We start from the raw sequence: 112114 nt of genomic DNA, 5'->3' as shown, positions 1-112114 counted from the left end.
AATTCATAACCTGGAGAAAGCCCTAAAAGCTCTGGCCCCAACTCCTCCACTCAGAAGAGGAAGGGAGTTTCTAACACAGCAAGGTTGGATCAGACAGAGCTGATGGAGACAACTTTTTGAGTAGCCCAATTCTTATAATCTCTATTGAAAGTTGGGGTTTTGGGGGTTTTTTTGTCATACAGAAAGAAACAGGGTAGAGACAAATCCCTTTTAACTATCAGCCAAATGTGAATGCAAAGAAACAAACAGCAGGAGTGGGATTCCACAACAGCCCTAAGAACAGGGGCTTTTCCAGGACATTTTAAGTGGAAATGTTTTTTATATGGATACAGAGTTCTGTGCCAATAAGTGGATCCTTCTTGTCACTGTGACACCTGTGTCAGCTTAAACACCAGCAGAAATGACATTCCTGCTGAAACCAAACCAGTTACACCTTTAATAATCAGGATTTACAAATTACATATAATTTGGCATAAGTCTTTGAACTGCCAAGTTATGAGGTTAAATACTAGAAGTGGATGGATGACAAAAAAATAAATGTATTGTATTGCACCCTCATGCCTAAGTTACCCCTCATAGCCTAAGGATACTGCAGAAGTGAATTAAAATCATTCAGAACCAGGGAAAAAAAAAATAAAATAAATTCATCAGCAGCCTCCCAGCTTATCAAAGGTTTTATCAGGTTGAGGAATGAGCCAGATCCCAGCCCATATAATGTAGATGATGAGCTCTTTGTATACGAGAAGTTGCTACTCTGCATCAAAGTAGTTGCCACTTCCACACACACAAAAAGTTGCCACTTCCACACATGAAAAATTGCCACTTCCACACAAAAGTTGCCACTTCCACACACCAAAAATTGCCACTTTCACACAAAAAATTTGCCACTTCCACACAAAAAAATGTTGCCACTTCCATACACAAAAGTCACCACTTCCACACAAAAGTTGCCACTTCTACACACAAAAAGTTGCCATTTCCACACACAAAAGTTGACACTTCCACACACAAAAGTTGACACTTCCACACACAAAAGTTTCCATTTCCACACATAAAAACGTTGCCACTTCCACACATAAAAACTGCCACTTCCACACAAAAAGTTGCCACTTCCACACATAAAAAATTGCCACTTTTACACCACACAAAAGTTGACACTTCTACACAAAAAAAGTTGCCACTTCCACACACAAAAGTTGCCCCAACTTCACACACAAAAAAGTTTCCATGTCACACAAAAAAAGTTGCCATTCACACACAAAAAAGTTGCCACTTCCACCACACAAAATGTTTCCATTTCCACACACACAAAGTTGCCTTTTCCACACACAAAAAAAGTTGCCACTTTCACACAAAGCTGCCACTTCTACACAAAAACTTGCCACTTCCACCACACAAAAAAAGTTGCCACTGTCCACACACCAAAAACTGCCACTTCCACACACAATAAAGTTGCCACTGCCATACACAAGTCACCACTTCCACACAAAAGTTGCACTTCCACACACAACAAAAAGTTGCACTTCTACACACAAAAAGTTGCCTTTTCCACACATAAAAAAGCTGCACTATCCCACACACAAAAAGTTGACACTTCTACACACAAAAAGTTGCCATTTCCACACACAAAAGTTGCCATTTCCACACACAAAAAGTTGCATTTCCACACAAAAAAATTGCACTTTTACACACAAAAAGAGTTGACACTTCCACACAAAAACTGGCCACTTCTACACAAAAACTGCCCATCCACACAATAAGTTGCCACTTTCACACACAAAAAAGTTGCCACTTCCACACATAAAAGTTTCCCATTTCCACACACAAAAAACCTGACACTTCCACATAAAAATTGCCACTTCCACACACAATAAAGTTGCCACTTCCATACACAAAAGTCAACACTTCCACACAAAAGTTGCCACTTCCACACAAAAGTTGCCACTTCCACACAAAAGTTGCCACTTCCACACACAAAAAAGTTGCCACTTCCACACAAAAACTGCCACTTCTACACAAAAACTGCCACATCCACACAAAAAGTTGCCACTTCCACACATAAAAAATTGCCACTTTTACACACAAAAAGTTGACACTTCTACACAAAAAAAGTTGCCACTTCCACACACAAAAAGTTGCCACTTCCACACACAAAAAAGTTTCCACTTCCACACAAAAAAAGTTGCCATTTCCACACACAAAAAAGTTGCCACTTCCACACACAAAATGTTTCCATTTCCAGCACACACAAAAAGTTGCCTTTTCCACACACAAAAAAGTTGCCACTTTCACACAAAGCTGCCACTTCTACACAAAAACTGCCACTTCCACACACAAAAGTTGGCCACTTCCACACACCAAAAACTGCCACTTCCACACCACAATAAAGTTGCCACTTCCATACACAAGTCACCACTTCCACACAAAAGTTGCCACTTCACACACACAAAAAGTTGCCACTTCTACACACAAAAAAGTTGCCTTTTCCACACATAAAAAACTGCCACTTCCACACACAAAAAGTTGACACTTCTACACACAAAAAGTTGCCAATTTCCCACACAAAAAGTTCCATTTCCCACTCAAAAAGTTCCATTTCCACACAAAAAAAATTGCCACTTTTACACACAAAAAAGTTGACACTTCCACACAAAAAACTGCCACTTCTACACAAAAACTGCCACATCCACACAAATAAGTTGCCACTTCCACACATAAAAATTGCCCACTTTTACACACAAAAAGTTGACACTTCTACACAAAAAAAGTTGCCACTTCCACAACACAAAAAGTTGCCACTTCCACCACACAAAAAAGTTTTCCACTTCCACACAAAAAAAAGTTGCCATTTCCACACACAAAAAAGTTGCCACTTCCACACACAAAATGTTTCCATTTCACACACACAAAAGTTGCCTTTTCCCACACAAAAAAAGTTGCCACTTCACACAAAAGCTGCCACTTCTACACAAAAACTGCCACTTCCACACACAAAAAGTTGCCACTTCCACACACAAAAAAACTGCCACTTCCACACACAATAAAGTTGCCACTTCCATACACAAGTCACCACTTCCACACAAAAGTTGCCACTTCCACACACACAAAAAGTTGCCACTTCTACACACAAAAAAGTTGCCTTTTCCACACATAAAAACTGGCCACTTCCACACACAAAAGTTGACACTTCTACACACAAAAGTTGCCATTTCCACACACAAAAAGTTGCCATTTCCACACACAAAAAGTTGCCATTTCCACACAAAAAAAATTGCCACTTTTACACACAAAAAGTTGACACTTCCACACAAAACTGCCACTTCTACACAAAAACTGCCACATCCACACAAAAAAGTTGCCACTTCCACACATAAAAAATTGCCACTTTTACACACAAAAAGTTGACACTTCTACACAAAAAAAGTTGCCACTTCCACACACAAAAAGTTGCCACTTCCACACACAAAAAAGTTTCCACTTCCACACAAAAAAAAGTTGCCATTTCCACACACAAAAAAGTTGCCACTTCCACACACAAAATGTTTCCATTTCCACACACACAAAAGTTGCCTTTTCCACACACAAAAAAAGTTGCCACTTTCACACAAAAGCTGCCACTTCTACACAAAAACTGCCACTTCCACACACAAAAAGTTGCCACTTCCACACACCAAAAACTGCCACTTCCACACACAATAAAGTTGCCACTTCCATACACAAGTCACCACTTCCACACAAAAGTTGCCACTTCCACACACACAAAAAGTTGCCACTTCTACACACAAAAAAGTTGCCTTTTCCACACATAAAAAACTGCCACTTCCACACACAAAAAGTTGACACTTCTACACACAAAAAGTTGCCATTTCCACACACAAAAAGTTGCCATTTCCACACACAAAAAGTTGCCATTTCCACACAAAAAAAATTGCCACTTTTACACACAAAAAAGTTGACACTTCCACACAAAAACTGCCACTTCTACACAAAAACTGCCACATCCACACAAAAAGTTGCCACTTCCACACATAAAAAATTGCCACTTTTACACACAAAAAGTTGACACTTCTACACAAAAAAAGTTGCCACTTCCACACACAAAAAGTTGCCACTTCCACACACAAAAAAGTTTCCACTTCCACACAAAAAAAGTTGCCATTTCCACACACAAAAAAGTTGCCACTTCCACACACAAAATGTTTCCATTTCCACACACACAAAAGTTGCCTTTTCCACACACAAAAAAAGTTGCCACTTTCACACAAAAGCTGCCACTTCTACACAAAAACTGCCACTTCCACACACAAAAAGTTGCCACTTCCACACACCAAAAACTGCCACTTCCACACACAATAAAGTTGCCACTTCCATACACAAGTCACCACTTCCACACAAAAGTTGCCACTTCCACACACACAAAAAGTTGCCACTTCTACACACAAAAAAGTTGCCTTTTCCACACATAAAAAACTGCCACTTCCACACACAAAAAGTTGACACTTCTACACACAAAAAGTTGCCATTTCCACACACAAAAAGTTGCCATTTCCACACACAAAAAGTTGCCATTTCCACACAAAAAAAATTGCCACTTTTACACACAAAAAAGTTGACACTTCCACACAAAAACTGCCACTTCTACACAAAAACTGCCACATCCACACAAATAAGTTGCCACTTTCACACACAAAAAAGTTGCCACTTCCACACATAAAAGTTTCCATTTCCACACACAAAAAAACTGACACTTCCACATAAAAATTGCCACTTCCACACACAATAAAGTTGCCACTTCCATACACAAAAGTCAACACTTCCACACAAAAGTTGCCACTTCCACACAAAAGTTGCCACTTCTACACACAAAAAAGTTGCCTTTTCCACACATAAAAAACTGCCACTTTCACACACAAAAAAGTTGCCACTTCCACACAAAAAAAATTGCCACTTTTACACACAAAAAAGTTGCCACTTCCACACACAAAAGTTGACACTTCCACACACAAAAGTTTCCATTTCCACGCACAAAAACGTTGCCACTTCCACACATAAAAAAAATTGCCACTTCCAGACACACAAAAAACTGACACTTCCACACACTTCCCTTCTGCCAACCTCCTAAACCTCAGCACACTCCTTGCACCTGCTGTGAGCTATTATTTCATAAATAATGTCTAAAAAGGTATTTTATAAACAATGTGTATACATAAATGAGGATTAAATGAAGACCCAGAAAGATTCGACACCATGGAGAAGATCCCAAGGGAAACCTGGAACCAAACTCAGGTTTTTCTCAGTGCTCACTGCTGGGAAGGACATCCCAGAATGGAATGTGAGCTGAAAAACAGCTCCTAAATTCCTAAAAGCAACAACCCCTTTAACCAGTGTCCTGGTTTGGGCCAGGATAAAGGGGATTTTCTGTCTGGTACTTTTGCTTTCAGCTCAGTCTCTTGTAAGGAGCTGCATTTGCTGAAATGAACAGCAAGGTTCTCAGTCAGTGGCTGCTCTGGGACTGATCACACTCCAGGGTCAGAGTTACAGCCAGAGCCTGGTGTGCAGAACCAGGGACACTGCTCAGCTCTGAGGAACATTTTACCCTCCAGAAGGAATAAAGAGGTCCCACCTGCAGCCTCCTTTGGGGAGGAACAAACAAGAGAGATGCCAGAATTGACCAAACAGAGGATTCCATCCCATCCACCTCATACTCAGGATAAATCTGAGGGATCCCCAGGCTCAAACCCCTTCCTGCTTCCCCTTTCTTCACCTGTTCCCTGTTTGCTTCAGCATCCTGGGAGGATTCCATCCCTTCCTCTGCCTGTGCTCCTGATCCATCCCAGCCTGAATCTGTGTGTTCCTGCCTCCAGCTCCCAACTGCTGCTGACCCCAGGATTCCAGCCTGGACTTTCCCAGGGCTGCCCTGCAGCCTCGGGGGTGACATGAGAGTTATTGGGGGAAAGGGGGGAGGAACCTGGGATCAATTTTCCTGTATATTTGTATAGATTTAGTCATTTTTCCTATTTCTCATTCCTGTTTCATTCAAGCTGTCTAGTTTAGTTTCCAACCCATCAGTCTCTCTCCCTTATTCTCTCTCCTTTCTTTATCAGGGATGAGAGAGAGATTGATAGAGAGAAGCTGTTATTGGGTTTAATTGCCAGGCCAGTGTTAAACCCTGACAACCAGGGACACTGACACCAAGGAGGGAAGGAGGAACTGTAGACAAACAGCTCTTCAAGTTGTGTCAGAGCTCAGCCTGCAGCCCATTTTCACACTCAAGAGAACCACAAACTCTTTAAAACCACCACACGAAGGCAGAATTTTCTCTCAGGCTTGCTCTCTAAGTTGTGAAGGCTTGAAATTATTGATTATTATTATTATTATTATTTATTACTTATTACTATTGTTATGTTATATATTTATATATTTGTTTTATACATTTATATATATTATATATATTATATATATTTATATATTTATATGTAAATATATATTTATATTTATATTTATATTTTATATATATGTATTTATATATTTATACATTTATATTTTTATATAGTTTATATATATTTATCTTTTTATATATTTATACATCTATATATATTTTTATATTTTATATATATTTCTATATATATTTTTATATTTATTATATTGTTATATATTATATATTATTCATTAATTATTATTTATCACTTATTATTATTATTAAGACTGTGAAATTATTCATGTATGATACAGTCTCACAGCTCTGCCATAAATAAAAGCCTTCTTAAACCACAGCTCAAGCTCCTTACCTCTCTCTGTAGATGCAGAACTCTCAGGCAGCCTTTTGGGGGCTGCTGCCATTAAAGACCTGTCCATCTGTAAGTTGAATTTTTCTCCTGAGTATTTCTTTCTCTTCAAAACCCAAAAGAACAAGTAAAAAAAAAAACAGGCAAAAAAAAAGGAAAAAATATATCCAAAAATTAAGAATATTTATTTATCTCTGTATTTAAGAGTAAAGGAAATCCTGTGTCCAGGAGAGCACAGGAAGCAGTGAGTTCCCCTGTGTACATAAACACGTCCATGATTCAGGTCAGATGAGTTTTGACTCACCTGAGAGCTCAGAGGCTTTACCTGAGTCAGCTAATATTTATGACCATTTGACACCATACTATTATTTACCACAAAACACAGAGAATTTTACCAAAGATAAAACAAAATTGTTTGAAATTAGCTGGAAAAAGACATTAAATATGTACTTGATTCATGACAGCCATGTGTCAGGCACTAACCTGTGATTATGGCTTCTGAGCAGCTAAATCCCATTATAGAATTGGCTGGGTTGGAAGGGACCTCAGAGATCATCAAGTCCAACCCTTTTACCACCGTTGCGGTTGCTAGACCATGGCACTCAGTGCCACATCCAGGCTCTTTTGAAATATCTCCAGGGATGGAGAATCCACTACTTCCCTGGGCAGCCCATTCCAATGCTTGATCACTCTCTCCGTAAAGAAATTCTTTCTAATATCTAACCTAAATTTCCCCTGGCACAACTTGAGACCCTGCCCTCTTGTCTTGTTGAAAGTCGTCTGGGAAACGAGACCAACCCCCCCCCTGGCTCCAACCTCCTTTCAGGGAGTTGTAGACAGCAATGAGGTCTCCCCTGAGCCTCCTCTTCTCCAGGCTGAACAGCCCCAGCTCCCTCAGCCTCTCCTCATAGGGTCTGTGCTCGAGTCCCTTCACCAGCCTGGTTGCCCTCCTTTGGACCTGCTCCAGGACCTTGATATCCTTCCTGAACTGGGGGGCCCAGAACTGGACACAGTACTCGAGGTGTGGCCTCACCAGGGCTGAGTATAGGGGCAGAAATTCTTGTTGCCATTTATTTTCTTGAAACAAACCAAAGCAGTCTGAGCCCCGTCCTTGTAGGACAAGTGCAGGAGGTCATGCACAGGAGTTTCGGTGCTGCAAATATCATGAAAGCTTTGGTTTTCCAACCTCCTTTCATATTAATCCAGCAATTTATTACGTCTTGAACTCAAGATCTGGAAAATGGATAATATGTTGGACAAAATACCTGATCTGCTTCTTATTGCCTTCTAGCTGACAAGAGAAAGCAGCTGAACGTTTATCATACAACTTGCATTCTGAATTTTTTTGTGAAAACAGTGATTAATTCAAAGTTATTTCTTATTAAACACCACACTATGATAAGAATATCAAGGGGTCACTGTAATGCTGCTTTGCCTTTCTGTTTTATTCACTCTACACTACACTTTAAAATGAGATTTCATGCCTCCATTTTTTGTGGTTTGAAAATCTCAGGGACAGAAATACTGACAAATAAAGGTCTGCCACATAGATCTCCAGGTGTTACAGGGAAAGAAATTTGGATGCTTTATTTCAAAACATACCTGTTTGTGAATGGAGACCCTTAGTGATTAAAATATCCACTGGAGTAATGGGATCTGCAAATTATATAGATTTAAACCACAGTTTGTTACAGTTTAGGTGAGTGACCTGACTGTGATTATTATCCCATTATTTCTGTAACTCTCTCATCCTCAACTCAACATTAAAAGAAATTTCTTGTTCTCATCTCCTTTTAGAAAGGAACCTTCCCTCTGCTTTCCTCCTTTTAGCACCAACATGGAGGAAGGAGGTGCCAACACAAACCCTGAGCTCACCACCAAGGACCAAGTAGTTGAGGTATTTTCCTTCAAAATGAGAAGATTTTCTTCTTTCTCCCCAATATTTCCTGAAGTTTGGACAAGCCCAGTTCAGAACAAGGTGCTAGAGATCTTCTGCCACTTAAAAGTTGGTTTAATATAAGGAACTAGCACTGAAAATTCAGGATTTCTCTCCTCCTCCCCCTCTCTTCCTCCTAAAATAGAATTCTAGGTTCCCTGTATTAAAAACACAGGAAAAAAAAAACCCAAAAAAACCAAACAAGCAAAATCCCACAACCAACCAACCAAGAAAAAAAACCACCTGAAGTCCAGCACTGCCCACTCTGTTCCTCCTAAAATATGATTTCAGGTTCCTTACAGTAGGAGGCATGAAAAAAAAAAGACACAAACCCAAGCAAAATCCCACAACCAACCAAGCAAGAAAAAAAAACCCATTAAAAACCCCAACAAGGAACACAGGTAACTCCTTAACAATACCATGCAAAGGATTAGCTTGGTATTAAAGAAAGAAATGGCTTTAAATGACTTGTAAATACAGGCAAAAATAGCTTTATAGACTTCAGGGGGTTACAGTCCTTAAACCTGAATGCAGAGAAGGACAAATTATTTCATAATAAACTGCTTATTCTTTTTAAGAAACAAATTATCTCATAATAAATTGCTTTTTAAGAAACATTAAATTATTTCATAATAAACTGCTTATTCTAAGAAATTTATTTAAATTATTTAATAATAAATTGCTTATTCTTTTTAAGAAACTTATTAAATTATTTCATAATAAATTGCTTATTAAGAAACATTAAATTATTTCATAATAAACTACTTATTCTTTTTAAGAAACCTATTTAAATTATTTCATAATAAACTACTTATTCTTTTTAAGAAACCTATTTAAATTATTTCATAATAAACTGCTTATTCTTTTTAAGAAACATTAAATTATTTCATAATAAACTGCTTATTCTTTTTAAGAAACATTTATTTCATACTAAACTGCTTATTCTAAGAAACTTATTTAAATTATTTCATAATAAATTGCTTATTCTTTTTAAGAAACCTATTTAAATTAATTATATCATAATAAACTGCTAATTATTTTTTTTTAAGAACAATTCATTTCCCTACACATGCAGCTCCTCCCAGCTTGGGACTCCCCAGCATCACCACATCATCCTCATCCTGTAAATCACCTCTTTTTCTATATAAATATAAATATAAATATAGTTTACCTTTTATTTTATTTATTAATAAATATATTAAATTAAATAAATTTTTAAATTTAATTTTTATAATAAATATATTAATATTTTCTTTATTATCTTCTATAAATATATAATAATAAATCTTGTATAAATACATAGTTTATCTTTTTGACCCTTGAACCAAGTGGAGGCACAGAGGGATCAGTAGCAAAGAAATTCAGATTATATTTCCAGCAGAGCCACCCCAACATATTTTAAATTCTTTACTTGACACCTAAGTGGCTGCTTTTAAAAAAAAGGAGGTGATTCAGCTCTTGGGAAGGGCTCTGAGCTCACTCACTGAGCAGTCCTCATCACCCCAGCTCCCAGGAGATGCTGGCAACTCAGGAATCATAGAATCATAGAATCCTTGGGGTTGGAAGGGACCTCGAAAGATCATCTAGTCCAACCCCCCCTGCCAGAGCAGGGCCACCTAGAGCACTTCGCATAGGAACGTGTCCAGGCGGGTTTTGAATGTCTCCAGTGAAGGAGACTCCACGACCCCCCTGGGCAGCCTGTTCCAGGGCTCTGTCACCCTTACAGGAAAACAATTCCTCCGGATATTCAACTTGAACCTCCTGTGCTCCAATTTACACCCATTACCCCTTGTCCTATCACTGGTCACCACTGAGAAGAGCCTAACTCCATCTCCCTGACACTCACCCCTTACATGTTTGAAAACACTGATGAGGTCACCCCTCAGTCTCCTTTTCTCCAAACTAAAGAGACCCAGCTCCCTCAGCCTTTCCTCATAAGGGAGATGTTCCACTCCCTTCATCATCTTAGTAGCTCTGCGCTGGACTCTTTCAAGCACTTCCCTGTCCTTCTTGAACTGAGGGGCCCAGAACTGGACACAATACTCCAGGTGCGGCCTCACCAATGCAGAATAGAGGGGGAGGAGAACCTCTCTTGACCTACTAACCACACCCTTTCTAATGCACCCCAGGGTGCCATTGGCCTTCTTGGCCACAAGGGCACATTGCTGGCTCATGATCATCCTCTTGTCTACCAGGACCCCCAGGTCTCTTTCACCTACACTGCTCTCCAGCAGGTCAGCCCCCAACCTATACTGGGCCATCGTGTTGTTCTTCCCCAGCAGAGCCCTTGTCCCTTGGGAGTGTTTCCTACCTCAGAGCCTCCAGAATTTAAGTCACAAATTCTCCTTTTACATTTCTCATGTGTTGGTTGCTGTTTATTTTTTTTTTTTTTTTTGTCCTCTAAGCTTCCATAGGGTCATTATCTTTGGGGTTTGTTCCCAAAGTTACCATCTGGCAAATGATGAGTTTCAGGCTCCTGTAAACCTCACAATAAATATGTTTATAAAGTCAATAAAATAACACTTTTTTTTTTTTTTACCTAAAGGCCCAAGATGCCATTTCATCAGGTTTCTAACTCCACAATTATGCTACAAAACAGAAAACACCCCAGGGTGACCACTCAAGCTGTGCAGCAGGCAAACACACACACAGAGGACCTCTCAAACACACACACAGATTCAGCTCAGCTCCAAAAAAATCAACAAATCCCCCCTAAATCCAGCTCCAGACCAAGGGGTTTCCCCTCATCAAGCTCTTTCCATCATTCTATAGAAAAAACCTTTCAATCCCACTCCATTTCTGATAAAAAACAACTTCAGAGAAGACCAAAGTCCCCCCACCCTCTCCCATATCCAAGGAAATCTGGGACTACCTCACTCCTCACACTTTAACCCCCCCAGGTTAAACCTCCTCAGCTTTTTTTTTCCATGTTTCCAACCCAAAACAAGACAGAGACACATCCACAATTCCCAAACCTTGCTCCCCAGCCCTCCCAGGGTGCTCTGCCTCCCCTCTGCTCTCCCTTTTCTCCCCTCCACCATCTCCCTCCTTTCTTTTCTTTCCCCAGTGCCAACCCCCAGACTCTCTGTCTCTTTCCTTACCTTAAAATAGAACTTTCCCCCCCAAAAAAATCCACTTCCACCCCTTTCTCCAACTGAAACCCCCCAGACTCCCTGTGTCTCTTTCCTTACCTTAAACCAGAACTTCCCCCCCTAAAATATCCACTTCCATCCCTTTCTCCAATTGAAACCCCCCAAACTCAGGTGCCACACCAGGTTTTTTTCCCTAATATCATCCCCTAACATCCTTTCCCTAGTGCTGCTGGGGAAAAGCAACACAGCAGTCACCCCAAATCCTCTTCTCCCCTCTTCACTGCTAAACCAGCCCCCCCCACAACCCTCATCTCCTCCTCTGCCACAGCTCTAGGGCAAACACAGCTCCAGAACTCCCATTTCTTCCCCCACAGGGCAGTCAAACACTGGAGCAGACATCCTAGAGAGGTGACTGATGCCCCAAGCCTCCAAGTGGCACTCAGAAAATGCCCTTAATATCAATTTTATTTTTTTTTTTGTAAGCCCTGAGTTGCCCTGGTGGTTGGACTGATGACTGCTGGAGGCCCCTTCTAACTGAAATAATTCATTCTGTTCAAACCCTCAAGGCCAGACCTGCCTCTCCCCTTCAGAGAATCCCAGAATCCCATCAGGATCACCAAGTCCAACTCTTCTCCCTGTGTAGGGCACCCCCAGCATCACCCCAGGTGCCTGAGAGCATCATCCCAACACTTCTTGTCCTCAGGCAGCTTTGGTGCTGGGTCCACATCCCTGGGGAGCTTCTTCCAGTGCTCAACCACCCCCTGGATGAAAAACTCTCCTTTTCTCTAACCTAAACTTCCCCCAGGACATTTTTCTACCATTCCCTCAGGTCCTATTGTTGGTCACCAGAGTGACCCCATCTTTACCCCTCCCCTGTCAGGAATTCAGACATCCTGGAACAGTATGCCCAGGGAAGTTGTGGCTGCTCCTGAAAGGGCTCAAGGCCAAGTTAGATAAGGCTTGGAGCAACCTGGCCCAGTGGGAGGTGTCCCTGCCCATGCAGGGGGGTGGAAAGAGATGATCTTGAGGGTCCCTTCCAACCCAAACCATTCCACGTTTCTGTTTGCAGCCCAGAAAACCAACTGTGCCCTGGGCTGCATCCAGAGCACCATGGCCAGCAGGACCAGGGAGGGGATTCTCCTCCTCTGCTCTGCTCTCCTGAGACCCCACCTGGAGTTCTGCATCCAGTTCTGGAGCCCCTGTTCCAAGAAAGCCCTGGAGGTGCTGGAGAGTGTCCAGAGAAGGGCCAGGAGGATGCTCAGAGGGCTGGAGCAGCTCTGCCATGCAGACAGACTGAGAGAGTTGGGGTTGTTCAGTCTGGAGAGGAGAAGGCTCCAAGGAGACCTTAGTGTGGCCTTCCAGGATCTGAAGGGGCTACAGGAAAGCTGGGAAGGGACTTTTTAGGATGTCAGGGAGGGATAGGACATGGGGGAATGGATCCAAACTAGAGGAGGGGAGATTGAGATTGGATGTCAGGAAGAAGTTCTTCCCCATGAGGGTGGTGAGAGCCTAGCACAGGTTGCCCAGAGAAGTGGTGGAAGCCCCATCCAACCCTGGGAGCTTTGAAGGGACAAGGATCTGAGAAACCTGATCTGTGGGAGGTGTCCCTGCCCATGTCAGGGGGGTTGGAAGCATACGCTCTTCAAGGTCCCCTCCAACATTGAAATCTATGAGTTTTCCAATAAATCCCCATCTCCATAACCCCTTCACCCCCTCAGGCAGCCCCCATCTCTCCCTCAGGCCAAACCCCCCCCCCTCTTCCCTCAGCCTTAGGCCAAGCGCCCTCCTCCACCCCCCCCACCACCACTCCCAATCTCCCCCTCAAAGCCTCCCTTCTCCCTTTCTCCCCCAGCCCCAAACCCTTACTCTAACCCCAAACCCTTTCACCCACCTCCCTCAGCTCGGTTCGGTTCCGTTCGGTTCTGTGCGGCCCAGCCCGGCCCCAGCTCCCTCCCCGAACCTCCGCGCCTGCGCCCGCTCCCTCCTCACCCTTCCCCCCGGGCTCCAACCTTCCCAGCGCCCAAGTTCCGGGAGCTGCCGGGGGACTCTGGTCCTTTCCGCTTCTCACCTCCCTCCTCACCGATCTTTCAGGAGGTATGGCGGGCGTAGGGATTTAGGGGGGAGGTGTCCCCAATGTCTTTTCTCCTCTCCCGTGGGCAGAGGACCGAGAAACCGAGGCGGGGAGGGGGTGTGCGCCGCGCTGTGGGGTCCGGGTCCTTCTTGGGAGCGCTGTGGGGAGGGGAAACGCCTCATGGCGGCTCCGTTTCTCCCCCCCTATCCCGGGTTGCTTCGTCTCCCCTTCACCCCCCCGATGTTTCCTGTTCACCCCCCGATGCCTCCCCTCTCCTGAAGCCCATCCCTCCATGATACGCGGCCTCAGGTGCAGCCCTCGGGCCTCTTCTCTGTGTCCTCTCCCCCCCCCCCCTTCCTTCTCTTCGCTGTTATTCACCTTTTCTTTCCAAAATTATTCTTTTTTTTTAACCTATGGTTGCTGCTCGTCCCAGAGAGAAAACCTGGGGAAAGGGAGGTGATTGCTAAACCTGATGTCTTCTAACAAAGTGCAGTCCCTGAGCCACAGAGCCCCAAAACATTGAGGGCGTTTTCCTTCCCTCCACGATTTGAGCAGGGATATTCCACTGAAATAAATGTTTCTGATTAATTTTTATTTTTTATTTTTTTTTTTTTAGGGAAGAAGAAGCTTTTGCTGGTCCAGAGAGTGTGGTTGCCCTGGCAACAAGGTGACAGGAGAGCAGCATCCTCAGCATCTGCAGTGAGACACCCAAATTCACCTGGTGTGATGCTTCTCCATGACTTCTTTGCCCTCCAGCAGTTTCTCTTTTCCTGGGACTTTTCATGGATTTAGAGACTTCCATTTTAAAACCTGCATTTTATTTTATTTTTTATTTTTTTTATTATTCTTTTTGCTGTAGAATAACACCATAGCTTCAGCCCAACCCTGTCTTGGCTCAGCCAGGAAGGGGACTCAGCCTGCATGGACAGGGCAACCTTTGCCTGTTCCACTGCCTTTTTCCATGACTACAGCAGCTCATCTCAGGGTGCTCTCTGCCTCCCTGGAGGCCACGTTGACTTTATTGAAAAAGTAGAATCATTCACTTATTCTGACTTTTTCCGGGATTATTTGATTCCCAACCATCCCTGTATTTTCTCAGCTAAGTTCACTGAAGAGTGGGGCAGCAGGAGGAACTGGGTGACTTGGGATGGGAAGCCCAACTTTGATTATCTGCTGCAGAAGTTTGGTGAGTTTTTAATAAGAGTTTGGCTTTTTTAATACCTCATTAAAACATCTGCTGGATGACCTGGGTTGTTTTTTTTTGTTTTTAATCATAAGAGTAGAACCTCTAAACAAAACCAAGCAGTTCTCCAGGTTTATTTTCTAAGTTAATAATTCATTCTCCATACTTAACACTTCTTATTTTGTGGAAGTTCCAATGGGTTCCAGTTTTGTGGGTTCCAATCTTGACTTTCTTCCTCCAACGAAGTAACTGAACCATCATTTAACCAAACCATCATTTAAACCCCACCAACTCCACCTGCTTAACCATAACCAGAGGGACATCCTGATGCCTGCCCCTGTAAAATATTAGTGTGTATTTTTAAGAATCAACAACCCACTCCTCATGGAGATTGAGAGGAGGATTCAGGTCACATTAAACAAGTCATTTCTGGGCTTCAGAAGTCTGTGTCTGCCTAGAATGATGGTGCTGGGAGTGAGAGCTGAGCCAGGAATTCTTGTTTTGTGTGTTTGTGTTGTGCTCAGGACCCAGGTCCTATGGTCTGCTGCAGGATAGGTGTAGTATATGGTAAGATAGTAGGTAATATAGTATGTATATATATATATAAAAGGTTAAAAAAATTCAGTTTATTCAGTTATTCTGTCCCCACATGAGCTCAAGGAGTTTGTATTTCAGGAGAAGCTGTAGTACCTGTTGCCAACTGTGATGTCAAGGAGTACAACTCCAACCCAAAGGAGCAGCTCCCCTTCAAGGAGTACATAAAATACTGGAAGGAATACATCAGGAATGGCCACAGTTCATCCAGGGGGTGCCTTTACCTGAAGGATTGGCACCTGAGCAGGTAAGAGAGATCTCTGGAACTCCCCTCCATGCCATGTACACCTGGGAGCTGCCAGGGAGCCTTAATCCTCACCTTCTCCTGCCTGAGCATTTAAATGCCCCTCAGTGCTGTTTGGTAGCACCTGCCTAGCAAGTTGTGTCTTCAGCTGCACAGTCCTGGGCATAATTCCCAGGGAAAGATCCTTAAACAAGCTGTTGTTTCCTGAAGAGGCTGACAGCCTTTTCCTCTTTGTTTTAAATGATTCTGTTATGCCTCTGGAAACTCTGTGGCTGGAATCTGGCTTTTGTTTGCCACCTTGCTTCTTAAAAAGAAGGGTGAACATTTCTAATTTTGGTTAATTAGTGAGTGTGTGTGTGAGTTGTAATCCTTTACTCTCTATTTTCTTTTCTCTTCACCTTCCTGGTCACTAAAGTTCTCCTCAATCCATTCTGGCTTCTCCAAGGTGGATGCTTTACCCATTCCTCAGATCTGTGGAAGACTTTGTAGTCTTTACACTCAATTTTTTTCTTCCTTAAGTGTAGCTTTCTCTTAATCCAGTTTTCTTATGGTCACCTTGTTTTTATTTTTGAGTGTGCCAGTGCCTCACAGTAGTTTGTCAGTCTCTGCCTCCCTGGCTGCTTTCTCAGACACCAAAAAGGATGGGAGAGGTGCAGGGAGAGGTCACACACTTATCAAAATAAGTGATAAAAAAAAAAAAAAAGTGGTAAACCACAGCTTGGCCTCCTTCCTAACCTTTCCCACACACACACACCTTCTATCCTGCTGGACAAGCAGTCTTCAGATGTCTCAACTAAAGAACTTGTATTTATTAGGAATTGTCTCTGCCAGAATTAGGAGGAGTCTCCCAAACAGCAGTGAAGCTTCACAGCTTTCCTGGGAGGCAGAAAACCACGTTTTCCATGCAACTCAGAGCTGTCAGTGACACAGAGGAGGTGGCAGCTGAGCATCAGTGTCCTGCTAGAGACCCCATTGCTCTCTGTACCTGGGGAGTGGGAACTGAAGTAAGAAGGAGCAATTCTGCCTTTTTTCTGAGCCTGATTTCCAATGCCTGGTGTCTTTTTAAGGGCTTTCCCAGAGCAAGATGTTTATACAACCCCTGTGTATTTCTCATCTGACTGGCTGAATGAATACTGGGATGCTATAGCTGTGGATGACTACAGGTTTGTCTACATGGGACCCAAAGGTTCATGGTAAGGCACTGAGGCTTCTGTCATTCTTACACAGTCATTTTGGGGCAAGATTTGGTGTTTCAGGGGTTTATCAGGTTGTGCTTCAGGTTTGCATCAGCCAGAGGGACTTTGAGGGGTGGACCCATGCAAACTGCCTGAAGTTAGAGAAGGCCAAGTGCAAGGTCCTGCACATGGGCTGAGGCAATCCCAAGCATAAATCCAGGCTGGGGGGAGAAAAGCTGGACAGCATCCTTGAGGAGAAGGACTTAGGAGAGCCAGAAACATGTGCTGGCAGCTCAGAAACCAACTGGGTCCTGGGGTGCCTCAGAAGTGTGGCCCCCAGGTCAACAGAGGAGATTGTGTGTGAGACCCCTCCTGAAGTGCTTGATCCAGGTCTGGGATCCTCAATTTAAGAAGCAAATCCAAAGCTGATGCAAGGGCTGGAGCAGCTCTGCTCTGGAAAGTTTTAAACTGGAAGAGGGGAGAGATTTGGAAGAAATTTTTTGCTGTGAGGGTGCTGAGCCCCTGGCCCAGGCTGCCCAGAGAAGCTGTGGCTGCCCCATCCCTGGTAATGTTCCTGGCCAGGTTGGATGGGGCTTGGAGCAATGGGATCAATCAGAAGGTGTCCCTGTCCATGGCAGGGGGTTGGAACTAAATGATCTTGAAGGTCCCTTCCAACCCAAAGGAGTTTGTGATCACATACAACAGAGTGTTGTACCTGACTCCAGCTTTTCCCAGCTCCTTTAGTTCTGGATGTGATGAGCTGTCCTTCTGCAGGCACCTCAAGTGTTTTTGCACTTCCAAAAGTTGCCCTGAGTTGTGCAGACAAAAATCTGCACGAGTCATCTGGTTAGAGAAGTTTTTAGATCCAAACCTCCCTGGGGATCATCAGCCACTTGTGGTTTGCGGAGTCAACAGGAACCTCAGAGAGGTGGGGATGGGTTGGTCAAATACTTAGCAGATGAAAAATGTGGTCCAGCATTGGTGTTAAAGTTTTGTTTCAAAGAGTCTCCTCCGTTCACATCACAGAATCACAGAATCATAGAATTGGCTGGGTTGGAAGGGACCTCAGAGATCATCAAGTCCAACCCTTGATCCACTACTGCTGCAGTTCCCAGCCCATGGCACTGAGTGCCACATCCAGGCTCTTTGGAAATATCTCCAGACACAGAGAATCCACTACTTCCCTGGGCAGCCCATTCCAATGCCTGATCACCCTCTCCAGAAAGAAATTCTTTCTCATCTCCAACCTAAACCTCCCCTGGCACAACTTGAGACCCTGCCCTCTTGTCTTGCTGAGAGTTGCCTGGGAAAAGAGCCCAACCCCCCCCTGGCTCCAACCTCCTTTCAGGGAGTTGTAGAGAGTGATGAGGTCTCCCCTGAGCCTCCTCTTCTCCAGCCTCAACACCCCCAGCTCCCTCAGCCCTTCCTCACAGGACTTGTGCTGGATCCCTTCACAGCTTCCTTGCTCTTCTCTGGACCTGCTCCAGCACCTCAATCTCCTTCCTGAGCTGAGGGGCCCAGAACTGGACACAGGACTCAAGCTGTGGCCTCACCAGAGCTGAGCACAGGGGCAGAATCCCTTCCCTGGACCTGCTGGCCACACTGTTCCTGATCCAGGCCAGGATGCCATTGGCCTCCTTGGCCACCTGGGCACACTGCTGGCTCCTCTTCAGCTTCCTGGCAATCCAGACTCCCAGGTCCCTTTCTGCCACTCTGTGCCCAGCCTGGAGCTCCCCATGGGGTTGTTGTTTCCAAAGTGCAGGACCCGGCACTTGGAATGTTGAACCTCATCCCGTTGGGATCAGCCCAACAAATCTCCAGACACTGAAGTATTTGTGGGACAGATGCAGAACTGAGAGAGAAGCAGAGGGGATATAAAATACTTCAGTACTCTGGAGAAACAGTGAGCTTTGAATACTTCAAATGACCAATATTAAATGAAAAGGGTGACAGTTTGTCATCAGGTTTGCATTGTAAAGATTGTTTGTGTAGGATCCCAGAATGGTTTGGGTGGAAAGGGACCTTAAAGCTCACCCAATTCCAACCCCCTGCATGAGCAGCGACACCTCCCACCACACCAGGTTGCTCCAATCCCCATCCCCCCTGACCTTCCAGATTTCCTGGGAGTTTTCTGGCTGATTCTCAGAGATTTTATCTCTTTTAGGCACTGTGTTAACTTAAATTTCTGATTTGCCTTCTCCAGGACTCCCTTTCATGCTGATGTCTTCCGTTCCTATAGCTGGTCAGCCAATGTTTGTGGGAGAAAGAGATGGCTGCTGTATCCTGCAGGACAGGAGGAATACCTGAAGGATTGCCATGGCAACTTGCCCTTTGATGTGACTGCACCAAGTCTTAGGGACAAGAGTGTTTACCCTCGTTACAACCAAAGCCAACCCCCTGTTGAAATTGTGCAGGAAGCAGGGGAGATTGTTTTCATCCCCAGTGGATGGCATCATCAGGTTTACAATCTGGTAAGGTAACTGATAGCATTTTGGGGGTTGGGAAAAGAGAGACAAGTCAGGCAGCTGGCTGGAAGCAGAACATTCACAGTGTGTTGGGTGCCCAAAGTCTTAACTGGGCTGGAAAACAATTTTAGGGAGATTCAGGGAGGAAAGTTCTGAATGTGGCTGCTCAAGATGGTGGCTAAAAGCAAACCTAAACTCAGGAGCTCCTTGGGTCCAAGCTTGGAGAGTGTTCAGCTGAAGAAGTTGTGTGAACTCTGGGAAAAACTGTGTTTTTCTTTTCTTATAAAAGTTCTTCTACTTTTCCTCATTTGATAGTACTGCTTGCTGAGAAACAGAATGCCTGGGGAGGTGGACTTCTGGTGAGGCTGCTCATCTTGCTTTCTAGCTGTAAATTATCATTTAATAATGGCAAATGCTAACAGATTGCTCTCCATGGTTACAAACCAAGATTAACAACCTTTTCCCTTTCTCTTCACCACCTTTGTGCCCTTACAAGGTGTGCTCAGACAGAGGAACTAGAAATGTTTGCCAGTTTGCAGAGCAAAGCAAGATTAGATTGCTCAGGGCCTTCAGCACAGTGGTGTCAAGAGAAGCATTTCCCTTCTTGGGGAATATAATTTTACCTTTTCCAGTGTTTGGTTTTTGGTGCAGCTGTTTTTCTCACCCTTTCCTCTCCACAGCTTCATACCTACTGATTTTTTTTTCCTGCAGGAGGATACCATTTCCATCAACCACAACTGGGTGAATGGCTGCAATGTGGCTACAATGTGGGGCTTCCTGCAGGATGAATTAGCAGCTGTCCAAAGGGAAATCAAGGAGTGGAAGGACCCTATAGATGATTGGCACCTGCAGTGCCAGGTATGACAAGGTGGTGCTGGCTGCCTGACCCTCTTTTAGAGGAATCTGGGCTGCATTGCACCACTTTATGGGTTCTAAGACACACAGCTCCTTAAGCTCATACTGGGAATTAGTTTCTTATGGAAGGTAGGGACTGGTGACAGCTTCATTTTGCAAGAAATCAAATATATACTTCAGTAGCTGTCACTCGGTTTAATTGCCAGGCCAGTGTTAAACCATGGGGCACCAATTAAATCTGTCAGGCTTTAACACTGGCCTGGCAATTAAAGCCAATAACAGATTCTCTCTGTTAATCTCTCTCTCCTCCCTGATAAAGAAAGGAGAGAGAATAAGGGAGAGAGACTGAGGGGTTGGAAACTAAACTGCCCAGCTTTAATGAAACAGGAATGATAAATAAGGAAAATGACTAAATCTATACAAATATACAGGAAAGTTGATCCCAGGTTCCTCCCCCCTTTCCCCCAGTAACTCTCACGTCACCCCCGAGGCTGCAGGGCAGCCCTGGGAAAGTCCAGGCTGGAATCCTGGGGTCAGCAGCAGTTGGGAGCTGGAGGCAGGAACACACAGATTCAGGCTGGGATGGATCAGGAGCACAGGCAGAGGAAGGGATGGAATCCTTCCAGGATGCTGAAGCAAACAGGAAACAGGTGAAGAAAGGGAAGCAGGAAGGGGTTTGACCCTTGTGATCCCTCAAATTTATCCTGAGTATGAGGTGTATGGGATGGAATCCTCTGTTTGGTCAATTCTGGCATCTCTCTTGTCTGTTCCTCCCCAAAGGAGGCTGCAGGTGGGACCTCTTTATTCCTTCTGGAGGGTAAAATGTTCCTCAGAGCTGAGCAGTGTCCTTGCCTCTGCACACCAGGCTCTGGCTGGAACTCTAACCCTGGAGTGTGATCAGTCCCAGATCAGACTCTGACTGAGAACCTTGCTGTTCATTTCAGCAAGTGCAGCTCCTTACAAGTGACTGAGCTGAAAGCAAAAGTACCAGACAGAAAATCCCCTTTATCCTGGCCCAAACCAGGACAGTAGCACAGGGAAAAGCTAGTGCCAGTCTTGTATTTGCTGTGGCAGGGAGGTTATGATGCTTCTATGAAAACTGATGCTTCAGCTGGTCTTCTTCAACTATCAAGGTTAGTATTAGTATCAAGATCAGTCTTTTCTGTAGTATTTACATTCCTTTTTGTGAAATTTGAGTGCTTTTTCACTTTATCAGCAGAGCCCACACAGAACTGATGAAACCTTGAATCTGAAACAACAACAAAAAAATAAGGTGGAGGTGGCAGCAAGTTTCTGTGTCTGCAAAGTGAGGCTTTCAGAACATGTGACTCTGCTGAGCAGTGTTGTAACTTGTATGCTTCCAAAATATTAACCATGAAACAAATATAAGGTTTATTTCTGGAGGCTGTTACAGCTGCTAGTTTGACAGCCTTCAAAAAGAGCTTCAAAAAACACAGACAAAAAAGGAGAAGAAACAAAACTGTTGCTTTTGGGGCTGATGGCCTTGCCAGTAAGGTCAAGAATTTTAGTGCCATGGGGAGAATTACAAAAAAATATGGTTCAAAATGGTTATTTATAACTCCAGGTTGTTACTAGCTTGATAAATATAGTTTGCTAATTCTTCCTGTAGGTCAGGGAGTTGTTTTCACTTCAATGCTGTCTTTTTTTTTCCCCTAGTTGATCATGAAGTCTTGCACAGGTATAGACTATAAGGAGTTCTACAACTTCCTCAAAATCATTGCAGAGAACAGGATTTCTGTCTTGGAAAATGGCCTGGATGATGAAGCTTCAGCAAAGAACACTCCAAAAGCTGCCATTTCCACCTTGGGCATGCTCCATGCAGTGTTTGATTTAAAGAGGACTGTGAAGGTGTTAACATCATTAAGTGCTAATGAAGATTTCAAGAAACTAGACCTGACATCACTTTCTCCACCTCCAGAGGCATTACTCCACCACTTGAAAGCAGCAATAGATACAGCTCTCCTCTAACCTCCCTATTTAGTCACTTCTTTGTAAAATGAAACCTTTTGCAAAGTGGGTGTTTGGAGAAGACTGACTCCTCCCTGTTTAATAGCTGTGACAGTTTGAGAGCCTTAATATAGAGGAGGGAGAGAGTACATTCTTAAGAAGACTGAACACTTTTTAACTTTAAGCATTGAAGTATCTGGAGTAACCAGACAGATTCTCTCAGATAACAGGAAAACCCAAATCATTTTAATATTATTTTGAGCCCTGCTGGTGGTGTGGATGCAGGGAGGGCAAACAGAAATTCTCAGTTAGCTCTATCAGGGCTAAACCAAATTGCTGCAGTGGCCTGCACAATATTCCTGCTGCTTCTTCAGAGCACTGCAGAGCAAACCTGCACTGCAGGCTTCAGCAGTTGAGCTTTGTCTGGTTCCACCTCTTTTTCCACCTCTGCTTTGAGAGCTGGCTTGCTTCCAGCTACAGCTCAGCTCTTTTTTTAAATATTAGAGGATCCTAGTTGTGTTGGTTTTGTTGTTTTGGTTTTTTTTATTTTATTTTATTTCCCCTGAAGGCTGAGCAGGCTCAGCAGCTGAAGCATAAGCTGTGGAAGAGCTGAGTGTCCTATTTTCCTGTACAGTGGCATCTCTCTAAAGCAGAAAATCTCCAGCTGACCCATCCTTCAGGGCCTGCAGGATTAAATTTAACATATCAGGGAGCTGGGCTCTTGCTGGGGAATCTGCCACTAAAGATTTAAGCTCAAAAGGAGGAACCTGAATGTGCTCTCCCATCTCTACACACTATTTTAAGGCACAGTATTTTCTCCAAGCAGAGATTTGATTCATCAGGGAAGGGAGCAAATAGCCTCATGTTCTCTCCTCTCAAAAAGCCATGCTGTTAACACACCAAATAGCACTGCTGCATGGTTACAGAGCACAACTTGCAACCTGAATGCTACCCACAGGCTAAAAGAGCATTTCTAGTGAAGCATCTCCCTTGCTTTAACTGGAAAAGGAAGCCTAGAAGCACAAATGGCTGCACACTGTTAACTTAGTTGCCCCTTTAGGGCTTCACTTGAATTATAGCTCAAGAACTTGCTCAGTTTTCAGCCAGATAAGAGCAACTAGGAACCCTGTGTTTAGAAAGTGCAATAGTAGAACTCTCCAGTAGGCTGAAAAAAAAAAATATCTTACTGTTTTCTAGATAATCCTGTGGAGTTTGTATGTGCATGCATTTTGCATGTTCTATTTTCTAGCAGATTTCTGCATTTTGAGTGGGAAGTGGTACCCAAAACTAAGATCAATACCCAGAGCATGGAAGAATGGAGAAAACAGGCTTTTATTTCTTTATTTTAATATTATTTTTTTTTTTTGGTAACAGCTGTGACTACCTCTCAGTGATTCAACCTTCTGGCAGAGAGTTTCTTTGGCCTGGAAAACTGCCAGTTTGAAGGAGCTCTGAAATAAAAAGTTCACAGCTGTTACTCCTGGCTGTTTACATTCAGCAGGAGAGGCAAACTGGAGCTTTCCTCCTTCCATGAATTAAAGGGAGGTTTCAGAGAGGTGAGGAACAATGCTTTAAAGCTGACAATCAATCAATGGACTTTGGAGGCAAACATTTTCCTCTTGTATTCCCCAGGCTCACTGCATGCTGTGTAACTGCACCAACCCCTTGAAACACTGCAGTTTTATAAAAGGTTTGTTTAGCTCAAGAGTGCTTTTTCATTCCATGGCCCTGGAAGCTGGAACTGCCTTGGCTGGGCTGTGTGAAAACAGCAAAACTAGAAATCTGGGTTTTAACACTGAGAAACCCAGGATCTCAACAGTTTGTCCAGCAGAAAACACCCTCATTTGGATGGATCCCATCAGTTTGCTGAGAGGAAATAAAATCCAGGCATCATTTCTGCAGGTAATTCCCTGTGAAAAACAGGTAAGGAAAAAGAGAGGAGATGGTAGGGTGGCTAAGGAGGTGTTCAGGTAAAGGAAGGTGGGACTTATTATTATTATTAATTATTATTATTGATTATTCTTCCTTCACCTGTGCTCTCTCTGCCCCACAACATCCTCAGTTCTGGAAGATTCAGGCCTCTTAAGGTTTGAGTGTGATCACAAAAAGCAGTAGTTTAATTGCAGGGAAGTGTCTTAAAGTTCAAGCCATGTTCTCCTTAGTGATGTGGCAGGGAGCAGAAGCACAAAACTCAGTTTTACTGATTCTGTGTCTTGCAATTGCATTGGGAAATTCATTTGTAGTTCCAGTTCTTCTTTCCCACCAGTGCTCAAGATGGTAAGGGAGCCATATAGAACTTTCTGTAGACTTTCTGTAGAATTAGTCCCTCAGGGGTCGGTACTGGGCCCGGTGTTGTTCAATATCTTCATCAACGACTTGGATGAGGGTATAGAATGTACCCTCAGCAAGTTTGCTGATGACACTAAGCTGGGAGGAGTGGCTGACACACCAGAAGGCTGTGCTACCATTCAGAGAGACTTAGACAGGCTGGAGAGTTGGGCAGGGAGAAACATGATGAAATTCAACAAGGGGAACTGTAGAGTCTTGCATTTGGGGAAGAACAACAAGATGTCCCAGTATAGGTTGGGGGCTGACCTGCTGGAGAGCAGTGTAGGTGAAAGAGACCTGGGGGTCCTGGTAGACAAGAGGATGACCATGAGCCAGCAATGTGCCCTTGTGGCCAAGAAGGCCAATGGCACCCTGGGGTGCATTAGAAAGGGTGTGGTTAGTAGGTCAAGAGAGGTTCTCCTCCCCCTCTATTCTGCATTGGTGAGGCCGCACCTGGAGTATTGTGTCCAGTTCTGGGCCCCTCAGTTCAAGAAGGACAGGGAAGTGCTTGAAAGAGTCCAGCGCAGAGCTACTAAGATGATGAAGGGAGTGGAACATCTCCCTTATGAGGAAAGGCTGAGGGAGCTGGGTCTCTTTAGTTTGGAGAAAAGGAGACTGAGGGGTGACCTCATCAATGTTTTCAAATATGTAAGGGGTGAGTGTCAGGAGATGGAGTTAGGCTCTTCTCAGTGGTGACCAGTCATAGGACAAGGGGTAATGGGTGTAAATTGGAGCATAGGAGGTTCAAGTTGAATATCTGGGAAAATTTTTTTCCTGTAAGGGTGACAGAGCCCTGGAACAGGCTGCCCAGGGGGGTCGTGGAGTCTCCTTCACTGGAGACATTCAAAACCCGCCTGGACACGTTCCTATGCGAAGTGCTCTAGGTGGCCCTGCTCTGGCAGGGGGGGTTGGACTAGATGATCTTTCGAGGTCCCTTCCAACCCCAAGGATTCTATGATTCTATGATTAAATTCTCCAATGACTGAAGACAGCATTGATATTAGAATAAGAAGTGTGCAGGCCTGGAATCTCTTAAAAATGGAACAGCTTTATTTAAATACAAAGTTACTGTGAAACATACATTAGGATACTCTCATACCAATATATTAATTGTTGTAATCAATGTACTATTTATTAAAGCATAATACTTGTGATAAACAGGAGGAAACACAGGCTGTAGAGTTTTGTTTTCTTAAAGTCACAGACCTGGACAATTTCAAATCAAGCTGTAAAGTAAAAAATATTAAATTCCCCCCCAAAAAATAGGTTAAAATACAGTTTAAAAGAGCTCTTGCTCTCATATGCAATTCAGACATCAGTGTTTTATCTGATCCAGGAACAGGACCCTAAGTATCCCTTTGCCTTTTATGAAGGCAGCATAAAACCCAGCCCAGTTTTCATCTGATTTGTAACCCACTGGGGTCAGTGGGCAGTCTGTCAGCACAAAGCAGTGCACTTAGGAAAAAAAAATCAGTGTTTTTACAGGTCTGTCAGTGCAGAAACTCAGGTGGTTTTGTGTTTTCTCTTAGCAGGGTTTGAGGTTTCTCAGCCCAGGACAAGGCATGTCCTTCCTATCAGGCACCCATGAACCCCTGCAGAATCACCAAGCAGCACTAACATGGTTCAAGGTGCAAGTGTGATTTCCCTGAGACTTCAACAGGAGTCTGCAAAGTATAAATATCCACTTGTAAGGATCATAAAACAAAGGATTTAGTTAATAGCAGCTTTAAAATGCAATGGAGAGGTACTGAGTTTAGCATAGGTAGGAAGAGGAGTGGAAAAAATAAAACCAAAACCTTCCTCTTTAGGGACAGAGGAAAAGCCACCTCATTCCTGGAACAGGTTGCTCAGGAACATGGGGGTGGCCTCTCCTCTGCCACATTTCTGCCAACCAGAAATGGTCCCACCAAAACAGTTCTTGTGGTTTCATTTGATGGCTTTCTATTAAAAATAAAATAAAATAAAACCAAAATTAAAAAGAAAAAAAAAAAAAGCAAACACCCCACTTCTCCTCCCTTCTGTCAGCTCCTCAGTGCAACACAAACACAGCAGCTGAGAGAGCAGTGAAAGGAGGTGTTGTCAGAGTGCAGGAAAAATGAAATAAAACTGCAAGGCAGAAAGAACCCGTGGCCACTTTTCCTCCAAGAGATTCCCCAGGTTGGGCTGAGGTTGCCTCTTGAAGGCTTCCAGGCTGAGCTTCCCCATCCCAGAGCTAAGTCCAAGGGAAAAGCCAGGGAGGACCCCTCAGCTGATAAATAACTTTTCATCCCTTTTGAAAAGCAACCAGAAGAGCAGCCACTTGGTTGCTTCTTCATCCAACAGTGTTCAGGTCAAGAAAGTGCAGGAGGGGGGAGATTCCCATGGGATCCTGGGGCTCAGGAGCTGTGATTCCCATGGCAGTTCTCCCTTTGGTGGAGCCTCATCCTTTGGATGTGTTCATAGCAGGACTGGACAAGGAAAAGAGGAAGAGATCAAGGAAAAGGGTTGGAACTTGGGGCCAAAAGCTGTCAGTGTTGGGCAACATTTCCCTTACCTCCAGTGCTGTTAAGAGAAAGTCATAAAGTCCTCCTTGATGGGTGGGGTCCATCAAGTCCCTGATCAGATGGATTTCAGCTCCTAGGTGCTGTATTCTAAGGGGGGGAAAAAACAAATCCATGTCTAAACCAAACCTCTGGGCACTGGGGTTGGTGAGGTTTCTGTTTAAAGTCAGATTAGGGAGAGAAGGAGGCACAAATCTGGAAGTTCTGTGCTGATTCCTTGTGCATCACCTTGGTCTTCTGGAGGTCTTTGAGATACCTGGCATGGACAGGTCTCAGCAAAGGTATTTTGAGTCATAAAAATCTCAAGTTTTCTATTTTACACAGTCTCTCTTATTCCCTTCCTCATTTCCAGTCAAGAGCTGCCTAACAAACAAACACCAGCATCCAATATGACCAAAAAAAAAACCCAAAAAAACCCACAATCCCTGGATTTCATAGCCCCAACTTTAAACATTCACCTTTTTGGGAGAACAGCAAGTATATCCAAGAAGGACTTTGACTCAAATTTACCAGGAAAAAAAAAAAACATTCTACTGGATGCAAGGAGGTCCGTAGAGTTTCAGCGAAAGCATCCAGGGCAGAGCTTTTGGGGCAGAAACGTGTCAGATTTATAGTCAGTCCTACACAGGTAATGTCTAAATGTGTTCAAGACCTTCCTGGTCTCCAAAAAGCATCACAGTGCCCACTGAGAATGGAAAACAGAAGGTGTAAGATATTTGGTGATGCCTTGGAGGCCTTCAAAGGCTTCGTGTTGTTGTTTTCTGTGGTAACCTGAGATGCAAGTTCCCATGGCAACCCCCAACTGTCCTCTTGGGTAAGAGATGGACACTCAGGAGGTTCCTAATTCTGCTCAGAGCAATTCTGCTCTGCTGAGACCCCACCTGGAGCTCTGTGCCCAGTTCTGGAGTCCCCAACCCCAGAAGGACACAGAGCTCCTGGAAGGTGTCCAGAGCAGAGCCACTGAAATGCTCAGAGGGCTGAGCACCTCCCTGGGAAGCCAGGCTGAGGGATTGGGGTTGTTCAGCCTGGAGAAGAGGAGGCTCCCAGGGGAGCTCAGAGCAACCTTCCAATATCTGAAGGGGCTCCAAGAAAGCTGGGAGAGGGCTTTGGACACGGGGGGGTAGGGAGAGGAGAAGGGAAATGGGTTAAAACTTGGAGAGAAAGGGGAGATTGAGGTTGGAGATGGGGAAGAAATTCTTTGGGGTGAGGGTGCTGAGCCCCTGGTTGCCCAGGTTGCCCAATGAAGCTGTGGCTTCCTTCTACCTGGAAATTTAGGAGGCCAGGTTGGATGGAGATTGGAGCAACCTGATCTAGTGGTCCCTGTCCATGCAGAGGGTTGGATCTAGATAATCTTGAAGGTCCCTTCCAACCCAAACCATTGTAGGATTTTATGATCTTCTGCCTGGCTGTAGTGCAGACTCAAAGGCTGAGGATGAGGATATAGAATTATGCTGCAGAGATTTCCATTGCTAAATTGGCAGCAGAGATTTTGGCAGAGTTCTGATGTGTGCCAACTGCTGCATGAGGAAGAAATTCTTTAGTTTAAGGGTAGTGAGACCCTGGAACAGGTTGCCCAAGGAAGCTGTGGCTGCCCCATCCCTGGCAGTGTTGAAGGTTGGATGGGGCTTGGAGCACCCTGAGCTGGGGGAGAGGGGTCCCTGACCATGCAGGGGGTTGGGACTGGATGAGCTTTAAGATCCCTTCCACACCAGCAATTCTCTGAATCTCTGATAAAACAGAATTCTTTCCTACATAAACCTCAGGATCATACAGCTTGGGAAGAGGACAAGGGAAATGGATTAAAAATTGAAGAGGGGAGATTGAGGTTGGACATGGGGAAGATATTCTTTAATTTGAGGGGGTTGAGAGTTTGGAGCAGGTTGCCCAAGGGTGTTCTGGCTGCCCCATCCCTGGCAGTGTTGAAGGTTGGATGGGGCTTGGAGCCCCCTGGGCTGGGGGAGGGGTCCCTGACCATGGTAGGGGGTTGGAACTGGATGTTTTATTTAAGATCCCTTCCAACCCAAGCCATTCCATGATTCTCCCCATGTTACATCGTGCTCAACACCATCACATCACAGACAGCAACACACAGAAACCCAACTCTAACTCAAGAAGAAAACCATGTCCAAACACAACCCCCAGGGGTTCTTTGGAAGTGCTTGGCCTGGAAAGGTGGTTGTGCTCTCTCTGCTCCCCAGCTACAACTGGGAAATTAAAAAGCTTCCACTTACTTTGCTCGGGACACAACGTACATCAGGAGGGGCAAGAGGTCATCCATGGGGAGCTTGTAGTCCTTTTCCACCACCCGGGACACCGTGCTCTCTATCTCCTCATAAGTTTTCTGGAGGATCACCAGCTTTTCCCTGGGATTCACAGTGGTGCTGTCAGGGTGAGAACAGCCATGTCAGAGATGGTTTTACTACAGAGCTAGAGAGAGAAAGCAGAAGTGTCCAGAAGTGTCCTTCTGGTGTTGGGGACTCCAGAATTGGGCACAGGACTCCAGGTGGGGTCTGAGCAGAGTTAGAACTCAAAAAGAATTAAAATAATTCACAGCAGGTTTTCAGGTTCCAAAAAGAAGGCTGCAAAGCCTCCCAAATGGCTGCACCAAAAATGGGGTCAATGGGGTCCTGCCAGGGAGTTCCATCATGCAAGTGGAACTTGAGTCTTCCCAAGTGCTGAGGATGGGCAAACGTTCATTTTAGATGGGACTAAACTGAGTCTCAGCCACTCAAATAAAGCTAAAGAGTATGAGATGAATCACTTTGGGCAGTGCTATTAAGTTATTGCTCTCTTTGGGGATTAATTGTCCAATTAATCAATTCTCCAGAAGAGAAATCCCATTGGCTTTCCAAGGGAGACTCTTCCAGGACTAGAATACTAGAACCTGATGGATCCCACAACACTTCTCTGCTCCCCTTTCTCTTCCTTTCTACTTTTTACTTTAGCACCATCCCCTGGGCTGGGCTTCAAGCCAAGAAGTCAAAATGAGCTTCTGCTTTCCTACATGGACATCTTGGGGTGTCCCACTGGGTATCTTGGGGTGATCCTCAATAGCTCCAGGATAAAAGGCTCTTCCCAACCACAGGTCCAATTTGCTGTGCACACTGGGAAGAGGGAATTCCATTTCACCCATCAGATTTGGTGTAGGGATCTCTCCACAAAATTAAGGGGAGATACTTGCCAAGGGACTGATGTGTTCCAACATGTTCCATATTATATTGTGGTTTTGGTTTGTTGTTTTTTTTTGGGGGGGGGACTGGAAAGGAAAGCAGAAAATAATCCTAGAGATGTTTCTTTTAAACAGAAATAGCACCACAAACCAACTTGACTTGAAATGATCTTGTAGGTAAAGCCAGCCCTTGTTTTTTCCAAAAGAGTTGTGAATTTCTAACACTTCTCAGAAAACTGAAGATCCCTGGGTATCAGGTCAAGGTTGTGGACAGGGACTTACATCAACTTCTGCAAGCACTCCGTGGCAGAAAGGAAACACTTGTCCTTGATAAGGGATCTCCTCTGAAAGGGAGACAAAGAGTTGTGTAAGAACATCTCAGATGTTGGGTAAGGATCTTGGGTAGTGAGAGGACTAAGGGGAATGAATCATAGAATCATAGAATTGGCCGGGTTGGAAAGGAGCTCTGGGATCACCAAGTCCAACCCTTGATCCACTCCCCCCGTGGTTCCCAGCCTATGGCACTGAGTGCCACATCCAGGCTCTTTTGAAATATATCCAGGGATAGAGAATCCACTACTTCCCTGGGCAGCCTCTCCTCAAAGGATCTGTGCTCGAGTCCCTTCACCAGCCCAGCTGCCTCCTTTGGACCTGCTCCAGCACCTCAATCTCCTTCCTGAGCTGAGGGGCCCAGAACTGGACACAGGACTCAAGCTGTGGCCTCACCAGGGCTGAGCACAGGGGCAGAATCCCTTCCCTGGACCTGCTGGCCACGCTGTTCCTGAGCCAGCACAGGATGCCATTGGCCTTCTTGGCCACCTGGGCACACTGCTGGCTCCTCTTCAGCTTCCTGGCAATCCAGACTCCCAGGTCCCTTTCTGCCACTCTGTCCCCAGCCTGGAGCTCCCCATGGGGTTGTTGTGGCCAAAGTGCAGGACCCGGCACTTGGAATGTTGAACCTCATCCCGTTGGGATCATCCCAACTCTCCAGTCTGTCCAGGTCCCTCTGCAGAGCCCTTCTGCCTTCCAGCTGATCCACACTCCCCCCCAGCTTAGTGTCATCTGCAAATTTGCTGATGATGAACTCAATCCCCTCATCTATATCATCAATAAAGATATTAAACAGAACTGGTATGGATTCAAAATAGAGGAGGGGAGATTTAGGTTGGATTTTAGGAAGAAGTTCTTCCCCATGAGGGCGGTGAGACCCTGGCACAGGTTGCCCAGAGAGGTGCTGGAAGCCCCATCCATCCCTGGAAGTTTTTAAGGCCAGGCTGGATGATGCTCTGAGCAACCTGAGCTTGTAGGAGGTGTCCCTGCCCATGGCAGGGGGGTTGGACCTGGATGAGCTTCAAGGTCCCTTCCAACCCTGAAAATTCTCTGATTCTCTGATTTTCCAAGAGCCACCCACCTGGCTCCTGAGGGCTGGGCCCAAGAGAAGCATTCTGAGAACTGAAAGTTGTTGTAGAGAATCCCAGTGTGAGCACAGATGTCTTTGAAGCACCACTGAGCAGAGCATTCCAAAGCAATTCTCTGCAGAGCTCCTTTTCCCACCCCTGGAATTTCATATGCAGTAGTGGCAAGAGATCAGAACTCATCAGCACAGGTGATGGAGCTCTGATTTCTGAGGCCAATCTGCCCTGGGGTCACTTAGGTGAAATTCCAGCACCCATGTGTAGCCTCAGTGCCATCTCACTCTCTCTCTTTTTGGGTTCTTGGGATATCAGGAAAAAATTTCTTCCCCAAAAAGGTTGTCAGGGCCTGGCCCAGGCTGCCCAGGGCAGGGTTGGAGTCCCCATCATCCCTGGAGGGATTTCAAAGCTTTGTAGATGTGGTGCTAAGGGACATGGGGTAGTGGTGGCCTTGGCAATGCTGGGTCAGTGGTTGGATTTTAGGATCTTCAAGGTCTTTTCCAACCAAAACAATTCTATGATTCTGTTTCCTACCTGGTTGGTTGTCAGGGTGAGATCTTTCAGAGGCCAGAGGTGTCTGAAAGGAGATTGCAGAGAGGAAATTTAGAAGGAGGATGCCCATGATTTAACTCAAAAAAAAATCAAGATAATCTGAGGGTTATCTCCTCAATTTAAAGTGATGCTAAAAACCTGGAGTCGGTGTTTGCTCCTCTTGTTCCACTGCTGTGGGAAGAATGGAGAGTTTGGACACATTAACCTGAGTTTTGGCTTCATTTTGGCTGCTGTGATAATCAGTTTTTGGCACTTTTACATTCAATTCATCACACTGAGTCTAAACCAAATGAAATTGGGTTCTTCTGCTGCCCTGTTGAGTCTCTTGAGCTGCAGATGTGTTAGAAAAGCTCAAGTGCCTCTTGAGCATAACTTCCAAAATGAGGAGATGTGGAAACATCTGACTCCACAGCTTTTCCTCTTGACACTCTGTGCCTACACAGTTACAGCAGATGCCACTGGATTATAAAGCTTTCTGATTTATAAATTAGAAACATTTATAAACCTTGATTGGTCCTGAGTTGGAGCAAACCATGTGTTTGGTGAGCTAGAAGATTTTTGCTCAAGGAAAATAAAAATTAGTAAAGATAATGGCAGCTCTCTAGTAGTCAATGCTGTCCTTCCAGACAGGATTGCAGGGACTCCACAAGAGGATTTCCTCTAGAAGCCTGGGAGAAACATCAGCACTACATGAGGACATAAAATGAGTCCATAAAACCTGTCTCTGGGTCCATTTCTTCCTTTCCCATCAGAACTTTCCCTGACTGCTCCTTTCCCAGCTGGAATCTGTCTCCTAAGATGAAAAACCATCACTTACTTCTGCACATCCAGGAACTCAAGCAGCTTGATGTCAGGGAAGAGACTTAGGTCCACGATCCCTTGGCAGTAGAGGTCATCTTCTCTTTCATGATAGAGCATGTAGAGCATGAAAAGCTCAGGGTAGAAGCAGGGTAGGATCAGTGGGAGGACCACACTGCACGCCTTCTGGTCACTACAGCAGAGAAAAGCAAAGCAGAGGCCTCCAGTGAGACCCCAGAACCTTGATCCACCCAAAATCCAGAGAGGGCAGAATGGAAAAAGCTTCAAGAGGCTTCAAGAAGCTCTCCATGTTCTCCCCTCCTTCCTCCACCTTTGAGATCAAGGTCACAGGTGGATTGTGGTGCTTTATGTCACATTCTCCTGGCTGTTCCCACAAGCTGAAGATGCAGGAGCATCTTGTGCCCTGAGACAGGAGAGGGAACTGTTTCTCCACAAGATCTCCTCAGTCACTAGGAGAAACCTGGAGCACAAGACACCTGTCCCCAGCTGTCCTTTCTGAGCTGGTTTGATAGAGTTCTTCTTGTTTCTTTAAGGAAAACAGACCCAAAAACTTCAGATCAAGTCCTTTTCCAGCTGCTCACCATCCCACCAACCTCTTGGCTTCATCCAGCCCCCACGAGGACAGCTGCAAAGAGGAACCCAGACCCAACAGGGACAACTGGACCAAGATGTTTCTTCCCACCCCAAAAAAATTACACACCTGCATCTCCCACACCTGTTTCTACCTTTTTCATCAAGAAACAGCATATCTCTTTAACTCTTCTGCCACATTTCCCACACTGTACTCCTGATTTCCATGCCTGTCTTGCTCTCAGTGCCAGTCTGGAAGTCACCATGCCCACAATGGATGATTTTCTGAGACTAAGGACAAACTTCTGGGACTGTTGACTCCCCCCAAACCATGTTGGTGTGGGCAGCCTTGCAAGGCTGTGGCCCAGACACCTCCACTTTATTCTGCTCCAGAAAATGATGAGAAGTTGTTCTCATGCTCCAGCTACTGGAAGCTTTGGACTCATCCTGACCCAGATGGACAAATGCAACCAGTTCAGCATTTAATGTCTTTTAGAAGTCAACCTGAGTGGTCAAGCAACTTAAAACTGAACCCCCAGTGGTGACACATACCTGGTCTCCCCATCTCCACACTTCAAGGGCTGTTGGCCTTTCTGTTCCAGTGCCAGATGGAGCAAACCCCTAGAAGAGGAGCAGAATCAAGGTTTAGTTCCACCTGATTGTTATTTTTTTTAAAGGGTTATTTGTTATTCACAAGTGAGGAGCTTGTTCCAGCACCAAGTGGGGTATCAGTAAAGCTCTCTAATCATTGCAATGTTGTTTTGGGATTCAGATTTCACTGGCTGAGGGTTTCTCAAGAAGAAACCACCAAGAATAAATAAGGGCTTATAAAAAAAATCTCCATAGTTGCTGAAGAATGAGATGGTCACCCTGGAAACCCTGACTGTGATTTCCATCGAGCACCATCCCCATCTTCTCCTTCTCAAGGGACATGAGACTTCAGGGCCTGTCCTACCAACCAATTCTCTGATCTACCTGTGAACATTAGAGGAAGTTCATGCCCTGCAAAAGTACTTTGGGGTTGGCTTGGTATTTCCAAGCCAAAACGTCATTTTGAGAAGTTGATGACTGAGAACATGGTGCTGACTGGACAGAAGTTGTGTTGCTGTTCTCCAGACCATAGCATGAAGCAGTGGTTGAGGTCTCTCCTGAGAAGACATGAGTTGGGAAGGGGAAGACCAAAAATGATTTCATCTGTTGCATGAGCTTACTCCTTAAAAATTAAGGACTTCTTTCTACAGCTAACTTGCAACCCAGAAGTTACTGGGTTACTATCCCAAGAGCATTGTATCCAAACTGCTGTAGGGATCTAATACTTGATTGTGACTTATAACCAAATAAAACCCCAATGATTTATTCTCTTCAGTTAGTCAAGGCTTTTGTAGCTTGGCAGAATCCTCATGAATCCTTGGCAGAATCCTCAATGGGATGAGGTTTAACACGGCCAAGTGCCGGGTCCTGCACTTTGGCCACAACAACCCCATGCAGCGCTACAGGCTGGGGACAGAGTGGCTGAGAGCAGCCAGGCAGAAAGGGACCTGTGAGTCTGGATCGACAGGAAGCTGAACAGGAGCCAGCAGTGTGCCCAGGTGGCCAACAAGGCCAATGGCATCCTGGGCTGGATCAGGAACAGCGTGGCCAGCAGGTCCAGGGAAGGGATTCTGCCCCTGTGCTCAGCCCTGGTGAGGCCACAGCTTGAGTCCTGTGTCCAGTTCTGGGCCCCTCAGCTCAGGAAGGAGATTGAGGTGCTGGAGCAGGTCCAAAGGAGGGCAACCAGGCTTTGAAGGGACTCGAGCACAGATCCTATGAGGAGAGGCTGAGAGAGCTGGGGCTGTTCAGCCTGGAGAAGAGGCAGCTCAGGGGAGACCTCATTGCTCTCTACAACTCCCTGAAAGGAGGTTGGAGCCAGGGGGCGATTGGGCTCTTTTCCCAGGCAACTCTCAGCAAGACAAGAGGGCAGGGTCTCAAGTTGTGCCAGGGGAGGTTTAGGTTGGAGATTAGAAAGAATTCCTTTCTGGAGAGGGTGATCAGGCATTGGAATGGGCTGCCCAGGGAAGTAGTGGATTCTCCGTGTCTGGAGATCTTTCCAAAGAGCCTGGATGTGGCACTCAGTGCCATGGTCTAGCAACCGCAACGGTGGTTCATGGGTTGGACTTGATGACCTCTGAGGTCCCTTCCAACCCAGCCAATTCTATGATTCTATCATTCTATGATTATAATTTTAAATTAAATTAAAACAGGCACTAGGGAGAAAGGGTTTGTTGTTTTTTTTTTTCTGGTGTAGAAGTCTCAACCTAAAAAAATTATCCAGGGGCACAGAAGAGCAAGGTGGGTCCCTGTGAAACAAGCTTTCCAAGGCACTCACTGAGCTCAGCAACACCTTCCCATGAACCAGCTCTCAAATCATCAACCCTGGTCAGGAAGAGAGCTCAGATCCCTCTGCTACACCAAGCTTTGTGATAAGGACTCACTGCAGATGAACTGAACCAAACCCAACTTCTTCCCATCAACTCAAGACTGCTCCAGGTCAGACAACTCCTCATCACAGAGCTGGCAGCTTTCCACAAGGCTACAGAGCTTTTCTCCTGAATAATAATGTTTAATTTTAAGGCAGTGCCTCCTCCAAGTGCAGCCAGGGGCAGAGTTCCCTACCTCTGCCTATTGTGGCATTTCTTGTAGCTCCTGCTAAAAGATAACCAAGCAGCAACAGGACCCCAGTCATGCCTTTGATCCCATCCTCAGGTACCCCTGGGCACAACCACACAACCTCTTCTTAGAGTCAGAACCCATCAACCAAGCCCCAACAACACCCTTACACTGCATCCTCTGAGCTCCTGGTGAGTTGAGGCATGTTAAGATTAAATATTTCATCCAAACATAAACTGATTTCTTCACCCCTGTAACCAAGGATGGGACTGGGGGAAATGGCTGGAAGCTGAATCAGGGGAGGTTTAGGTTAGATATCAGGAAATTTTTTCATCCAGGGGGTGGTTGAGCACTGGAAGAAGCTCCCCAGGGAAGTGGTCCCAGCACCAAAGCTGCCTGAGGTCCAGAAGTGTTGGGATGATGCTCTCAGGCATCTGGGGTGATGCTGGGGGTGCCCTACACAAGGGACAGTAGTTAAAATTGATGATCCTGATGGGTCCCTTCCAACTCAGAATATTCAACCCTCACTGCTCTGTTCCCCATTATACTTTGCTGTCCTGGTTACTCAGTCAGGTTTCTTGCTCTTACTTGTGGTTGTCTAAATAAACTCTATTATGGGCACCATCTCAGTGAGGTGCCCTAATTCACTGAGATTTAATCACATTAAAGCCACTGGGTCATGCACTGAAAAATACAATTTCCTCAGGTACTGCAAATAACTCTTTCTCTAGCACCACTCTGAAGCAAAGCTTCCAAAAAATAAAATAAAGCATCCCAGTCACCTGAAAAAAAAAAAAATATATATCCCAATGGTCTTCTCCACAACCCCTCTACACTCACACCCATTGGAAGGATGCAAGGTGCTTGACTTACTGGTAGAATTCCCATATTTTCTTTGCATAGTACTTGACTTCCTCTTGTGCCATAGTCAGTAGGTGTCTGTTGGCCCCAATCCCAGAATATGTTGCCTGAAAAGCTATCATCAAGGCCTTCAGCAGCTTGCCCAGTGGGTGCAGGGAAGACTTCAGTGCCTGCACAGTGGAGGAAAATGAGATTTTACAAGTCAGCCTTTGCCATTAGGAGAGGATAACACTGAAAAGCCACCCAGCCTTCTCTTGTCAGCAAAAGGAGAGCAAGCCTGGAGGTAATCAGCTATAATTCTGGCCTCTTTTTGCCTCCAGAAACCCATTCTCCTCCCATTATCAGGCAGAAATAAGCTTAGCAGGACTGCTGTTCTGATGAGATTTGCTGTGATGCTCAGAGGAGTGCAAAGGGTTCTTCAGGGAAAGAAAAAAAGAACCCAGAGTGTATGGAAGCTGATCACTGATTTCCAACAACTGGTTATTCCCTGACACAGTTTGAGAGCCAAGAGGGAATTTTTAGCCTCAGTTCCTGGCCTGTAAAGTAAGTGTCCAAAAAGCATGAAGGATAACCTTCTTCATGAGTCACAAATAATTTAGAGAAGACTCCTGAAGTCCCTGGCAATGTTAATAGAAAGGAACAGAAAGTTGCTTCAACCTGTGCCCGTGTCTGGTGGATCATTATGGCTTCAAACTTTACCTTCTCTAAATAACTCTGCAGAGCCTCTGGCTCCTGGTGCTGGACAAGCTCTTCAAGAATGTCTTCTATCTTCCAGGATACATCCTCAGTCCCCCTGAAAAATGAGAGGTGAGGGAGTAAAACAACACAGGAAAGCCCTGGGATATATTCCAGTTGGCATTGCAGGTGGGTACCAAGAGGACAATGGAACTATTAGAATAAATATTAATATTTCTCTGTCCTTTTTAATGGAGTTGGCTCCACCAGCTTTCAACACCTAAATTATCTAAACACCTACACTATCTAAATTTATCTTGGACCCTGAGTGTGCCCCTCTGATCTATTTTAGGTATTTTCCCAAGAGGACAAGAGTTTGCATCCACTCACTCAAACCCAAGAGGAATGAGCAATGCCAGGGTCAGATGCAGCTGCTCACATTTCACCAAATGAATCCCATCCAAACTTTCACTGAGAAGAATCAGTCTCAACATCACCACCTTAAACTCAAGATGCAAACTGATCCTCCTGTCAACCACTGGAACTTCCAAACTTCAGAGCATGGGGGACCCAAGTGTAAACCACTCTACACCCATGGCTTCCTCTGTTGCAATGTTCAGCAAGGCCTTTGACACCGTCTCCCACAGCATCCTCCTGAAAAAGCTGTCAGCCCACAGCTTGGACAGGAGCACCCTGTGCTGGGTTAGGAACTGGCTGGAGGGCCGGGCCCAGAGAGTGGTGCTGAACGGGGCTGATCCAGTTGGCAGCCGGTCACTAGTGGTGTCCCCCAGGGATCAGTGTTGGGCCCAGTGCTGTTCAAAATCTTTATTGATGATTTAGATGAGGGGATTGAGTCCATCATCAGCAAATTCACAGGTGACACCAAGCTGGGGGGAGTGTGGATCAGCTGGAAGGCAGGAGGGCTCTGCAGAGGGACCTGGACAGACTGGAGAGTTGGGATGATCCCAACGGGATGAGGTTAAACAAGGCCAAGTGCCGGGTCCTGCACTTTGGCCACAACAACCCCATGGGGAGCTCCAGGCTGGGCACAGAGTAGCAGAAAGGGACCTGGGAGTCTGGATTGCCAGGAAGCTGAACAGGAGCCAGCAGTGTGCCCAGGTGGCCAAGAAGGCCAATGGCATCCTGGGCTGGCTCAGGAACAGCGTGGCCAGCAGGTCCAGGGAAGGGATTCTGCCCCTGTGCTCAGCTCTGGGGAGGCCACAGCTTGAGTCCTGTGTCCAGTTCTGGGCCCCTCAGGAAGTTCAGGAAGGAGATTGAGGTGCTGGAGCAGGTCCAGAGAAGAGCAAGGAGGCTGTGAAGGGATCCAGCAGAATTGCTGTGAGGAAGGGCTGAGGGAGCTGGGGGTGTTGAGGCTGGAGAAGAGGAGGCTCAGGGGAGACCTCATCACTCTCTCCAACTCCCTGAAAGGAGGTTGGAGCCAGGGGGGGGTTGGGCTCTTTTCCCAGGCAACTCTCAGCAAGACAAGAGGGCAGGGTCTCAAGTTGTGCCAGGGGAGGTTTAGGTTGGAGATTAGAAAGAATTTCTTTCTGGAGAGGGTGATCAGGCATTGGAATGGGCTGCCCAGGGAAGTAGTGGATTCTCCGTGTCTGGAGATATTTCAAAAGAGCCTGGATGTGGCACTGAGTGCCATGGGCTGGGAACTGCAGCAGTAGTGGATCAAGGGTTGGACTTGATGATCTCTGAGGTCCCTTCCAACCCAGCCAATTCTATGATTCTATGATTCTATGAATGAGGAGAAGTAATGCTCACACCTTTGGCAGAAGAGGTATTCCTGAGATTTCCTCAGCTCCTTGCTCGTTTGTATGTGGAACCCCATGAAAGACTCCTCTGTTTCTTCTTTGCAGCCAGAATGGATGAATTCCAGGAACTGGTCATAGATTCCCTTCCACCTCTTCTCCACTGGGAACTCCTCAAGGCCCAGCTGCCTGCAAAACATAACATGAAATTAGGTTTTTCTGGGGGGTCCTCCCTAATTATTTCAGATTTTGCCTTCAATATGGAAGGTTCTCCAGAAGATATTGACACAGGAATTATGGGATAAGAGAAAGCTGCCAGTGCCTAACTGGTAATTCAGTGAAAAGCAACTCAAGTCTTGAAAATGAGCTTTGGGTGAAGAAACATTCCTGGTGCATGGCATCTATAATCTTTGCTGGTGAATTGATGAGTGGCTTTCTCCTCCATTTATGGATGCTTCCAAACATGGATTATTTCAACTAAAAGCCTGCAGGAAATGCTGATAACAAGAAGACAGTTGAGCAACCATTACCACTACTGCTGTCTGCAAAACACAGGAGCTGTTTCTGATGGGCTGGAAGGGTTTTGAAGAGGAACTGGAACTGAATTTTGCAAGAGGAATTCCTCTCAGAGGACAGGCAGCTGCCTTTCCCACTGGGATCCCCTCCTTTGGATTAAACTGACTGAACTCAGGACTGGAATCCTCCCTCTGCAGGGTTCAGCCCTGAGGAGAAGACTCTGTTCTACAACCTTGCTCCTTCTGTATCACTGCACAATCCAAGTTCTTCAGAGTTTCATGTGAAATGCTTCAATACTTGAGTTCTGGCAACTTTTCCACCTCTAAAATCCATGCTTAGGGCCATGGTTTGGTGGCGGACTTGGCAGTGCTGTTAATGGTTGAACTTGATGATTGTAAAGGTGTTTTGGTTTTTTTTTTGCAACCCAAATGATGCTATGATTTTACACACTTAGGTGTGCACACACAGTGCAAAAATCACTGCAGATGTTGAGCCTCCAAAATCCTCTCCAGTCAGAGGAGGGTAAGATCTCTGGGTAGATGGTGGCAGGCTGGGAGTGGAACATGTTTTCTGCATCCTATGTGACACCAGATTAAATGACAAACTGTTCTCTCCTCCTCTCCTTGCATACCAACCAGGTTTTAGATCAACTCTCAGGCAAGGACCACCTTGATCCTTAGGGGGACTGACCCAGTATTCCTCTAGATAGATCCAAACCAAGCCACAACCCAAGAACTTTAGATTGGATGTTAGGAAGAAGTTCTTCCCCATGAGGGTGGTGAGACCCTGGCACAGGTTGCCCAGAGAGGTGGTGGAAGCCCCATCCATCCCTGGAAGTTTTTAAGGCCAGGCTGGAGAGGGCTCTGAGCAACCTGAGCTGGTGGGAGGTGTCCCTGCCCATGGACCTGGACCTGGATGAGCTTCAAGGTCCCTCCCAACCCTGAAAATTCTCTGATTCTCTGTCGGCTCCTGTTACTCACGCTTTGGTTATCCTCTCCTCCAGCTGCTCATTTGATGTGTTCAGGATGCCATGGGTCTGAAGCCCTTGCCCAGATTTGTTAGTGAAGGTTCCCTCCAGAATGAAGCCATTGGCAAAGGACAATTTTCCCTGCAAGGGAGAAATAAAGAAGTAAATTCTGCCAAGATCTCATTAGTGAGAGGAAACAACTTGGACCCAGACCTCAAATTCTCTTTTCAACAGAGCCAGCTCTTGAAAAGGTGACAAAGAACAACTTCCAGCACATTGTCAACACCCAAAGCAATCTTGCCATTAAGGTGGCCATCACCAGAGAAAATGTGTCCTTGCTTTTGAGTGGAAAACACACAATTTTGGTGGGGACAGACTGTCACAACCACAGAGCATAATATCTTCATTATGCTTTAGAAATACCCAATCTCTTTGGCATGCAGAATGTTCTGCCTTGAAGTTGGGAATTGTTCTTTCTAACCTGGAGTGAATGGGTTAAACTTCAGTTTCTCCTGTTTTCTCTCTGCTTGTTAAAACCACAAGCAAGTTTGGCCTCACAGGAAGGGGGAATCACATGATATGCACCATAAACACTTTTAAAAAGTTTGCTGCTACCAAGAAAAACCTTCAGTTCTCTGAGGCAAATAGAGAAGACATGCAGTAGCTTGCCACAAACGTAGAAGTTTTAATTAAATCCAACCCAAAGCCAAACAATATTGTAAGTAGCCTGGCATTGAGTAGGAGCCTGAAATCCTCCTTGCTAATAGCAGGAGGCACTCCACCTTTAGATAAAGAACAGATTTTTCCAGACTAACTACTCAAACCAAGCCTTAATTTTGAAGGAAGCTCTATCTAACCACTGCAATCAGTCCAGAAAAATCCACCAAGTCTTCTAGCTGAAGACAAACCCTTCCTCCCATGCTAATGATGGGGCTGATTTCCAGTTTTTCCAAGTGTCTCTTCTGACATCCACTCAGTCACAACCACCCACTTCCCGTCAGGCCCAGCAGAGATTCCTGTAGCAAGCTGGAGGACTGGTTTTCCCTGCAACAGGACACTTGGTGGAGTTTTTTTTTACCAGATCTTTCTGTTAAATATCAACAGTGAGGTGTTGAAAGTGGCAGTGGAGTGTCCAGATTGCAAAATTAATCTTCTGAGGTCCCTCAGCTCCATGAACATCTTGGTTACGTCAGTGCAGTGGTGGTACTGCAATTCTCTTGGGTTTGTACCTGATTTCCTGTGTTCCCAACCACTAGGAAGGCTAAAATGTTTGTTCTAAGAAGACAAAAGGATCCCAGCTGCAGCTGTGAAGCACAGCCAAAAATGTCCCACAAACAACAGAAAGACTCCAAACCCTCTGTGTCAACCAAAGAGTAAAAACACCAAAACGAATGCACAAAGCCCCACCTAAAGTCTCTTAGATGGAGCTTAGAGAAGAAACCAAAATTCAGAAAACATGAAAATGAAGCCGTTAGTCCTTCTGGAGATCAAGCAATAGTATAGAAAAGCTGAGATGAAGAAAGCATTCACCTTGCCAACAAATGTCAGATCTTCCGTGAAGTTGCCTTCATAGACAGAGTCATCTTCCAAGAGAAGAATCCCAGAACCCTTCATTTGAAAGCAGAAATAGTAAATTTATGACATTACTTTCCTACCTCCTCAAGTCCATCTAGAAACAGTCACTGTCTTGGGCTATGTATGGACTTCAGGTTCTGAGAACCTTTTTGAAAGCCTAGCATTTAATTGCAATGCTCAAAAGAAAAGTAAGGAGGTTCTTTAGAGATCACAGAATAGTTTGAGTTGGAGAGACCTCAAAGATCATCCAGTTCCAACTCCCTGCATGGACAGGGACACCTCCCACCATCTCAAGTTGCTCCAATCCCCATCCAACCTGTCCTTGACCACTGCCAGAGATGGGGCAGCCACAGCTTCTTTGGGCAACCTGGGCCAGGGTCCCACCAGTCACACAGGAAAAAATTTCTTCTTAATTTTCAACTCAATTTCCTGTCTTGCAGCTTAAAACCACCCTCCCCTCCTTCCATCACTACACATCCTTGTAAAAGGTCTCTCTCCAGCTTTCCTGTAGACCATCTTCAGGTCCAGGAGATAACCTGGTGGGGATCACTGCCCAGAGAAGGACGGGGAGACTTTACCAACCCAACTTTTATATTCATTTCCCTGGAACAGGGATTAAAAGGCAGGATTCTGTTCTAAGAATTGCCATGCAGGTCAAAGCCCTGGGTCCTTCCAATTCTATGACCTTTAGGTGATTGTGGCCAATTGTGTCATTCTCTGCAAGATGGTTAAGAGAAAAAGAAGTAATTCTACACAGCTGCTGTATAGAATGAGCTTTGTCCCTTGTTTTATTAATGGGGCTTTAAGGAGCTGCTCCTAAGCATTCATAAAATGATTCTTTCCATTACTTCCCAACTCCTACCAGCAGCTTGGTGGCTTCCATTTCATGGAAGAAGCACCCAGATGCAGAACAGACACAGGATCATTTATATGAATGGGGGAAGATTCTTCCCCTTTGGGCCTGGAGGCTTCTGAGTCCCCAGAACCAGCCAGAAAATGTGGTCACTTTTAGAGCTGTAACACATTTTCCACTGGAATGGTTTCTCTTGATGGAAAGCACCCTTTCTGGCAAAAATAAAAGGTTTCCAAGGGAAGCTTCTTGGCCATACCCATTTTCCACTAGGAAAACTGAAGTGACTGCTCCCACCCGGAAGCCTTGTGAAGTTGAAGGAGCTTTTGGCAGCTGGCAGACCCAAAAGCAGCTTTATTTTGGTTTCCCTGTAGATGGAGGTTTTTATGGAAAGCCCTTCTGACAAAGTTTCCATGCTAAACATTTTGTCCTCATTTGGTGAGTGGGGAAGGGGTTGTTTGTTTTTTCAAGTCCGTATTTTTCAGGAGGAGAAATATTTCTATTTCCAAGCCAGGCTTAGTGAGGTCAACCTCCCTTTTGCTTCCTCCAACAACTTCTAAACTTTCAATGAACTGGGTGGTCACCATGTCACAGGGAAACTCACACTGCAAAGGTAAAGATTTAAATGTTCCCAAAGCATTTCAGGGATGGATCCTGGTCTATAATTCTGATGGGATAAGCAGCCCAACAGCCAGAACTATATCACAGAATCATAGGAAGTGAGAGGTTGGAAGGGACCTCAAAAGATCTTCTAGTCCAATCCCCCTGCCAGAGCAGGGTCATCTCCAGCAGTCCCACAGGACACATCCAGGGGGGCTTTGGATGTCTCTAGAGAAGGAGACTCCACAACCTCCCTGGGCAGCCTGGGCTGTGCTCTGTCACCCTCCCAGGGAGAAAATTCTTCCTTCTGTTTCTACAGAACCACCCATGTTCCAGTTTATAACCATTGCCCCTTGTCCTGTTGTTGGTCACCCCTGAGAAAAGCTTTCCTGCATCCTCCTGGCACTCACCCCTTCCATGGTTATAAAGATGAAGAGCTCAGCCCTCAGTCTCCTCCAGGCTGCAGAGCCCCTCAGCTCCCTCAGCCTTTCCTCACCAGGAGATGTTCCACTCCTTCAGCATCTTGCTCACTCTGCTCTGGACTCTCTCCAGCACTTCCCTGTCCTTCTGGAACTGAGGGGCCCAGAACTGGACACAAGATTCCAGATGTGGCCTCACCAGGGCAGAGCAGAGGGGCAGGAGAACCTCTCTCAACCTACTGACCACCCCCTCCTGATGCCCCCCAGGTGCCATTGGCCTTCTTGGCCACCAGGACACATTGTTGGCTCCTGAGCATCCTTCCATCCCCCAGCACCCCCTGGGCCCTTTCCCCTTCACTGCTCTTCAGCAGCTCAGTCCATCATGGAGAAGGGATGGATCAAGTTCCTACCTGCACACCTCAGAAAAGTGCCAAGAAACAAGACTTCTTCTAGGCCATATTCTTCCTCCATGTTTCTTTCCATGGGGGAAAATGGTTTGATTTGGGGGAAAATATCAAAGTTCAAGTTTCCTTCCTTTTTCTTTTTTCTTTTTTTGCCTTTGAAGATTAATTATGAAGTGAATTCTTAACCTTGCCCTTGATGGAGAACTCCCTGGCTCTCTGATTCACTGAAAATGGGTACTCACCACCATCTTATCAGCATGAAATGTTCTCTGATAGCAGACACCCGACTGGGTTACTACAATGCCTTGTCCATGTCTGTGATCATCAAGCCACGTCCCTATGTATCTCTCCCCCCTGGAATGCAAGACAAATGTTAGGTTTTTTCTCTGTTTTATTAAATCTTAGTGACTGTATCACTTACTGAGGGTAGTTTTACCTGATAAAACACCCTATGCAGCCCAAATTCAGTTTATACAACACTCCCCCAGGAGTTCAAGCCTTGTAGCATAGGTTGAACTCATTCCCTCCCCTCATCCCCAAGTCTCCCCATTAAACATGAACTTTTACCCCTGCCAACAGAGGGGCAAATATGTCAGACACCTAAAGCCAGCTCTGATCTATGCCACCTTTACCTATCTTTGTCTTCCCAGACTCCATATCCATTCTTCTTGTCATTTTCCCACTGTCCTGTGTATTTAAATGGATGCTCAGCTGAGAGGTTCTCCAGGATCCCAAACCCTTGGCGCACGTTGTCCTTAAAGTAACCCTTGTAGACCATCTCATTCCCATACCTGCAGGCAGAGAGACAGACAGAATTTCAGCCTGTGAGTATTTTATAGGTACTACTGGAGTAGGAAGCCAGGAATGTGAAGAGATTAGGCTGAGCTGCATGCTAAATATTCCAAATATTTGGCTGAGAGCTCTGGAGCTGGTACTTGTTGAAGCACCCAAAGCAGTCAAGCACATAACTTTGGAAATAATCTGAGGACATCACACTTAGGTTTGCAATTGTCCTGGGAGAAGCTGCTCAGTCCTTGACCTCTCACCAGCCAGGTTGCAGTGACCACTGGTTAATCCAGAGCTGGAGTAGATAAGATCAAACAGGAAGCTGGATTTGTCTCCTCCTTTTCTCTTCTCAATAACAACCCTTTCTCCTGGGCTCATCCCCCTGAAAAAACTTCCCCTATGGTCCATCCAAGCTGGCCAGCAGATCTTCACTGCTACTTCACCCAATTTGTCATCAATAATTGCCAACACTGTGTCTCATTTGACCCCAGAGACACCAAAGCAACGCTGGCTCCAAGTTCCTCAGAGATTTCTGCACATCCTGTCCTCTGAGTTTGACTCATAAACAGGGAGCACAACAAAGAGGCTGGGGGGAAGGAGATGGAGAAGGAGATGGCTTATCCCATGGTAAGCAGCTGGAAAATTGGGCTTGGTGGCTCTGCCACAGTTGGCTCAGTGAAAGCAGGGATGAGATGTGCAGAAGTCTTCACATTGGCCAACCCATTGGCTCCAAGCCAGTTGTGACCTCAGTTAAAATGGAGATGGTGTTGTGCTCACTGGTACCTAAGCAAAGCAAGCTGGTCCTGTCCACTTAACTGGTGGTCCTGTCTGCGAATTAAACTGGTTTGTCTCTAACAACCTGTGGATCAGTCCTCCTCTGCCATTTCTGGCCTTCAAGGTGGAAGTTGGGTGAGGCTGGGACACCACCAGTTGCCCATAGTGCAGTACTGGACAGATTGGGCTTCATCCATATTTCCATTTTTCAGATAGAGCTGTCTAAATAAATATTTCCAGAAGCATTTTGATGAGGACAGAAGAAAAACTTTGGTTTCATTGCTTAAGTTAAGGTCTGGGTTTAAGCTCAGAATTTGAGTGAGCAAGGAAAACCAAGTAGAGGAACCAACCCCCATCAAGAGTTTGGGATAACAGGAATACCAGACCACCAATTCCATTCATCACTAAAGGAAGGTGCTCTAGACAAGATTTATCTCAGACAGCATGGCCAGGGAAGAAATAAAGACTCCCCAAAGCCTGCCCAAGGCTGATGGCACACGAGGTGCTCTCAGCTCTGCAGCCACAAGCATGGATGGAAAAACATATCCTCACCTCCAGGGCCCAGAGGATGCTACACCAGGTAGCTCCAGTGCTCACAGCTTGCAGAGAAGCTCTTACTATTCTGTTACTCAGGGCTCGTGAAGCAGCCCCACCACCCACCTCCAAAGCAAACATCTTCTGGCACCCAAATTACACCGTGGCCAAACCTTTATAAGTGAGGTGAGCCCTAAATATATGGAGTCCCCTCCTTCCCCCCAACACCTGGGTCTGAGTTTTACTTACTCACAGATTCCATAGCCTCTCATCTTGCCCTGGTGCCAGTGGCACTTGTAGCAGTCGTAGCGATCTTCAGAGCGCCGGGGGACAAGGCATATCCCAAACCTACAAGAAGTTAGGATGGAAAAAGGTGACTCAGTTGTACTGGATGAAGATTAAAAACCTGCCAAGGCCTGGTTGACTTAAAGGACCTGATTTATATGGCTGGGGGCAGCTCTGACACTACTTTGTGGTGTCAAGAAGATGATCCAAGGCAGTGCTCATCTCCTTTAAGCTGAAGTCACAGGTTTTCCTTCTTTCTCCAGAGCTACTTTCCATGGGGTTGGATTTTTCCTCCTCTCTACCCTTTCCTCAGTATAGGGGCTGAGCTGGATTACCAAAGAGATTGCTTTGGTCCAAACAAAGTGTTTTCTTAAACCCAACACAAAGTGTTTGAGATGTTTTATTCCTCGTAAAAACCTGACCTATCCTGGAACTCCTGTAGGAAGGAGTAATGTAAGAGTCTGGTTTTGTAATGTAACAGCCTGATTTTGCAAAAAGTTCTAGAAAAATAATGTTTGAATTTCGTAATCTTGTTCCTTTTCCCTGAAAACTCCTCCTTTAAGAGAGATTTAGGAAGATCATAAAACCATAGAATAGTCTGAGCTGGAAGGGACCTTAAAGATCATTTAGTTCCAACCTCCCAATAGCCCAGGTTGCCCAAAGCCCCATCCAACCTGCCAGGGATGGGGCAGCCACAGCTTCTCTGGGCAACCATCCTCCTAGGGAAGAATTTACTCCTAAGATCTCATCTCCATCTCCCCTCTTGCACCTTGAAACCATTCTCTCTCATCCCAGCACTTGTGAAAATTCCCTCCCCAGCTTCCCTAGAGCCCCTTCAGTTACTGGAAGGTGCTTTAAAATCTCCTCAGAGCCTTCTCTTCTCCATGCTGAAAACCACCCCTCTCTCAGCCTGGCTTCATAGGAAGCAAATAGCTAAAAATAACTTTCTTGAGGCATTTGAGATGAATTCCCCTAGATTTAGAGATCTGGGTTCAGATGTTTGCATGTGAACCATTCCGCTGCCCACACTCCCCATCCCCTTCTCTTGACACTTAAGCCCTACTGAAGCTTAAACCAGGTTTTTAAAGCAGGACTGCAACAAGTCCCCCTAACAAGATGCCAGTGTCCCTATAACTCTGGGAGGAACCATCTCTCAGCTTCTTTTGCAGGCAAGAAGAATCTGTTTTTTTTAAAGACTTACCCATGCTCCAAGCCCTCTTTGAAGTCTCCCACGTGGTTGCGTCCATCCCGCCACTTCAGAGTCCCCCTGCAATTCAGAGGAAGAATTACTCAAGGTTGATCACCAGCAAGACTCACAGCTGCAACAGAAAGGATCAAGGCACAGCCTAGGAATGGTTAACATCCAAATATTTCCTCAGGGGGCAGAGACACGGAAGATCTCCAGGGATATCTGGGATTTTGGTTTGCACTGTAAGGATTTAACACCATCATGTTTTCAGAGAATGGGTTAGGCTGGAAGAGGTGACCTACTCCAACCTCCCTGCTATGGGAAGGGGTGCTCCTCATCCAGACAAGGATGCTCCAAAGCCTCATCCAACCTGGCCTTGAAAACCTCCAGGGAGGGGGCAGCCACAGCTTCTCTGGGCAATCTGTTCTCAGCACCCTTGTACTGAAGAACTTCCTAAAATCGAGTGTAAATAGAAAACTATCTAGTTTTCATGCCCTGGAGTGAGCAGGAAGAATCTTCTTCCAAGTTCCCTAATCTCCAAAGCATTCTGGAGAATTGCTGGGTCATCTCTTTAGGACCTTGCACATGATCCTGTGTAATTGCAGTCACCATGTGATTAAGGCAGCTGAAATTCCAGCATGGCCATGTCCCTGCAGACAACATAATGACAGCATGGTCCAAACCTCATTGTACCTGGCACTCTGAAAACAAATGAGACAAGCACTGGCCTGAAGGGATCCTATCTTCCCATCTGCTCTGGGTGGGGGTTGTAGAAAGGATTCCATGAGTTCACAACGAGACCACAGCCACCAACACAAGGGGCAGATGACAGCAGGGCCATGCCCAACTCTGAATGCTTTTCCCCTCCCCTCCTGCTCTCCCACTCCACCCACAAACTGCTGGAAATCTTGCATCATCCCAGACACAGCCACCTCCCCACACATTCCCCAACCACAGGCAAGAGGTGCAGCACCAAAACCATGACGCATTTGTTTGACTTTCGCCGAGGTCGTTGATTTAAACACCCTGAAGGAGACAGCTTCTTGCTCTGGTATTTACAGGCAGGTTAATTTGGATAAAATCCATCTCCTTTTGCTTCGAGGTGGGTGCTAGCAAAGGAGAGCAAACCACAGAGAATCCCTGCTTCTGCCACGGGGTGATCTTCCAGAGCACCAGCTCACCAGAAATACTGGGACTGGGCAGTGAAGAACACAGATTATTTTTTTTTTTTTTCCTGAAAAGCTCTGATTGACACTGCTGCAGCTTTCTGCTCATGTTCTTCACCATGCCACCCTCTTCCTCAGAGGTGGACATGCCATCAAGGCAGGCTCTGCTGCTCTGAAATCTTGTATTTGTAGCAAGTCACGCAGAAAAATAATTTCAGGAAAGTGTAGTAATGGAGCAATTAAAAGCCCAGGTATTAAAAGCACCTGAAGTCACTGTCCTGGTTTGGGCCAGGATAAAGGTGATTTTCTGTCTTGTACTTTTACTTTTAGCTAAGTCTCTTGTAGGTAGTTGCACTTGCTGAAATGAACAGCAAGTTTCTCAGACAGTGTGTGCTTCTAGGATTGATAACACTTGATGTTTATAGTTACTGCTAGAGACTGGTGTGCAGAGCCAAGGACACTTCTCAGCTCTGAGGAAAACATTTTACCATTCAGGAGGATAAAGAGGTCCCACCTGCAGCCTCCTTTGGGGAGGAACAGACAAGAGAGATGCCAGAATTGACCAAACAGAGTATTCCATCCCATACACCTCATACTCAGGATAAATTTGAGGGATCAAGAGGACCAAGCCATGATTTCTGGATTTCCTGATTTCCTGCTTCCCTTCCTTCACCCGGCATCCTGGAAGGATCCCGTCTGTTCGTCTGCCTGTGGTCCTGATCCGTGCCAGCCCATATCTGTGTGTTCCTGCCTCCAGCTCCCACCTGCTGCTGACCCCAGGATTCCAGCCTGGACTTTCCCAGGGCTGCCCTGCAGCCTCGGGGGTGACGTGAGAGTTATTGGGGGAAAGGGGGGAGGAACCTGGGATCAATTTTCCTGTATATTTGTATAGATTTAGTCATTTTTCCTATTTATCATTCCTGTTTCATTAAAGCTGTGTAGTTTAGTTTCCAACCCATCAGTCTCTCTCCCTTATTCTCTCTCCTTTCTTTATCAAGGAGGAGAGAGACATTAATAGAGAGCAGCTGTTATTGTGTTTAATCGCCGGGCCAGTGTTAAACCATGACAGTCACTTAGTTCTGCCACAATTTTCCTTAATTCCTCAATGAAGTGACTTGACCTGAAGCAGCAGAGGTATTTATTCATCTCACTTCTCCAGCCCTAAGACAGGAGGAGACAAAGAGCAAGGAGAGGAGGTGCTGCTCCCTCTGTGGCTCCACCCAGTGGTTTTTCCAGTCCCCGTTAGGAGTGGAGGTGCTGGGGATGATGTGGTGGGGATGATGTAGAGGAGCACCTCAGTTGTAGCTCTGCCCCTAACACCTCTTTAACACAGAAGATTCAGGTTTCAACTGTTGATTTGGGATTATTTTAGGGTTCTTTCAAACCAAGTCTCTACATCCGTTTTTTTGGGGGGGTTTTTTTGGTTTTTTTGCTTCATCTGTAAACAAACTGTGTAAAACTCAAGGAATATAAAACTTCCAAATGAGCCTGTTTTGGTGTCTGAGGTTGGTCATATTTCATATTTATTCAGAGGATCTGTCCTATGTCAGTGAGATTCGGGTTGGGATCACTTAACCTTTGATTTACATCTTGGAAGAGGTCGCTCTTAAATAAACTCTGTGTTTAGTGAACAGATTCATGTTCCCAAGAAATTCATTTGAGCATCTTTTCCATTTACTTTTTGGTTTCCTTCCCTTAATAATAATTTGGATATTAAAATATACTTGGGTAGCACAGGATAAAATTTTTCCCTCACTTGCAAGCCAAAGGCTTTTTTTTGTTTTTTGTTTGTTTAGTTGTTTTTTTTTATTATTTTGGGGATTTTATGTTTGCTTTTTATTTGGGGGGTGTTCCCTTTTTTATGGTTTGGTTGTTTTTGTTTTCTGTTGGCTTTGGTTTATGTTTTTTGTTTGTTTTGTGGTTATTTTTCTTGGGGTTTTTCATTTGTTTTTTGTTTTTTTTTTCTTGGGGTTTTGGTTTTTTTTGGTGTTACAATGACTGTAAGATTTTATGCCTCAGGCTGACATCTTCAAAATAAACATTAGCTCAAGCTTAAGTCCTAATTACACTCCTAAGCCATTGCAGCACCTTCAATGTGATCATTACCACATTATTAAGAGGCAGCATCTACAATTTACTGCACAAACCAGTATCACTACCAAGACATCTACAATACAACAGTGGGAGGACTCATGCTTTAACCAAGCCCTGAAATATGTCCCAATATGCTTCCTGAATACTAGATTTCCCCTCTGGAAGCAAGGAAAGCAGGAAGCAGAGAATCTATCCCAGCCTGGGAGATGCAGTGTGTGGTCCAGACCTTCAGCTTGGGATGGAGCCCCCACCTCTACAGCTGCTCTGTGGCATCTACACCTCCAGCTCTGCATCCCTTGGATCCAGGCAGTGCTACACAAAGAGGGAAGGGTCCTCCCTAGGGAAAGGGTTAAAAAAGGCTCCTTACTTGCCATGTGGCTTTCCCCAGTGCCACTCGCCCTCATAGGTGGCACTTTTGAACTTCCCATCTAGCTTGAAGACGTAGGTGAAGAAGCGGTGATCTGGGGGCCCGGTGCCTTCCCCAGTTTTTCCCCAGAGTGGGAAATCTCTCTTCCCATTGAGTGCCTGGCGAACAGCCTGGTTGAGCTTCCACTGCCAAACAGCCTGGGGAGAGATAAAAAAAGAAGGTTCAGCTAACTGGTGAAGAAAGCAAAGTGCCTCCCCAACAAGAGGTACTTCCCAAGTGGTAAGAAGCTGTTGGGTTTCCATCCATCCTAAGGCAGAATATTCCTCTGGTTGGACTGCTGTGTTATGGCCCATCTACAGCATCAACAAGAAATGTTATCCTGGCTCCTGCAAGTTGCACCAATGAGGATCACTTGAGGGTTGTTTGGGCTTGACTCTCACCATCAGACTTGGTACAAGACCACACTGCTGGAACTTACTGTCCCTGCTCTGCATCTTACACCACTGCCCATGGGAAACCACTTCCAGCACCCAGATATTTCTCTATCAAGAGCCTAAAACACCTCTGCCCATCTGATGAGGCTTAACAAAAGGAAAAAAAAACCCAAAAACAAAACAACCAACAACTAAAATACCCACTGCTTGCTATTCTGCTTTAATCCATTTTAAAAGTGGTAAAAATCACAAGAGGTGATCACAAGTTCAACTGAACTTTAAGCAGGTGCAGAACCCATCATAGAACTGGTTGGATTGGAAGAAGCATTAAAATTCATGTAGTTCCAACCCCCCTGCATGGGCAGGGACACCTCCCCCATCATCCACTCCTCTGTCTTCTGATGATGTTGGTGGGATCATCCTCAATGCGATCATTCTGATCACTCAGCATCCAACATCCTGATGCTTACTGAGACTTGAAGTCCCTACCATTAATGTTTTGTCCCTGATACAGAGCTGCCATCCCCTCTGTACCCTCTTTCCATCTGTTATTTCCAAGCTCATCCCATGGTATTATTCCAGGTGGCACAGAAAACCCCTGCCCACTGCTCACCTTCATCTGTGGGTCTTTGGCAGAGAGAAAGAATGTTTCCTCTGGGGTAATAATGTTGAGCCCATACCTGTGAAAGAAAAGGTATTACAGAGACTATGAGAAACACATTTCTCAGTTCAACAGCAGGTCCTGCTCTTCCCATTTCTCTGCAGAAGCCAACGGTGCTTTTGAAGTCACTTTGTCCTTCTCAGGACAGTGACAGAAGGAGGGGGAATGGTTTTAAACTGACAGAGGGGAGGGTTAGATTAGATATTAGGGGGAAATTCTTGAATTTGAGGGTGCTGAGCCCCTGGTTGCCCAGGTTGCCCAAGGAAGCTGTGGCTGCCCCATCCCTGGCAGTGTTGAAGATTGGATGGGGCTTGGAGCATCCTGAGCTGGGTGAGGGGTCCCTGAACATGGCAGAGGTGGCACTGGGTCAGCTTTAAGGTCCCTTCCAACCCAAATCATTTCATGATTCTTTGAGTTACTCAACCAGTCAACTCATCTTTGTTTGATAAGTCTACAGCTAAAACCATTTTATTATTGATTGATTCCCAAGGCAAGCTGCTGGGATCCCACCTGAGGCACCCATAGCTCAGAACCAACCCCACTGGCTAGAAAAGAGACAAAACACAGTTTTGAATCATTTTCCTCTATTTCCCAACCAAGCTGAACACTTTTTTTTTTTTTCTTCTTCTTCTCCAAGTGGAAATATTTTTACTTACTGTCCTGCAGCTGATTTCTCCTTGCAGTTTTCATCTACCCACACAAGCTTCAGATCAAAACTCTGAAAGCTGTTTCCCTGGGAAAAAAAAGGAAAAAAAAGGAAAAAAAAAAAAAGAAAAAGAAAAGGAAAAAAAAGAAAGAAAAAGGAGAACATGTTCCTGTTATTGATATAAACATCACAGTTTGCCCCTGCTCTATCAGTGCACTAAACAGCCCAGCAAGATTGAAAACACTGCAAATTCCCTCTTTTATGGCCCTAATCCCAAAATATGATGACAGACCTTGGAGACTGAAGAAATGCAAGTAGAAGAAACTCTTAGCCTATCATTTATGTGGTGTTCTGGAGTTCTGTGGCTACAAGTCAGCATTTTACCTCTACAAGAGTTTCTTCCCTACCACGTGGCAACTCTCCCAAATTATCCCTGACGTGCAGCACTCCCTGATTTTAGGATCTACGTAGGATCTGGGCTTCAGCTGACACAGCAGCCCACAGGTACAACATTTATGGAGTCTCTTCTTCAGTCAGCATCCCAGCAAATGGAACTGAGATAATAGAAACATTTCTACTCCATTTCATATTACAGCTCAGGCCCAGGTGCCCCCAGTGGAGAGCTGTGAGGTTGTAGTGGAGCAAAGTTAGGTGATAGCACTAGGGTCCCACTACAACCTTACAGACACCTTGAGTTAATCACTGATATATCCACAAGATATGGAAAAAGTGAGAAGTGAGGGAGGTTTGTTCCTCAGAACCCACTGGAGCAGTGGCATCCCATCTCCTGGCATCCCAAGCCAAATCCAACCCCAGTCCAGTTGTATCTCCAGGAGTAACAGAGCAGCAGATGAGACATGGGGTGGGATTGGGATTGGGATTGGGATTGGGAAGCATTGCCTGAACAAGGATGTCTACACTGGGATCTTCCTGGGTGAGCTGGTTACTCTGTGCTCTCATCCCAGTCAATGGAGTTGGGATGAGACATGACTCAGCTCATCTGAATTTTGGCATCTAAAAGAGATCAGAACCACACCCAGGCAGTGCCTCTTCTTCTCCCCTGACTCTAAAGGCAGCCTGGGGGCACTTGCTCACAGCAAGATCACTGCAGTACTGGGAATTTTACAATGAGAACTTGGATGAGAGCATCACCACCCTATTTCCTTAGGTCCAGACCCTGAGGGCTGCATGGCACTGCCCAGCTTTATCACAAAGGCTCAGGTTTGGAGGAGCCCATCAGATCTATCAGCTCACAAGGCACTCATGTGTTTGGGCACCTGAGGGGCTGGCACCTGACTAAAGAGCAAGAAGAGAGAGGTTCACATGGAGAGTCATGCTGGATGACAGGAGCTCACAGGCAGAGCAAGCCAGCCTGGGTTTAGTTAACATGCTGCAGAACAGCTTTAAACATGAATTATTCACCTAGATCTCCATGGCTGTAGGCACTCCCTGTCTGCCCCACACCCAGGCCCTAAATCCCTGAAGTAGCCCCAAAACCACCCTTGACTTTTCCTCCCATTCCAATACCAGAGTTAACTATGAAAAGATCATATTTAGTCTGATGCATTTAGAGTGAATACCCTTCATCCTTCAGCCCCCCTTTGAAGAAGTAAGGACAGAAATCAATAAATTCATACTCAGGCATGGGCTTGGGCTGCTGGAAAGGTGGTTGAATAGTAGATATTTACTAAGAAAGAATTAATTTGGATGCTTCTCTGTTGTTTCTTCATTAGCCTTCCTTTTTATTCTGGAGTCCCTATTCCAAGAAAGCCCTGGAGGTGCTGGAGAGTGTCCAGAGAAGGGCCAGGAGGATGCTCAGAGGGCTGGAGCAGCTCTGCTATGCAGACAGACTGAGAGAGTTGGGGTTGTTCAGTCTGGAGAGGAGAAGGCTCCAAGGAGACCTTAGTGTGGCCTTACAGGATCTGAAGAGGCTACAGGAAAGCTGGGGAGGGACTTTTTAGGATGTCAGGGAGGGATAGGACATGGGGGAATGGATTCAAACTAGAGAAGAGGAGATTTAGATTGGATGTCAGGAAGAAGTTCTTCCCCATGAGGGTGGTGAGACCCTGGCACAGGTTGCCCAGAGAGGTGGTGGAAGCCCCATCCATCCCTGGAAGTTTTGAAGGGACAGGGCTCTGAGCAACCTGATCTGTGGGAGTTGTCCCTGCCCATGGCACGGGGGTTGGAACTGGATGATCTTCAAGGTCCCTTCCAACCCTGAAAATTATATGATTCTTCAGTAGAAACCACAAGCACATGGATCAGAGATGAAGTTTTGCCAAGACCCAAGCTCTGTGGCATTCACAGCACCAAAGGAACGTGAATTTCACTGTCATTTATCTGTGCTGCCCTTCCAACCCCTCTGAAAAACTTCAGACTCACCTGGATTACCACAAGGACATCATCAAAGAGCAAGATCCGATCCGATCGATTCGTGCTAGCAGAGATGGGAAGGTTTTTGCTGTCTTCCAGCAGTCTCCTTTCAGGTACACAAAGCATGTCCTGCAGGAGGAAGTAGAGAGGTCAAGATGATGGATGTCCTGGTTTGGGCCAGGATAAAGGGGATTTTCTGTCTGGTACTTTTGCTTCCAGCTCAGTCTCTTGTAAGGAGCTGCACTTGCTGAAATGAACAGCAAGGTTCTCAGTCAGTGGCTGCTCTGGGACTGATCACACTCCAGGTTTATAGTTCCAGCCAGAGCCTGGTGTGTAGAGCCAGGGACACTGCTCAGCTCTGAGGAACATTTTACCCTCCAGAAGGAATAAAGAGGTCCCACCTGCAGCCTCCTTTGGGGAGGAACAGACAAGAGAGATGCCAGAATTGACCAAACAGAGTATTCCATCCCATACACCTCATACTCAGGATAAATTGGAGGGATCCCCAGGGTCAAACCCCTTCCTGCTTCCCCTTCTTCCCCTCTCTCTGTTTGCTTCAGCATCCTGGGAGGATTCCATCCCTTCCTCTGCCTGTGCTCCTGATCCATCCCAGCCTGAATCTGTGTGTTCCTGCCTCCAGCTCCCAACTGCTGCTGACCCCAGGATTCCAGCCTGGACTTTCCCAGGGCTGCCCTGCAGCCTCGGGGGTGACGTGAGAGTTATTGGGGGGGAGGGGGGAGGAACCTGGGATCAATTTTCCTGTATATTTGTATAGATTTAGTCATTTTTCCTATTTCTCATTCCTGTTTCATTCAAGCTGTGTAGTTTAGTTCCCAACCCCTCAGTCTCTCTCCCTTATTCTCTCTCCTGTCTTTACCAGGGAGGGGGATTAATAGAGAGAATCTGTTATTTGGTTTAATTGCCAGGCCAGTGTTAAACCCTGACAACAGATCAAGAACATCAGGAAGCATCAAGATTTGGGAACTCGAGCCCAAGTTTCCTCCAGAGCCTGACTTGTGGCCCAAGATGATGGTAAGAACAGAACTGGGCACAAGGCTCAGCTCCTGAAGCACTCAGTGTCCATATGGTTGCTCCAATGCTTGCTCACTGCCGTACTCTATTGGCTTCCAAACCATGTCTCCAATGCTCAGTTCACATTATGTGTCAAAGCAGAAGGCTTCAAACCTCCAGAGGAGCCCCTTTCTCCATCCATGACTCACTGTGAATTTGTAGCCCAAGGATTTCCATAAGGACTTGGTGAAACAAGCTTCATCCAGGACTTGGCTGATGAAAGACTCCAGCTTCACGTACTCCTTGATGGCATTGGTAACCACGTCCCTTTCAGAGCCCTGACAAAAGAGAGCAGAGCTTGAGCAACACCTCAGGCAATGGCTGTGCAGAAGACTTCTACTCCCTGGCTTACAGCTGCAGAAAAGCCTCAGAAAGTGTGAATCCAACAGGCTTATGAGAAATAACCCTCCAGCCCCACTTCCAAGGAAACCCTCCCAAATTTAACATTAAGTCTGCCACCTTAGACCAGTGACTTGACCTTTTTGCAGCTCCTCTACATGATGAGACGCTTGTACTAAGACACAGACACCCCTCTTCCTTGCTTGGACACCTTCAGGTGGGCTGCACTCCACTGCTGCTGCTTATTACCCAGTGATCTACTGGAAATTATTTCCTTCCAGCCAACTTGGGATTCAGTGACACCACCACAAAGCCACGCAGAAGGTTTTAGCATAAACCAGTCAGGTTCCATCCCCTTTCCTACCTTTTCTACCTGAAGGAGAACGTCCTTCAGCTTGGTGAGGAGCACTATATACTGCTGAATGTGTTCCCTGATGGGTTTGTGAAGAACAGTGTACAGGGCCAATGCCATGGAGGTTTCAGAGGTGAAGTCAGTGAGGAATTGTTTCAGGATGGTCTTATGGTGCTTCCAGGAGTCACTGCAAGATGGTAAATTAAGAAAAAAGGCCCCTCAGTTATTTTTTTTGAAGATTGCCACTCGTCTCTGCCCTCCAAACTTTGTGTGCTACCTCACTCCAAGGGAGGGTAACAGAAAAACTTGGAAGAGCAGGAGATAACAGTGCAAAAATATTTGCACCCCAAACACAGAAAAATAAGGCAATGAGAGAAGCAAGAGCTCCATCGTAAAGGTCTTTTCCAACCTTGATGATTCTATGATTCCATCCATCCTGCCTCTGGCCCAGTGGTCTTTGAAAATAGGGACCCCACCCACAGAGATGCAGAATATTCCAATAATTTCATGATGGTTTGCACACCAAGAGGGTGTCTCAGATACAGGGGTTGTGAATCTGCTCCCATCTGGTGCTCATCCTCTCATTTGCTGGTTCCATGAGGCTCTGACCACATCTGAGACAAGAAGTGGAAGTCTCCTGCTGGATTCCCACATCATCCTTTCTCAGATCTCACTCCACCCCCTGAATTCAAATTTACAAAGGGAGCTGTACATGGTCAGAAAGAATCATAGAATCATAGAATGGGCTGAGTTGGAAGGGACCTCAGAGATCATCAAGTCCAACCCTTGATCCACTCCCCCCGTGGTTCCCAGCCCATGGCACTCAGTGCCACATCCAGTCTCTTCTTAAAAACCTCCAGGGATAGAGAATCCACCCCCTCCCTGGGCAGCCCATTCCAATGCCTGAGCACCCTCTCTGGAAAGAATTTCTTCCTCATCTCCAACCTAACCCTCCCCTGGCAGAGATGAAGCCCATGGCCTCTTGTCTGACTGATAGAGCCCGACCCCCCCTGGCTCCAACCTCCTTTCAGGGAGTTGCAGAGAGTGATGAGGTCTCCCCTGAGCCTCCTCTTCTCCAGCCTCAACACCCCCAGCTCCCTCAGCCCTTCCTCACAGGAATTCTGCTGGATCCCTTCACAGCCTCCTTGCTCTTCTCTGGACCTGCTCCAGCACCTCAAGCTCCTTCCTGAGCTGAGGGGCCCAGAACTGGACACAGAACTCAAGCTGTGGCCTCCCCAGAGCTGAGCACAGGGGCAGAATCCCTTCCCTGGACCTGCTGGCCACGCTGTTCCTGAGCCAGCCCAGGATGCCATTGGCCTTCTTGGCCACCTGGGCACACTGCTGGCTCCTGTTCAGCTTCCTGGCAATCCAGACTCCCAGGTCCCTTTCTGCCACTCTGTGCCCAGCCTGGAGCTCCCCATGGGGTTGTTGTGGCCAAAGTGCAGGACCCGGCACTTGGAATGTTGAACCTCATCCCGTTGGAATCAGCCCAACTCTCCAGTCTGTCCAGGTCCCTCTGCAGAGCCCTCCTGCCTTCCCGCTGATAGATGGAGATGTGTGGAAGGAAACCACTCAACAGCAGCTCCCATAGGCTGAGGAGGTGGCAGGAGCAGCCAGTGTCGCCATTTCAGAGGAGATGCAGCTGGACCATGAAACAGAGGTCACTTTGACGTTCAGTCCTCAGTGCTTCTCACTCCTATTCATTATTTATCCTCTAAAGTATCAACTGGGTTCCTACCAACCCCTCCAGTAAACATTTTTCATCCCACTGACCTTTTGCTCTTTGTTGCATGTTCGAAGCCATGGACTACAACGTAGTTGGCAAAGGTGACAAAATATCTGTTGGCAAGGGACACACAGACACACAGAAACAAAAGCTGAGTTAGAGGTGCACATGAATTACAAGGTTAAAAAAAACAGAGGGAAAAAACTTAGTGCCCAGAATCAAAGAAGAGTTGGGCTTGGAAGGGACCAGGTAATGCCAACTTAGAGAAAACTTCTCACCAGCCCAGGTTGCTCCAAGCCCCATCCAACCTGGGACCTTCAACACTTCCAGGGATGGGGCAGTCCCAGCTTCTCTGGGCAACCTGGGGCAGGCACTCAGCACCTTCATAGTGAAGAATTTCTTCATGATGTCCAACAATGATCTATATTTGAAAATGTGACACCAGGTCCACTTTTCCAAGAGAAGCAGAGAGAGATGGAGCTACTCAACCTCTCTCCCTGGCTCATTCTCTTTCTGTCCCCTTTCCAAGGCTCTTGGTTTAAGTGCCTCATAGACTTTTGCATTGGTATTGTTCCAGGAAGTAGAAATCATCCTGGAATTTGGCATAAGCAGAAGTAAACTTGTTCACTAGTCCTGGAAAGCAAATCTCCAGGGGCTGAGCTTCAGATTTCAGCTTCAGGTATAAAAATTTCTGCTGGTGGAAGGAGATGTATCAGTTCTGTATGACTGATGGGCATCCAAATCCAGGTGTCCCATGTCATCATGGAATGGTTTGGGTTGGAAAGAATCTTCAAGATCATCAAATTTCAACCCCCTGCCATGGTCAGGGACCCTTCCCCCAGCCCAGGGGGCTCCAAGCCCCATCCAACCTTCAACACTGCCAGGGATGGGGCAGCCACAGCTTCCTTGGGCAACCTGGGCAACCAGGGGCTCAGCACCCTCAAATTCAAGAATTTCCTCCTAATACCTAATGTAACCCTCCCCTCTGTCAGTTTAAAACCATTCCACCTCACTCTATCACTGTCCTGAGAAGGACAAAGTGACTTCAAAAGCACCGTTGGCTTCTGCAGAGAAATGGGAAGAGCAGGACCTGCTGTTGGACTGAGAAATGTGTTTCTCACAGTCTCTGCAATACTTTTTCCTTCACATCCAACCTTCAACACTGCCAGGGATGGGGTAGCCACAGCTTCTTTGACCAACTTGTTCCAGGGTCTCTCCACCCTCCCAGGGAAGACTCCATGTCAATGTATCTCATCTCTCACTAGAGGGAGACCGAGCCATATTTTGTCAGCCCAGACTAGGGATTTCAGCCAGCAGGGATTTCAGCCAAATTGTGTGTTTTGTCCAGATGAAGCAACATTTCTTACATCTTTCAGGGATATCTACAAGCCCCTGAGTTTTCTGCTTTCTGTATCTCACCAATAAGCATGAGATGCTGTAGGACCAGGACTGCCCAGAGTGACTCAGCAGCACTGGGTAGGACCCAGCTCTTTTTTTTTTCCTGACACCCAACCAGAACAGGTTTGAATTTCAAAAGGAAGGGAAATGAGATGTTAAGATAAACTTCTCCTTTGTGTCATCTGAAACCTCGAGGTGTGTTTTCATCTTCCCAATGCCTTTTTAAGGCAAAGCAATTTTAATGTACTGAATCCCTTCCCAAACAAACAACCAAAATCACACTGCTCCCAACTTCCTTCATGCAAAGGCAAAGCTTCACTTCCCTGTGCATCACTTTCTAAAATGATGCTGTTGAAATGCAAATAAACTTAAAAGTAGCCCTTCCCACTACGTTCATAAAAAAAAATCCAAGCCAAGACTAAATGGAAATGTCCAGGATCCAGTGTGCCCAGGTCCCATTTCTCTGCAGGTACCAAAGGGCTTGGTCACATTTGTGGCCAACATGATGAATGAAAGATCAAACCCTGTCTGATCTTTTGTCATTTCAGATGACCATAAACCTTTTCTCATGCTATAACCCATCAACACATGGGTTATACACACTATAATGATTTTGCTAATCAGATGGGGAGCAGACATAATTAATTACAGAAAAAGCAACAGGGCAATATTTATTTTTTTCCACACAATACACCCATCAGGTGCTTTCAAATTCTCTGTCAAAAAGCACAAAAATGTTGCAGAAATGCATAATATAAACTATGTCTGGTGACATCTCCCCCTCTTGATCCCTTTGAGCCCTTTAAACCTGCTTGTACATGCATTAATCTTCCTGACAACAGCCTGAGCTTTGCTCTCATAAATCCCCCAGGCACAATTGCTCCCCTTTCTTATTTTGAGGATGCATAAAAACCCCTAAACTTGCAAGAAAAAAAATATAATAAAAATCTGCCTCTGGCAAGCATACTGAAATCTACAAAAATGTCCATTTATTCTACTGCCTGCACAGACATCATTCTGTAAGATCTGTCCTGGATGCAATTACTGCCCTGCCCTAACACCTGGGTGCTGGTGGACAGAAATAAACCAACTAAATACACAAATTTCTTGTGCCATCCTGCCAGTCAGCTGATAGAATCATAGAATTGGCTGGGTTGGAAGGGACCTCAGAGATCATCAAGTCCAACCCTTGATCCACTCCCCCGTGGTTCCCAGCCCATGGCACTGAGTGCCACATCCAGGCTCTTTAGAAATATCTCCAGACACGGAGAATCCACTACTTCCCTGGGCAGCCCATTCCAATGCCTGATCACCCTCTCCAGAAAGAAATTCTTTCTCATCTCCAACCTAAACCTCCCCTGGCACAACTTGAGACCCTGCCCTCTTGTCTTGCTGAGAGTTGCCTGGGAAAAGAGCCCAACCCCCCCTGGCTCCAACCTCCTTTCAGGGAGTTGCAGAGAGTGATGAGGTCTCCCCTGAGCCTCCTCTTCTCCAGCCTCAACACCCCCAGCTCCCTCAGCCCTTCCTCACAGCAATTCTGCTGGATCCCTTCACAGCCTCCTTGCTCTTCTCTGGACCTGCTCCAGCACCTCAATCTCCTTCCTGAGCTGAGGGGCCCAGAACTGGACACAGGACTCAAGCTGTGGCCTCCCCAGGGCTGAGCACAGGGGCAGAATCCCTTCCCTGGACCTGCTGGCCACGCTGTTCCTGATCCAGCCCAGGATGCCATTGGCCTTCTTGGCCACCTGGGCACACTGCTGGCTCCTGTTCAGCTTCCTGTCGATCCAGACTCCCAGGTCCCTTTCTGCCTGGCTGTTCTCCAGCAACTCTGTGCCCAGCCTGTAGCACTGCATGGGGTTGTTGTGGCCAAAGTGCAGGACCTTTACACTACTCCCAAAATGTTTTTGTACTTACTGGATGTAGAGGCTTAGGAAGAGGTCTCCTTTCCAGATGATGGCAATGTCCTGGGTGCAGAGTGACTCCGAGCTGCTGCTTTTTTGTTTCAATACTCGGTAATTTTCTTCTGTGAGGTTCCAGAGAGCTTGAAATCGATCGTTCAGGAGAAGGAAGAGTTTCAGGTTCTCCTTTCCCTTCTGGTCACTGGGTTCTTTGAGGAAAAGGTGAGGGGAGAAACATCATCATACCTTGGTTCCAAGAAACCTCATGGAGAAGATGACCAAGATCTCAATGCTCAACCCGATTTTTTGGTGCAAAACAGATCTATTCATACCAGAAAAATCAATGCCAGGGAAGAAGGAGATGGTGATTATTTAGGTCTGTGTTCTTGTCAACAATTGCAAGGGCTTTCTGCTTCTCAGTTTTTGGGGCTGTGTGGTCAGGGCAGCCTGAGAGGCTCAGACATCCTTGTCCACCCTTGACCTTGAGGGCTTCTCCTGGGAAGCTAAACCAAAAAGGTGGTGACAAGAGAGGGATCCACCCTCTGGGCCTAATCCAGTCACACCACTTTTTGTCCAGACAGCCTTATGATATTTAAATGGATTTTTTTCTTTTTTTTTTTTTTTTTTTTTTTTTTGCAGGGGGAGCTGCTCTGATTTACTGCCAGCTCAGAACCTACACCCACAAGTGTTACCTTCAAAAGAAGCTTCTGAAAGTATGTATGGGTTGACACTGCTTGGAATCTGCATTAACCTCTAAAAATAACAGGAACCACAGTTCTAGGCTTGAATGAAAGGCCATAGGAATCTTTCTTGACCACCTTAAAAATAAACAAACAACTCTATACACCACTCACTCAAGCAAACCAAACCCTAACAAAGCCCTCAGCCATGGAGTGGCAATGATAATTCCTTTCTTAGGTGCACCTCTGACTCAAGGCTAGAACTAGAGCCAAAAAAAAAAGTAAATCTTCTCTGACCTACCTGCCTGGAGCAGGGGCTTGAGGATGAGGGCATCAATCCGTGCCAGGGATGCCAAGAAGGTTTCTTCCACTTGGAGCAGGGAAGCAGTTACTTCAGTCGTGCACATGTCCTGGACACAACACAGAAGGCACACATCAACTTCTTTGCATCTACCAAGGCTTCAGTTCTCACTGCCAAAAATCAGCTTTTCCTGCTCTTGCCAGGTGTGGTTCCTCCCCAAAAAGGTGCTGGGAACGTCGGGAGAGGAAATGGAAATGCAAAGAAGCTCAACGTGAGTTGGTGTCACTCAGAGCCTCCAGCCCCATTTTCCTGATGGCCCAAATAGAAAATCATCCCACAACACCTCTTTTACATGACTGGAAAGGCCCTACACTTCTTGAGATATCTTAATCCTGCTTAGTGCCCGATTCCTTTTCCCAGATGAAAATCCCTGAGAGAAAGCAGCAGAGGATGAAGCAGAGCATCTCTTCTCATGTTTCTCACCAGTTTTCTCACCGAGCGTCTCAGTCTGCACTTTTTGGCATCAAAGGCCATGGTATGGAGCTGCAGAGCTGGGCAATCCATGCCCAAACATCCAACCCTCCAGAGGAACCTCCTGTTACTCCTTTCTGAGTAGGACACTGCAGTGTTGGTTACAAACTGCTGCATCAAGAAGGAAAATTACTTAAAGTGGAAGTGGGCAGCAGTCAGGAGGAAAAAAAAAAAAAGACAGCAAACCCATGTGAGCAAACTCCAGTAGCTTCCTCCTTCTCAGCCCTACCCTCTGAAAGAAATGTAAGAGAGGAAGTGAACAGCCAGCTAATAATATGTCATCAGAGACTGTTCTGGAAAAAGCCCAGAAGATCCTGCAGGTAGAATTGGCTGATGTTGGTAATGGTGATGAAAATCCACAACTCCAAGCTTCTTTTAGCTTTGTGAAGCAGAGCAGCAAACCCAGAATATGGTCTGTCCAGAGACAATTCCATGCACAAGTACAGGTTGGGAGGAGAAAAGATTGAGGGAAGCCCTAAGGAGAAGTTGGAGGTGTTGGTTGACCAGGAGCTTAACGTGAGCTATTGATGTGTGTTTGCAGCCCAAAAAGCCAACTGTGTCCTGGGCTGCATAAAAAAAAAAACCAACTCAGACAGCTGTTCCAGGAGGGTGATTCTCATCCTCTGCTTTTGTGAGACCCCACCTCAAGTCCTGTGCTCAGTTCTGGAGTCCCCAACACCAGAAGGACACAGAGCTCCTGGAAGGTGTCCAGAGCAGAGCCACTCAAATGCTCAGAGGGCTGAGCACCTCCCTGGGAAGCCAGGCTGAGGGATTGGGGTTGTTCAGCCTGGAGAAGAGGAGGCTCCCAGGGGAGCTCAGAGCAACCTTCCAATATCTGAAGGGGCTCCAAGAAAGCTGGGGGAGGGCTTTGGACACGGGGGGGTAGGGAGAGGAGAAGGGAAATGGGTTAAAACTTGAAGAGGGGAGATTGAGGTTGGACATGGGGAAGAAATTCTTTAATTTGAGGGTGTTGAGGCCTTGGAACAGGTTGGAACCTGGAACACTTGGAACCTGGAACAGGTTGCCCAAGGAAGCTGTGGCTGCCCCATCTCTGGCAGTGTTGAAGGTTGGATGGGGCTTGGAGCCCCCTGGGCTGGGGGAGGGGTCCCTGACCATGGCAGGGGGGTGGAACTGGATGAGCTTTAAGGTCCCTTCCAACCCAAACCATTCCATGATTCTATGAACTTTAAAAGCCCAGCTGGTTTAGAGATTCTTTGGGAAGTTATCAAACACCTCTGCAATCACACCCAACCCCACATTGTATCCAAAGACAGAAGCTGACCTGGGACACCATGCCAGTACCAGCCTAATGTGCTCACTGCCCAGAAAAGCCATTCTTCTGAGGAAGAAATTTTTAATTTGAGGGTGCTGAGCCCCTGGAACAGGTTGCCCCAAGAGGCTGTGGCTTCCTCCTTCCTGGAAATTAGGAATGTCAGGTTGGATGGGGCTTGGAGCAACCTGATCTAGTTGTTAAGTGTCCCTGTCCATGCAGGGGGGTTGGAACTGGATAATCTTGATGGTTCCTCCCAACCCAAAGCATTGTAGGATTTTATGATCCTCTGCCTGGTTTTAGTGCAGGCTCAAAGGCTGCAGACACAAGAGTGATCAGAGGAGGAGATGGAATTATGCTGCAGAGATTTCCATTGCTAAATTGGCAGCAGAGATTTTGGCAAAGTTCTTATGTGTGCCAACTGCTGCCTCCCCCAGACAACTCAAATGGCCCAGGGACCTTTGCAAACTGGAAGCTTGCTCACAGTACAACTGATTTAGGAAGTAATGAGAATTAACTATGCACAGGTCATGCCATAACCACTTGCCTATGGGGCTCGATATAATTTAATTTAGTCATGGAGAGGTGACTGGAGTCTTTGCAGTGTTTCCAGGAAGAGCTGAACTCAGGCTATTTGCTGGTGACATGCTCCAAGGCATCCTGAACCTCTACCCTGATTACTACAAACAACAGATGGGAATCATGCTCCTTGTGTTGAGATGTCAGGGATTTCAACACAGAAGCCTAACCCTACTTTCTGCTCCAGGAGGAAAAATACCTCAAGCATCAGAGCAGGGACTGTTGAAAGATCATCTGGGTGGGGTGACTAAATGAAGTGGGAATGTCTCATTTCTAAGCTTCACGTATGGGTGGATTCCTTGGTAAAATAACAGTCTGAGATTTCTGAAGTCCCACAATGTTAGGTGTTGGAAAGGACCTTGAAAAATCATCAAGTCCAACCCCCTTGCCAGAGAAAGATCATTAAGTGAAGGGCACACAGAACACATCCAGGAGGGGTTTGAATGTTTCCAGAGAAGGAGACTCCACAACCTCCCTGGGCAGCCTGGGCTGTGCTCTGTCACTCTCACAGTAAAGAAGTTTTTCCTTCTGTTTACATGGAACCTCCCATGCTCCAGTTTACACCCATTACCCCTTGTCCTATCATTGGACATCCCTGAGAAGAGCCTGGCTCCATCCTCCTGGCACTCACCCCTTACATATTGATAGATATTAAGAGCTCACCCTCACTCTCCTCTTCTCCAACCTGCAGAGCCCCTCAGCTCCCTCAGCCTTTCCTCTTCATGTTCCCAAAGCATTTCAGGGATGGATCCTGGTCTATAATTCTGATGGGATAAGCAGCCCAACAGCCAGAACTATATCACAGAATCATAGGAAGTGAGGGATTGGAAGGGACCTCAAAAGATCTTCCAGTCCAACCACCCTGCAAGAGCAGGGTCACGTCCAGCAGTCCCACAGGACACATCCAGGGGGGCTTTGGATGGCTCCAGAGAATCATAGAATTGGCTGGGTTGGAAGGGACCTCAGAGATCATCAAGTCCAACCCTTGATCCACTCCCCCCGTGGTTCCCAGCCCATGGCACTGAGTGCCACATCCAGTCTCTTTGGAAAGATCTCCAGACACGGAGAATCCACTACTTCCCTGGGCAGCCCATTCCAATGCCTGATCACCCTCTCCAGAAAGAAATTCTTTCTAATCTCCAACCTAAACCTCCCCTGGCACAACTTGAGACCCTGCCCTCTTGTCTTGCTGAGAGTTGCCTGGGAAAAGAGCCCAACCCCCCCCCCGGCTCCAACCTCCTTTCAGGGAGTTGTAGAGAGTGATGAGGTCTCCTCAGAGCCTTCTCTTTTCCAGGCTTTGCACCCCCAGCTCCCTCAGCCTCTCCTCATAGGATTTTTGCTTAAGTCCTTTCACCAGCTTTGCCCTCCTTTGGACCTGAAGGAGACTCCACAACCTCCCTGGGCAGCCTGGGCTGTGCTCTGTCACCCTCCCAAGGAAAAAATCCTTCCTTCTGTTTCTACAGAACCAACCATGCTCCAGTTTGTAACCATTGCCCCTTGTCCTGTTGTTGGTCACCCCTGAGAAAAGCTTTCCTGCATCCTCCTGGCACTCACCCCTTCCATGTTTATAAAGATGAAGAGCTCAGCCCTCAGTCTCCTCCAGGCTGCAGAGCCCCTCAGCTCCCTCAGCCTTTCCTCACCAGGAGATGTTCCACTCCTTCAGCATCTTGCTCACTCTGCTCTGGACTCTCTCCAGCACTTCCCTGTCCTTCTGGAACTGAGGGGCCCAGAACTGGACACAAGATTCCAGATGTGGCCTCACCAGGGCAGAGCAGAGTCACAAAACTCTGTTTATACTCCCATTCTAGATCACTCTGGATCCTGGGCTGAAACACTGTCCTAGAACAAGGGAAGCTTTGGATTTGGAATGGTTTCCTGGCCAGGTTTATGTTGGATCCAGGCATAACTGACTGAACAGGTGAATGACAATGGTTAAATTTTATTTCCCTGAAGAAATGGGAAGCAATAAAAAAATCCCTAATCTCCTTAGTTTCAAAGCTCTCACACCTCAAGGTCTGCATGACAATAAGGTTCTTTTTTTTGGGAACACTGGAGATTCATTCCAGAGGAGAGCTCTAGGCATGCAAAGAGGTCAAAAAGCTGAAATTTAGACTCCTGGCCCCTCCCAAGGAAGGCAACTGAGCCAGGAAAAAGGCAAACCCAAACCAGCAGCCAGCCAGCCCTTGTCCCAGAGCACCAAGCGGATGGAACAGATCTGGAAGTTAAATTTTTTTTGCCACCACTTAATCACTTCTCTTGCAGACAAACAGATCAAATTGTTTCTCCAAGGTCCTAGAGAGCCCTCCAGCTTGGAGGAAGATTTCTAACCATGAGTACCTTAATTAGGGAGTAAAATCAGGCTGAAATGTTGGCAGTGTTTCATTTTCACAAGCTTGAAGAGCAGGTGGGCCCTGGGATCATTTTATTCCCACTAAGCAGAAGTCTGGTGCATTTTATTTCTGCTTCACAAAATCTTTCAGGTTGGAAAAGACCCTTGGGATCATTGAGTCCAACCCAATCCCTACTCTACAAAGTTCTCCTCTAAACAATATCCCCCAACACCACATCCAAGTGACCCTAAAACACCTCCAGGGATGGTGACTCCACCACCTCCCTGAGCAGACTTATTCCAGGCTCTGACCTCTCATTCTGTGAACATTTTTTTCCCTAATGTCCAGTTCCTTAAGCTTGATTATTTTGCCTATTTTTGGAGAAGAGGGGAAGCTGATTCCATCATTTCAGAGCAATCTGCCACAAGAGGGGCTTGTTCTCCACCTGCTCCTTTTTCATTGTACAGGGAAATATTCTAACCTGTGCAAAACAATACAAATTCAGAAAGCTTTACCCAAACTTTTGTCAAAATACCCCAAGAAAGCACAGGTTCATTGCACAAAGAAGGCCAAGTGGGAACTGAACTACTCAAACCCAAGGTGCAGATACCCAGAGCTTTGTTCCCCAGGACCAGGACCAATCCATGAGGCGCTGAAGGACACATGCACCCCACCACAGGAACATCACTGCCCCAGCCTAAGTAGTTTTTGGTCACTTCTTTAATGGTCACCTGGAAAAAGAACTCTTTAAGTACTGGAATATCATAGTAAGATTCCCCCTGAGCCTTCTGAAGCTTGAACAAACCAGATTTCTCAGTGTGTTGAACTGAGATCACATGGGGATGACCCCAAAGCATTCCCATGGTGCAGTACGTGGGTTGAGAAGCACCAAACTGAAAAAAAAAATAAAAAATAATGGAACCATTCGAGTGCTCTTCTCCATTAAAACCTGATACAGATTTATCTTTGGGGCTTTTCTTGTTTTTAGCAATCAGGTTCTTACTCTTCCTGGGAAGATTTGTTGGGTACCTTCAGCCTGATCATGACAATCAGGGATCATCTGCTGGTTGGGTGAGCAGCATCAGTCAGCTTTCAAAATAGCCCTTCCAGAACCACAAAAAAAGACCTAAATTGCCACATCACATCACCACCCAATAAGGAAAACATGAGCTTCAGCCACTGTTTCCAGTATTTCCCCATCAGTTTGGTGACAACACCACTTGCACTTGTATTCTGACCCAGGCAGGCAAAGAAGATTTGAGGTTCATCCTTTAATGAATAAAAACAACACAGAGGGCAAAGGAAACAACCAGAAGAGTTGAGGGGCACCTGGAGGTCAGGTTGTCCATTCCCACATCTGAAAAACTGAATGCAAACAGCAGTGCCATGGGGTGATGGAACCACAGAACAAAAACCTGGGGCTGTCACATGGTGCCTTCCCCCAGCTTGGACACAGCTTTCATGCAACTCAGGGGTTCTGGAATTTTGTGGTTGCTCCATGAGGATGAGGCAAGCTGGAGATGAGCCACTCTGGGACCTGTTCACTGGGTTTTAGTCTGCTCTTCATGGGTGGCTCTGCTCCTAGGGAGTCAGAGAATCCTATCATAAAATCCCCGGATGTGAGGTGGGAAGAGACCTCCAGGCCTATCTGCTCCAACCCTTCTCATATTATTCTTGATCTGAGATGTCTCAGCACCCATGGAGCTGAGACTTCCAACTTTCCCAAGTGGGGGAATCCACCCCTTCCCCTGGGAGACCATTCCAAGGTCTGACTGTCCTCAGGGGGACAAATTTTCCTCTGGTGTCCACTGGGAATCTCCCCAGGAGCACCTTGTGCCCATTGCCCCTTGTCCTGTCCATGGGACTCCTTGTACCCAGGGAGTCTCCAGCTGCTTTGGAGCCCCCTCTAAGTCCTGAATATGGGCAGAAGGTCTCCTCTGAGCCTTCTCTTAAGGCTGAAAAAACCTCAGTTTTTTCACCCTCTCCTCATATATCAGGTGCTCCATTCCTCTGATCATCCTCATGCCTCTTCTCTGGCCCCTCTCCAATCTGTACATGTTTTATTTTGTAGAGTGGGGACCAAGTCAAGTCCCCTGAAGTTGGTGTTCTCCCCATGGGCAGGACTGAAGGAGGTTCAGCTCCAAGGAAGGGTCCAATCAGCTGCACAGAGCATGACAGCTCCTGATTTTATGTGCAAAATCCCAAAGTCTGCAGCCTTTGAGGGTGGAGATTTCCCCTGGCAAAACCAAAGAGCCACCAGCCTGCTTCAGACTTCCATGAGGAACGATGACATCTCTCCAGGAGAGCATTTTTTATACCTCTTTATCCTCTCTAAATGAAGCTACAAGAAAGCTGTGAAGCATGGGGTTGTAACTACAGAAGGAACATATATTGGTAACCTTGGAGAAACAGGAAAAAGACCTTGAGAAACAACTTCTCTCCAAGTCTCCAGATCTCTGTGGCTCATCAGGGTCTCATGACTTGACAACATGACAATGAGGGCAGGAAAAATGTTGATGAAGCAGCTGATGCCAATTGAAGAAGTTACTGAGCATTACAACAGATGGGAGCAGCCTGGGTAATCTGGAGTAACACTCCAAAGGGTCTATCCAAAGCTGCTAAATGCCCATTTCACCAAGGAAATCCATGTCTTGAGGAGCCACAGCAGGTTATTATATCCATTTCCAGGAAACTGCCAGAAGGGTGGGTGGAACAGAGAGGAAACCAAGCAGAAGAGCCATCTGGGGCAAATGCTGGGCCTCATTTGTTAGCTTTAGATAGAACCCCTGTGTGTCTGAGGTTGGACCATGGACCTTCACCTTTGCCAGGTTACTTTTTAACCTGGATCAGTTCCTCAGCACGATTACTGTAGAATCACAACCATGCCCACAGGGTGGGATCTCCTCAGTCAATCAGTGCCAGCTCAGAGCCCAGAAATTCAGGAGTTCCTTAGGCCACAGGGCCCAATTCTGGATGTCATTCCTCCTGGTGTCCCAATCTTTGCTGCTTTTCCCTAGGGGCCAAGCACCCTCTTGCATCCTAATTGTGTTTCCATAAACACCCATAGACATTCCAGCAGAGTCTGCATTCAGGCTGGCACAAAGACCACTCTGTCATGTGGAAAAAAAAACAAAACAAATTCCAGGCTTTGTTGAACCAACCCCAAGAGGCTGGAGCAAATTTTCTCATTCCAACTCAGCTCTTGTTAAGCCTCAGCTCATTATGACTCAGGGTAAATGAGTGTTCAGCTTCAGGGAACCACCTCACAAGCAGCCAGAGCCACACAATGTACAAATTAAGAGGTAACTGGGAATAAACAGGGCAGAAAGAGAACAAAACCCTAAATCCCAAGCCAGTTCCTTAGCAGCATAAAAGGCATGGAGAGAGCAAGAGAGGGAAGAGTTATTTGGCTTAGGATTTAGCATGGGATGCAGGGATCATGCTGATATCAGCCATGGGAAGGAACTAGCAGGGCTGGTTCAACCTTTTCCTTCCTGGAGGAAATTGCTGAGCAGGTCAGCAAGGAGAGAAGGGAAGCACAGAGCAGCAGAGAGCTTCAAAACCACAAGAAAATTGACAAATCCATAAAGACCTTGGACACCAGAGCTTCAGGCTGGAGATGAGGCCAGATTCCATACCCAGGTGAGGCCAGACAACAAATATATTGGGAGCAGAGGACAACCACCTCTTCCCCCAAGTGATGTAGCCAGGTCAGGAAACAACAGGAGAACCTCCCCACTTGTAATGAAACCACAGAACTCACTCCCACAAAAAGCTGTCATTACTCTGAGGATGCTATACCTGCATTCAAAAGCAGCTGGATGAGTCCATGGGGGAGAAAAAATCAATTAAAGGCTAATAAAAACCAAGACAGCAACTCTCCAGCTCAAGAAATCCCTGAGGAGGCAGGAAAAGCAAATGGAGGAAGGATTACTACAACCCACCCCAGTTTTTCTGTTCTTCTATGGGGAATTCTTCACTGTTAGGAGAAGTGAGGTAGCCTGGCTTGATACTGTTGATTTCAGACATAAATCTGTTTTTTCAAAGAAATGCCAGTGATTTCCTGCATCAGAAATCACAGATTTTGTTTCAGACAAAGATTCATCACCAGCCATAAAACTATTTTTTTGGTCACCTGCATGGCAGGAACCTCAATCCCTGGAAGAGGACACAATGCAAAGTTGTCAAAGTATCAACCCAATTAAAATCTGAGCAAATTTAGGACAGCAGTGTGTGGCCAGGAGCTTAGGAAGGGTCAAACACATTCAATACTGATCTCAGAAATCAACAAGGATATAAAATTAATTTTTCAGCCCAAGAAGAACCATACCCCCCCCCCCCAACTTTTTGTCTTCTTACATCTTTAACACAAAATAAACCAAACCAGGACAAACAGGAAGCAATGTGCTTGTAGGGGAAGGGAGTGTGGTTTTTCTTTTGTTTTGCAGACCCAGAGCAGGCAAAAGCTTTATGCCAACCTTATCTGACCCAGCTTTTTTTCTGTCTTCCCAAATTGGAAGCTCGTGGCCCTTCCTGAGGAAGTTCACTTCAGGTCAAGAAAAACAACCATAAAACTCTTAGGGGGGCTTCAATAGGACAAAACCCAGCTGTGAGTTGTTCTACTCACCCCACACTCCTTTAGGAATAAAGAGGCACAGGAGAAACCCACTTTTAATCCAGTAGAAATGAGATGAATGAAACTTTGGTCATATTCTGTCTCTCTTTTCACCAACTAGAGAATTAAACAGCTCAGATAAGCCCCTTGCCTTGTTGACAGCTAAGGCTGGGGAAAATCACTCTCACCACAATTAAAGATATCACTCAGGCTTTGCAAATAATGAGAACAAGAAAGGCCTCAGGTGAGATGATGTTTACATAAGTGTTTTAATCCCCCATGGCCTTGGAGCTCCAATTATCATTATCTTGATCACTTCCAAGCAGCTTATGCATGTAGAGACAGAACTATTCTGACCCAGCAGCTCATATGCAACACAAAATGACTTTGGGGGGGAAAACTGGATGGAACTCCAAACCAAATCTGAAAAAAAAACTACAGGTAGGCAGCAAAGGAGATGGAAAGAAGAGGGGACTGAGTAACTTTCCATTGGAGTAAGAAGTTATGGGAATGCTAGAAGACAAAACTTAGGGACAACTTTTGTGTCACAGCCCTGGTAGCATCCTTAGGATCAGAACCTTCTCTCATAGAATCATAGAATTGGCTGGGTTGGAAGGGACCTCAGAGATCATCAAGTCCAACCCTTGATCCACTCCCCTCGTGGTTCCCAGCCCATGGCACTGAGTGCCACATCCAGGCTCTTTGGAAATATCTCCAGACATGGAGAATCCACTACTTCCCTGGGCAGCCCATTCCAATGCCTGATCACCCTCTCCAGAAAGAAATTCTTCCTCATCTCCAACCTAAACCTCCCCTGGCACAACTTGAGACCCTGCCCTCTTGTCTTGCTGAGAGTTGCCTGGGAAAAGAGCCCAACCCCCCCCTGGCTCCAACCTCCTTTCAGGGAGTTGGAGAGAGTGATGAGGTCTCCCCTGAGCCTCCTCTTCTCCAGCCTCAACACCCCCAGCTCCCTCAGCCCTTCCTCACAGCAATTCTGCTGGATCCCTTCACAGCCTCCTTGCTCTTCTCTGGACCTGCTCCAGCACCTCAATCTCCTTCCTGAGCTGAGGGGCCCAGAACTGGACACAGGACTCAAGCTGTGGCCTCACCAGGGCTGAGCACAGGGGCAGAATCCCTTCCCTGGACCTGCTGGCCACGCTCTTCCTGAGCCAGCCCAGGATGCCATTGGCCTTCTTGGCCACCTGGGCACACTGCTGGCTCCTGTTCAGCTTCCTGGCAATCCAGACTCCCAGGTCCCTTTCTGCCACTCTGTGCCCAGCCTGTAGCACTGCATGGGGTTGTTGTGGCCAAAGTGCAGGACCCGGCACTTGGAACGTTGAACCTCATCCCATTGGAATCATCCCAACTCTCCAGCCTGTCCAGGTCCCTCTGCAGAGCCCTCCTGCCTTCCAGCTGACCCACACTCCCCCCCAGCTTAGTGTCATCTGCACATTTGCTGATGATGGACTCAGTCCCCTCATTTAAATCATCAATGAAGATATTGAGCAGAACTCCCTTGGCCTCACACTCCTAATGTGCCTGCTCTGTATTCTTCTTTTCCAAAGGAACTGGGATTTCAGCATGGCCTCAAAAAGCAAAAAATGATGGTGCTACACATCTGGGGTTTAGATGATGTGTTTAACCATCTGCACTCAAGGAGTTCTGAGGAAGATCCTGAGTATCAGGCTGAATTCCAGCCTGTAAATAGACCCAGAGTCCCAAAAGATACCAGAGGATTATCCCCTGGGACAAGGGCAGAGCCAGATGAGATGGTTCAATGTCCCAATGTCATCCCCCTGAACCATCCTCTCCACTCAGGACCTCCAGAACGTGAGTAGGACCAGAGGGGATTCCACTTCCCTTTTTCCTAAAAGACAGAAGTTCATTATAAAATCATAATAATAGCTACTTTGGAATTCTCTGGTTCCACCAAATATTCCCAAGTGAGGTTCTGGTTCTATCTTTCATGGTTTTGACACCACTATTGTCTCTCCCCCCCATCTCACAGCTGTTTCCTTACACCAGAGGTAATGGCCAAAACTGAAGGAGGTGTCACTCTGAAATTTCATGTCCAAAACCACCCAGAAATGCCCTAACCAAGTGACCCAAGCAAAGCTTCACAACAACCCCAACACCTGCCTGAAACAGGGCAGGGCTGGACAGAAGAACAAGAATGGAGTTTAAAAAAAAAAAAAAACAAATAAAAAAAATACCTGTCTGGATTAGTTTCATCCCCACACCCAGCCTTACTCTGCTTTCTGTCTAGGTTCCTGATGCTCACTCCTGTCCAGGAAGATTCACAACAATCCCAACTAAAGAACTGCCAAGTTTTTCCTCCTCTCTCCTCTTGGATCCAAGGCCTTTCCCAAAGACTGAGTGGAGTAGGAAGCTTCTGCTCTTTCATCCAACCCTTCAGGTGCTCTTGAAGGACAAATTACAAGCCACTGAAGACCTTCAAAGAGTCACCAGGGCTTTCTAACCTCTGATCATTATTCCCAGATGCCACAGGTGCTTTTGAGTGCCAGGTCTTTTGAGGAGCTGGTCAAAGCTCTGACAAAAGTGTTTCCCAAGAAAATTCCTGTTTGTTGAACCCAAAGTCTTTTGCATCAGCCTTTTCCCAACTCAACAGGAATGTAAACAGTACCTGACCAGGTCATGGCAGCTGTCTGGTCTGGCAGAAGGAATAAAAGCTGTTTCTTAGAGAAGAGAAGAACATAAGTAAATTTGGCCACTTTCTGAGCTCCATTCCTCTTGCATTTCCCCAACAACTCTTGCATTAGGGATCCCAAAGGGTGTAACCCTATTCCTGGTGTCATCCTATGGACCCTTTGTCCCCAAGCTTTTCTTAACCCTCTTGAACTTGCTGCTTCGTCTCTAAAGCAAATAACTAAATTGAAGGCAGGATCTTGAGAGACAATTCTGCCTTGGGTTCCTTGCAGATGCCTCCAAAGCCTTTGTCTTGCAGCTCACTGGGAGCTGAAGTCATTGGAGCATCAGTAATGAAATTCCCAGGTTCAGGAAGCAGCTGCAAGGTCAAGGAAGCTTCTAGGCTACAGGAAATTTCCACAGACAAAGAAACACAACTTTGGTTCGGGTCCAAATTAAACTAAGCTAAAGTTTAATAGCAAGCCCTCCTCTTCAGCTGAGGGCTGAACTTCAGCTCCTCCTCTTCTGGCTCCCAAGGAGTAGTTGTTTATTACTTTTTAGAAGTCTGAAATCTGTCACTGTGTCCCCCCCCCTCCCTCTAATTGGGCTTTTGACCCAGACTTCTCACTTAACACCTAAGACACCTCCAAGTTTTGACCTCTTCCCTCCCTTGCAGAAACTTTTCAGCCACTCTCGCCCTGACTAATGGGTTGGGTATTGGTTTGACTCTGCCAGGCAAGCCCTGCAACCCCAGTGGGAACACAAGAGGCTTCCAGCCTTACTTCATCAGGCTTGGAATGCCAGGTGAGGCTGCCTGGCACAGCTGGAAAATCCCTCCCCTTAGAACAGGAGCAAGCCCCAACACAGGCAGGAGCAGGCAGCTGCCCGCAGGAGAAGGACCTCACGTGCATCACTCCAGCATCCTTTTCTGGAAAAAAAGTCAAGGTGAGAACAAGCAGAGGATTTAATGCCACAAGTCTGGAGCACGTTGGGAATTAAAGAGCTAAGAGGCAATGGAGTGGCTTTACTCAAGGCCAAGGTTTTGTTTAGGAAGTGCATGCAATTGAATTTTACGCTGCAGAAAAACTCACTCCATGCCTCTGGTCACTTGCACCTGTGAAGTTTCTGCCTGTAGAAAACATTCCCAAACTTTGCTCTGCCTCAGGAATTCTGCATGATACCTCATACAGTCCCTCCCACCTGCTTAGGGTGATCTTGCACCCCTCCTATGGTACACGTCTAAACATCAAACCTCAGGATCAAGGGGAAAACAACCAACACCGGGCATAGAACCCCAAAATAACCAGAGCAGAGCAACATACCTTGCATAAGGTGACCAATTAAAAGTCCCCTCCGGTAAGTGCTCCAGGAGCAGCTTCTCTGAGCTTCCAAGTCCTGAAATACTCAGTGCTTCCAAAGCCACCACTCTCTCCTCCCACCTCTCCCTCCCACATCCAGCCCAGACACAGATCTGGGCCTGTTCATCAGAGGAGACACCCACAGAGCCCAGGGAGACAGTTACGAAACCCGTGCAAATAAGGTTTCTAAACCCATTTGCTTTGTTATTTGCCTTTTTTTTTCCTTCTTTTTCTTTTTTTTTCCCTTTTAAGAAAAGAAAAGCAGAACAAACTCCACGATCCACACTCTTGCATCTCACGCATTGGGGGGGAGGAACTTAAAATCCAGGAAGATGAAAGGGAAAAAAAGCCAGGCTGTGTTGTTTTGTTTTGTTTTTTTTTTTCTTTGCACGCTGGCCTTTCACAGCTCCAATTCCTTTTCAGTCTCCCAAGCATTCCCACAGCATTTTGGGCCAAAGGGAGCTCTTGTGTTTTTTTTTTTATTTCTCCTTCTGCCAGGCTCGCGCCCCTCGGGTGACTCCGGCGCTGGCTGTGGATGGAAAATCTGGGAAAGGGGAGGTTTCCTGCTCTTCAGAGCCTGTGACAACCTGCACGTGACACATGCAAAAGCTCCCCTCTGCTGCAGCTCAGTCAGCTTAACTATTTCCCCCTTCTTCTAAAAATACATTAAAAAAAAAAAAAGCCTCCAGAGAAATCCATTTATCAAGAGGATCCCTGAAGCAGAGCCCACCCCAGTTGGGCTCAGCCACCCCCCCACCTCCTGAAAACACAAAAACATTTTCCCTGGTTGATCTGTCATGACAGCAAATCCCCAGATAAATGTTTTGGCAAAGCAGCTGCCACCACACACTCGTTCACATCAGGAAAAAAAAATAATAAAAAAAAGGGAGAGCCACTACCCAGCAAAATTCCCCTGTGCCCTCCCCTTCTGCTTCAGAGCTGAAGAGCACCCAACAAAGCCCCATTCTTTCCTGGGTGCTCTAACATGTTACAACTCACCTCCTCCCTGGCTTAAATGGTTTCAATGACTTCTACAAACTACTGGAACTTACTTGTGAGCTGAGGGATGAAGGACAAGTTGGTTTCTGGAGTTTCTCCCACCAGGAGACAAGAGGTGCCTCGATCACCTTTTGTTCAGAGAAGTTCTTCTAGCACCTTGACCTCCTTCCAGCTTGCTTGGAGTCTTTTCAGGGCAGGATGTGCTCACAACCCAACTGTCTGCCTCAACACAAAAGTTTTCCACTGCACGGGCAACCCTCAGAGCTGGGATCCTCAATCCCAGGGAAGGATGGAGCCAGGGAATGGAAAGGATGAGTGAGCAATGAGCTCACTGCCAGCCTCCTACCTGCTCTGCAAGTTGCAGACTCAAAGAGCTGGGGAGCAGGGCACAATTACAGACCTTCCTTCTTCCAAAGTTTGGAATGAAATCAAAATTTTCCCCATCCTCAGGAAGCACTCATCCAGGAGGCACTAGACTGCAGACAGGTGCCTCAAGTCCTTTCAAAACCTTTGCATAAAAGTGCTTGAGCCCAGGAGGATTTTCCAGCCTCCAGACCTTATCTGGATGGAGCTTGCTCCCTGGCAGAGTCTAAGATAGTTCCTACCCTCCAGAAAGGGGAGGTGGGTTCAGAGGTCCCAGTGCTGAGCATTTCCCTGTTGAGTACAAAGGTCTGGGGACTTCCAGCTCTCCTGCAGCACTGGGGGAAAGGCCCAGGAACTTTTATCCATGGAAGATAGACATGGAGATCCCACCAGGATCCATCTAAGGTCTTCTGATTCAACCCACTGCACACGTTTGGGTTGGGGCCTCCAGATCAGCTTTGGGGCTTCTTTCTGTAAAGTTCTGGACAAGTGCAATGTTGTGTTTGCTTCAGAGCCATATTTCCCCCCCATTATTCTTCTGAACTTCAGTTTGGTAAAGCTGTGGTGGAACAGGGAGGGGTGTAACACTTTGAGAGAAGTTCATTTACTTTCCTTTGTGCTTCCACAGCATAATTCTCCTTCCAGTCACTCAGATGGTTTTCCTGAGATACTTGGATGGTTTTCCTGGGATTCTCAGAAGTTGCACTAACGCCATGTTCAGTCTGACATCTCCAAGCTGCTTCTCAGCTTTGAGATGGGAACCTTCCCATCCGTGATGAGAACATTCAGCCCATTCTGGACATCTTTTCAAAACAGCCTTTAGAACCAGAGTAGATTTAGCATGGATATGAAGGGTAGGACACAACTTGGTCCATCACCTATATGGGATGGACAGCTAATATTTAAAATAAAGACTGATATGGGGTGTCCATAGCACTCTGCTGTGCAGGACATTTCTGCAGTAGAAAGGACAGTGGTGAGGACACGTTTCAAGAGCACCTAATGCTGCATATGAGATGTATGAGACATAGAATCATAGAATGGTTTGGGTTGGAAGGGACCTTAAAGATCATCTAGTGCTTCTCCTCTTGTAATACTTTAATTGCTTTTCCATCCTGCTTAGATTGAGGGGAGAAATAATTTTTTGGGAAAAAAACCCCAAAAAAACAACATACCCAAGGGTATGTTTTGCACACTGATAAGTTTTAGTCCTGATCAATCTGAAGGAAGAAAACAAAAATACTTTTTTGACCTTGAGAATTTCTCAGTTTCAAAACTTGAAGTAAAAAGAAATAATAATAAAAAAGCAAGTAGACCCACAAGACTTTCAATTGTAAAAAAGAAACAGAACAATAAACCAAGGACACACTGACAGATGGAGCAAAGAATGGTCTATGTCTGGAATTCTGTCAGAACTAAGATGCTTCTGCCAAGAGTTAATCATTTAATAAATGAAGCAATTTTCCATGGAAGCCTTTAGAAAACCTTCTCCATCAGCTCCAGGTCTCTCTCTCATCACCTGACCAGATGGTTACAAATTAAGTTGTCTCAGGTTATCTGCAGCCACAGCTATTAAACACACACATGATATAATTTCCAGCCAGGAGATTAAAGGATGCTACCAGCATTCATTTGGCTACAGCAACATCAGGTGGTTGAGGCTGTTTTGCTCTCCTGCTTGACCTCACTTTTAAGTCTTTGTTTCCTCTGCTTGCACATCTCACTCTGGGGGACAGGATTTAAAGCCAAGCTTAACATCATCTTCAGAAACATCAAATCATTCCATCCCAGACTGGTTTGGGCTGGAAAGGACGTTTCAGATCATCCAATTCCACCCCCCTGCCATGGTCAGGGACCCCTCCCCCAGCCCAGGGGGCTCCAAGCCCCATCCAACCTTCAACACTGCCAGGGATGGGGCAGCCACAGCTTCCTTGGGCAACCTGGGCAACCAGGGGCTCAGCACCTTCACCCCAAAGAATTTCTCCCCCATCTCCAACCTCAATCTCCCCTCTTCAAGTTTTAACCCATTTCCCTTGTCCTCTCCCTACCCCCCCGTGTCAGAACCCTGGTTCTGCTTGGATTGCACCCAAACCTTGCTCTGGCTGTGTGCAGCTACACCTGGTCAGATGGATCTCACCCTTGGCTGTCCCACCTCAACCTCCCAGCACCTGGGAAAGGAGGGGAAGGTTTGAAGGAACATTCCCAAACCCTCCTGCACCATCCCTGGGAGAGGAATCCCAGAATCCCAGAGGAGTTTGGGTTGGAAGTGACCTCAAAGCTCATCCAGGGACCTTCTGAGTATCCTCAGATCCCAGACTGGGTTGGGTTGGAAGGGACCTTAAATCCCCCCCGGTGTCCCCCCTGCCATGGTCAGGGACCCCTCCCCCAGCCCAGGGGGCTCCAAGCCCCATCCAACCTTCAACACTGCCAGGGATGGGGCAGCCACAGCTTCCTTGGGCAACCTGGGCAACCAGGGGCTCAGCACCCTCACCCTAAAGAATTTCTCCCTCCCCAAGATCTCCTCTCCATCTCCCCTCTCCCAGCTCCAAACCCTTCCCCCTCGCAGGCTCCCATCCCTCCAGGCCCTTGTCCCAAGTCCCTCCCCAGCTTTTCTGAAGCTCTTTCAGGAATGGAAGGTGCTCTGAGGTCTCCTCCTAAGCAGCCACTCAAGGGATTGAGGGGAGGCAGGCAGAGTACAGAGGAATTTATGAGCATGATGTCCCCAAGAGACCTTCCCTTAAAAGGTCAGCACAGACAAATAGCAGCCACCTATGGTAACTCCAAGCATTTCCCTCCCTGATCCCAAAGTGGGGTTGATGAAAACAATGAAGAGGAGTTCTCCTTGCTCTCTATGCTTAGAGTTTGTATCCATCAGAACAGGGTCCTCCACCAACCTCACCCAAATTTGGACCTTATCCTGTATCTCCTTTCATAGAATCACAAGATGGATTTGGGATTGGAAGGGACCTTAAAGATCATCTACTGTGACTCCCCTTCCATGGCCAGGAACAACTTCTCCTAGATCAGGTTACTCAAAGCCCTTCCCAACTTGACTTTGAACACTTCCAGTAATGAGGCATCCACAACATCTCCCAGTGTCTCACCACCCTCATCATTTTCTCCAGATAAAGCTTCCCTGAAACCAGCCAGCTATTCCATCAAGAAGTTTTTGGCTTGTTTTCTCTCTTTTTTTTTTTTAAAAACAAGGTTTATTTATAGACCACGTTCCTCTGCTGAAATTAGGTCTCAGGCAAATTCTTGAGTTCTGGGACCAGTGATGCTGCATCAGCTCTCTTGGCCACCACATCTTTCTATCACCAGGGCAATACCACCCCATGGCACAAGAATTCACCATTCTGGCAAGAGCTGCCTTATAACCCAAAAAAAAAGGATTTTGTCTATACCAGCTCTGATCCAGGGTTATTGCAGCAGCAAACAGCCTGAAACCTCCTTTCCCATCACTCCATGAAACCTCAGCTCCTGCACATTCCTCTGTAGAACCTACTTGAAGATGTGAGAAAAATGAACTTTTTTTTCCCTCTCTCAACAAAAAGGACACCAGAAGGACACGGAGCTCCTGGAAGGTGTCCAGAGCAGAGCCACTCAAATGCTCAGAGGGCTGAGCACCTCCCTGGGAAGCCAGGCTGAGGGATTGGGGTTGTTCAGCCTGGAGAAGAGGAGGCTCCCAGGTGAGCTCAGAGCAACCTTCCAATATCTGAAGGGGCTCCAAGAAAGCAGGGGGAGGGCGTTGGACACAGGGGATGAGAGAGACGACAGGGAAATGGGTTAAAACTTGGAGAGAGAGGGGAGATTGAGGTTGGAGATGGGGAAGAAATTCTTGAATTTGAGTATGCTGAGCCCCTGGTTGCCCAGGTTGTCCAAGGAAGCTGTGGCTGCCCCATCCCTGGCAGTGTTGAAGGTTGGATGGGGCTTGGAGCACCCTGGGCTGGGTGAGGGGTCCCTGATCATGGCAGGGGTGGCACTGGATGATCTTAAAGGTCCCTTCCACACCAGCAATTCTCTATGATAAAACAGAATTCTTTCCTACATAAACCCCAGGATCATACAGCTTGCTTTCCCAGAAGCTATTCAAAAGAAATCAGCACCACCCTTTGCCCCTGAAGACAACCCAGGAGTTTCAGATGCACTTTGAAGCCAAGTAGAAGAGGGCAGAGTTAGGAGATGGAAGAGGCAATGCAAATCTAAGATGGCACCAGGCCCATAACCCCAGCTCAGCACCAACTCAATATTTTCTCCTGCCTTGCTCCAAGGCAGATCATGAGACCATGGGAAACTTGAGGAGGGATCAGGGCAGCCCTAGCTCCTGGGACTTCATGGGATCTGTTGAATTTTATCCAAGAAGTTGACACAAAGGAGCAAGAAGCTGAAGGACTCAGATTTTCTCACTCAGGGGACCCTAAGGTAGGGGTGAGTGTCTGCTCCAAGCACATCCCCTGCATCTCATGTACCTTACAAGCCCAGAAGCTCAGACTTTGTCCATGCTACTTGGAAACTATGCATGAAACCAGAAGCTAAGTCTGCAATTATTCATATCTCATGCAAAAGAAGTTTCACAATCTTCTTGATAACCAAATTTGTCCTGGTTCTTTTCACTGAGGCAACACAAACCTTCCCCCTGAAGGCTGAGAGAGCCATGCAAGGGAGGACTGGTGAGAAAAGAAGCACGAGAAACAGGGATCACACCAGTGGCTGCAGACACCTCTTCAAGATTTAAGCCACCATCCAGCAGTAAACCAGGATGGAAACAGTTTTAGAAATTCTCTAGAGTCCTGGCTGGATGAACAGAAGGATTCAGGGAGCACACACTGCAAACAGTTACTTGTCTGCTTCTGTACTCCTGGATATGAGAGTAAGGACAAGACCAGGGACAGCTTCCAACTGGCCAGGAGCAGGAGAGGCACAGAACAAGAAGCATGGGAATAATATCAATATGTTCTTGATAGCTTTCCTTACCTAGTGCATTTTCTTTACTAGGAAAGCCCTGTGCACAATGACTCTTCCTACAGCCTCCACTTTCGGTGTCTGCCAGACAGAGAGCTGAGATGCAAACCAAATGTCCCATTCTTGATCCCACACAGGCTCTCATCTTAAAGATTCAAGAGTTAATACCTGGAATTATGGCCAGTCTAGACACTTCAGCCTTAGGAGAGCAGCCAGATGACCTAAATACCCATTCCCCTCACTTTTTAAATGATCCTCAGCAAATACAACCTACCTCAGTTAAGAGAACAAACAGTTGGTTTTGGTCCTGTCTCTCATTCCATGTCCAGCTCTGTGGAAGACCCAGTTCTGCCAAAGGTCCACCACCAGCAGGGACTTGCTACAACCTCTTTAAGTGAAAAGTCACCCCAAAAAAAAAAAGCATAGACAAGACCATGGGCAGACAGTTGGCTCGTGGCCTTCACCGGGGAGTACCAGGGAGATGGATGAAGAGCTGGAAAAGGAGCAAAACTGAAGAGGAACAAACTGACCATCAACATAAGAGACAAAATATTGGCCCTGATCCAAGGGATAAGAAGTACCCAGGAGTACCATGTCTCCTGGTGCCTGTTAGTCAAGCTGTACCAGTTGTTTCGCCTGTTGGACAAATTCCAGCTGCAAGGAGGTGGTGCTGAAACTGTGCATCAGGAGCTGCACCAACTGGTCCCATCCTCCCCCTGTCCCACAGGGTGCAAAAGATGAAGCTGCCAAGGCAGGAGAACTTGATGGTCACGGTGGGGATTGTCCCTATTTCCAGGTGTGCCCCACTCCTTGGGGTTTGTGGTGCTTGCTCTGAAGGGCAGAGGACCCGCTCAGGATGCCCTTCCATCAGCGTTGGAGCTGCCAAGCTCAGGGAGCTACATTGCTCTTCTATCCATGAATCCATGGATATGAATCCATCCATGCCTAGGCATCAAAAGAAGCAGAGACAGCTCATGAAATGGAGAGGATTTTTCTCCTCTTGTGAGCCCCCCCCTGGAGCTCTGTGTCCAGTTCAGGGGTCCCCAACACCAGAAGGACACAGAGCTCCTGGAAGGTGTCCAGAGCAGAGCCACTCAAATGCTCAGAGGGCTGAGCACCTCCCTGGGAAGCCAGGCTGAGGGATTGGGGTTGTTCAGCCTGGAGAAGAGGAGGCTCCCAGGGGAGCTCAGAGCAACCTTCCAATATCTGAAGGGGCTCCAAGAAAGCTGGGGGAGGGCTTTGGACATGGGGGGGTAGGGAGAGGACAAGGGAAATGGGTTAAAACTTGGAGAGAGAGGGGAGACTGAGATTTGATATTAAGAAGAAATTCTTGAATTTGAGGATGGTGAGCCCCTGGTTGCCCAGGTTGCTCGAGGAAGCTGTGGCTGCCCCATCCCTGGCAATGTTGAAGGTTGGATGGGGCTTGGAGCATCATGGGCTGTGGGAGGGGTCCCTGACCATGCAGTGGGTTGGAACTGGATGAGCTTTAAGATCCCTTCCACACCAGCAATTCTCTGAATCTCTGATAAAACAGAATTCTTTCCTACATAAACCTCATGATCATACAGCTTGGGAAGAGGACAAGGGAAATGGGTTAAAAATTGAAGAGGGGAGATTGAGGTTGGAGATGGGGAAGAAATTCTTGAATTTGAGGGTGCTGAGCCCCTGGTTGCCCAGGTTGCCCAAGGAAGCTGTGGCTGCCCCATCCCTGGCAGTGCTGAAGGTTGGATGGGGCTTGGAGCCCCCTGGGCTGGGGGAGGGGTCCCTGACCATGGCAAGGGGGGTTGGAATTTGATGAGCTTTAAGGTCCCTTCCAACCCAAACCATTCCATGATTCTATGAGCTTTGGAAAGCCCAGATGGTTTAGAGATTCTTTGGGAAGTTATCAAACACTTCTGCAATCACACCCAACCCCACATGGTATCCAAAGACAGGAGCTGACCTGGGACACCATGCCAGTACCAGACTCATGTGCTCACTGCCCAGAAAAGCCATTCTCATTTTCACGCCACAAAGACCTAGAAATGCCATTCCTTAGGGCAGCTCCTTCAGTGGTGACAGCTGTGCAGTCCAAGAGAGACACAAGGACTCTGAGAATGACTTTTGTGGAATAACACAGAAAGAAATGAGGAAGATTTTCTTTAAAAATAAAAAAATAAACCCCATGATGCCCAATTCCTTACCAGGATGAAACTTGACTCATGATTCCAAACTATTGCTCTGTCCTTGCTTACCTAACTAAAGGTTTTGCCAAAGACAAAAACCAAAATGTTCCCTCTGGCAGTCCTAATCCCATAGGAGCTTCTCTACATACAGACAGCCAGAAAAAAAGGGAAAAGAGACCAAAACCAAACAAAATACCCACAGACCCCCACTTTCCTATGGAAGCACCAAGCTGTCATCTTTCAGCTCAGAACAGCTTCTTCCTCTCTGTCAAGTTAACAAAAAGCAGTGGGTTTTCTGTAGTTTAGCTGGATGGGTACGTTGCCAGAAAACTTTGTAACAATAAAAAAAAGTTAAAAAAATAAAATAAATTAAAAAAAAAAAAGCTTACATTGATATTTCCTTGTAGCAGAATGATTTCCAGCCCTTCCAGCTCTGAAGATGCCATGAAGATTTGTCTGAGTTAGAGCAGAGAAATGGTACCAGTGGGATAAATAAGTATTTTAATTCCATAAATCTTTGGGGCTGCAGAAGAGGCCACCTGGGGAGCAGCACCAGAGCTCTGGGATGCTTGACTTGCTGGGCAATGACTTTGACCACAAATTCTCTGAGCAGGGTGGCACAAACCCAGTGGCAATGCTGGGGCTTTCTTCCCACTCTTTGGCAGATGCCTTTAGCTGGAATGAGAAATCCTGTAGCCACAGGAATCTGGCACAAGGAGACATGAAAGAGGAGCAAGGGTGAAGAGGTGCAGGGAGGTGAGAATGATTGAAGATGGGGAGCAGAAACCAGCTGGGTTTTCTTTCTTAAGGCAGGAGATATTTCTTGTGGTTGAGAGCAGTCCACCCCCATCACCCAGATGGATTTTATGTACCCTCTGGGTACCTAAAACATAAATATATGGGTACATAAAACATAAATAGTACATAAATACCATTTGATCTGAGAGGGTTGGGAAAGAGGCTCCTCAAACACAGGCAGCATGGGAGAAGAGGAGAGGGCTGAGCCAGCACATGAGCAGCTCTGAAGAGCAAAACAAGTCTTGGCCAAATCTTCTTGAGGACTTAGGGGATGATATGATAATATTCCAGTATATTATTCCATATACTGCTATGATATTCCAGTATTTAAAGAGGGGTTACAGAGCAGCTGGAGACTCCCTGAGTACAACGAGTCCCATGGACAGGACAAGGGGCAATGGGCACAAGGTGCTCCTGGGGAGATTCCCAGTGGACACCAGAGGAAAATTTGTCCCCCTGAGGACAGTCAGACCTTGGAATGGTCTCCCAGGGGAAGGGGTGGATTCCCCCACTTGGGAAAGTTGGAAGTCTCAGCTCCATGGGTGCTGAGACATCTCAGATCAACCATAATATGAGAAGGGTTGGAGCAGATGGGCCTGGAGGTCCCTTCCCACCTCACTTTCTGGGATTCCTTGATGGAAAGAGCCCAGGATAGAGTCCCACACTTCCTCAGACCCTTGAAGCTGTTTTTTCCCTACCTCACCCATCCAGATAATTTTTTGGAGCCCCTTGGGCAGAGCTGAGCTGGAAGTAGTGGCCTTGCAGCTTCAGCTGCTCCAGCCTTTTATGCAGACATTTTTCCCTGTTGCCTCCAGAGATCAAGGCCAGGCAAAACTACAAACTGTAGCAACACATCCACGAGATCCTTCAGGGCTGAAAGACCCCTTTCAAATCCCAAGATGCCAAATATTTAGTCTCTAGGAATACCAGACCCTGCTAGCAGAGGGCAGCTGTGATGCAGCTGATGGATCTTATATAAAAATAATATCAGAAGGGTTGCAGCAGGTGATCCTTGAGGTCCTTTCCAACCTGACTTTTTAGGATCCTCTGATTCTCCCTATTCTTGTCCCTCCCAGTTCCCACCTCCCCACTGAGATAGCAGCAGAATCCAGGTAGCCACCAGCTCTCCATCTTTGCTGTAAGACCAATGACAAAGTCACTGCAACACTGTCCCTGGAGACAGGGAATGAGGAGGAGGAGGTGACTTTTCTTCTGTGGACCTTGCCCTGCCTTTGAGCAACCTTCCCCCACCACCATTCTGAGAACCCCTGGACATATTCAACCTTTCTTTTTAGTGGATAAATAGGGCTGGAACCATCTGGAACCATGAGATACATTGCCTACAAAATTACTCCAACCACCTGGAGATATGGGAAGGATGAAACAAAGGCACCTTGTCCCACAGCACTGGGGAAAGGGGGGTCACAACATTCTGTCCTGCTCCATCCACACATCCTGCCATCACCAAGATGGATTTGGTGAACATTTATCTCCATACAACTAGAAAATGGGCACCATCCCTGTTCTCCAGAGGCAGAATTTTGCCTAATTCAGAGCCTCCCCAAACTGTCCTCACATCCTATCCATGGATTCATCCCTCCCTAACCCTACAAAACACCCAAGCAATGAACTTAAGAGAAAGACACACTGAGCATCACCCCCTTTCCAAAGCTGTAACCCTGTAAATCCAACATGATTTTTATCATGGTACAAAGCCAATTTTTTTTTGCAGTGGGACCACGACCTCCCCCAAGGCTCCCACAGCAGCTTTTGTGTTGCATCTCCCACCACCTGAGCAAAAAATCCACCTTACCATGAGTCGAGTTGTCAGCCAGGATCTGTGGCCATGGGAATGGAAAGAGCTGGTGATGAATGCTGCCTGCTCTGAACTTTTCAGCTACTTTATTTACGTACTTTCAGTTGGAAGGGAAAAAAAAAAAAAAGCCAAAAACGAGAGGGAAAAAAAAAATAAAAAATCAAGGAAGTAAAGCTCTTCTCCCAAGGTGCACTGCACAACATTCTTGGTAGACATGGAAACCCCTGGCAAGCTGCCATCACTTGGCCAGTCTCCACATCAACCTTTCAGCAAGCAACTCAATACTCAACTGGCTTTTAGAGAGTTTAAAGGGCAAGGCCAGCCATGGGTGGGGAGTGAGGCTGCTGCTCCCTCCAGGCAAAGAGTTTGGGGTGATTCTGGCTTTGCCTTCAGTTCCGTGGGGATTTGGTTGTGTTCCTGAGGTGTAGGGCAAAGTGAGGACAAAAATGCAGCCTCTGAACTTCTAAAAAGGAGGTTTCCAGGCTGCAGGGACTGGGGGGAACTTTAAAACATCTCAAGAAGAGCTGAGAAGATGAAGGGAAAAAATATTTTTGATGCTCTGGGGTTTGAGCTGCAGCTAAAGGAGCTGAAGGGGATCTGTTCCTTTCTTTCTCCTGGCTCCCAGCATTCCTCCTCTGTCCTGGGGCTCAGGGCAGTGGGGAACCAGGAGTTTGGTCTCCCTGGAAATCTCTAAACATCCAGAAGATCAGAGAAGAACTTAGACTTGGGACCTCCCTGACCTGGGGGGAAGAGAGAGGAAATCAGAGAAAGTTTGGAAGTGATTGCTGGAGGGCATGGAGGGGAATCCAGGGGTGGTTGGACAGAGATGATCCCATACTTGGGAAAAAGGAGAGCCTCCATCTTCCCCCAAAATCCCTTATTCCCTGTTATTCAGGATCATTCATTCTGCACAGTCAAGTGCTTTTCTCTCCAGATGTTGTCACCTTGCACAGTGCCCATCACTGGGGCTTCAGGGTGCTTCCAGGAACATAGAAGGAAGAAATCACTGTTCACCCAGCAGAACAGAGCTTTGATGTCCACAAAAGCTCCCCACAGTCAGCCTCAGATTTCTGCCCACGGTGCCTGCAAACACTTTAATGAGCAATAAGTGAGATTAAGCACACACAGGACAGAAAACTTCTCTCTTCAGGAGCCTTCATAGATCCCTAGAATGTTTTGAATTAAAAGGGACCTTAAAAACCATCCAGTTCCAACCCCCCTGCCATGGGCAGGGACCCCTCCCCAGCCCAGGATGCTCCAAGCCCCATCCAACCTTCAACAATTCCAGGGATGGAGCAGCCACAGCTTCTCTGGGCAGGTTGATTTAAAAGACTTTGTATTATAAATCTCTCTTAAGAACCAACAGCTCCTTAGCAGATATCAAAAACCAAGAAAGCCAAAATAAGCAAGGAGACTCCCACTTCCCCTGCCCTCTTCTTACAGGCTGAGTGCATTTCCAAGAAAACCACACCTCGAGTGCTCCACAGCCCTTCACCCATTCCCCATCAGCCCAAACACAGCAAACAGCAAAGGGTGGGGCAGAAAATGAGACAGCAAAAGTCACATCCCCTTTCAGTAGTTTGTCCCAGCCACACTGAGCAAATTCTGAGCAACTCAGGACAACCTCCTGCAGAGCAACCCTGTTATCAGACATTGGAGAAGTGACATGTTTAGCAAAAAAAACCATTTCACTCCTTTCCCAAGGGGATGCAAAAGGCACAGAGCTATAAATAGGAAGCTGACACATTTAACAGTGGCTGTGGTTTACTAAGAGATTGGTGGTCATCCACTAATCAGTGAGTACATCCCAGCATGTGTAATGTGGGCTAGGAGTAACCTTATCCGGTGAGGAGTTGTTGCTGGTAGGGCTGTATATGGGCAGAGATTATTTCTCCTCTCTCTCTACAAAGCCTGCTTCCTCCCTGTTTGCTAAATTCAGAGGTTTTGCAACACTTTTTCTCTCTACAAAATATCAGTTTGAGGGTTATCAAATTAGGAGGTACTTGTATATATATGGGGTTTCTTTGTTCTCCTTGTCAGGGAAGAAAATCCCAAATAAATACATTTAGATAAACATCTAAATGAAAGAACCCTGGAATTTCAAAGGAATTAGAAACCCAAAATGACATCCTGTACTTTAAAAGCCCAGCAGGAGACTCTGCTCTGACCTATTCCAAGTATTTCCAAGTTGTTCCAAGAAGATAAAAAGTGGTGAAAGGTCTGGAGACTGCAGAAATCCAACCCCCCCCACACTGCCCCTGAAAACTAAAAGCTGCACTCTGCTACAGTGACCCATATATAAAATAAGAAATCTGGAGGTTGGGAAGGAAACCAAAACCAAACCAGGTTTGTTTGGGCTATTTTTACATAACTCTTGGCACAAACGTTTTCCAGCAATGGTTTAATGCCCCAGAATGGTTCCTGAGCACACAGAGAGGAAGGAGCTCCCCATCAGCTGCAGGAAAAGACAGTGTTTAAGTTGCTCAGTGTGTTAAAAAACCAAACACCCAAAACCCCTGAACCTCTCAAGAACCAAAAATAGAAGGCTGGGTGCAGTGCTGAGCTCCCAGCTCCTGTGGAAGGAATTAATAATAATAAAACAACCTCTGGAAATAGCAGCACAGAGGCTTGGGGACCTTATTCTGAGTTAGACCCAGGGCAGAGCAGGTGCATTTCCAAAAGCTCCTCTTCAGCAGACTAGTATTAGGGCTTGGAAAATGTTTTCCAAAGGAAGAAGTCTCTTTGCAGTGGATTTTTGCCCTGTGGTTATATTTTATGATGTCCAGCAAGACACAAGCACAAACCAAAGCACCTCCCAGCTCAGCTGATCACAGCATCCAGACAGGTGACCGGCAAAAATTGCTCACATTTTGTCCTTCTTCTTTCCCTGGGCACTACAACTGATTTAATTTGACACCCCAGTTGTCACAATGTTTGAAATCAAAATGCTCAGATATTCAACAGTTTCCTAAATTTTATCCTTTGGCCAATGTTTTCAGAGTTCAGAGGAGTGAAGGTTGGGAAAAGGGAGGAGGATGGCAAGCGTAGTATCACATCCCCAAGCCCCATCTCCTTCAGAAATCAGGCTGAGAAACATGAAAACAGTCCTACAACTGATTTAATTTTACACCCAGTGTCAGATTGTTTGAAATAAATGCTCAGATATTCAACAGCTTCCTAAATTTTATCCTTGGCCAAAGTTTTCGGAGTTCAGAGGGTGAAGGTTGGGAAAACGGGAGGAGGATGGCAAGCGTAGTATCCACATCCCAAAACCCCATCTCCTTCAGAAATCAGGCTGAGAAACATGAAAATAGTCCTACAACTGATTTAATTTTACACCCAGTGTCAGAATGTTTGAAATCAATGCTCAGATATTCCCTGGCTTCCAAAAATTTTATCCTTTGGCCAAAGTTTTCAGAGTTCAGAGGAGTGAAGGTTGGGTGAAGGGAGGAGGATGCCAAGTCAAGTGTCACAACCCAAAGCTCCATCTCCTTCAGAAATCAGGCTGAGAAATATGAAAACAGTCCTACAGCTGATTTAATTTTACACCCAGTGTCAGACTGTTTGAAATGAAATGCTCAGATATTCAACAGCTCCAAAATTTTATCCCTTGGCCAAAGTTTTGGAGTAGAGAGGAGTGAAGGTTGGGTGAAGGGAGGAGGATGCCAAGTCAAATATCACATCCCAAAGCACCATCTCCTTCAAAAATCAGGCTGAGAAACCTGAAAACAGTCCTACAACTGATTTAATTTTACACCCAGTGTCAGACTGTTTGGAATCAAATGCTCAGATATTCCCTGGCTTCCAAAAATTTTATCCTTTGGCCAAAGATTTTGGAGTTCAGAGGAGTGAAGGTTGGGTGAAGGGAGGAGGATGCCAAGTCAAGTGTCACAACACAAAGCCCCATCTCCTTCAGAAATCAGGCTGAGAAACATGAAAACAGTCCTACAACTGATTTAATTTTACACCCAGTGTCAGAATGTTTGAAATAAATGCTCAGATATTCCATAGCTTCCAAAATTTTATCCCTTGGCCAAAGCTTTTGGAGTAGAGAGGAGTGAAGGTTGGGTGAAGGGAGGAGGATGGCAAGTCAAGTATCACATCCAGAAGCCCCATCTCCTTCAGAAATCAGGCTGAGAAACATGAAAACAGTCCTACAACTGATTTAATTTGACCCCCAGTGTCAGAGTGCTTGAAATCAAATGCTCAGATATTCAACAGCTTCCTAAATTTTTATCCCTTGGCCAAAGTTTTCGGAGTTCAGAGGAGTGAAGGTTGGGAAAAGGGAGGAGGATGCCAAGTCAAGTATCACATCCAGAAGCCCCATCTCCTTCAGAAATCAGGCTGAGAAACATGAAAACAGTCCTACAACTGATTTAATTTTACACCCAGTGTCAGAATGTTTGAAATAAATGCTCAGATATTCAACAGCTTCCTAAATTTTTATCCTTGACCAAAGTTTTCAGAGTTCAGAGGAGTGAAAGTTGGGAAAAGGAAGGAGGATGCCAAGTCAAGTGTCACAACCCAAAGCTCCATCTTCTTCAGAAATAAGGCTGAGAAACATGAAAACAGTCCTACAACTGATTTAATTTTACCCAGTGTCAGAATGTTTGAAATCAAATGCTCAGATATTCACAGTTTCCAAAATTTTTATCCTTTGGCCAAAGCTTTTGGAGTAGAGAGGAGTGAAAGTTGGGGAAGGAGGAGGATGCCAAGTCAAGTGTCACACCCAAAGCTCCATCTCCTTCAGAAATCAGCTGAGAAACATGAAAACAGTCCTACAACTGATTTAATTTGCCCCAGTGTCAGACTGCTTGAAATCAAATGCTCAGATATTCAACAGCTTCCTAAATTTTTATCCTTGGCCAAAGTTTTCGGAGTTCAGAGGAGTGAAGGTTGGGAAAAGGGAGGAGGATGCCAAGTCAGTATCACATCCAGAAGCCCCATCTCTCTTCAGAAATCAGGCTGAGAAACATGAAAACAGTCCTACAACTGATTTAATTTGACACCCAGTGTCAGTGCTTGAAAAAATGCTCAGATATTCAGCAGTTTCCTAAATTTTTATCCCTTGGCCAAAGTTTTTGGAGTTCAGAAGAGTGAAGGTTGGGTGAAGGGAGGAGGATGCCAGGTCAAGTGTTACGTCCCAAAACCCCATCTCCTTCAGAAATCAAGCTGAGAAACCTGAAAACCAGCTCAGCAAAACCACTGCTTGAGATCTCAGAGCCTCAGCTTGGATTTTCGTGGGGAAAAGGGAGATCCAAGCTGCACAATTTCTGCAGCAAACCCGGAATTCCCTGCCTCAATGCTGCCACCCTCTGTTCCCTGCTGCCCAAACCTCCCACCACAGCACCCTGCATCCCATTTCCATCAATTCTGACCCTGATTTTCTCAGCACCCATCATCCCAGCACCCAGCACCCATCATCCCAGTACCCAGCAGTCCCCCTGTATTCAGCAGCGATCCCAAAGGTGGTGGTGTTGGCATCATTCCAGCCTCCCTGGAACCTCAAAAGCTAATCAGGAATGCAAACCTGCCTATTGGGAATATTTATTTACTACAGAGTTATTCCTCACCCCAAAAAAAAAAAAAAAAAAAAAAAAAAAGGCATTTAGTTCTCTAAAAGTGCCACAGCACAGTGACAGAAGGGACAAAATACTCCTGGATCTGTTGCTTGTTTCTTGCCTAGAATCCCAGACTTCTCCCAGTACAAAGGACTAGGGAAAAAAACAATTACTTTGAGGTAGGGTAAACCTGGTTCATGCAGTCACTTCCCTCCTTCTTCACTCTGGCTGAAGGTTTTGTTGCTCTACAAAAAGGATGGAGACAACCTGGAGAGGGTCCAGAGAAGCCATGAGGATGAGCAGAGGACTGGAGCACCTGAGAAAACTGAGGTTTGTTCAGCCTGAGAAGAGAAGGCTCAGGGGAGACCTTCTGACCATGTTCAGGACTTAGAGGGGGCTCCAAAGCAGCTGGAGACTCCCTGGGTACAAGGAGTCCCATGGACAGGACAAGGGGCAATGGGCACAAGGTGCTCTGGGAGATTCCCAGTGGACACCAGAGGAAAATTTGTCCCCCTGAGGACAGTCAGACCTTGGAATGGTCTCCCAGGGGAAGGGGTGGATTCCCCACTTGGGAAAGGTGGAAGTCTCAGCTCCATGGGTGCTGGACATCTCAGATCAACAAGAATATGAGAAGGGTTGGAGCAGATGGGCCTGGAGGTCCCTCCCACCTCACTTTCTGGGATTCCTTGATGGAAAGAGCCCAGGATAGAGTCCCACACTTCCTCAGACCTTGAAGCTGTTTTTTCCCTACCTCTCCCATCCAGATAATTCTCTGGAGCCCTTGGGCAACTGAGCTGGAAGTAGTGGCCTTGCAGCTTCAGCTTCTGCAGCCTTTTATGCAGATATTTTTCCCAGTTGCCTCCAGAGATCAAGACAGGCAAAGCTACAAACTGTAGCAACACATCCACAAGATCCTTCAGGGCTGAAAGGCCCTTTTCAAATCCCAAGATGCCAAATATTTATCTCTAGGAACACCAGACCCTGCTAGCAGAGGGCAGCTGTGATGCAGATGATGCATTAGCTTGGCTTGCAGCCCTTTTTTTCATTAAGGGAAAAGAATTCTCTCAACAGACAGAAGAAAAACAAAAATAAGGGAGCTGGATTCAGGCAGGCAGCTGGGAAAATAAAATAAAAAATAAAATAAAATAAAATAAAATACAAATAAAATAAAATAAAATACAAAATAAAATAAAATATAATCAATTAAACAGCAGATAAGAAAATCCAGGGTCTTAAAGAGTGACTTGCCTTCCTCTGGTGAAGCTCTAAGCATTATTTTGCTCTCTCCATCCCTTCCTTCCAGGCCAGGCTTGAGGAGGAGCAGAGCTCCTCCTGTAAGTGACACCAACCTAATTAATTAATGACTCTGTGGCTGCTGGGTTAGAGAGGCAGTAAAAAAAAAAAAAAAAGGGGGCAGGACAGCTCAGGACTGCTTCTGGTAAATGCTGAGAGCTGGGGCTGGGTTATTCATCCCCTCCCTTGCTTTTGGGCTACAGAACAGAAGGGGGAGAGGGAGTGGGGAGAGAAGATGGCGTGGGATGCAGCCTTGCAGCATCCTCTCTCCTGGCTCAGCTCTTCCTCTTTCTTCTTCTCCTGCTCCAGAGCTGCTGTGGCACAATTAATCGAGGTAAGGAGCAATTTTCTCAAGAGATTGAGGGGTTCCTGGGGGGTATCCAGGGATCAGAGTGGGTGGGTGGGGTGTTTTTTTGGTTTTATTTGGGTTTTTTTCCATGATGTTACCTAGAGAGGACAGGTAAGGCAGCCAGCAGGGAATTTAAGGTGGCTCCAAAAAAAGTTTGAGGCTTCTCTGGGAGCTGTTTGCTGCTTTTTGAGAGGCCCAGCACTAGAAAAAAAAAAAAAAAAAGATTTTATAATGCCAGACTGGTGCTGAGCACACTCAGCACTTGCAGGATGCTTCAAACCCCAAAGAAAGGCAAAGGCACAGCACAGCATTTCCTGGCTCTGTATTTTTTGTCCAACAAGTGCCCCACTTCTTTCTAAAGGAAGAAGAAAAGGACCAGGGATGACCCAGCTGATCCTGTCCCCAGATGGACCTGCCCAAATTTCAGCCCTTGGAACAAGGCTGCCCAGGGCTGTGGTGGTGGCATCATCCCTGGAGGGGTTTTAGAGCCCTGTAGCCAAAGGATCCAGGGATATGGCTCAGTTAAGACCTTGTCAGATTAGACAAGATTATTAATTAATTAATAAATAAAATGTAATAATTATATAATAATTAATTATATTATATTATAGTATAGTATACATTATATATTATATATAGTATTATTATATATAATATATATAATATATACTATTATTATCATATATTATATACATTATATATTATATATGCATTATATATAATATATATTATATATTATACAATATATTATTATATATATTATTATAAAATATTATATTATTTATTATATTATATATATAATAATTGATATTAACAATAATAATTATTACTTAATTAACCTTCTTAGATTACTGGTTGCACTCTATGATCTTGAAGGTCTTTTCCATGCCAGGCAATTCCTTGATTCTGTGAAGCCAAACCCTTGGGCTGCCTTTTTCTTCTCCTGCCTTCCCTCTTTTCCTCTAGCTCAGCAAAAAATATTCAGTTTTGGGGTGACTTTCCTCACCCAGAGCTCAGCTGAAGAGCTTTGCCCTAAAGATGAGCACAAACTGCTCTGCTTCCACCTCCCTCCAACCAACCTGGGATGAGCCAGGAGGGAAGGGCAACCCCACAGCCCAGGGATCCATCCTGCCAGGAGATGGAAATTACTGCCAGGAGGTTGAGAAATGTGAGAAATTCTCCCTTTCACTTCAGAAGGGAGAGGACAAAACCCCCCCAGAATTAAAACTACCAAAAATTTTGGCAGCCCAGCCTTTTGCAACCTCTCCATCACTTTTCCTATAGCCTGAGCTACCTTAGTGGCAACTTCTGTGCCTCTAAGGATCAAAGTCCTGGTGCTGGGGTACCCCTGAGCAGCATAATCTTCTCCCAGAGCTTTGTTTTACTCTGATTTCTGGGTTTAGAGGAGCTAAACTGCTCAAAAATGCATCTCCACAGGCAGAGCTGTGGTGGGATAGCATCAGAAAATATTTTTCTTCCATGTTTTAAAATCTTCCCAATATCCCTGCCCTTCACCCAACCTTAAACCAAGCCAGGTCTGATCTCCAGAGCCTTTGGTCTGTTTATTTTAGTGGTTCATTACCATCTGAGAGGCAAAAATACCCATGCTGAGTCCATATCCCCACTCCTGTGGTTCATCCTCTGCCAGACCTCTCTGTAATCTCATGTTCAAGTTCCTTAATCCAGGATTTCCAAACAGGGCTAACAAACCATCCCTATCTGACCCCACTTTAAACATCCTGTGTCCAGTTCTGAGCCCCTCAGTTTAGGAAGGATATCGAGGTCCTGGAGCAGGTCCAAAGGAGGGCAACCAGGCTGGTGAAGGGATCCAGCACAGACCCTATGAGGAGAGGCTGAGGGAGCTGGGGTGTTGAGCTGGAGAAGAGGAGGCTCAGGGGAGACCTCATGCTCTCTACAACTCCCTGAAAGGAGGTTGGAGCCAGGGGGGGTTGGGCTCTTTTCCCAGGCAACTCTCAGCAAGACAAGAGGGCAGGGTCTCAAGTTGTGCCAGGGGAGGTTTAGGTTGGAGATGAGAAAGAATTTCTTTCTGGAGAGGGTGATCAGGCATTGGAATGGGCTGCCCAGGGAAGCAGTGGATTCTCGTGTCTGGAGATATTTCAAAGAGCCTGGATGTGGCACTGAGTGCCATGGGCTGGGAAGCACGGGAGTGGATCAAGGGTTGGACTTGATGATCTCTGAGGTCCCTTCCAACCAAGTATGATTCTATGATCCCCAGCAAGGCAAACTTCACAAAACTCCTTTCCAAGCTCACACACTCTCCCACAGACCTTTTCCACATTTTTTTTCCACAGTGTGCAGCCTGCAGCAGTTCTCAAGGTGACAAACCAGGCAGAACTTTCCCTTACAGGGCACATTTTCCCAGACATGCATCAGTGATGTGCAGACACAGCATCCACCACCTCCAACCCCCCCCCTCAGGAACTTCTCCCATCAAAACAATTCCAAGATTAATGGCAAAATGCTGTCCTGGTTTGGGCCAGAATAAAGGGGATTTTCTGTCTGGTACTTTTGCTTTCAGCTCAGTCCTCTTGTAAAGGAGCTGCACTTGCTGAAATGAACAGCAGTTTCTCAGGCAGTGGCTGCTCTGGGACTGATAACTCTGGGGTGTTTAGAGTTACAGCTCGGAATGGGCTGCAGAACCAGGGACACTGCTCAGCTCTGAGGAACATTTTACCCTCCAGAAGGAATAAAGAGGTCCCACCTGCAGCCTCCTTTGGGGAGGAACAGACAAGAGAGATGCCAGAATTGACCAAACAGAGGATCCATCCCATACACCTCATCCTCAGGATAAATTTGAGGATCCCCAGGGTCAACCCCTTCCTGCTTCCCCTTCTTCCCCTCTCCCTGTTTGCTTCCAGCATCGCCTGGGAGGATTCCATCCCTTCCTCTGCCTGTGCTCCTGATCCATCCCAGCCTGAATCTGTGTGTTCCTGCCTCCAGCTCCCAACTGCTGCTGACCCCAGGATTCCAGCCTGGACTTTCCCAGGGCTGCCCTGCTGCCTCGGGGGTGACGTGAGAGTTATTGGGGGGAAGGGGGGAGGAACCTGGGATCAATTTTCCTGTATATTTGTATAGATTTAGTCATTTTTCCTATTTCTCATTCCTGTTTCATTGAAGCTGTGTAGTTTAGTTTCCAACCCATCAGTCTCTCTCCCTTATTCTCTCTCCTTCCTTTATCAGGGAGGAGAGAGAGATTAATAGAATCTGTTACTGGGTTTAATTGCCAGGCCAGTGTTAAACCCAGACAGTTATAAACCAGGTGTCATTTCTTGCTCTGCTTTACTTCTCCCAGATTTCCTTGAAAACTTATCTGCTACTCAGAATAACATCAGAGGCAAGTCTCAGCTGGGGAACAGGAGCTGTGCAGCAAGGTTGACTGCCAAGGTATCCAAAAATCAGATGAGATGAGCAGTCTGTTTTCCTTGTCTCTGAGATCAGATGGATCACAGGCTGCTCAGGAGCTCTGCAAGGACTTTTGGGCTTCAAATAATTGTAGAATGTAGTTATCCAGAATAATTTAATTTATGCTAAGACCAGCCCATCAAAGGCAAACAGAGAAGAAGTTAAAGGGGCCAGAGGCTTATAATTTACAGAGAGCTTCAAAAAAATTCAAAAAAGCAGAACAACTAAAAACCCCACACAATAAGGAATAAAAATAAACAGGATAATGTTCTTGTTTAGTGGTGCTCAAGTGTTTTCAGACATGCAGATTGATGCACACTCTCCACTTGGGAGCTAGGAGGTAATAAAAGCCTCTAAACATTGAATGGAATTGCTTTGGAAAAAAAAAAATTCCTCTTTTATAGACTTCTTGGAAGAATTCTCAGCCCTCTGGGTTGCAAGTTAACTGTACAAAGATTAACAAACTACCCTGGAAGATATTGGAAATATTTCCATGATGCTGCCCTGCTGGGACCCAGAACATTGGAGAGGGATCTCCTGCCCTTCAGCTGGAGCTGGGGACTCTTCCCCAGGTCCAGTTGGAGTTTGTACAGGTTTGTGTAGATACAAACTCATCAAATCCCAGAAAATGAGGTGGGAAGGGACATCCAGACCCATCTGCTCCAACCCTTCTCATATTCTTGTTGATCTGAGATGTCTCAGCACCCATGGAGCTGAGACTTCCAACTTTCCCAAGTGGGGGAATCCACCCCTTCCCCTGGGAGACCATTCCAAGGTCTGACTGTCCTCATGGGGACAAATTTTCCTCTGGTGTCCACTGGGAATCTCCCCAGGAGCACCTTGTGCCCATTGCCCCTTGTCCTGTCCATGGGACTCCTTGTACCCAGGGAGTCTCCAGCTGCTTTGGAGCCCCCTCTAAGGACTGAACATCATAATAAGATCTCCTCTGAGCCTTCTTAAGCTTGAAAAAACCAAATTTCTCACCCTCTCCTCATATCTCAGGTGCTCCACTCCTCTGATCATCCCCAGGACTCTTCTCTGGACCCTCTCCAGGTTGTCCCCATGCTCTCTGTACCCCAGTCTGTACCTACCCACCCCTCAGTGCCTCTGTGTCCTGACCTTTAAAATGCTTTCCTATGCTCTGCCCTTAAGAGGTTCTGGATAAATACCCAGAAGAATGAGAAAAGGCTCTTCCAGCATCACACCTGTGTTCCAGCAACATGAAGATGGGAAAAAAAACTGTAGGCATAAATTTATTTTGTTTTCCCTTTGCAGAGAACTGCTCAGACAATGTGTTTAGCTCCCATAAAATCCATGAAATTCATATAGCACTGGTCCATTCCTTAGCTTTTCAGCTTTCCCACCATTTGTTCAAGACCCCCAGCTAAGATACAGTAGGAATTTCAGGCAGGTTACACACAAAATGGAGAAGAGGTGATGGTACAGTTCAGACTAATATTGATTTTGTTCATCAAACCTTCAAAATACCCCAGGGATGCTCTGCAAACAGAATTTGGACAAGTCAGGGAGGGAGAAACCTTGACATTCCCACTGCCCCTAGTACAGAAATGTCTTCTTACAAAGAAGAATAAATATAAATAATAGAAATAGGAACCCCATCACTTTTTACATCACTTTAGGGGTGGGGGCATAGCTGAAAATCAGCCCCTTGGTATTTTATGACTCTTTTGTAATCAACCCCAGGAAGAGTCTGCAGCACAACCAGAAAACCACCAGGATTTTTTGCTTGGGGAAATCTCTTGTTAAATCCACTTTATTGTTCCAAAGAACTGAGAAACCATCTGGAACAGACCCCAGCTTCCCAGTCCCCCCCCCCCCATGTGGTTCATTATTGAGTTTGTAATTGATATCATTATCTCTCATTCCCATCCCAAGGCTTTTCTCAGCCCTTGTTTGATTTATCTGGGTTTTTTTTTTTTTTAGTCCTTTGTGAAAAAAATTCCTGTCTGTTTGCAGACCTCTACAGAAGACTCAGAGTAGATAGGAAAAAAAAATGAACAAAATAATTTATAAAGCAGGATGAAAACTGGAACCTGGTCATGTTAACCAGCAGTTTTATATCATAGTTTTTATATCATATTATAGCAAGGCTCCAGTGCATTTGGGTGAAGTTAAGACCCATCAGCCAGCCCCATGGGCCACCTAAAGATGCTCTGCCCCCTGATATAACATATTCCTCATGGAAAAAACTATCAGGAGAACATGCACCAGGGTTTGAGAGACCTGGATTGGTGGGGAAGGTGGGAAGCCACACCAAGTGTTTGGGATGTAACATGTAGATTAGTCAATTATCCTCTTATTTAGTCAAATCCTGCACCTCTCAGACCTTTCTTAAGCTCTTGGGCTCTGGATTGAAGTTTGGAGCTTCCAAGTCAAAAGGTGAAACTCTCTGCTGCTAGAAGGCAGCTTCAGAACTTGTCATCTTCTGATTTTTCAGACCAGAAAAAGTCTATCAAGAAAGAAGGAAAAAAAAGTAGAGATACTTCTGATCTTCTGTAAGCCTGGCTTGGAAAAGCTGCAACACAGAGTTGAGAGTAGGGAGGGGAAAAAAAAATAAATCAAAAGCACCCTCATATTTTCTATGATTATCAACAGCTTCAGTGGACCCAAGACAGATTCTGATGGATTGAGGGCTATTTAAAAAACCCAAGGGATTAATTAAAGACTTTCAGATGTTTCCCAAGAGCTTTTACTTTCAGGTTGCCATACAGAGAAGAGATCTGTTGGATACAAAGGGTGTTAAGTGGAGTTTGTAGCACACTTAAGCTGCATATTGCTGGGCTCAAGGGAGAGTAACCTTCATTTGGAGCCTCCAGGGGAATGGGTTGGATGAGATGCTGGGTGGAAGCATCTAAAAATACTCCTCATGTGTGACTGTAGCTCAAATGAAGATGGGCAGAACATTAAGTAATGGAACTCCAGACCCAAATCCACATAAAAATTAAGGAAAAGTTCAGTCATACTCTCAGAACATGGTCATTATTTGCAGAGGGAGTGAATCTAGAACTAAATCTATTCCTCTACTAAAAAACCAACCCAGCCAGCTACCTCTAGACCCACCAAAGCACCCACCCAACCACTTATAACCCCCCTAAGCATCTCCAGATCCACCACCCACCCACCCAAGCATCTTTAGGAACACCCAATCACCCACCAATATGCTTTCAGAGCCACCCAACCGCCTCCAGACCTAAAATGCCCCAGCTTGGCTTAAGATGCCACTGGGTGGCTGCCCCCACTCTCAAATGGAAAGAATGAAGGTGGGCAGAACATGAAGTAATGGAATCCCAGACCCAAATCCACATAAAAGTTAAGGACAAGTTTAGTCATACTCTCAGAACATGGTCATTATTTGCAGAGGGAGTGAATCTAGAACTAAATCTATTCCTCTACTAAAAAACCAACCTAGCCAACTATCTCTAGACCCAACCACCTGTAACCCCCCTCAAGCATCTCCAGAGCCACCACCCACCCACCCAAGCATCTTTAGGAACACCCAATCACCACCAAAATGCCTTCAGAGCCACCCAACCACCTTCAGACCTAAAATGCCCCAGCTCTGCTTAAGATGCCACTGGGTGGCTGCCCCCTCTCTCAAATGGAAAGAATGAAGGTGGGCAGAACATGAAGTAATGGAATCCCAGACCCAAATCCACATAAAAATTAAGGAAAAGTTCAGTCATACTCTCAGAACATGGTCATTATTTGCAGAGGGAGTGAATCTAGAACTAAATCTATTCCTCTACTAAAAAACCAACCCAGCCAGCTACCTCTAGACCCACCAAAGCACCCACCCAACCACTTATAACCCCCTAAGCATCTCCAGATCCACCACCCACCCACCCAAGCATCTTTAGGAACACCCAATCACCACCAAAATGCCTTCAGAGCCACCCAACCACCTCCAGAACTGAAATGCCCCAGCTTTGCTTAAGATGCCACTGGGTGGCTGAACACACTCTCAAATGGAAAGAATGAAGGTGGGCAGAACATGAAGTAATGGAACTCCAGACCCAAATCCACATAAAAATTAAGGAAAAGTTCAGTCATACTCTCAGAACATGGTCATTATTTGCAGAGGGAGTGAATCTAGAACTAAATCTATTCCTCTACTAAAAAACCAACCTAGCCAACTATCTCTAGACCCAACCACCTGTAACCCCCCTCAAGCATCTCCAGAGCCACCACCCACCCACCCAAGCATCTTTAGGAACACCCAATCACCACCAAAATGCCTTCAGAGCCACCCAACCACCTCCAGAACTGAAATGCCCCAGCTTTGCTTAAGATGCCACTGGGTGGCTGCCCCCTCTCTCAAATGGAAAGAATGAAGGTGGGCAGAACATGAAGTAATGGAATCCCAGACCCAAATCCACTAAAAATTAAGGACAAGTTTAGTCATACTCTCAGAACATGGTCATTATTTGCAGAGAGAGTGAATCTAGAATTAAATCTATTCCTCTACTAAAAAACCAACCCAGCCAACTACCTCTAGACCCACCAAAGCACCCACCCAACCACTTATAACTCCCCCAAGCATCTCCAGAGCCACCACCCACCCACCCAAGCATCTTTAGGAACACCCAATCACCCACCAAAATGCTTTCAGAGCCACCCAACCGCCTCCAGACCTAAAATGCCCCAGCTTGGCTTAAGATGCCACTGGGTGGCTGCCCCCACTCTCAAATGGAAAGAATGAAGGTGGGCAGAACATGAAGTAATGGAATCCCAGACCCAAATCCACATAAAAGTTAAGGACAAGTTTAGTCATACTCTCAGAACATGGTCATTATTTGCAGAGGGAGTGAATCTAGAATTAAATCTATTCCTCTACTAAAAAACCAACCTAGCCAACTATCTCTAGACCCAACCACCTGTAACCCCCCTCAAGCATCTCCAGAGCCACCACCCACCCACCCAAGCATCTTTAGGAACACCCAATCACCACCAAAATGCCTTCAGAGCCACCCAACCACCTTCAGACCTAAAATGCCCCAGCTCTGCTTAAGATGCCACTGGGTGGCTGCCCCCTCTCTCAAATGGAAAGAATGAAGGTGGGCAGAACATGAAGTAATGGAATCCCAGACCCAAATCCACATAAAAATTAAGGAAAAGTTCAGTCATACTCTCAGAACATGGTCATTATTTGCAGAGGGAGTGAATCTAGAACTAAATCTATTCCTCTACTAAAAAACCAACCCAGCCAGCTACCTCTAGACCCACCAAAGCACCCACCCAACCACTTATAACCCCCCTAAGCATCTCCAGATCCACCACCCACCCACCCAAGCATCTTTAGGAACACCCAATCACCACCAAAATGCCTTCAGAGCCACCCAACCACCTCCAGAACTGAAATGCCCCAGCTTTGCTTAAGATGCCACTGGGTGGCTGAACACACTCTCAAATGGAAAGAATGAAGGTGGGCAGAACATGAAGTAATGGAACTCCAGACCCAAATCCACATAAAAATTAAGGAAAAGTTCAGTCATACTCTCAGAACATGGTCATTATTTGCAGAGGGAGTGAATCTAGAACTAAATCTATTCCTCTACTAAAAAACCAACCTAGCCAACTATCTCTAGACCCAACCACCTGTAACCCCCCTCAAGCATCTCCAGAGCCACCACCCACCCACCCAAGCATCTTTAGGAACACCCAATCACCACCAAAATGCCTTCAGAGCCACCCAACCACCTCCAGAACTGAAATGCCCCAGCTTTGCTTAAGATGCCACTGGGTGGCTGCCCCCTCTCTCAAATGGAAAGAATGAAGGTGGGCAGAACATGAAGTAATGGAATCCCAGACCCAAATCCACTAAAAATTAAGGACAAGTTTAGTCATACTCTCAGAACATGGTCATTATTTGCAGAGAGAGTGAATCTAGAATTAAATCTATTCCTCTACTAAAAAACCAACCCAGCCAACTACCTCTAGACCCACCAAAGCACCCACCCAACCACTTATAACTCCCCCAAGCATCTCCAGAGCCACCACCCACCCACCCAAGCATCTTTAGGAACACCCAATCACCCACCAAAATGCTTTCAGAGCCACCCAACCGCCTCCAGACCTAAAATGCCCCAGCTTGGCTTAAGATGCCACTGGGTGGCTGCCCCCACTCTCAAATGGAAAGAATTAAGGTGGGCAGAACATGAAGTAATGGAATCCCAGACCCAAATCCACTAAAAATTAAGGACAAGTTTAGTCATACTCTCAGAACATGGTCATTATTTGCAGAGAGAGTGAATCTAGAACTAAATCTATTCCTCTACTAAAAAAACAGCCCAGCCAACTACCTCTAGACCCACCAAAGCACCCACCCAACCACTTATAACCCCCCTAAACATCTCCAAAGCCACCACCCACCCACCCAACCATCTTTAGGAACACCCAATCACCACCAAAATGCCTTCAGAGCCACCCAACCACCTCCAGACCTAAAATGCCCCAGCTCGGCTTAAGATGCCACTGGGTGGCTGCCCTCACTCTCAAATGGAAAGTTGCATCAGGGTTCAGTCTGAAGCTGCTGAACCCAAGACCATTTACAGCTCCAGGTAAGAAAAATGAGGTTCTCAAGGGGAACATGGGAGGATGTTAAAAGTCTGGGACCACAAGAAGTCTTCTTTAGCCAACCCAGGAGCCCCTCAGGCAAAGGCAAGCCTCATGACCAAGGCAACAGAGATATCTACCCCACAGTTTAGCTGTTTCAGTACCACACTTGAATTCAATCATTATAATTACTAATTTTTTTCCTAAATACCCATTAGATTGGCCCTTGACCTATGAAGCCACAGATCAATTATAATTGCTATTTTTTTTTCAATATTGCATCTGGCCCTGTCCAGGCTTTCCCATCACTCAAGTTTTCTACATGAAGATCCAGATGGGTCATCTCCTCCTGGTGAGGACACTTGTGCATTTATTTGAAGCTCCTGAACCACCTGTAGCCTGCAGCTGGGTGTAATCACATGCAATTAGGAATAAATATGGTTAGTTATTTGGTTTTCTTTTTTTCAAAGTCCAGCCATGCTGCAAGCAAAGCAGTAACATCAATCAAGCCTCGTTAGAAGGTGAATGTATAGAAAACAACAATAAAAAAAATGAAAACAAGAAGGAAGATGGAAGAAGGAAGGAAAAGGGAAAGGGATGGGAAAAAGGGACAGGAAAAGGATGGGAAAAAGGGATGAGTAAAAGGACAAGGAAGGAAAAAGAACAGGAAAGGAAAAGGGGGACAGGCTAGGAAAAAGGGGACAGGAAAAGGGACAAGGAAAGGGACAAGGAGAGGAAAAAGGAGAGGGAAAAGGAGAGGGAAAAGGAGAGGGAAAAGGAGAGGGAAAAGGAGAGGGAAAGGAGAGGGAAAGGAAAGGGAAAGGAGAGGGAAAAGGAGAGGGAAAAGGAGAGGGAAATGGAGAGGGAAATGGAGAGGGAAATGGAGAGGGAAAAGGAGAGGGAAATGGAGAGGGAAAAGGAAAGGGAAAAGGAAGGGAAAAGGAAAGGGAAAAGGAAAGGGAAAAGGAAAGGGAAAAGGAAAGGGAAAAGGAAAGGGAAAGGAAAGGGAAAGGAAAGGAAAAGGAAAGGAAAAGGAAAGGAAAAGGAAAGGAAAAAGGAAAGGAAAAAGGAAAGGAAAAAGAAAGGAAAAAGGAAAGGAAAAAAGGAAAGGAAAAAGGAAAGGAAAAAGGAAAAGGAAAAAGGAAAGGAAAAAGGAAAGGAAAAAGGAAAAGGAAAAGGAAAGGAAAAGGAAAAAGGAAAAAGGGAAGGAAAAAGGAAAGGAAAAAGGAAAGGAAAAAGAAAGGAAAGGAAAAGGAAAAAGGAAAGGAAAAAGAAAGGAAAAAGGAAAGGGAAAGGAAAAGAAAGGAAAAAGGAAAGAAAGGAAAAAGAAGGACTAGGAAAATCAATGCCTTTTACAAGGCACTTTCTTTTCTGCTGCTCTAGGATAAAACTCTTGTTCCCAGCAGCTCTCCCCTTTTCCACTTTTCCTTTTCCCTCTGTTTTCTCCCACTACAACCACTGACATTTTCTGCCTGTCTGAAATGAATCAGACACAAAGCAATCACAAAGATACATAAATATAAATATTATTTTTAGTTACAAGAGCCAGTGTCAAGCTGTTCTGACCTAAAACTGCAACCTGCCAGCGAGCAATTTACTGCTTTGGGGTTTAGCTGATGTTTTACAGCCTTGAGTGTCTGAGAGCAGTTCAGTTCTGGCTCCTTTTGGAGGAGTTTTTCCTCCTCTCAGCCCTTGCTGGGCTCTCAGAGAAGCTTCAAAGGTGATGCTGAACAAAACGAAGAGATCCTTTCTCCAGTGCAACTCTGGGATACCCTGGAAAGGGGCAGGAATGGACCTCCATCTCCTCCAAAGAAGCCACTTGATCTCTAGGACATCCCCAAAATCCTCTTGCCCCTTTTCCCTGCTTCTACTCCCAGAGACTGAGAAAAGAGTTGCAAAGGTGATGCTGAACAAAATTAAGAGATCCTTTCTTCAGTTCAACTCTGGAACACCCTGGAATGGGGCAGGAATGGACCTCCAGCTCTTCCAAAGAAGCCATTTGATCTCTAGGACATCCCCAAAATCCTCTTTTCCCTGCTCCTGCTCCCAGAGATTGAGCAAAGAGTTGGATGGCAAGGGCAGGATTTACCAGCTCTAAATTTGGCACCCAGTAACCAGACACCCAAATCTGAACTCCTCACTGCAGGTCCCACTAATAATCACTGAAGAGAAATAATAATTTATTCATCAGGTCCAGATAAGTTTCCTGGATGACACAAAGAGCCCCATGGAAGTGCCACTTTCTCTCAGGCATAAAGAACCTGGGAACAATTAACTCAGGTTTAATTAATTACACCACCTATTTTTAAGCACGTAAAGAAGGTCAGAGGTGTTTTCTTTAGAGAGAGATGTTTAACCTGAGGGTAAAGAGACAAAAAATATGTGTACAGCATTTCCATCTAGATGTTCTTTAGAGGTCCCTTTCCACCCAAACCATTCTACACTTCTATGATCCTTCATTGCTGTTGGCCAGGACCTGGCTCCACTTCCCTAAATGTAGCACTTTAATCTTATTTTAAACTCCTGCTTTCCAGCCACTGCTCCAGAGGGTGCAGATCTTCCAGAAAACTTGGACATTAAGAGGTAGATATTAAATATTCCATAAAAAATATTAACTAAGACCTACATTGTGTTCTCCTTAAAATTCTGGCTGCTAAACTAAGCCAGAAGTTTCTCTACTCAAATTTGCAGATGACACTAAGCAAGGGGGAGTGTGGATCAGCTGGAAGGCAGGAGGGCTCTGCAGAGGGACCTGGACAGACTGGAGAGTTGGGATGATTCCAACAGGATGAGGTTCAACATTCCAAGTGCAAAGGTCCTGCACTTTGGCCACAACAACCCCATGGGGAGCTCCAGGCTGGGCACAGAGTGGCAGAAAGGGACCTGGGAGTCTGGATTGCCAGGAAGCTGAACAGGAGCCAGCAGTGTGCCCAGGTGGCCAAGAAGGCCAATGGCATCCTGGGCTGGATCAGGAACAGCGTGGCCAGCAGGTCCAGGGAAGGGATTCTGCCCCTGTGCTCAGCCCTGGGGAGGCCACAGCTTGAGTCCTGTGTCCAGTTCTGGGCCCCTCAGCTCAGGAAGGAGATTGAGGTGCTGGAGCAGGTCCAGAGAAGAGCAAGGAGGCTGTGAAGGGATCCAGCAGAATTGCTGTGAGGAAGGGCTGAGGGAGCTGGGGGTGTTGAGGCTGGAGAAGAGGAGGCTCAGGGGAGACCTCATCACTCTCTCCAACTCCCTGAAAGGAGGTTGGAGCCAGGGGGGGGTTGGGCTCTTTTCCCAGGCAACTCTCAGCAAGACAAGAGGGCAGGGTCTCAAGTTGTGCCAGGGGAGGTCTAGGTTGGAGATTAGAAAGAATTTCTTTCTGGAGAGGGTGATCAGGCATTGGAATGGGCTGCCCAGGGAAGTAGTGGATTCTCCGTGTCTGGAGATCTTTCCAAAGAGCCTGGATGTGGCAATGAGTGCCATGGGCTGGGAACCACGGGGGGAGTGGATCAAGGGTTGGACTTGATGATCTCTGAGGTCCCTTCCAACCCAGCCCATTCCATGATTCTGTGATTCTCCTATGTTACACACTTGCATCCCAGAGCCTCCTTATTCCTTTCTCCTCAATTCCATTTTCCTGGAGCCCAAACATGTTCATATGTAGGCATTATCCAGACAACTGTGTGGTAGTAATGTTGTAGTGAAGTCAACCTCTTTTCCTTTGATACTTTTTCATCTGCTTGCCTTCCAAAACTCATTCCCTCTGGAATTCTTAACCCAAGCATTGCTAATACTGCTTCTTGTCTGCATGTTGTGTTTCTAACAGCTTCTTTCACCTGAAGATGACTCCTCTGAAAGCTGATAAACTGTAGAAAAGAAGTTATTTTCACTTCCTGCAGCCTTTTGTTTAATACAACTGCTTTACATATGTAACTCAGTGGTGTAGTTTCTACACCACCTGGAACCTCTTCCAAGTCTGGACCACCCTGGTGACCCAGAACACAAATTCACCCTTGATGGAACTAATTGGGTATTTTTTTTTTTTTTTACTCCTCCTTCAGGGCAGCATCAGAATTAAATGGTCACAGTTTCATCCCTGCTGTGTTTCACCTCCTTCCATCTCTCTCTCTCTCTGATCCAACCATTCTGATTTTCTTGCCATTTCTTGCCATGCACAAATCAGCAGCTGCAATTTCTTGCTCTTTAGTTGCTCCTAAGAATCACTCTCCTTAAAGATGTTTTCCCACACAAACTGGAAGGGTCATCTCCAAAAGCCAAGAGGACCAGATGTGGGCCAGGGTTGCATCTTTTAACCCACCTGGGAGCTTTAGATCTCTGAGTTCAGCACTTCTAATTAGACAAAAATTAGCTGAACCTAAAATGGTGCCTTGATCCCTCCCTAGGACTGCTGCCCACCACAGCTGCTTCAATTTCTTTATCACTGGATGCTTTTAAGGAGTAGAAAGAAACCCTCCAGTTGAAAAGGGAGATCTCCCAGTGTCAAGTATCAGATATTTGTACTTCTTTGAGTAACCTGGCCTGGTGGAAGTTGTCTCTGCCCATAGCAGAGGGTTTGGATGATCTTTCAGGTCCCTTCCAACCCAACCCATCCTAGAACTCAGTTGGTGACTCTTTGATTGTCCCAGCTCCCTCTCCAAGACCACACCACTCTGGCCAGACATTCTTTTTTCCCTTAATTCACCTGCAGCAATTTGGGGCTTTGGATGCCCCAGGAACAGTCTCAAAGCTTGGGGTGAAGGTATTTGTCCCAAATCACCCTGAGCTGGGGCTGGGTGGTGCTGAGGAGCCAAGAACCCAGCTCAGCCAACAATCCTCTTCACCACAGATGGATCCTGAATAGGATGCCCTTGGGAGGCAAAGCACTCCAGACAGGGCAGGAAGCATCCTTCATTAGGAAGAGACTAAAATATGGTTTACATTGCACAAATGGGCAAGAAATTGAAGAGCAGCTCCAGCTGGCTCTGTGCTATCCATTACAGCTGCATTTGAGCAGCACTTTAATGGGCTGAGAAGGGAACTGCAGTGAATCAGATGGGTCTGCTTTGGGAATGTCATTGTTTTGGGGTTTGAGAAATGTTTTCTGCTTCTATCAAAAGGTTATTGGCAATCCAGCTCAGGTCCTGAGCTCAGGTGTAAGGCAGTGAAGGGGTTTTGCTCCTGAAAATTCATCTAGGAGGTTTCAACTCTGGGATTTGCTGCATCACAACACATCCCAATATGAGGCTCGTCAGCAGTGGGGTTGTTAACCCTGGAGCCAAAAGCCAAGAGAAAAAATAAACCCAGACTGGTTTGGGTCGGAAGGACCTTAAGGATCAAGGTCCAACCCCTTTCGTGGGCACTGACACCTCCCAGCAGCCCAGGTTGCTCCAAGCCCCATCCAATCTGGCCTGGAACATTTCCAGGGATGGGGCAGTCACAGCTTCTGAAGGTTGCCAGAAGATGCTCCAGAGGAGGTTTAGGTTGGATATCAGGAAACATTTCCTCATGATGAGGGTGATCAGGGATTGGAATGGGCTGCCCAGGGAAGTGATGGAGTCACCATCCGTGGAGGTGTTTAAAGAAAAGTTGGATGTGGCACTGAGTGCCATGGTCTGGGCAGTGTGGTAGTGTTAGGTCATAGGCTGGACTTTATGATCTCAAGAGGTCTCTTCCAGCCTCAATAATTCTCTGATTCTGTGGGCCAGTGTCTTATGACACTCACCCCAAAGAATTTCTCCCTCCCCAAGATCTCCTCTCCATCTCCCCTCTCCCAGCTCCAAACCCTTCCCCCTCGCAGGCTCCCATCCCTCCAGGCCCTTGTCCCAAGTCCCTCCCCAGCTTTCCTGGAGCCCCTTCAGGCACTGGAAGGTGCTCTAAGGTCTCCCCATTGCAGCCTTCTCTTCTCCAGCCTCAACACCCCCAACTCTCTCAGCCTGGCTCCAGAGCAGAGCTGCTCCAGACAACCCTTGGGTCATATTTGTGTCCCTCCATTGGATCAGCTCCATATCCTTCTGAAGTTGGGAACTCCAGAACTTGGACCTTGTACTCCAGCTGGGTTCCCATTAGAGCAGACCAAAGGGGGGGAAAAAATCTCCTCCCTTTCCTTGCTGTTCCCACTGCTGGTGATACAGCCCAGGAACTGGTTGGTTTCTGGGCTGCCAGCAGACACTGCTGGCTCATCCTGAGCTTTTCATCAACCAACATCCTCAAGTCTTCCTCCCCAAGGCTACTCTCAATCCATTTTCCACCCAGCCCAGATCTGTGACCCTCTCCATAACATCACTGCCATCACCAATGCCACAACGTCACAGGAGGTGGTTCAGAAAACTGCTTCACTGGCAGCTTAGGAGGATAAAATTCCACACAACACACCTGATGAACATGGTCAGCCTCATTTCAGGG

At 46.2% G+C, this 112114-nt stretch overlaps 2 protein-coding genes across 5 annotated transcripts; one reads left to right on the top strand and one right to left on the bottom strand.

The window, feature by feature from the left end:
* The first annotated feature begins 13809 nt into the window (after positions 1 to 13809).
* JMJD4 (jumonji domain containing 4) lies at positions 13810 to 26675 on the top strand. 2 transcript variants are annotated; one of them, XM_030445203.1, is made up of 7 exons: positions 13810 to 13907; positions 14501 to 15070; positions 15743 to 15908; positions 16973 to 17098; positions 19284 to 19551; positions 20257 to 20403; positions 22078 to 26675. In XM_030445203.1, the coding sequence occupies exons 2-7, from the start codon at positions 14806 to 14808 to the stop codon at positions 22387 to 22389; spliced, it is 1284 nt and encodes a 427-aa protein (XP_030301063.1). In that variant the 5' UTR covers positions 13810 to 13907; positions 14501 to 14805; the 3' UTR covers positions 22390 to 26675. The 2 variants fall into 2 exon arrangements, with proteins under 2 accessions (XP_030301063.1, XP_030301065.1); XM_030445205.1 differs by lacking the exon at positions 13810 to 13907 and adding an exon at positions 14106 to 14193 and having other exon boundaries at positions 22078 to 24672.
* On the bottom strand, positions 25736 to 88577 carry ALS2CL (ALS2 C-terminal like). Of its 3 annotated transcripts, none has more exons than XM_030445202.1 (26): positions 77396 to 77482; positions 64103 to 64211; positions 63138 to 63330; positions 59873 to 59938; positions 58112 to 58286; positions 57558 to 57686; positions 56347 to 56466; positions 53975 to 54051; positions 53271 to 53337; positions 52224 to 52420; positions 48609 to 48674; positions 47372 to 47470; positions 45661 to 45819; positions 45271 to 45382; positions 42711 to 42788; positions 41194 to 41321; positions 39713 to 39886; positions 37965 to 38058; positions 37278 to 37435; positions 34311 to 34379; positions 33187 to 33360; positions 32352 to 32394; positions 30688 to 30749; positions 29468 to 29617; positions 27230 to 27326; positions 25736 to 27143 (listed from the first exon to the last, which is right to left on the bottom strand). In XM_030445202.1, the coding sequence occupies exons 2-26, from the start codon at positions 64206 to 64208 to the stop codon at positions 27072 to 27074; spliced, it is 2865 nt and encodes a 954-aa protein (XP_030301062.1). In that variant the 5' UTR covers positions 64209 to 64211; positions 77396 to 77482; the 3' UTR covers positions 25736 to 27071. The 3 variants fall into 3 exon arrangements, with proteins under 3 accessions (XP_030301062.1, XP_030301061.1, XP_030301060.1); XM_030445201.1 differs by lacking the exon at positions 77396 to 77482 and adding an exon at positions 88532 to 88577 and having other exon boundaries at positions 25842 to 27143; XM_030445200.1 differs by lacking the exon at positions 77396 to 77482 and adding an exon at positions 64586 to 64605 and having other exon boundaries at positions 25842 to 27143.
* Between the last annotated feature and the right edge of the window lie 23537 nt (positions 88578 to 112114).

The sequence above is a fragment of the Calypte anna genome, chromosome 2, assembly GCF_003957555.1.
Source record: "Calypte anna isolate BGI_N300 chromosome 2, bCalAnn1_v1.p, whole genome shotgun sequence".
Lineage (NCBI taxonomy): Eukaryota > Metazoa > Chordata > Aves > Apodiformes > Trochilidae > Calypte > Calypte anna.
This window is presented reverse-complemented; position numbering and strand designations above follow the sequence as displayed.

Coding starts and splice junctions, on each gene's coding strand:
- JMJD4 (XM_030445203.1), top strand. CDS start 14,806: ATGGACAGGGCAACCTTTGCCTGTTCCACTGCCTTTTTCCATGACTAC. Junction 19,552..20,256: donor ATCATCAGGTTTACAATCTG/GTAAGGTAACTG, acceptor TTTTTCCTGCAG/GAGGATACCATTTCCATCAA. Junction 20,404..22,077: donor ATTGGCACCTGCAGTGCCAG/GTATGACAAGGT, acceptor TTTTTCCCCTAG/TTGATCATGAAGTCTTGCAC.
- ALS2CL (XM_030445201.1), bottom strand. Junction 52,421..53,270: donor CCAAAGACCCACAGATGAAG/GTGAGCAGTGGG, acceptor ATCTCTCCCCAG/GCTGTTTGGCAGTGGAAGCT. Junction 42,789..45,270: donor TTCATGCTGATAAGATGGTG/GTGAGTACCCAT, acceptor TTTCAAATGAAG/GGTTCTGGGATTCTTCTCTT.